Source organism: Dermochelys coriacea, chromosome 21 (genome assembly GCF_009764565.3).
Source record: "Dermochelys coriacea isolate rDerCor1 chromosome 21, rDerCor1.pri.v4, whole genome shotgun sequence".
NCBI classification, from domain to species: domain Eukaryota; kingdom Metazoa; phylum Chordata; order Testudines; family Dermochelyidae; genus Dermochelys; species Dermochelys coriacea.
The window spans coordinates 11,270,037-11,380,765 of NC_050088.1; the positions used below are offsets into that span (position 1 = coordinate 11,270,037).

The 110,729-nt window shown below is 52.9% G+C and overlaps 3 protein-coding genes and 1 pseudogene across 26 annotated transcripts; 3 read left to right on the forward strand and 1 right to left on the reverse strand.

The window, feature by feature from the left end:
- Positions 1–3,078: 3,078 nt before the first annotated feature.
- Positions 3,079–11,454, forward strand: LOC119846537 (annotated as a pseudogene).
- Positions 11,455–11,837: 383 nt separating this feature from the next.
- Positions 11,838–40,456, forward strand: LOC119846401 (inositol 1,4,5-triphosphate receptor associated 2-like). Of its 15 annotated transcripts, none has more exons than XM_038380032.2 (18): positions 11,838–12,097; positions 19,553–19,740; positions 22,512–22,642; positions 26,240–26,349; positions 27,799–27,851; positions 28,716–28,793; positions 29,164–29,239; positions 31,161–31,236; positions 32,449–32,476; positions 33,971–34,111; positions 35,046–35,177; positions 36,024–36,171; positions 36,969–37,018; positions 37,671–37,721; positions 38,156–38,238; positions 38,368–38,505; positions 38,723–38,836; positions 39,483–40,456. In XM_038380032.2, exons 5-18 carry the CDS (start codon positions 27,846–27,848, stop codon positions 39,640–39,642), a joined length of 1,281 nt encoding a protein of 426 aa, XP_038235960.1. In that variant the 5' UTR covers positions 11,838–12,097; positions 19,553–19,740; positions 22,512–22,642; positions 26,240–26,349; positions 27,799–27,845; the 3' UTR covers positions 39,643–40,456. The 15 variants fall into 15 exon arrangements, with proteins under 15 accessions (XP_038235960.1, XP_038235965.1, XP_038235959.1 ...); XM_038380037.2 differs by having other exon boundaries at positions 22,588–22,642; XM_043500584.1 differs by lacking the exon at positions 11,838–12,097 and adding an exon at positions 15,976–16,151 and having other exon boundaries at positions 19,550–19,740.
- Positions 40,457–44,734: 4,278 nt separating this feature from the next.
- On the forward strand, positions 44,735–85,889 carry MICAL1 (microtubule associated monooxygenase, calponin and LIM domain containing 1). Of its 9 annotated transcripts, none has more exons than XM_043500341.1 (26): positions 44,780–45,146; positions 56,168–56,349; positions 58,730–59,021; positions 60,829–61,036; positions 61,798–61,914; positions 62,754–62,855; positions 64,171–64,326; positions 64,527–64,627; positions 65,538–65,795; positions 67,962–68,077; positions 71,655–71,781; positions 72,385–72,454; positions 73,300–73,447; positions 73,969–74,195; positions 74,932–75,041; positions 75,339–75,389; positions 75,984–76,103; positions 76,987–77,161; positions 79,008–79,090; positions 79,294–79,981; positions 80,595–80,674; positions 81,092–81,193; positions 82,878–82,971; positions 83,166–83,265; positions 84,016–84,089; positions 84,638–85,889. In XM_043500341.1, the coding sequence occupies exons 3-26, from the start codon at positions 58,758–58,760 to the stop codon at positions 84,784–84,786; spliced, it is 3,720 nt and encodes a 1,239-aa protein (XP_043356276.1). In that variant the 5' UTR covers positions 44,780–45,146; positions 56,168–56,349; positions 58,730–58,757; the 3' UTR covers positions 84,787–85,889. The 9 variants fall into 9 exon arrangements, with proteins under 9 accessions (XP_038235955.1, XP_043356276.1, XP_043356277.1 ...); XM_043500342.1 differs by having other exon boundaries at positions 56,168–56,345; XM_038380027.1 differs by lacking the exon at positions 56,168–56,349 and having other exon boundaries at positions 44,735–45,146; positions 73,969–74,156.
- A 1,236-nt stretch (positions 85,890–87,125) lies between these two features.
- SMPD2 (sphingomyelin phosphodiesterase 2) lies at positions 87,126–106,403 on the reverse strand. 2 transcript variants are annotated; one of them, XM_038380226.2, is made up of 11 exons: positions 106,268–106,403; positions 100,765–100,988; positions 99,020–99,116; positions 98,810–98,886; positions 91,250–91,343; positions 91,040–91,129; positions 90,316–90,398; positions 89,885–90,017; positions 89,431–89,535; positions 88,254–88,410; positions 87,126–87,697 (listed from the first exon to the last, which is right to left on the reverse strand). In XM_038380226.2, exons 2-11 carry the CDS (start codon positions 100,812–100,814, stop codon positions 87,354–87,356), a joined length of 1,230 nt encoding a protein of 409 aa, XP_038236154.1. In that variant the 5' UTR covers positions 100,815–100,988; positions 106,268–106,403; the 3' UTR covers positions 87,126–87,353. The 2 variants fall into 2 exon arrangements, with proteins under 2 accessions (XP_038236154.1, XP_038236153.1); XM_038380225.2 differs by lacking the exon at positions 106,268–106,403 and adding an exon at positions 105,233–105,289.
- Positions 106,404–110,729: the final 4,326 nt, after the last annotated feature.

Below are 110,729 nucleotides of genomic sequence, written 5' to 3' on the forward strand. Positions count from 1 at the left end.
TCTGCCAGAGGCTGGGGCAGGGTTGAGTTAATAAATGTAGTCTTGAGATCCTGACCACAGTGCAGTACGGTATGATCTCTATGGACTGACACACATCACATAGCAATAGCGATGGGAGTACAAAATCACGGAGCAGCTCCGTTCCTCTTTGCAGAGGACATGATGGGAAACAGGCCTGAGGTTTTGTTAAGCCTTTTCTCCAAAAACAGACTTCAGATCCATTGTGACTTGATACTGTCCCTTTAATGCTGCAATTAATGTAGGCAGAGACTGTGTGTTTAAACCAGAGGACCCCAAACTGGGGGGTGTGGCAGGGCCTGAGCCAGCCCACGTTGGGGGTGGGTTGGGGGCATCACCCAGACCTGCTCTGCCCCCCAGCTCTGCTCTGACCCTGACAGTGGCTTGGCCACAGCTTCTGCTTCTGGTCCTGGCCCCAGCCACAGCTCCACCCCCAGCCCCAGCCCCAGTCCCGCCCCTGCACCAGCCTTGGCCCCCAGCTGCAGCTCTGTTCCTGGCCCAGTCCCGGCCCCCAGCCTTGGTTCCCTTGCTAGGGTTGCCAACCCTGCAAGATTGGTCTCCTCCTGGAGTCTCAGGAATTAAAGATTATGGTATGTGATTAAATCTCCAGGAATACATCCAACCAAAATTGGCAACGCTACCTCTTGCCCCTGTCTGCGTTTCCTCCCCCACCAGGACCCGTGGCCCTGCTCCCAGCTCTAGGGGGTGGGCGTGGGTAGGTGGGGGGGGCACAACTGTGAAAAGTTTGGGGACCACTGGTTTAAACGCTAGCAGCAGTTCACACATGGCTCATTGTACAGGTGGCCTCTTCCTAGAAGTTGGCATTGCTGCTGTTAACACATTCGCTCCAAACCCATTTCATCCTAAGCTGTTTTGCGTTTTGTGTAGCCACTAGCAATGCTGGTGAGCGTTCACACACACATGCTGCATCGTTCTGCGTGCTGGGCAGGAAAGAAGGAGCTGCAACAAGCAGGGTGGATTCATTTTCAGTGCTAAGAATCCTGAGGGCTCTTTGGGTCAGGGTGTCCCTCTTTTGCCTTGTCCCAGCCTCAGATATCTTTATGGTGGCTGAAGTTCTTGGGAATCATCTCCCAAAGTGGATCATCAAGGCAACTATACTAGTGTCACGGGTCCACAGGATCGGTGCTACATCCCCAGCTTTGGAACAGTCTCTAGGAGGTGCTCCTCAGTGTGCCTGCCCTCCTAGGGTCTCATTCTTCCTCCAGGGTAACCCATGTGACTTTGCCACCTCCTGAGACTGGACCTCTAGGCCTTCAGCATGCCTGCTTCACGCTGCAAGCTCTGTTCCGCGAGTCCAACAGAGAGAGACTCCTGATGGAGATTTGTACACTCTTCAGGGATTAATGCACCTCACAAGCATTTGCAGCGACACTCAGAAAGCATTGTCAAACCAGTCAGGTTTATTAGTCAACTGGGACACAGCAAAGCATAGCCCATTCTGGTTTGCCCAGAGCCCAGTCAAGCTGCAGTGAGCCCTGTGTTCAAGCTCTTTGTGTCTCTCAGTCCGTCCTCCTTGGTCAGACTCCACATGAGAGCCCCGGTCCTTTCAGCAGCCAATTCTTTTGTTCTGGAGCTGGGGAATGTTGCACAGCTTCCCTGCTGAGAGGCGGGTATGACGTTCTCCTCTGGTGTTAGCTGGATGGGTGATCTGCTAGGCCACTCCAATCCTTGACTCTGGGAGCCAGCCTTACCCTGCTCTTCTGTGAGAACCCCCACTCCTGGGCCATTCACACACAGCCTCTGGCATGTAAGCTGCTCCCAGCTACTTGAAAGTGCATGATACTAGCCAATATCTCTGGTCCCAGAAACAACCCTAGGAACCTCCATCTTGCTGTGTCCAGTTATGCCCACTGAACGCTGCAAGCTTATATAAGTTTGTCAATTTAACAAAGAAATTGATATGTACCAGGCTTATTATCCCAAGGGGAGCCTCTGACATTCTGCAAACCAAACACAACTACTTCAGGTAGAATAAAAAAACAGATTTATTAACTATAAAGCTCAATTTTAAGTGATTATGAATCAAAGCACACTAGGTCAGATTTGGTCAAATGAAATAAAAGCAAAAACACATTCTAAGCTGATCTTAATACTTTCAATGTCCTTAAAAACTTGATCTTCTCACCACAGGCTGGCTGGTTACTTTTCAGCCAGGCTCTCCCCTTTGATCAGCGTTTCAGTCGCTTAGTGGTGACGGTGGCTGTAGATGTAGGTGAACGAGAGCGAGCATGGCAAAATGTCTCTCCCTTTTCTCATGTCCTTTCTTTCCTCTTGGCTTTGCCCACCCTCTTCAGAGTCAGATGAGCATTTCCTCATCGCAGTCCCAAATTGCCCAAAGGGGGTGGGGTGAGTCCCTCAAGGGCCTAACAGATTCTTTTGTTGCTGCCTGAGCCAGTGTCCATTGTTCCTGTGAGGCTGGGCTGGCTTTGTCCCATCCATGCCCTGACGAGGTGTGAACTGCCCCTCTGCTCTTGAAGAGTTTTTGCATATGGGCTTGATTTAAACCATGAGGATACATTTTCAGCCTCATAATTATATACATGAAATTATAACCTATACCCTTACTGTAACAATTACTATAACATCACTATAACAGCCATGCTCCGTGCATTATGGGCCTTCTGAAGACACCCAACATGACAAACTTTGATTGGATACCACACAATCATTTTATAAAGATGAACATGGGGGGGTGTAGGGTGTTTCCCCAAGGTACAGAGCGTCATAGTGGGGAACTCCATCTCTCTCAGTGTCCTTGGGTGTTAGGTGTCAATGTCCCCGGGACTGGCTTTGCCGTTGTCTTCGTGCGTTCTCTACTGATACAGGGTCTGCCTCAGCCAGTCTTTTTCCAATGACCCATTTAGTCTCAGGGCTCGTCTACACTTAAAATGCAAGAGTGCCGACACTACCTATGTCAAAGGGAGGGCATCCCCCAACAGCGTAGATCCTCTGCCTCCCCAGTAGGCAGTAGCTAGCTCGACGGAAGAATTCTTCTGTAAACCTAGTGCTGCCTATGTGGGCACTGAGATCAACTGAACTATGCCGCTCGGGGTATGTGTGGATTTTTCACACCCCGAGAGACATAGTTATGTGGACCTAATTTTCTAGTGTAGACCAGGCCTCAGAAAGCCAGATGCCAGTCATACCTGTATCTCTTAGCCAGCCTCGAGAGCAAACAGTCTTTTTCCAGCCATTGAGTAACAATGCAGCATATAGTAGAAACTGAGGCTCATGTAGGATTCATACAACTATTAGACAATTTCCATTCCATCACAACTGGATCTTACTAGTTAAGCCTGTAGAAGTCACATAACCATGTGTCCTTCCAATGGCCCCGTGGAGTTGGTGGTTAGCAGCTAGCTTGCAGGGAGGAGAGTTCTGATCATGAACCCATAATCCTTTCTGTGTAAAACAAAGCCTGTGGGGTTGGGGGGCAGATGGTGGCATTGTTCATGTGGCTGTAATCAGCTGTTGTGCATATTGCATTTAGGGAAATCAACTGATGGGGATTTCCTCCTTAATCCCCTTGAGCCCAGGAATGCCGCAAAATTGAGTTTATACTTAAAGTGAAGATAGCTGACCAAGGAAATGGCTGCTGGGTCATAAATTTGACAGAAGTTGTCGGTGTCTGACAGATGGGGACCAGGTTACCTGTCAAAAGTCACTCATCACATTGTTGTGGTTCAATTTAAAACTACCAAGCTACCGCCACTGCTGCTACTGTTTGCCTTTATATGACTTGTTAGGCTGTTTGGTCTAAGGAAATGTGCCTCTAGTTGGAGCATTTTAATTATTTGTTGAAATAAGAAAGTGCTTAAGAACAGAAGAACGGTCACACTGGGTCAGACCAAAGGTCCATCCAGCCCAGAATCCTGTCTTCTGACAGTGGCCAGTGCCAGGTGCCCCAGAGGGAGAGAACTTAACAGGTAGTGATCTAGTGATCTCTCTCCTGCCATCCATCTCCAATGAGTCTTAAGCGAGATGTAAATTCTTGCTTGTCGTGTCTCAGCTGGGAGACATCTCTCTATGTTGGTAGCACAGCTCTGGCTTTACCGTCTATGGGATCTCTTCCGTCAGCGATCTCAGCCAGTTAATAAGCATCCCTTTCCTTCTCTAGCACCGGGACTTCACCAAGGACGTTGCCACAAGGCAATACTTGTGGGTCCTTGGAGGTGCTGCCAGGCTCTGGGTATTGGCAGCGCACAGTGCAGGGTGAGTTTGGGCACGCAGGGTGGACCCGGCAGGCTGTGTACCCTGGACCACGGCAGCCCACTCCCCAACTTGCTCCATCCCATTGCCCGGCCCTCAGACAGCATTAAACCTCCCAGCAGAGCTGCGAATACATGGCTCGGCTCCCGCTGGGCTTGGCCTCTGGAACGAGGGGTGCTGGTTTGGTCCAATGGCTCTCAGCACCCCCCCACCACTCTACACACTGTTCCAGTCCCCCCCCCGGTCTCACCCCGCCCAGCGCTGGGCATGTGGCTCTCAGAAGAGCCAGCAGCCACGGAGGGAAGGGAACCATGCCACGCGGCCGGCCTGCACATCAACCGGCCAGCGGCCACACTCCACCTCTCCCAAGATGGTGGCCACATAAAAGCCTTTCCCCATTTCCCTCCACCTCTACCAAAATGGCATCCCATTGGTGCCCACGCCCAACTCTCGTGAGAGCAGGCCCCCTGTTTATGAGGCGCAACTGGTGCAAGCTCGCCCTCTTCCGGCTAGCTGAGGCGAGAGGTGCATCTGGCTGGGTGGGATCGGGGCTCAATTTGGGGCCTACATGAGCCTCCCCCATTGGCTGAGCCGGGGGTCAGGGCAGAGATGTGGGGAGTGGGGACCTCCCTATGGGACCCTTGGTGGGGGCCCCTCCCCGTGCCCCCCACCCAGCCTGGGGCCTGTGCTGGCACCCCTCGGCCAGCCCGGGCCAGCTCGGGGGACTTCTGTGCAGGGGGCTGGCCGGGCGTCCCTGTGTTGAGCCCACCTCTGCCTTGAGCCGGCCGGGGCCAGCTGCGGCAGGGGGCGAGAGCAGAGCCGGGCCGCCCCTGGGATCGGTTCTGGGGCCAGTTCTGTTCAATATCTTCACCAGTGATGTAGATAATGGCATCGGGAGCACACTGGTAAAGTTTGCAGACGATCCCAAGCCGGGAGGTGTTGCAGTTACTTTGGAGGCTAGGATTAAAATTCAAAATGATCTGCACAAACTGAGGGAATGGTCTGAAGTCAATAGGATGAAATTCACTGAGGACGAATGCAAAGTATCCCACTTAGGAAGGAACAATCAGTTGCACACATACAAAATGGGCAACGACTGCCTAGGCAGGAGTCCTGCAGAAAGGGATCTGGGGGTCATAGTAGATCACAAGCTAAATGAGTCAACAGTGTATTCCTGTTGCAAAAAAACCAAACATCATTCTGGGATGTATTAGCAGGAGTATTGTAAGCAAAATACAAGAACGGGTTTCAGAGTAGCAGCCGTGTTAGTCTGTATCCACAAAAAGAAAAGGAGGACTTGTGGCACCTTAGAGACTAAATAAATAAATTTGTTAGTCTCTAAGGTGCCACAAGTCCTCCTTTTCTTTTTGAAGACACAAGAAGTAATTCTTCTGCTCTACTCCGTGCTGATTAGGCCTCTACTGGAGTGTTGTGTCCAGTTCTGGGTGCCACATTTCAGGAAAGATGTGGACATATTGGAAAGAGTCCAGAGAAGTGCAATAAAAATGATTAAAGGTCTAGAAAACATGACCTATGAGGGAAGATTGAAAAAATTGGGTTTGTTTAGTCTGGAGAAGAAGACTGAGAGGGGACATAACAGTTTTCAAGTATGTAAAAGGTTGTTAGAAGAAGGAGGAGGCAAAATTATTGTTCTTAACCAGTGAGGATAGGACAAGTAATGGAGGTTTAGGTTGGACGTTAGGAAAAATTTCCTAACTCTCAGGGTGGTTAAGCACTGGAATAAATTGCCTTGGGAGGTTGGGGAATCTCCATCATTGGAGTTTTTAAGACCAGGTTAGACGAACACCTGTCAGCAAAGGTCTAGATAATCAGTCCTGCCATGAGTGCAGGGCACTGGACTAGATGACCTCTCGAGGTTCCTTCCAGATCTATGATTCTACTCCCAGCTCCTGACAGTCAGAGGCTTAGCGACATGCAGAGCATGGGGTTGTGTGCCTGACTATCTTGGCTAATAGCCATTGTTGGACCTACCTTCCATGAATTTAGCTAGTTCTTTTGTGAACCCAGCTATATTTTATAAATTCTTTATATCTTGCTCCTAGAATGGGCCCCTCCTTTGTGGAGTTAAGGCTTTTTGAGGAAGAAACCTTCACTGTGGCTGCTTTTCTCATCTTGGTTTTGTGGCTTCAGCATCTCGGGCGGTAGAATGAAATGGGCTGAAAAGAGAAATTGTTACTGTATTGAAAAATAGGGATTCCCCATGCTCCGAGCACCTGAGATTATTGAAGATGAAATAACAAAGGATCTAATTTAAAATTCACCATTGTTGCTGTTTAGTTATTTCTGCACTTTTCTGGGCCTGCATAGTGAACATGTCACTTCCATTTTTATCACTGCTGTACTAGCCCCTGTTATATTTGGGTTCACATCATTACACGGGAATGTTTCATTCCACCAGAATGCTGCAGGCTAACCGACTACCCTGGTTGGTGGGATTAAAGGTGGTTTTAAGTGCTAATGTACCTGCAGTTGCAACCTGTCCAGAGTGATTAATTCAGTTGATCCTTTCAAGTTTCTGATCTGCTCTTTGTCTTTCAAATCTCCAGCAGTAAAGTTTCCCGTGACACTCTGTAGGAAGCAGTGCTGGAGATCCTGCAAGGGACTCAAGTGAAACCACGCAAGTAAGAACTCTCCTCTGTGCTGTGGGTGTGCCCTTCCCCAAATGCCAGCTCCATGGCTGGAAATCTCTGGTGAAGAGAGAGAGGGATTTTTGGCAGAGTATTCATGCTCTGCTAAATATCACTACAGCTTTTCCGATGCATATTGATATTCATCTTGTTTTACTGGGTTCTTCAATTCTAACTTTGGGTGAATCTGCAGTTACTTGAAGCTTCTTTTGTTTCTTCTGTTTTTCAGGTTTGTGGAAACAGTGGAGCTGCTGATCAGTCTGAAAAACTATGACCTGCAGAAGGACAAATGTTTCTGGCACAGTCAGGCTTGGCAGCTCTCTGATTCCACCCAGCCTTTGGCCTGCATCCTTCTCCCTCCAGGCACTTTGAATGTACATGTGGTTGGCAACACACTGACTGCTTGATACAGTGGCAGGAGGGTGCAGTGCTGAATTGCCTGGGTCATTCAGACCCCCCCATCTCCAAGTGGTATGGCTGGACAGACCCCTCTCCTGGGTCTTAAAATGTGAGTGGAGGTGTGGTGAGGCTCCTGTGCTGATCCCTGTGACCAGTTGGAGAAGCCAGATTAGAGGCAGGTGGATGAAGATTCACGGGTGATTGTTGTAAGGTTTCTGGGCCGCAGCTCTGCCTCTTCCCCCAAGGTGTAGGGTGCTGACAGTGCAGCAGGACAGTGTGGGGTGTCATCTTCCTGCCTGACAGGCTCAAGTCCTTCCTGTGCCATAAATTCTCAGTTTGTATGCTGGAGGTCCAGCAACACTGTCATGAGGCCAAAGCAGTCAATATCCCTCACATGAACATCGAGCCTCTGAAGAAACTCAGAAACAAGCTAGCGAAAAAGCTGGGTGAGTAGAACTATGCTGCCAATATGCCTGTAATTTGTGTGGATAGAGGCTTCCTGGAAATACCAGGTAATGTAATGCAGACAGTGGGCTGGTATAAACTCAAAGAGATGGGGGAGAAATGCTACTGTTAAAATGTGATAGAAACTTGCCACAAGGGAAGATTATATCTCCTGGAGGTGTCAGACTTTACATACACACTACGGTATCCAACATGACCGTTGCAGAAAATTCCTGTAGTAGTAATTGACTCCTATTCACTACATTTCTAGTGAGAAATTGTTTAAAAGTGACTTGTCCAAGGATCCTAGATCTAAAATGTGGTTCTCTAAACAAGAAAACATAGCTTTCTCAATTACTTTTGTAATCAAGATGAATTATTTCTTTAACATTGTCATGGTGTATATCCCACCATTGAGGACAAGCTGCTAATATGACCAGCCTTTGTAAATCCTAGGTGCACGGACTCCCATTTCCATCTGGACAGTGGAAGAGAGTTACCCTGTTTACTCAGATTCCTTGTAAATTCAATCATGTAGCAGTTGCTCCCCTCAACTGCAGTATGGGGTACCAAACAGATGTTTGGGGTGCACGTGGTTTAGCAACGCTAGAGGAGAAATTTACCTACTTGGCAATTTCAAGTCTGCAATGTATCTGACTGGGCAGTAAGCAATTGAATTGCAAGGGTATGGTTTATTATGCCATGCTGCTGGGCAATGTGACTTCAGTTAGCTTGACAAGTGCTGCTTTTGCAAAGCACTTAAAACAGATTTGGTTTGCTTGAGTTCTGTTGTCTTAAGTCTTGTCTATATTACTATTAGCCAGTTGAGTAGTTGCATCACAGTGAACTCTAGTGTAGACATAGCTTACATGTTGGGGTAAATTGCACCGGCACAACTGCACTGGTGGCTAAATCCCAGTGTGGATAAGACTTCAGCAACAGCCCTCAATGGTTAATAGTACCTCACCCACCTTGTCTCTCTCTCTCTCTTATTGGACCAGCTTCTGTTGGTAAAAGACAAGCTTTTGAGCTCCACAGAGCTCTTCAGGTCTGAGTCTGTAGAGCTCAAAAGCTTGTGTCTTTCACCAGCAGAAGTTGGTCCAAAAAAAGATAATACCTCTCCCATATCCTGGGACCCACATGGTTACAACGCTGCAAACAACAAAGTGTACTCTATTCCAGTAAATGCACAGAGCTCTTATTGTAGTGAACAGAACCCTTATCTCTCACTCCCAACATCAGTTTGATGCTGATGTGTGTTGGGCAGGTTAAAGAAAGGAGGAAATTTCCCTGGCTTGTTCCAGAAACTGTCTTGTCTGGTATTGGGATTGCTTGTGTTTAAGAAACATGCCAGATCAGTAGTGAGGGGCGATTACACTTGTTCAGCCTAGGCTTGTCTCCAAGTATAACTTGTTACCTAATGCGAGATTCTCTGAAGTCTGTAAATATACAAACTTGTGAGTACTTAATGGATCTTAGCAACAGTTTGCAGGTTTCTCTAAGTGAGGTATAAATCAAACCCTGTATTAAAATAGGTGTGGACAGAACTGCAGTGTTCTGGGCATTAATCTTTTTTTCAGAGCTAAGTAGTACAACGCTTTTCTGGCTTCAGAGTCCCTGATCAAACAGATTCCTCTTACCTTGGGTCAGGGTCTGAATAAAGCTGGCAAATTCCCCTCTCTCTTCACGCACAATGAAAAGATAGTGGCCAAGGTCGATGAAGTCAAGTCTACTATCGAATTTCAAATGAAAAAGGTAAACAAAAAATAAATGCAGAACACCAGATCCCAGAAGCCAGTTACACAGCATGTGGTGAGAGTCAGGACTGTAATGAAGCTATTGGCTGCCTGCCATTATACATGGATTTGCACTGGCAGGGCTGGACTGCAGTTTTCCTCCAGGGTTGTTAAGGAGGCTGTCAATGGAAAATATCTAATCAATCTCAGTTTGTGCGTTTAGGGAACACAACGCATTCAGATGCCAACCTGAGGGTGGAGGGAATTTACAATTTGTTTTAAATTACAGATGCAAGTGAAGAGGTCTGAACTTGGAAAACGCTGAGTGCTCGTGGTGCTCACTGAAATCAGTGGGAATTAAGGACGTGCTCAGCATCTGCCGTGATTGGCTCCTGCAGTTAGGGAGGATCAAATGGTCCAAGCTTCAGTTAGCCAGGAATTAGGATAATAGGTTTGTATTATACAGATTGATGTATGTAGTAGCTGAAGCTTTATGCTTAATACTGTGTAAATGAACTTCAGTCTTACAGGTGAAACAGTGAGTTTTGAGTAGTGTTTTCTTGCATTTGCTTTAAAACTGTTTCTGTTAACTTTCAAGAAAGTTAATATAGAGGATGGAACCAGAGTTTTAAATGAACACAGCCCTAATCCAAATTCAAATTCATGATGGTCAAAACCTGACTCATAGCAAATATTGCTTGACTGAGTATTCTCCATCAAGCTTAATTGGCCACTTGATTTAAAAACAACTTGAATGAACCAAGAGCAAAAGTGGTAGGCTTTGAACATATCAATCTTTCACTAAACAGCTTGAGCTACTGAATTCCTGACACTGCAGCATGGATCTATTGTTTTCATTTTAAACTTTCCGTCAGTCTGTAATCTGGCTATATAGCACAGATTTGAGCAAATTTGGTACCCAGGGTGTGTTCTTTATAGAATGAAAAGTAAAACTTAGGGGCTGAGATGCAAAAAAAAGCAGAAATTAACAGGATCCTAATGATTTTTCTAATATGAAAAATATAAACAAAACAGATTATTGTAAAACAAATATCCTGTGTGGCATGGATTAGTGATTTTGTGGAATCTTTTGGTTGGGGAAGAGATTTATCATTAGAAATTTTACTGCATAGCGTAGTGGGGAGAGTGTACTGGACTGGGTATTAATAAATGGGAGTTCTCTTCCCTTGTCTGCCATTGATCTTGTGGTGTAGAGCAAGTCACTTAACTTCTGCCTCAAGTTTCTGATCTACAAAACAAGAATAATTATAGTCACAACCTTTTTTAAACTACTTTGAGATCTGCTAATAAAAAGTACTGTATAATCAGCTGACTAGTTTCATCATCAACAAAGATTGCATCCAGTTTTTTAGCATGGTGTTTAGTTACAGCACATGGAAACCAGTGGCAAAGTTATGTCTGCTTTTGATAGAGAAACTGAAAAAATTAGCATGGTAGAAAGTAAAGCTGTTCAGATCTCAATTTCACAAATGGTGTATTTAATGGAGTCTTCAAATATCAAACTCTGGAATTCCATAAAGCATTTCCAGGCTGTTGAGGAACTGTTGTAATTGGAGAATTGTAAACCCTGTAGTATAATATTTTATCTCTTTAAAAAAGATTTATGAGGAGACTCAATTGCAGCCTACAGATGGATTCCAAAGATTTAAATCAGACCCTTAATCTAATTATATACATGTTTTGATGACTGAATTTACTTCAGCTATTGTATGGTTGTCTTTAAACTGACTGTACTATAAAGTCTGTACCACTGGAGTTGAATGATGACCTTGTCCTTCTCCTTGCCCCAGGTGCTTTGTCTGGCAGTGGCTGTTGGCCAGGTAAAAATGACTGAAGATGAGCTAGTCTACAAGTTTCACCTGGCCATCAACTTTCTGGTGTTCTTGCTGAAGAACTGTCAGAATGTGCATGTTGTACACCAAGGGGACACCACCGTGCCTCTACTAAACTGGCAGTAATAAATGTTTCAGAGCACCCGGTCACTCTGCATCTCTCTCCTCATCTGCAGTCTTCAGTCGTGTTAGGACTCTTGTTCCCAATCATTCTGAGTAGTTGTCTCACTCTAATGGACTGAAACCTCTGCTGTACCTTGCTGTTAGCTGTCACCTCCTGCTTACTTGTGTGTAACTTAACCTATGTTGGAGCTGCTTGTGATTCAGGGTTTTAGAGCAGTGATTCTCACCCCCAGGGATACACTTACCCCTGGCTATGTATAGGTCTTCCAGGTGTACATTAACTCATCTAGCTATTTGCTTAGCGTTAGGACAGGCTACATGAAAAGCACTAGCGAAGTCAATACAAACTAAACTTTCATACTGTGATAAATGAAGGGGGGGAGAGTAGCTCCTTTTTGTGGACAGCCAGCCAGTTAGCCTTAAAATCACTCTTGGTAACTGTTTTTTGCTTGCTTTACCTGTAAGGGGTTAAAATGTCCCCCAGGTAAAGAAAAGGGAGTGGGCACCTGATCAAAAGGGCCAATGGGAAGGCTAGAACTTTTTATAATTGGGAATGAAGCTTTCCCTTTGTCTGCTGTGCTCCAGGAAAGAGGGGAACAGAGCAAAATCAGGGGCTATGACTATTCTGTAAGCAGCTTTAAGCCAGGTATGAGAAATCATCAGCTATACCTAGAATTACTTATTTAAACCCCCCCAAATATGTAAGTAAATTAGGAATGTTTAGAAAGGTGCGATTAGGTTTTTCTCTTTATTTTTTTAAGACTTGTAGACTTCTCTGTACTAACAGCAGATGCTTTTGTTTGCTTGTAACCTTATGCTGAACTCTCAAGAAAGCTATTTGGGTGCTTGATTTTTGGAATGGCTCTTTTAAAATCTAGCAGAAGCCTAAGTTCCAGATGTATTTTCTTCCTGTTTGTTTTTAATAAATTTACCTTTTTTTAAGAACAAGATTGGATTTTTGGTGTCCTGAGAGGTTTGTGCGTGTTGTTTGATTAGCTGGTAGCAACAGCTAATTTCCTGTGTCTTCTTTCTCAGCTCTTCCTGAGGGGGGGCAGTGAAAGGGCTTGAGGGTACCCCACAGGGAGGAATTCCCAAGTGTGCCTTCCTGGGTCCAAGGGGTTTTTTTGCATTTGGGTGATGGCAGCGTTTACCAAGCCAAGGTCAGAGAAAAGCTGTAACCTTGGAAGTTTAATACAAGCCTGGAGTGGCCAGTATTAATTTTTAGAATCCTTCCAGCCCCCACCTTCTGCACTCGAAGTACCAGAGTGGGGAATCAGCCTTGACACATACAGACAATGACTTGTTTATATTGCTCTATATACTGTACACTGAAATGTAAGTACAATATTTATATTCCAATCAATTTTATTTTATAATTATATGGTAAATATCAGAGTAAGCAACTTTCGTAACTGTGTGCTGTAATACTTTTCTATTTTTGTCTGACTTTGTAAGTGAGTAGTTTTGTAAGTGAGGTGAAACGTGGGAGTACACAAAACAAATCAGCCTCCTGAAAGGGGTACAGTAGTTTGGAAAGGTTGAGAACCACTGTTTTAGAGCAACCTATATGCCATTGAGAGAGTACCTAAAGTTAAATGAGAAGGAGCAGCTGCAGTTAAATGATGGGGATCAGGAGGGAGGCTTCTCATAAAGATGAACTGCAAAGCCAGATGAGTTGAGCAGATTCCCATCCTGAAGGCTCTCACTAGCTAGTCATGGCTGCTACTATGAAACTAGCTAGTCAGGAGCCTTCAACGTGGAAAGATTTCTTTGATGAAACCTTCTTTAAGCCCTCCTTAGAATGATATCTTCACATAATTTTATAAACTCTGCAGCCCCCCTGCCACCCAATCAGTTTTAAAATCCAGCCAGGAGTGTGTGTGTGTGTGTGTGTGTGTGTGTGTGTTTTTAAAAAAAAAAAAAAAAAAAAAAAACACGGGGGGGGGGGCATAAACTTCAAAGTAGTAATAGTATTTTATAGCTCAGCAAAGCCTTAGCTTGGATAGACCCATAACTGGTCTTTATCTCGAGAGCATTGGGAAGTAGGCACAGGTTTGAATTAATGGTATGGTTCATAGAGCCACCATGAAGAGAGGTATTAAATCTGTCAGAATTTTGTTTTCTGAACACTTATGACAAGAACTCAAGATATTAGAAGGGAGAATATTTTTCTTTATTTTTTCAGTTGGTTTACTTCGTATTTGACTGTGTATTGTCAGTTTCCTCTTGTGGGTCTATTTCACGGTAAGATTGAGAGAAACTTCCTAAAGGAGTATGATTGTAAAATCTCAAATTTGCTGAAACGACTTCTAACTAACCTCTTGGGAAAGATATGAATTTGACACTCCATGAATGGAAATAAACATAGCAGGTTATGTTCCCTTCCCAGTGAAAATTCATTGGGAGTGGCAAACTCGTCAATGTGCCTGTGTGAAATGGGGAGGTACCTCATTGTTATAGAAGAAAGAAAAATGGTTGTAAAGCTATTTTACTGTACTTTTTTCTAAAAGGATAAAGAAATAAGGTTTAAATACAGTAAAAATAAATGCTCACTGTTAATGGATTTTCAAACCACACTGAGTAGTCTTGGCAGAGATTTTCTGCTTCATTGAAATCCTCCCACGGTGTCCTTGATCTTTTAATGCTTTTTAGTGGGTTTTTGGATTACTAGGGATCACTGGGTATATTTGAATTCAAAAGTGCACCTCCAGTTTCACTGGCCTGTCACCTGCTTTGTTCCAAAGAAAAAGCATGCAGAAAATCCATGTCTGTGGATGATCTGAAACAACTTTACCTTTCTAATGCGCTCAGTAAGGGATGAGATGGCAGGTAGCCCTACACTGTATATCCACAGAGAACAGGACCAGAAGGGCTAGTCAAAGAAGATTCCCCTCAGCTGGCTCTGCCTGTATGTTTGAATTTTGGAGGAGACCTCATGTACAGATGGCAAAAGTCAGTTGGATTCACTTGGCTGAGACTGCCAACAATGGGGTTAATTACTCAAGACTTTTAGTGGCTTTTATAATGGCACCCGTTTACTTAAAACTGGACTGAGCACAATTTACAGGCTACAGAGCAACAGTTAGTTTTTGAGAACTGATCCCTACCAACCTGCACTTTGGAACAAGGTGAGTAGAAACCCACAGGTGAAAACTTCATGTTCTATTACCAAGTCCCTGATCCCATCCCCTTTCCTGTGATCTGCACTCTGCTTTCACGGTTCATCAGGTCACTAATAAATCTTCACCTTCATTTCCAGAATGTACTGAGGCGCCATCAAGGGAACAAAATGCCTTATTCATTTTTTGGGTTTCAGGGGGAGAATCAGTGCTTGCCAAACACTTGCTAAAAAAGACCTGTTAATCTTTCCAACATTCTCAGGAGTCTCTCTAACTTTACAAGAGTTAGTGAGCAGGATGTACAGCACCATGCTGATGGAGGGAGGAGGTACCAGCTCTGCAATTCTCTCCTGCTGATATACAGGCAATTCCTTTATTTTAAGAGGACAGACTTCAGATCCTGCTTAGTAACATTTACTCCAATGTCCTGAAGCCAAAAGAGTATGCCTTCTCTTAAGAGTTGTGATAGCTTCAGAAATCCTTTAGTGGCTTAAATGGGCAGCTAGTGGCCTGAGCTGAGCACTAACATCCTATGAGCTTTCAATGCTCAAAGAAAATATGGCAATAGCAGCAGTTAGCTGTCTCCCATGGTGACTTGGGGGTTATCTTTATCCATGGTAAAAGGCTGGTGCAGGGTTCAGTCGTTACCTTGACCCAGTTAACCTAGTGTGCCACTGCCTACTGTTCCTGTAGGGCTTTTTAGTTGATAGCCTAGAAAAAGGCTATAGGACTACAGCTGTGTTGTGGTGGGCTGGGAGCCTGTCTTCTCACCAAAGGGTTAAAGGTATTGGCTCCATTATACTGGCCAAACTTCAGTTTGGGTGTTTACATTCTGTTTACCTCAATTCCCCCTTTTGTTTTAAAAAGTATTGGTCACTTCCTGCTCCCAGCTGTTAAAACAGCTTCCCTATTCCACCGTGGCAGTGGCTGCTTTTCAGTGGCAAGTACTCACTCGGGTATGGTTATGCCCCTGTAACTTGGGTTCAGGTTTTGGGTCAGAATTATGTTGCACCTGCAGTCATGTGAAATCAGGTGGTGCTTAGCTGTTTTGCTGAAGTTTGAGCTGAGATTTTGTTCAGGCCTGAAATTCAAAGCAAGAGCAAAGAGAATGGGTACATTTCCTATGGCTCTGCTAGGAACCTTCTTAATCCTGAAATTCTCTCTCCTCCTGGCTGCTTGTTTTATGGGTGCTGTTGCTGAAGGTGCGATGGCTAATAGATAGTTGCCAGCTGGGGAATTTGAGGGCCATGATAAGGTGCATTGGCTTGTTTCTTGCTTGTTGCTGAGCCATGCCCTCTGCACAGACCTAACCAATCATGCCTGCAGCATCAGCAGCCACTGTCATCTGAGCAGCTTGCTTTGCAAGCAAAAGACTGGATAATCCCCCATCATCTCAATTATTCCTGTTTGCAAGCAGGTTCAGGAAGCTTTGAAGGGAGCCTGGGAAGATGTGACTGTAGCAGGCTGCATCAGTTAAGGGGGTGGTAGATCTCGCAGCAGAGCACGAGGCATGTAAGCCCAGAATCCAGAGAAAGCAGCTGCTGCTCGCGCCTGAGAGAGCCTGTGGAAGTCTTCTATCAGGTTATTACTGTCTCCATTAATGATGCTTAGCTGGAATGTGTCTCTGCATGGGGTGCTTTAATGCTTTCATTTGGGACAGGCTCCATTATGTCTAGATTTAAAGCAAGCTTTAAAGGGAAATCTTTATTACTAGACCCAAGACACTAAGAAAGCAGAGTACAGAGGCTTGGTCTATAAGGTCTCAGCCAGCCAGGCTGGTACTGATTAAGTGGGAACGTCTCTTGTTAATTTCAGTGCTGGGCTTTGTAAATCCTCAGAGGCAGCTAAAGCAAATGCCCCCTTCGTGCCCACGCCACACTGATTACTAAATTGTAAGTGCTTGGGGACAGGGTTTGTCTTTGTGTTTGATGCACCTGAGCCCTGTGGGGCCGGGCCGGGGTGGGGGGGATGGAAAGGAAGCTGTCTCTACTCTCAGTTGGAGGAGAGATGCTCTGACTCACTTCAGTGAGTATCCTATCTTGTGTTTGTGGTGTTAAAGTATTCATAAAGAGTTATGCTGCTTTATTTTATTGCTTATCAACAGCACCTGTGACTTGACTTCTGCCTATTGCAGATCTTGGGATTCTAACTCAGATACTTACTTGGTTCCCCTCACCCTAATGCCTGAGCATCTTTCCTGTATTTGTCCTCACAACATGCCTGTGAGGGAGGGCTGGGCTATTTCCATTGTACACAGTGGGAGCTGAGGCATGCAGAGACTAAGTGACTTGCCTAAGGTCGCCAGCGGTTGGTTGTAAGGCAGGGACTTGAACCGAGGTCTTCCAAACCACTAGGCCGTCTTTCATCTCACCCACTTGTCTAATAATGCACTTCAGTCCGGAGCTGCAGACCCCTTCCCCAGCTTGCTATTCCGTGCCAATGCTAGTGCCCTAACCCGTGGATGGTCTGGCATCTGTCAGATGTTTCCTGCCTTGCCTCCAGTTTCTCCAAAAACTTGATGACGGAGTGCTGTATGAAGAGGTTCAATATTGCAAGGGCTTATGTGCTGGGAGATGACTTGCATTTTCTTTCTTGGGGCTGAGTTGCTCTCTAACTGTACAGTGGACTAATGCAGAGTTGGTGTGACCCTAAGGCATCAACATCAAAATAAAGGGGAGAGAGAGAGAGAACAGGGAGAGCGTGGGGAGAAATCTTGCTTTCAATAAAGACTTTAGAGTATGAAAAGAAGGGGGTGAAAATTGACAATTACGCCTTGCAAAATGTCCAGGCAAGATCTCAGTCCACCCACAGTAATTATACTTAGCTCTCGTATAGCTCTGCTCAGCTCTCAAACATCTCAAAAATGTTTACCAAGTTCTAATTGTGATGAACCCTCATTATTGATCACAAACCCTCCTGAGCTTTTATTACTAATTACTAGTATTACTGTACCCCGGGTGGCCCCCAACGATGGCCAGTGCCCAGGTGTGCTAGGTACCATACGGACAATCCAAACTTGGAACGGTTAACAGGCCTTTTGAAGGCCATGATCTTGCAGATAAGTCAATGGGCATAAGAGTAGGTCTTTTTATGATTAGGGCCTTAAGAACATTTCTGGGGTTACTTCCTCTAAGAATTCACTATGTTCTGGCAGTCCTGCTTTTCTGGGTGGGGTGTGTGGAGTTTAAGCAGTAACCTCCCTCACCCCAATCCTTGAGGGATGTTTTGAAATATTAATCCAGGTCCGAACATCGAGGCTGTTTTGGAAGCCTGATCCAAATTTTGTGCCTTGAGCCAATCTGAAGTGTGTTAACTGGCAGGCAGCTTCTGGGGCATGGAGAGCATGTGGGAAGTGAGTAGGTAGAAGATACGGGTACAGGGAATTGTGGAGAGGCGTTGGACTGTGTAAATGGGAGCCCAGCTACCTGTGCTATTGCTGCCTCCCCATTGCAAAGTGGGCAGGTAGGGATGTGGGCACAGCTCAACGAGCTCTCTGCCCTGCTGCCAAGCACACCAGCATGGGTTCAGTGCACGCCTACATGTACATGTAAGGGTTCTGAGTGTGGATGTCTGGCAATAACACACCAAGCCTACTGTACTATTTGCAGGACTGGGACAGGTGGGTCTAGGCCTGTCCAAAAGTAAAGGCCCAGCCCCTCAACTAAAGAGCTACGAACTGCCAAGTCCAGGCCGCAATTTCTCTCTTCATACAATGAAGGAGAAAAGGGGAATGAGTGAGGTCCAGACTTTAAAAATCGGGGAACCAGAGGGGGACACTGAACAGGGGACCCCAGGCAGTGCCGACTGCTGCTCAAAGGCATCCAGGGAGTCAGTGGACGCCAACCAGAGGAACTCAGCCTGGAGGTGTGATCCAATGAGGGAACAGACACAGGCCCCACAGCTGCAGAGCACCCTCTGTCCTCCGTCGTCGTCGTCCCCCTGCAGTGCTGGATGGACCTCTTGACCAGCCGAGAAGGTCCCACGACTTCATGAGGCCCGGGCTGGGGTGTGCCTAGATCAGGAGATGCAGCCAGAACCTCAGTGAATGTTTCCAGAGGAGCCAGAAGAGGGGGCCCAGCCCCCTGTGTGGACACACCCTCCAAACAGCGTGATCTTTCTGCATACTTCTTGGCTGGTCATCTGGGGAGCCTTTGGCCTGTTCCTCCCCCTGCAGAAGCACCAGGAGGGTTGAGTGTTAGTCCTAGGAGTTCAGTAGCAAGTCTCAGAAAAGGCAGAGTTGCTACTCCCCTTGGGCCGGGAGGCTTGGGTAACTGTGTGCTCTAGGGCTGTATCTGCCCTGAGACTGCACAGGTCTCTCTCCTGCCTGGGGACAGCTACTCCTCTTTAGCTCCTAAGGCCATCTATCGACTGCAGCTTTAATCTTATTAAGGGAACAAGCTGCTTTGTGGGCTGCAATGGGATTTGATCAGTAGGGGCAGCTGCATTACGCTGCTGGCAAGAGAGTGGGGGGTTACAGGGAGGGCAGGTGCAGTGCTAGGGGAAATGAAATCTGGGGCTTGTTGTGGCAGGGGATGGGGCGAAATGGGGGTGTGTGCTAGGCCTGCTGCATTGCTTTGCTGGGGACAGCTGGGTTTACTGTACAGTGGGGGCAGTAGTGGTGCAATGCTGGGGGGGGGGAAGATATGGGGTTACTATGGAGACAGCTGCAGTATAAACTTGACTCGTGCTAACGAAATCCTTGGGAGACAAATGTCCAGTTTTCTGGAGACAGCAGCTGGCTTCCCTCACCATTTCTATGCTGGGTCAGTACCACGGTTTCCCCCGCAACCTGGCAGTAGTGCCTCACCTTCCCAGGTGCGGAGCTTCCCCACTCTCCCCTTCCAAGTGCCACGGGCAAGAAGCCCTTTCCTGAAGGGGTTTGAGCTCTGTTGGCAAACGGCTGGAAGGAGCCGAAAGCATCGCAAGCGCGCAGTGTTTACAAGGCGGCAATGCAGCTTGTAAACAAGGGGCTTCTTTAGCAGCTGGGAGCAGCGAAAGCACATTCCAGGGAGAGCAAGCCTGCTGGGAGATCAGCTTCTTGGAGCAGCCTGGCCCGACTGGGAGACGTCTTGCTCTGCCCTGAGCAGAAACAGCATCTTCACGAATGCTTAATCCTTGACCGCATCAGAGCACGCTCCAAGCACGAATGCATCCTCGCGGCCCCTGGGAGGTAGGTCCGTCTCATTATCCAGATGGGGGAAATGAGGCACAGAGACGAAGGGATTTACCCAAGGCCACAGAGACAATCGCTGGCAGAGCCACTGGGCCTTCATTCTCGGTAGCAAGCAGAACAGCACTGAGTCTACTGGGTGCGGCGGGAGGAGAGCTCGAGAGGAGGAGTAATCCAGCTGGCATTACCCCGCCTGAAACCCCCTCGCCCCCACCTGCCTGCTGCATGAAGTCCCCTTGTCTTGATACAGTGCCATAGAATGGTATGGCACCAAACGCTTGGCCACAGAAAATGACCATACCTGCTCCTGCGTCTTCTGTGGGAAGATTGCAAAGTGCCCCAATGAACTAAGATTTCACGTCAGTCCTGTGAGGCAGGGCAAGTGTATATTTTAGACTGTAAGTTCTTTAGGGCAGGGACTGGTACTGACTATACTGCACCTAGCACAATGGGCCCTGGCTTGGTTGTTACCTAAACATTTCTACTGGAGGCAAGTGTTACATCTGAGGAAACAGGCCCACAGAGGGGAAGTGACTTGTCCAGGTCTCCTGAGTCCCAGTCCAGCACTTGATCCCCCTAGCTCACCCTCCCCTGTAACAAACACTAGCCGGGATGAGAGAAGTTAGAGGCAAAGGTGTAAAGAGGAGTTTTCAGCTGAGCTTTGAAACAAGACAGACCACTGAGGTGACTGAGGGAAACAGGGAGGTCGCAGGCTGCGTGGCAGGAGCTGCAGGGGAGTAGGGTCTCTCCCTGGTGGTGGTGAGGAGTGAGCTGGGATCAGATGACGTCAAAGTCCATGAGACTGGCTCATGCACAACGAGAGAGACTAGAGAGACGTGGTGGTGCAGGGGAACTGGGGCCACTTGAGAGCGTGGGGGTGACAATGTTGCTTTTCTCTCTGTCTGAGACTCAGAGGAGTTTGATTCCTTGTGGTGGGAGCAAAGGGCTAGCAGCAGACCTGGGTTTGATCCCTGTCTCTGCCACTGACTTAGAATGGAAGTGAGTTGTCTAGGGTCATGTATTGTGTGCCTCAGTTTCCCTGGTGGTCAGAAATAGATCAGTTGGCTCCCTCCCTGGAGTGGGGGTGGGGGGAGCATTGTCAGGCTTAGTTCATTAGTCTGCCAAGTGATTGGAGATCAGTGGATGGAAGGGGCTAGAGGGCTGTTAGCTTGCCTAGGACCCTGCCTGCCCCCTGCCCTGGGCTTGGCAGGGAGGGGCAGCGTGGTGGTGAGCTTTGTGTATATAACTGAGAAAAAGCCAGGCTGTGGGAAGGGAGCAGTCGTAAACAGATGCTCCCACGGCAGAAGAATGTCCCACTGGGCACAGCGCTGCAGCGGCAGGGAGCTCTCCCGAGGCCCACCGTCTCCACTGCCTGCTTCTCCAAAGCCCTGTTCTAGGGGATGGTCACTCCTCCCAGAGCCAAAGACCTGCTCGAAGGTAGGCGAGGAGGGGAGGCTGGGGGCAGGACTCTGGGTGGGGGCATACTTGGAGGCAGGGGGTCATCTGCCGTGCACACCCAGGGCCTGCCTTGAGGCTCCAGGCTTCCAGGGTGTCTTTTACAGGGCAGTTCTCGGGGCACCCCAAAGCTCCGGTCTTCTCCGGCCTCTCTGCTGGCAACAAGGGGCAGGGCTTGGCTTGGGCCCCTTCAGAGTGCCAGCTCTCTCAGGCTGGCCCCCCCTTCCCTGCAGGGTTTATCCATGAGGGAGGTGGAGTGGCTCACTGCGCCAAGGCTGGGCAGGGGAGGGATCTGTCGTGTGGCTGCTGGCATGCAGCCTGGAGGAGTCTGCCTTGGGTGTGCCAGCGCTCTGCCCTGGGGTGCAGGTGAGCCGGCAGGGGGAACGGCGGGGCCAGGGATGGCCTTAGAAGAGACCCTGACAGGCCACATCAGGGTACCGGCAGCTCTGGGCTGGGGCAAGAGGGCTCGGAGGAATGTTTGTTCCCCAGCGCTGGGAAGGGATGGTGACAGCGGCCGTTGGAAGAGTTGGGGTCCTCACCCAGGCTGCCCTGTATGTCTCCCAGGCAACAGAGACCACAGGGAGCAGGGGTAATGAGCATCGGCAGAGCGAGCCAGGAGGGCAGAGAGCTGCTCACTCCCCAGCGGGTCCAAAGAGGATCTGTAGGGCGCTGACCACAAGAGAGGCTCAGAGGGGGCAAGGGGTCTGTGGGTTAGCACGAGGAGGGCAGAGTTGCAGGTGTGGTGTGAAATGGGGTGTCTGTCACAGACTCCCAGGGCCATAGAGATGCCACAGATCACAGTGCATTGCCCCCACAGGTTTGTGGGATGCCCCCCTGAAATGACACATGAGGCCTTCGTCCATAGCCCCATCCGCCTTGATGGAGGTGGGAGTGCCTGTGTCTCTGACTGGGTTGTGGAGGCTGCTCAAAAGGACCCTGTGTAACCCCCATTAGGGGAGCTTGGGTCCTTACCCTGCCGCTGCTTCCAGCTGATGGATGTAGCTCTCTAGCTGCAGCCAGGTGACTCCTGACCTGTCCCTCCCCTCCATCAGCTGCCCACGCCAAGGCTGGCTGGGCCTGAATTGAGTTCTTGGTCTGGCCCTGAGATCATACTGGGGTTCTGCAGTGAGGGAATGGCAGGACAAACCCAGAATCCCTGTCTCTCTGGGGCAAGGGGGAACCCCTCCTAAAGGAACCCCCCAGATCCGCACATTCCCTGCCTGCTTGTTCTGTTTCAGATGCTGACTTCTTCCCAGATGAATTCTGCTGTCTGTCCATGGTGTTGGTACCCCTCTGACTGTCTCTTTCACCCGTAGGGCCACGCAGCACCCAATGAGCTCCAGAGAGCGCTGTCATCCTTCTGCAGCACTCCTTCTCTTTCTCTGTCTTTAGCTTCCCACCTCACTCCACTGACAGATCCCCAGCAGCCTGGAGTTCAGGAATCAAGGTAGGATCACCCCACAAAATCTACATATTGATCTATCTGGCAGGCTCCCACAGGTAAGTACCCGGGGAGGTATTTGGTAGTCACTGAACTGATTGATAGATATCGGGAGGAGAGATTTAGGTCTTACATATGTATTAGCCTCTGCCTCAGTTTCCCCAGCTGTAAAATAGGGATAATGATACTGACCTTTGTAAAGCACTTTGAGATCTACTAATGAAAAGTGCTCGATAAGAGCTGGATATTATTTATTAGGTTGGAAGCTCTTTGGGGCGGGACCATCTATCTGTTCTGTGTCTGTACAGCACCTTGCACCAAAAGATCCTGGGCCACGACTGGGGCTCATAGGCACTACCGCAATGTAAATAGTAAGAATAGGCGATTTTCACATTTCTGATCATCATACTCCGCTATACCAGCTTTGCTCGTCTCATACTCTACCATATGAGTTTGGCTTGTCTTGCTATTTGCAGATTGTCACTAATCTAGAAATCGCCTGCTCTCTGGCCTTGTCTGCCCTAGGGACACTTTCCCAGCACTAACACTAGCTCTGCTCCTCTTAAGAACATTGGGCTGCCTGGCCTAGCTGGTTGCTGGCTTTTAAGCACTGTCGGGCTGGACCCTGGGGGGTCTGATCTCTCTCCTGTTGTTCTCAATAACCATCTTTCCGCTAACTTCAGTGGGAACTGGACTGGGGGACAGTGGTGCTTCAAACACTGGTGGGCAGTCGATGCTAGGGATCCCAGTGTTGCTAATACCACAGAGCTGAACCGGTGTTAGCATCAGCGAGAAATTGTTGCACAGACGAGGTTTTCATCCTTCCAAATCCTGGGCACAACTGGCCTGAGGGCATATGGCTTGTATGCAAGTCACTGTGTAACATACCATTACGCTGTCCTGCATTGACGGTTAGATTGACATGGGCTTTTTTATTTCCTTTTTCATTCTTTTTAAACCATTATGAAACAGATTTCCTTAAAACACATACCCAAGCTATACCTTATAAAGAGGCTTGGCGGAATTCAATTTTTTTATATAATTTCATATAATGTCTATTTATTTTAAAGCATTTTTTTTCTGATTTTTAAACCTTCACAATTGTGGGAAACTATGGGGTTGGGTGGATCAGGTAATAATTTAATGACTGTAGATGCTGCAATTCAATAAGTGAAAGATTTAGAACTGTTAAAACCAATTGTCAACATCCCATGTCAAAATATACAAGTTCAATATCCTTAAATCAAACTCCACATTCTCAGGCAGCATTTGTCTTTCTTTCCTATCTGTACATTTTGATTTTTCATGGAAATATTTTGTAGTCAGTTGTGTGTAGGGTGAAACTGATGTTTACTGACAATTACTGATAAATCTACTCCTTTCAAGCCTTATAAAACATACACCGGAAATCTCACTTATTTATCCCAACAGTGGGAGAATGCTCAGCAATGTGCAATACTCACAGATCACATCTTTCCAGAATACACAACGATCATATTCACAAACCATTCTGCTCTGTGCCAAGCGCCCTCCCCACACCAGCCCTGTGGATCTGTTTGCAGGATTGGGGCCTTAACTTGAGTCCTGTTTGACATCAGTAGGACAACTCATGTGGATGATGTTTAAAGTGGGGCCCTAGTGGAGAATAACGATACTTGGCACTTGCCAAGCATCGTTCATCTGGAAAGGGAACTTTACAAAGCAGGTCAGGGTCATTAGCCCCATTTTACAGATGGGGAAACTGAGGCACAGAAGTTTCATGTATTCGTTCATTATTAAACCTAAGTAGTAACTTCCATCCATAGTTCCCAAAGTTCTTTCCAAAGATGATTAAGTGGCTTCATATAAAGAGCCATAGCCCTATAATGAAAGCAGTAACTTAGTTACGAAGGAAACAACACCAACCGTAATCTGATAAATACGGGGTCTGTATCTTCTTACATGTCCCTGGATGTCCTTGTGCGCCAAAGCTTGCTTCCTTTAATCCACTCTAATACTGAAGTGGCAGAGTCCTTTATCCAACTCTTGTTGCATAAATCCTGGCTGCTGACAACTGGGATTCCCATACATCTCCTCTGCAGTATTGTATGCATGATTTAAACCCACTTGTTGCGATTAAATTAACCCCAAAGCTCCCTAGTGTTCTTGCATCAACCCAATATTGTTTGAGGGAAATGCTGCAGTGGTTTTCTGTAGGATTTTCAGTCCTGCTCAAGGAGTACCAGACCCCATCCAGATGCCTGGAGCTGGCCTGCCCAGTACTGCTAGCTCTGCCTGCCACACCTGGATGAGCTGTGTGGTTTAATCAGATTTCAGAACCAGCTGGGTATGGAGGAGCGGGGTTCCCCTGTAAAGGGCAGTAGGAAGTTGCAGAGGGAGGGGGAAGCTCGGGAGGCTGTGGGGAGACTTCAAAGCGAGAGAGGCTCCTATAGGGAAAACCCTGAAATCAGGGGAGTTGCTCTAGGTGGGAAGGGCTGGGAGTAGCCTGCTCAGGCAGAAAGGACCTGAACCTGACAGGAGTTTGGGTCAGTGCACCTCTTATGGCTGGAGGGGAGATTTTTATGTTTAATTTAGAGCTGTAAGTTACTAAACAAGACCCTAAGGAGGGCTGTTGTTCCATGCCAATACTTTGCCACTGATCCAATGACTAAATGTCCCTGATAGCCTTTCAAAGGCTAAGGGTCTGTCTACACTGCAGTCCCAGGGTGTGATTGCAGCTTGTGGTGTAGATGTACTTGAGCTGGTTTTAATTTAGCGATCTCTGATGCCAGGGCAGCGAAGTGGCAGTAGGGTGGGCTTCAGGGCGGGCTGTCCAACCCCTCCCAGAACTGTGGGTCATTCTAGGGCGGCTAGCCCACACTAACGCCCATGTTGCCATGGCTTACTCTGCTCTGATACCTGAGCTAGCGAGGTCTACGTGAGCTGCAGCCACACCCCATGATTACAGTTCACCCCTAGTCTTAGAAATACATGGCTGGAAGGGACCTCAAGACGTCGTCTAGTCCAGCCCACTGTGCCGAAGCAGGACCAAGTACATGTAAACGTATCCTTTGTAAGCTACGTCAGCTCGTTCTCCTGTATCTGCGAAGTCACAGACACCTTCAAAGAGCTCTAGTAGGTTAGTGAGACACAATTTCCCTTGGCAGGAGCCTTGTTAGTTAGATCCTAGATCAGACTCTTCCAGATGTTTTCTTAGTCTATTTTTAATGATTGTTTTGGCCAGTTGTGCCCCTCTGACTGCATGGCCCCTTGAGCTGTAGTCCTCCAGGTGTACCATGTTCCTCTCCCTAACAATCCTATGCCCATCATACTGGCTTATTTATCTCTGCAACATTTTAACAAAACAAAGCGCTGATGTAAACCCTCAGCTGCTTCAGTGGGATGATATAGTTGCAGGGAATGTTATTAACGATAATGCTACTAATAAAACACTAAGAAGACCTTTGGATCCCTTCTGTACAATACAGATTACCTCTTTCCTCACCAAGTCTTACTACCTGTCTATACCCAGTTGCCATCAGGGACGGTAAGCCGTTGGGTAAGACAGACCTGCATGTAGCCTGTCGTTCTAAAATTCTCTAACTGCTTTGTTTCTACTGCTAGGGTAAACAATACTTGGCTTTGAGGAGGCTGCCTGGTCACTCTGATCTCTGCTGATCCCAGACCCCTGATGAGAAGAACAGCAGGTGCCTGAATCTGTTTGGACCTGCAGGGTACGTTTGGTAGTTACACAGGTGCTAGAGTCCAGGATCCAGCCTCAAAGTGGGGAAAATCCGGGAGAGGTAAAGGCATGAAGCCTGACCCGTGAGGAGGTATGCTCAGTGGGGTCACCCACTCCTTCCCTGAGCCAGGAATAAAACCTGGGAGACCCCGGCTCTACCTGCTAGGCGTCACCCTCTGCCATGGCCAGTTCTCGAATCTGTTCCCTGCTCCAACCACTAAACACCCATGGCTTGATGAGACTCTGCACTGGGGTCTGAACGTACCCATGCAAGAGCCTCCTTTGAGCCAAATGCCTTTTGGTACCTTTGTCCTTCCCTCGCTGGTGACGAGGGATGGGTGGGTAAGGCAAGGCAGCATGGTATGTGTATGCCTCCCTCCCCCTGCCCCCCGATTGTCTATTACTCCTGGTTGGCAGCCTCGCAATGGCAGGTATGCTAAGCAGTACCTGTGTGTGTGTGTGTGTGTGTGTGTGTGTGTGTGAGAGAGAGAGAGACTCTCTCCTGTGTGTTTGAACATCAGTCTGAAGTCTTAAGGAAAAGAAATGGCTTGTTATCAACTCCAGTGGTGAAGCACTGGAATGGGTTCCCTAGGGAGGTGGTGGAACCTCCTTCCTTTTGAGGTTTTAAAGGTCAGGCTTGACACAGCCCTGTCTGGGATGATTTAGTTGGGGATTGGCCCTGCTTTGAGCAGGGGGTTGGACTAGGTGACCTCCTGAGGTCCCTTCCAACCCTGATATTCTGTGATTCCTTTTGGGCTCCTTGCCCCAGGGCAGTGAGGTCTATGCCTAGGAAATACGAACATGCCTGGGGGGAGACGCCTGCAGTGTGGCAGCTTTCCCATCAGATGGCACTCTTGCTCCATCGTCAGCTGGGTTGTTTTCATGCCTCCTGGAAGGACGCTGGCGCTTAAGTAGCCAGGGGATGCTAGGTCTGTTTGGCAGCTGGGTGAAAAGCAATGATTGTGAATGTCACCGTGGGCCGGTGACTCATTCCTTTTTGGAAATGGCTTTGGAGAGCGCCTCTGTGCCTAGCTCACCGGGGAGGGAGAGGTCATAAGCAAGGAGTCTGCAGCATCGGTTGGCTTACACCCGCTGCAGCAGGCGTGCAAGGGTGACATCGAAAGGGTAAGGACCGCAGCGCACATGCCCGGCGAATGGTGTCAGCAGAGTGGGCTGGAGAGTGGCTAGCCTCAGGCTTGCCAAGACCTGGAGGATCCAGGAGGACTTCCTCTCCCTGCCGGCATCGGCCCCGATGGCATAGCACTGCGGAATTGGGTTCACAATGGGGATGCCTTCTGCCTGCCTCTGGGTATAGGTCTGTGCTGTGGGTCAGGCCCATGGAAGGGCAGCTGTGGGGAGAATCCATCACCGGCCCTTTAAGGGCTTATTGCTGCTGGTGGAGTGTCTTGCTCGTTAACCCGGACTCCCCCCTTCCTTTCAGTGAAGAGCAACTGAGGCAGCAGCTGGCCAGACTTGCGCTACCTTCACATGCAGGTAATGGGTTAGGGGCGGGGGCAGGAGGGGTTTGCAGACTGTGTTGAGGAGGAGCGGAGAGCTGTTACGCTTTTCCAGGGCAACTCCTGCCGTATCCCGCTGGTTCTGCCAAGCATGGTTCTGCCAAGCCCCCGCATTCGGGGTGCCTCCAGGCTCAGTAGGAGGCTGGTCGGCGCAGATCCAGTGACCTGCAGTGCCCTTGGTTTTGGCAGGCTGGGTGTTTAACCCAGAATGACGTTTGGGCCTCTCCCCCAGAAGTGCCCTAACCCGTTCCCATTGGCCCCATTCAGCTGTTTTCTAGTGACTCTGCCCTTGTCAGCAGGGGGCAGTGTAGTTGGCTTGTTCACCAGAGATTTTAATCCCAATGGCATCTAAATAGCCTAAAACCAGTTAAGAGTACGTGTCCTGAGGTTTGTCTCCGAGTTGGACCTTAATTTGGGAGGAGGGCGGGGGCTTAATTTCCTTCCCTCCTTCCACGGTCAGGTCGGCCACTTGGTGCAATTTGAGGTGCGTGCCACCCAGCCACTAGGTCACCATGCGGCCCATGATGAGCTGGGTTAACTCCCATCACTCACTCTGTCTCATGACACCAATCAATACATTTTAATAATGCCCCAACTCTGGATTTCTCCAGCCACCTTCACCTCAAAGGATCCCAAAGTACAGGAGTGTTTTATTTCTGTATGGAGATTGCTCTCCACCGGTAACGTGAAGCCTGCGCATTACTGAAGGCTCTTCATTGCCTTGCTGGTTTCTGGTGTTGGGTTTAGTAGGAAATGCGCCACATGTGTTTCTCGGCTCTACCCCGGGATAGAAGTGAACTTCTTCATGTTCTCATGGGCCTGGCTCCTGCCTTCTGTCTAGGAACAAATGAGCCATTCCCAGGAAGGCTCTGGAAGGTTTTCGGCTGCGAGAAGGCAGAGCACAGAGCATACAGATGAGGTGAGAGGGTGGTGGTGGGGTATGAACCCTCCCCCCCACCATGGAAGGGATTTCACTTACCTACCTAATGTGTGCTCCTCTGCCCCCATTGACTTTAGGGCCAAATCCTGCTCCCATTAGAACAGATGCACAATGGAATTCCTCCCTTATGTGGGAAACCAGGAGCTCCGCTGCCCCATTCCCTCCAGCACCGCCTCCTGGGAGTGGAGTAGCTGGCAGCGCCCCTCAGCTGTGTGGCTCTCACGTGGACCTCTGAGACATGGCCTTGCTGCCCCAGCTTACTCACTTACAGCCTCCCCTGCCGGTGTGGGGCAGGAGGCCTGGTTACTCCTTGGCCCAATGTGTTAACTGGTGTTTTTCTGCTCCCCAGGAGCAAGGCCAGGTGGATGGTGCTGGGAGAAGGGAGCTGAGCGTGCAGTTCAGGGACAGCGGTGAGAGTGATGAAGGTTGGTGAATGAGAATGCTGCTGCCATTCCCCTCCCCTTGCAGAGCCCCGTCTCCTTTCCATCCTTTCATCTCCCTCCTTGATCCTTTTTCTCCCTCTCTGCCTTCTGATCTCTCCCATCCTTTTCCCCCTTCACTCTTTTCTCTTTCCTTTCTCCCTCCCTATTTCCTGGGCCATTGGGTTCCATTCCTTTCCGTGCCCTGCAGAGCTTTGGGGGTGCCAATGGGGCAGGTACCAGTGAGCTGCAGGCTGCCAGGAACGCCCGCTGCACTGGGCTGTGGCGTGAAGGGTCTGAACTTGATTGCACACTGGCTAGGAAGGAAAGTAACCTGGCCTGGACCTTCTCCCCTCACCTTCCTCTTTAAGGCAGGGGGTGGATTAATCCACAGCTCCTATCCAGCGAAGGACCACCCTCTTCCCAATTACTCTCCCTTTTGCCCACCCAGTTATCTTTGCTGGGAGCAGATGCAGGTGTTTAAAGGTGTCTCTTGGGGCATGGATTGAACCCCTCTGAGCCAGAAGAATGGGTTGAGTTTCCAAGGTGCCCCAAGCCCCACTGTTCTGGCCCCACCCCATCATCCATGGTGCTTTTGACCAAGCTACCTGCCTAGATTCTTAAATCCCTTCCTTGGGGGTCAATCCTGCCAGGCCTTTGTTGCTTTCTCCCTGGGTCCCTTCTGGTTCATGGGTACGTTTGCACGGGAAGGAAAATCCTCTCACGCAGCGTTTCCAAGCGTGGTGGGACCTGAGGTTATGTCATCAGAGGCTCTCTGCAGCCTGGTTTGGAGCCAGGCCTTTGCGTCCAGTGCCTGATATAGCATGATTCTAACTGGATTAGGATTAGCACCGGCAGAGCCTCATTGGGTGGGATAATCTTTGGGTAAGAAGAGACCAGATGTGGGAGGAGCCACGCAGGGGGAACTCGGAGTTCAGATAAAGATTGAGAAAGGATTCTCACACTTAGGGATAGTTCAGTGAGGAGAAGGGGCTATGCCCCCAACTGCCAGCATCCCTTCTCCTTCCCCCACCATGGGGCCATCCCCCAGATCCAGAAAGCCCCCGGGACCCAGAGTGAGGGAGGTGGGATCGGTTGGATGGAGGATCCGGTTGCCTTGAGGAAAGGGGGGGAAAGAGGAGAGGAGCCTCGACAAGCTTTGGAGGGGGTATTACTTGTCTGAACGGAGCATCCCGGGGTTGGGGCCCATCTTTGTGTGGGAGCCAACATGCACCATGGTCCTCGGAGCTCTTGGCTGTGACATCTCACCAGCTGTTAGCCAGCGGCTGGGCCATTGAGGGGTAGAAGCCCAATGTGACCCTCGCCAAGGGAGGGTGGGACCTGTCCCTGTGATGTGAACGGATGGGCCCTTCTTCATCTGCCGCTGTGTAACTTGCTCTCTGGGGCTGCTTTGCAGTCTAGATACTTCCCTGGCCTCTGTTACCATGGCATCCCCACTGAGGCAGGGCTTTTGTCCCCTGCTGTTATCACAGCATCGGAGCGCCTCCGTCTTTATTGTATTTATCCCGTGGTGGGGCAGAGCAGGGCTGTTATCCCCCAGTACAGATCAGGGAACTGATGCACCGAGAGGCTAAATGACAAATCCAGGGCCACACAGGGAATCTGGTAGAGCAGGGAACTGAACCTGGGTCTCCTGAGTCCCAGACCAGTGCCCAAACTATTGTGGTCCTTTACCCAGCATCCAGAGTAGGCTGGTCCAGCCTGCGCCAAAGCCCTGGCTGCCACAGTCTCACTACTCCAGCACCTAAGCTCTGGTCATGTCCCCTGATGGCAGCGTGCACAGACACTGAGTGAACATGAGAAACAGCCTGGCCCCATGGAGACCGCTAGGGGATTACTGTTTCTCCTCCCTCCAGCTCCTCCTTTCAGGCTCTCTGGGTTAACTGTGGCCCTTTTTCCTCCCCAGATCCTGACCCTCCCAAGGACCCGCGGCTGAACTCTCTGCCTGAGCTCTCGGTGCTGGAGCGGCTGGGTCTGCACAGGTAGGACTCCTGCCCTTCCTCCTCCTCCTCTGGGCTTAAACTGTGTGTGCCCAAGATGCTGGAAGGCTTCAAGCTTTAGGTGAGCTGGTTGCTGGGTGGGCCTTGTGCAGGCAGCCATAAGAATAGCCAAGGTGGCATGGGGTACAGAGCCTTTCACCTCTGGGTTGCTGGTTCAAATCCCGTGCAGGGGCCCCCTTCTCCTCCCGCGCAGATGGGAGTTGCTCATATCCTGCAGGAGGCAGAATCAGGCCCCGGGTTGGCAATGACTGGGCAGTTCCCATTTCTGGGCAGGTTGGCCCCAGGGCGAGATGTTTCCTAGCAGACAGGTTGCCACGATGGGCATCAATTGCAGGAGGTGGCTGGCTGGTCTGTTTCATGGCCACTTCCCAGGGTTTTTGACTTGTTCTAGCTGGAATGAAACCCAATCCTTTGGAGTCCTCTTGTGGAGACAGGCTTGTGCAGGGGGCAAGGTGCGTCCGCATCAGTCACTCTATAGCCTGCTGGATACAGCCCTGGCCTGGGACCGGGGGAACCCAGGTTCAGGTCCCAACTGTGCCTGATTGAGTGAGTGCTTCCCAGATGACTCCAAATCAGGCAGAGCTGGATTGTGAACGTGGCCTCGCAGGCTGGGGCCCTAACAGCCCAGCTACATTGTCAACCACTCTCTATATTCCTTGTTCCCAGCCCCCAAAAACCTTCCTGAGGACACACAACTGATGCATCTCCACGCTACAGCACGCTGCAGAGCAAATGTCCCAGCCAGCTCTGCTCTGGCCCCAACACTCAGCAGAGAGGCCAAGGAAAGACTCCTCCCTCAGCCCTACAAGGGGGTCCCTCCAGGGCAGGTCTGGCCCCCACTGGTGGGCCTGGGGAAGCTTTCCTGACTAGCGACTGCTGTGTGTATAAACTCAGGACTTCTGTCAAGCCAACCCCTGACCTGTGTATCCTGAACCCCACCCAGCCCCCCTGAATGCACCCGGTTCTACTCACTCGGGGGCTGCACTAGACTCTCGGGGTGCACAGGGCTCATTGGCAAACCTTTTCCTCTGGGACACGGGGACTTCTGGGAACTGCCCTCTACCTGCTGGGCACTGCCAGGCCATGGGCGCTGGCTGCAATCAGGCTGGCTGGGTGCTAGGATGTAAATTCTGAGTGTTACACGTCGCTAAGTCACCCGCGTCACTGACAGCCACGCGTGCTCTTCCTTTGCAGAGTGGCTTTGACCGAGCAGGACGTGGAGGTAAGCTCTGCTCATCAGCCATGGCAATGAGAGACCAATGCACTCGAACTGTCCCCTCTAGCTGCGTGTACGGGCTTTCATCATCCAGGCTGCCTTGTGCATCTCCCCCTCCAACCCAGACACTGGGGTGCATTCTCACTGAGGCCAATGGCGACAGTGAATGGATTAAATCGGGGTCCTCGTGTGCAGCAAGAAATATGGTTACAGCCTGGAACAGCCCCCTTGGGTCAGCGCCAGCATTTGGGACATCAGGCCACTGGCCAGAGTGGAGCTGAGGTATAGCCAGGCTCACCTCTAGGTCACAGGTCAAATCCAGCAGTGACCAGAATTGGTTATTACGGCCATTTGAAGGCTGTTGGGGTTGCCCTGCCCCAAGAAACCCATTTTTTTGCAGGCTCACCAATTCACAGTCTCAGTAGAGACCCCAAGGATTGAATGGTCTGTATTTTACAGATGGGGAAAGTGAGGCACAAGAGGGGAAGCAACCTGCCCAGGGTCCCAGAGCCAGGAGTTCCTGACTAGACTTCCTGATTCACGGTGCTGGGCCAGAACCACAAGCTCATTCTTCCTCCTTTAGTTCGTACCTGAATTCCCCTAGCCATTTCAACTACAGAAATGCTTCACTTCCCCTCCTCCAAACAGTGGCATTGACGCACACATTTAAACGACTGCTGTGTTCCAGCCCAGAAGTGGCTGCATTTTAGTCCTAAATGCAGTGATCCTTCTGTACACATGTACGGTACTTGGTAATTCTATCAAGTGCTCTGAGCCTCGCCAAAGGCCCCACTAAATCAGCCCAGGATGATGGTTGTCCCCTGAGTGCCAGAGCGGACTGGGGCTTTGCTTCCCAGTTGGCAGCTGCTCAGATTTCAGTTAATGAGGATGATTGGATCTCTGGCTTGTGCTCTCTGCAGGGGAGGAGCTGCCAGCCTCCAGCAGGGCTTCCAGCACTCAGCTGCTAGCTCAGCAAAATGCCACTTTGTTGACCCAGTTTAAGCAAAGACCTCCTCTCCCCCAGTTAGACCCTGAAGACCACCCTTCCCGCAATGCTGTGTGCGCAGTCCTGCTGGGGTAGCTGCACTGATGTGCCGGTTAAAGGGCCCCATTCTCCTCTCCCATTACCCCAGTGTAAACCCGCCGGTGTGACTGCAGTCGGGCACATGTAGGACAGAGGGGGGCTGTGCAAGCAGCTCCCAGCACTTCCCGTTGCCTGCTGGAGCAAAGCAGGAGGGGTGAGTGCTGAGAGGTGGGGCAGTGCTGGAGCTGTCCAGGAGGGGTCGGTGGGATTGAGGTACTGGCTGGGGTGAAATGGGAGAAATGGCTTCCCCGGCTCTACCAAAGGAATCCAGCCAAACCTATTCCTTCCCCTGTGCCCAGAAACACCTGCCCCGCTGCGCCCTTAGTGCCCCGCTCCTGGTCACACAGGTGTCCCTGTCCTTTGTGGATGTGGATCAGAGATGACCTCTGACCCCAGCCCCATTCTCCCCTCTGCAGGCAGCGTTCACGCACTTGGCACTGGCCTTCCGCTGCGACATGTTCACCCTGCGGCGGCGGGTGCAGGTGGAGGAGCGGGCACGGGACGTGGCGGAGGAGAACATTCAGCAGGAGCTGGAGGAATGCCAGGCAGCGCTGCAGGTCAGTGAGGCCCGGTTTGGGGCGCCTTGCTTGGGAGGGCGATCCTGGCTGTGCATGCCCCATGGATGCCCGGTGCTCGAATTTTTTTGATCTGATCCCAGCCCTGTTGGCCAGTCTCCCAAGTGGGGAGCAGGCGAGGTCACTCATGTTGCCCCGCAGGTGCAGATGACGCAGATTCTCTTGACAGTTTTAAGGTCCCCCTGGGGGCGTTTCTTTTGCTGGGAGAGGTGCTGACTCCTGCATGGCTGTCACTGTCACGGCCTGCGCTCCGGATCGCCCCAGCTTCGGATGTGGCCGCTGGCGCGTTCCAGGGCGCAGGGAGTCCTCTCCGGCCTGGGGAGTTGGCTGGCACTGGCAATGGGATCCCAAGCCTTTCGCTTCAAGGCTGTTGGTTCGAATCCTGCCCCGCTGGGGCAGTGGCCCAAAGCCAAGTGCAGCTCATTGGCTCTTCGGCGGCCAGTGTGCAATTTAGCCTGTGGATCCCAGCTCAGTTCCTACTGGCGAGTTGTCCGCATCCTAGCACCTTCCTTCAGTGTTGGTAACTTCAGCAGAGAGGCTTGAACGCTTCCACCTGAGGATGTCCCGCTGGAGCAGGGGGCCAGATTCTCAGCTGCTGTGAATCGAGCTTCCATTGCAGCTGTGGTGACTCCTGCTGGCCTCAGCAGTGCTCTGGCTCAGTGGTGGGAGCTGGTCCTGCTGCTGCCCGGGCTGTCCTGCTCCGTGGAACGTGAGGCTCTCCTCTAGCCACGTCCACCAGCTCTGGATGAACGGCTGGGCTGTTGGTGCAGAACTGGCTGGACGGGGTGTCCTAGCCCAGCTGGGGCATCTCCTGGGCTGAATTCTTTGCAGGCTGCTGCTATTATAGTCCAGCGAGGGCAGGGCCTGGTTCCTGTGCAGATCATCCAGAGCTGCTGCTGGTTTCCCCCACACACAGAGGCTGGGCCTGTCCTGCGTCGACCCTAAGTGCAAGGAGCTGGTCAGGCAGTTGCAGCTCAGCCTGACAGTGCTGGCGAGGTCCGTTGAGCGAGCGACGAGCGCGGCGGAGAAGCTAGGCGCCATCCATCAGGTGGGTCCAGCAGCTGCAAGAGCCCAGGGTGGGAGGGTGTCCAGGCTGCTCCCCCAGCCCCATCGCTGGAGAGCGTGGTATAGGGGACCAATGCTGCATTGGCCCTGGGGAGCAGGGAGGTTCATAGCAATGAGGCTAACCCAACACACTCATGCTGAGCTCTACGGAACCTGCTCTCTTGGGCTGGCTTCACGGCCCCTGGCCCCCGGACCCCACCCTCCTCAGCTAGCTGGCAGATCTACCCCTGGGCTTGCTGGCATTAGTGACAGCTCCTCTCCTAGGCTTGCCAGCACGGGGGCAGATGCTAACCATGTACCAGCTGGCCTGTTATCTTGCGTGCTCCTGCCCCAGCTCCCACCTCGCTTTGTCTTCCTGCTGCACGGCTCTTGGGTCCCAGATCCTCCTTGTGCCTGAGCCCATCCGGCCAGGGCAATGGAATCCTGCCTTCCTCTGCCCCTGGCAGTGGGGGAAGCAGGAAGGGGCTAATCTGAACATCAGCTGGCCCACGGGCAGCACTTGGGAGTCCTCAAGGTGACAATGCAGCAGTGGATGTTAGCGTTCAAGGAGCTGGGGGTGGGGAGTGCCAAGGGGGAGAGAGCCCCTGGGAGGCCTTCGGGTTGTCTGAACAGCGCTGCTTTGGGCTCTGTTGGTTGGCTAATACGTCTGCTCCCATTAAAGTCAGTGCCATTATCGGGCTCTGCGTGAGCTCCGACACCATGGTGATGGGCCTGGTCTAAGAACCTGAATAGAACCAAAGAGGGTGCCAGTTGCCTGGGGAGGGGGCTCAGGCTTTATAGCAGTGGCCCTGCCGGGCGGCCTGATCCCACTCCCCTCTCTCTGCCCCAGGAGGCACGGATGAGCCGGGCAGCAGAGGTGATGGTGCAGCATGTGGAGAACCTGAAGAGGTATCACTTGCGGGAGCACGCGGAGCTGGAGGAAATGAAGCGGCTGATCCAGCAGAACTCCCGCAACCGGCAACTGGCTGAGAACAGGGGTGCGGTGGGCTCAGCAGCCCCGGGGGTGGGAAGGGAGCATGGCATAATGGTTAAATCTCAAGGCTGGGCGTCAGGATTCCTGGCTTCTGTTCCTGGCGCTGCCACTGACTCACTACATGACCTTGGGTGGGTCACTTGGTCCCCAATGGCCTGTGTGACCTGAGTCCATTTCAGCCCAGGCAGGCACATGCTAGAGTCATTTGCTCCCACTTGCACCAGGAGTCCACCTGGTCCCTGGCATCCACGTGCCGCTGGTGACAGCTGTTGGCTGCAGTCAGAAGGCTGGATGTCTAAACCACAGAAGGGCCCTATCAGAGGGGGCTAACTGTGACCTCCAGCCCTGAGTGCCTGCGAGTCCCCAGTCCTGGCCGCAGCGGGAGAGCAGCAGCATGCGGGGTCAGTGCTACAGGCCCCTTGGCCCAGAGGCAGAGGGTGCAATGCATCCGATGTCTCCTCCACTTCCACTCCCCAGGCCCTTGTACGGGAGGCTCTAGGATTTCCTGGCTGAGCAGCTCTTTGCCTTGTGAGTTACGGGGACTTTGACCATCCAACCAAATGGACCTTTGGGACAACAGCCTGATGTCTGTCCCTGCTCCGCCCACACTGAGCTTCTCCGCTGGGCAAATTCCCCCAGAAGCCACTGGGAATGCAGCAAGTCTACAGAGCTGAGGGGGCAGCAGGGCACTGAGCACGCCTGGGTGGTTGGTATGCAGGTGGCAAGATGAAGCTAGTCGCCCAAGGCGTGAGAAGCTATCGGGCCACCTCTGGAGCAACCTCCACCCCTTTGTCTCCTTAGATGACGGAGAGCAGAGAGTGAAACTGCCCCTGATGCGAACGTTCCAGCAGGTAACGAGTGCGCCTGTCTCCCAGCCTCTGTCCCTGCCCACCGCTCCGTGGGCCCACCTTGGGCAGGGCTGTCCAGCGCCAGTATCCAGAGCGAGAGGCAGAGACTTGGCTAAAAGGAGGTGGTTCTCTAGCAGCAGTTTGAACATAATATGCAGCGATTTCCCTTGCAGCTCAAGGTGGGGGGAGGTGACTGGCACTGGGCCAGGCGCAGCCTGGATGGCGGCCTCCACGGGTTAGTGTAGGGAGGTAGAGTGGGGCAGTTGCAAAGCCTTTCCTGAGGTGCTCGGTATGGGGGACCGTTGTGGGCCTCTGCCTGGCCTTTGATCTTCTCTTGGGGGTTGGGCAATCCTTGCCCTTGCAGCTGAAACTCCAAGGCCCATTAGTGGCCCCACAGTGAGCCCAGAGGAGGGTTGGCCTGCACCCACAGCGTCGGGGATGGTATGAGTGACATCCCAACCCCTCATCCTGCAGCACCGCTCCCGCTGCCAAGCAGGGGGAGTTGAGGGGAGTGGGGCGGGGAGACAAGGATGGCAGGACCCTTGAGTGGGAGCTGTGCCCTATGGGGGAGTTAGTGCCCACCTTCCATTTGGCTGCCTGGAGCAGAACGGGGGGGGATTCAGCACTAACCGAGCTTCCCCTCCCTCCATTCCAGGCGTCGGCACGTCGGAGAGTCAGCATCGCCGTCATTCCCAAACAGATCACGGTAAGGAACCCCGCTGCACGCCGGCTGGGGCAAAAGCGTGCATGGGATCGTGCCTGCTCACATTGTACCTACGGGTGCTGTCACGCCACGTGCCAGAGACGCGCTTCTGTACCATCGGCCCACTGCACGCCTGCTCATGAATGCTCAGTCTGGACAAGCTCGCAGGCTCACTGCCACGTACTGTCCCGCAGCCCATGGCTCCTTCCTGGCACCCAAACACCGGCTTTGGCGGTGTCGCATGCAGCCCCACGTGCTCCTCCCCGAAACTCCCATGCGTACACACGGACACCGGGTGTATCAGTATGTCACGCTGCCATGTGATCCTGCCTGGCCACCCCACCCGCCCCTCCTAGACACCCCTGTGCATGCACAGCTCTGGCTTCCTCTCCGTTTCTTTCGTTTCGCTCACGCTGTCCCTTGGGTTTTGTTTGCAGCTGCTTCCCTGCCCCGAAAGTGGGCAAGCGCCTGAGGGGGAGGCGGCCAAGGTGGCATGGGAGAGCAGCCCTAGCACAGAGAGGTAACGTGTGACCATTAACAATAAATGTAGGGACATGGGCGGGGGAGGGGGGGCAGAGCCCCCCACTCGCACGCAGAAGGGCAGAGGCTGGTCAGCCCAGGGCATCACTGGATCCCCTCTGGTCCCCAGGCGAACCTGCTGCCTCCAGGAGGACTCCACTGATGGATACTTCATCCTGCACTCAGACTCCTCCAGCTCCTTGCACCAAAGCCAGCCGGAGGCAGACAGAATCGAGTGTGAGGGGGACAGAGGCCGCTACGCAGAAGGGTAAGGGTGTGTCAAGTGTGCCATCAGACCAGCTCCCTCCTGACCCCACCCTGATCAGGCTGTGCCCCACACCTCAGTGTGGTCTGGACTTCAGTTTTCCTCTGAAGCATCTGATCTCAGTGGAGGCCAGAGAGGGGATCCTGCACTGGATGGACCACTGGCCTCTGAGGCTCAGGGGCCACTGGTAGTAACAATCCCTCCTGCATTTCCTCCCCAGGAGCGAGCCGGAGCTGCGGAGAAGGGGAAGCACCGGCAAGCCTATGAAGGAGGAACCTGACGGGGCATCGGACAGCAGCGGGCTGACGGAGGAGCTGGAGCAGCTTAGTCGGACGTGAGCTAATGCCATCTCAGACCCACATAGCGCCCAGTCCCTCCCCTTGGACTCCAGAGCCCTTCCCCCATGACGTACTGTATACAGAGAAATTTCTGCATGTGCATCTCTGACCGCAGCAGACCCTCTGCATTTCAAACATTTGTGGGGAGGGGTGTGTGTGTGTGTGTGTGTGGAATTAAAGGGATGCAGATGATGACAGCCTGAAATCTAGTCAGTTTCAAAAGCAGAGTTAAAAGCAGTGTCGGGTCCTATCCTGGTTCCTCGATCCTTTTGACGATTGGGCTGTTGTACAGCTGCCTTGTCATATTCCTTCAAATCTTGGTCTCTTGGGGCCGAGACCCACACCAACTGCTAGGGCAATCAGCACACCTGACTTCACAGCAGGTTGTGTGCAGTTTAGAAGAACTGGCGAAAAGAACTTCCTCTAATATCTTTCATATACTGTAAGATTAGGTGTTACTTCTACATGAGTAGCTAGACAGGATGTGGTCTATTTAAATAGCAGCCGGAAGTAACCCCTGCTTTTGTACCCTATTGCCAGCTGCTTGGTGTTTTGGGGTGGGATGGGATGGGAGATGTGGGAAGTCTATTCTATCTGCTCTGTGCCTTGGGATGATAAATGTCCTAATCTCATTCTTGGCAGGTCCACGGCATGTGGGAAAGAGACCCCCTGGCCTTGGGTCTTTCTGCCCCAGCAGTATTGGCTTTTCCTATGGCTGCTTTTCCTGGGGCTCTCATGTCTGGTTCTGATGCGGATTCTGGAGCTGCAGAAACAGCAGCCAGCACCAACCCCCAACTCCTAGCATGAGAGAGGAAGAAGACTCGGCCTGAGAGAGACAGCATGCCAACATGGGCTTACTTTTAAAAATAAAATAATAAAAATAAGGGGGAAAAGAGGTTTAGATTTTTGGGGAAACACAAACCTCCCTCCTACAAGCTGCAGGGTGGCTCCAGGAGGCTTATTGATGTGAAAGGGGCCCTTGCCCCAACTTGGACCCACGAGAGCTGGGCTCAGCAGTACCAGATTGTCCCTTATCAGCCGAATCATAGAAGGTCAGGGTTGGAAGAGACCTCAGGAGGTCATCTAGTCCAACCCCCTGCTCAAAGCAGGACCAACACCAACTAAATCATCCCAGCTAAGGCTTTGCCAGGCTGGGTCTGGTGCAAGGGTCCCTTGTATGATGGGCTAAGAGGGTGGGTGATAGTGGAAGGGTGGGAGGCTGTAGATACCTCCACCAGCTCCTGTCCTTCTCTTCTCCCCCTGCCCCTGACCTGACCTGGCTTGGCTTGCCCTGAAGGGCCTCAGCCCCTTTCTCTCCCTTCTTGACTAGACACAGCCTCCTCTCCATAAGCAGCTGCTGCTTCCTGCTTTAATCCCCCCCTGAGGAAAGGGCCAGGGGACCAAGCGCCACTTTTGTCTACACACTCTGCGTGAGTGTGTAGACTCACTTCCTCCCTGTGGGGGGGAAGGGGGAAAGGGAAAAGAGAGACAGACCCCCCTCCCCCAATCAGATACAAGGGAGATGCTTTAACATATGGACTCCTTGGAATGAACCATGGTGCTACCTTTAGTTCTCTGTGGATCTATTGTCTGGTTGCCATTACGATCCTCAATCCTTACGTGGGCTCTCGCATGAGCCATTTGCCATATTGGCGGGCGAAGCCCATCCACTGCTAAAGGATCCCCCCTCAGCCTAAGGGGGGGGGTCCACAGGACCTAGGAATCCAAATAATTACAGGGGACAACTAATGAACAACAGGGACAGGAGTGCGGCTAAAGGGTCAAACGAAGGGAACTGGACGGGGACACCGAGCAGAGAGCCCCGGACAGCACCCACTGCTCCACGAAGGTGTCAAGGGACACTGCCCAGAGGAACTCTGCCTGGAGACGTGAACGGACAGAGGATCGGAAATAGGCTGAGTCGTTTGCAGAAGGGTCCCATACATGTAACCAAGCCACTGAAGGCTGCAGGTGTAAGGTTCAGGCATCCTGGGGGAGGTAGAGCTCAGTGATTGGAGCATTGGCCTGCTAAACCCAGGGTTGTGAGTTCAATTCTTGAGGGGGCCATTTAGGGATCTGGGGCAAAAATTGGGGATTGGTCCTTCTTTGAGCAAGGGGTTGGACTAGATGACCTCCTGAGGTCCCTTCCATATCCTGATATGCTACAATTCTATGACATCAGCTGCTTGCTTAATGGTATGCTCTGCCATCTAAATCTGTCCCATGCTTGGCCTCAGGGCTGAGCTGCTGGAAGGAGCAATAAGAAAAGGAGGACTTGTGGCACCTTAGAGACTAACAAATTTATTTGAGCATCAGCTTTCGGATGCATGCAGTGGGGAATGGAAGGAGCAATGTTGTTTTGGCAGCACCCAGCAAGGTACCAGGTGCAACGCACAGAGAAAGATGCTCTCCCTCCCCTAACGCTTACAATTGAGTAATCAGCGGGGGTGGGCATAAAAGGGGGCAGTTTCTCTAGCTGCCTGCCAGGAGCTGGGGAAACCCTAGCCAGGAAATTAAGGAGCTGTCCTGCCTTTGTCTGGCTGAGCACAGCACGGGGCTCTCCCTGCCTTTGATCTGGTAAGAAAGAGGAAATCGCCGATCCGCTGATTCCCCAGCCAGCCTCCCCGCCCTTGTGGGTCCGCGCCCCGGGGCTTGTCCGCACCGGCTGCCGGGGCGGGAGCGGCTGCGGGGCCCGGCACGGTCCGCCCTGCTGCCGGGGAAGCTCTAATGGAGGCCAGGCGAGGATTTGGGGGCCGGCTTGATCCACAAGCTGTAACGTCTGTGTCCTGGCCGTGCATGATTGATCTCGGGGGAGCACTTGGGGCGAGCTACCCCGGGGGAGAGGAGGGGGTCAGACATTCAGAACCCCCCCCCGCCGCCTAATAAGCGGCAAATAAGCAGACAAAGGAAGGGTCCCTGCTCCCACCCCCCCCCCCCGCTCTGTCAACAACCGCCTTAAAGTTTAACCTGCACCTATTAAAAACCCAGCGGCGCTGCTGGAGGCAGGGCCGGGAGCCAGAGAGAGGCCCACAGGATTTGGGGGGGCGCTTGTTGATTTGGGGGTGTGGGTGGTGATGCCTGTTAAGTTGGGGGTGCGTGTGTGTGACATAAATGGAACTGCGTTTTACAACCCGCTGGACCAGCTCCCCCCCGCCTAAGCCAGGGGCTCTCCACTACCCTAGACTACCCTACCCCTTGCAGGAGTCTGATTTGTCTTGTGTTTTCCCCCCCCCCCCCCAAGTTTCACCTCACTTTAAAACGACTGGCTTACAAAATCGGACATAAAAATACAAAAGTGTCACAGCCACGAGTGCTGAGAAATGGCTGGCTTGCTCATGTTTACCATGTAATTATAAAATAAATCCACTGGAATATAAATATCGTACTGACATTTCAGGGTATAGCATAGAGAGCGGTGTATAAACAGGTCCTTGTCTGTATGATATTGTCGTTTGTGCTGACTTCCCTAGGGCTTTTTATGCAGCTTCTTGTAAAACTAGGCAACTATCTAGATGAGCTGATGTACTCCCTGGAAGTCGTCTGGGTACCCCTGGGGTACATGTACTGGTGGTTGAGAACCACTGCTCTAAACTAGTCAAATGAGAAGAAGCCAGGAGCGGGGAGAAGGGAGGGCTGTGGACAGTGCGGCTCAGTGGACAGAACTGTGGGCTGGGAGTCAGTGGGGCTGTGTTTTGTGAGAGCCGCTGGGCACGCTGCTGCCCCTTGCTGTGCCTCAGTTTCCCCTCCCAGCTTTTGACCACGTTATCCATTTGGAACGGACGCTCTTTGGGGAAGGGCTGTCTTATCCTGGATGGAGCCCGCTGGTGCTACTGTAAGATAACTAATAATAAAGGAAAGGCAGGCTTTAAGGAGGGATGTGGGGGGGAGAGGGGAGGGGAGGGGAGGGGCATGAGAGGTCCGGAATTGGGCTAAGCAGAGCAGGGAGATCAGAGTAAGAGAGATGAAGGATGGGGCTGGAAGGAGGTAGCTGGGGGATGCTAGCGGGTCTCTGTCCCCTAGGAAATACCATGCACCAAAGCTGTGTTTGCTGGTACACCCTTGGCCTCACCTGCTCGGAGGCATGTGGAGTACCACATTGGATGGTGCCTTGCCCCCTGCCCAGAGTCACCCCCTTTCTGTGGTCTGCCTGGCTGGCAGGTGCCTCATTACACGAGGCATAGGGCTTCCTTCCTCTTAGCTACTGCCTGATCCCTCAACATGTGCTAGAAGGGGTGCCTATGGGCCTCAGCGAGCTGCTCCCAGCCTCCCACTGAGTTCAATGGGGCCAGCCCCACAGCGGGGAAAGAGGGCTTGAGAGCACCACAACAAAGGGGCCTCACAAGGTCTCAGATGGATAAAAGCCCGTGGATCCAAAGAGAGCACCAGGGGAGGGTTAAATATGGCACATGGCCAGCCAGGGAGCAAAGGATGAGGGGCTCCTGCAGTGGGAGGCCTCCAGATTCCTGCGTGTTCTGCTCACTTTGCCGGAGCGTTAGGCCAGGGAGCAGCTCCCCAGTGCAAGGGGGTGTCTGCTCTTGTGTGTGAACGGGGGTGATGGTGCCAGCAGCAGCCTCTCCCTGAAGCCGGAGGGGCTGGAACTAGGGGCAGCACTGCTCCCCCGGCTTGACGTGGTGTCCATCACCGACAAGGTTGGCAGTTTGGTTCAATGGCTCTCAGCACCCCCACTATCCACATGGTTCTTGCACCCGTGCCTGAAGCCCTGTGACTAGAAGGGAGGGGCAGATAAAGGATTCTAACAGCCCCAAGCAGCAGCACCTTGGGCACTGGGCTTTGCATGGTCTCATGTGCCTCCTACACGTGGGGCACCCTATTCCTCCAGGGGACCCTCTTCTTTTCACCCTGGGACCTTCCCCACTCCCAGGGCTGATAGAGCTGTGGTGTCAACAGCAGTTGAGGAGCATGTGAGGTGGGGGTGTCCTTGGAGCCTTGTAAAAGGTACAGGCTGAGTGACATTGACAGGGGCTAACTTAAAGGGCAGATGGCTCGAGCAGGGGCCTGGGGGTCAGAACTCCTGGGTTCTGTGCCCAGCTTGGGGAGGAAGTGGTGGCTAACAGGGCAGTCTGAGTGCCCAGCTGGGACTGGAACTAGCCAGGTATTTTCAAACACAATTCCCCCCCCCATCCCAAACAATTACCTTAAAAAGACCAAAAAAATGGCAAAAAGCTGTTGTCTTTTTTTTGGGGGGGGGGAGGCTGGTGTGGGTGTGTTGGGGGAAGGGTTATGACATTGTTTGCAACATTTTGCAACCAAACCATTAGAGAAACCGTTCTCAGAAGGGGGTGTGTGTTGAAAGCTGAGTTTTCTGCAAGCCAAGAATAGTTTCAGTGACAATTCTGAGTTGTTGTTTTTTTTTTAGAAAGGGAGTTGGTCCATTCTGAACGCTGCAAAACAGACACGCTTTTGAAAAATGTTGGCAACTTTTAAAGAACTTTTTCCAGCCAGCCCCGGACCCTAGGTCCCACCCCCAGCTCCAGGCGGGGCGGAGGGCACAGAAGGGGCCAGGGACTCAGGACGCCTGGGTCCCACCCCCAGCTCCGGGCGGGGCGGAGGGCACAGAAGGGGCCAGGGACTCAGGACGCCTGGGTCCCACCCTCAGCTCCGGGTGGGGCGGAGGGCACAGAAGGGGTCAGGGGCTCAGGACGCCTGGGTCCCACCCCCAGCTCCAGGCGGGGCGGAGGGCACAGAAGGGGTCAGGGGCACAGGACGCCTGGGTCCCACCCCCAGCTCCAGGCGGGGCGGAGGGCACAGAAGGGGCCAGGGACTCAGGACGCCTGGGTCCCACCCTCAGCTCCGGGTGGGGCGGAGGGCACAGAAGGGGTCAGGGGCTCAGGACGCCTGGGTCCCACCCCCAGCTCTGGGCGGGGCGGAGGGCACAGAAGGGGCCAGGGACTCAGGACGCCTGGGTCCCACCCCCGGCTCCCGGCGGCGAGTGACAGCCCCTCGGAGGCAGGCTGGGCTAATCCTGCCGCTTTCCCATCCCGCCCCGTAAGGATGCTCCGGGCCGTGGCTCCGCTGGCTCCGCACCTCCCCGGGGGCCGGGTCTCTGAGCAGCCGGCGTCTCCGCAGCGAGCAGGAAACGCAGAGCGGCTTCAATTTCCCTTTCCTGCTCTCACCGAGACTCCCGCACGGCCACACGCCGCCCAGCCCTGCGGCTCGGCGGGCAGGAAGCGAGCTCGGGGCGGACCCTGGGGGGCCAGGACCTCCGAGCCAACCCATGAGCCCCCCCCGTCCCACGGGCAGGCCAGCGGCAGACCGGGGCTGCCCGCTCTCCGGGCACCTCTGCATGTAAGTCGACTTTGGGCTTTAAGCTGGGGCCTGCCCCTTGCCAGCGACCCCCCCCCCCCGGCCACCTGCAGCGGGGAGAGATCCTGGCCCTGCAAGAGCCTCATGGGTGCCTCTGGGTGGCTGCAGGGTCGGGGTGGGGGGCAGTGATGTGGCTACCGGCCAAGTGATCCGAAAGCCCACCACAGCTCTCCAGCGGCGCTGGAACCATTTGTGCAGTGGGGGGGGGGGGTGCTGAGAGCCATTGACCCCAACTGTGTACGATTCAAGCCAGGGGGTGCGGTCACATCCCTCGTTCCAGCACCTCTGCGGCTCTGTGCTGAGCACCAGGGGAGTCCTGGGCCCGATTCTGCCCCGCACCTTGTGGGGCCGTGCAAAAGGCTCGCGGGTGGGCGGCTCCTAGCGCTGACTGCGCTTGGAGGAGCCAGGAGCACGCTGCGCCCCCAGGATTTGGCCCCGCGTTTGTCCCTGGAGTGAAGTCCGGCACTTCCCCGGACACGCCGCAGCGTGGCTAGAGCCTGGAGGAATGCGGCGAGCTGGCTCAGGGACTCCTCGCCGTCCCCCCGCCAGTGATGTGGCCTATTAGTGAGTGATGGGGCTTTGGAGGCTGAGGCTGCCAGCCCAGGTCCTTGAAGGGGCACTTGGCCCAGCTCCTCGCAGCAGGGAGGAGTGAGATGCAGGGAGGCCAAGAGCTCCCAAAGACACTGGGCTGGGACCAGAGGGAGCCTTTCCTGTCACCTCACTTGAACCCCCAGCTCGGCCTGTTTCCCCTGCTCTGGAGAATGACTGGCTGGTTTTTCTGACTCCCTAGCACCCCGCCTGACCTGGGCCAGGAGCCCCAGGGTGTGTGTCAGGGCAGGGACACACTCTGCCATCACCCCCTCGTGGGGATGGGCGGGGACGGGAGGAACGTCAGGGCTGGGCTGCTGAGTCTTTCAGATAGCATTGGGCAGCCGTTTATCTGCCTGGACTCTGCCCACAGGCTGGCACCCATATGATCTGGGGGAGCCTTTGCCCCAGCCGGGCTGCCCTTTGTCTCTGCCTGTCCTTGGAGGGTAACCCTGTGGGGTCCCGGCTTCCAGAGGGCAGCGCTCCCTTCCCTTTGCCAGGAGCCAGCTCTGTTCTCCTGTGGGGCTGTGGGGGAGAATAGCCTCAAGGTCCCTCCCTGAGGTGGATCCTCCCTCCGTCAGGGAACTAAACCTTCCCTTGGTGGAGCACGACCCAAAGCATCACCCTTCACTTCTCCCCCTGCGCGGGCCAAGACCCCTCCCGACTCCTGTTTCATGCTGCATGTGGGGGGGAGGGGTTCTTACCAGTCTCCCTCCCACCCCACCCGCCTCCCCCCTTCCACCAGCCGGAGGGGCATTTTCCCCCCTTCTCACTTGCTGCCTGTTTCTGCTCCCTTGGGAAAAAGGGGCTATTCTCCTAGTGGAGGGGACAAGCCCCCTGCCTCCACTTCTCAGGATTGAACGGGTCATTATCCCTTCCCCCACAAACATACCCAGTGTTGAGGTGGGGGGGCCTATTTCTCCCATCCCTTCCCCCCTCCCCTTGGAGCTCCATTCCAGGAGCCAGTTCCTAGGAGGCTGCTCCACTCCCATTGGCTTTAATGAGCTGAGGGTGCAGGTCCAGGCTGGGGCTGGGGGCTCCCATCTCTCTCCAGCCCAGGTGAGGAGCTGCATTTGCCACCTTCACTTTCACTTTGCCCAGCCCCAGATGCTGCGGGCTGGACTTTGCCCTGCTTCCCTGGTAAAGCCGCCCTCCTTGCTGGCATGTAGCTGGGCTAGGGTTAAGCCCGGCGTGCCCTCCGGCCTCCTTCGCCAGGGGCCAGGCAGACCGTCCCCAGCATCACATGCACCCGGTGATTCAGACCCGCTGGGATTGCTGTGGGCCACTTTAACGATTCCCCTGTTTCCATAAAGCCTCTCTCCATCAGCTGCTGTTTCGCCAGCTATAGCTAGCGCCTGCCGTGGCTCCAGCCGCGAAATGGGTCAGAGGGCCAAGCCCGCTCCTGCCTGGGTCTGACATCCAGGGATGGAGGGACAGGTTCTAGGAAAGGGGGATACGGGCCTGGCTTTTGCCGCACATTGCATCCCCCGGGGAGCTTGCGGGGGGAAAGGGAAATGGGTGTGAGACAGCACCGGTTTTGTGGCGTTCAAGCCCGGAGCTCCTGAGCGTAGCAGGTATGAGATATTAATGTGGGCTGCAAGCCACAGGGCATCTCCAGCTCCTAGCAGCCCGGAGACGGCTCATCAGGCAGACAAGCCCCCGTGTTTTTACATCCATGTGATGAGGAGCGTCTTGTGATTAAAACGCCATTGGGAACAACCGAACGAGGGAGAGCTGCAGGCCTCCCTGTCCCAGGCCCCTGGCACTTGTGTCCCTGCTTCTGAGTGGGGGCAGAGGGCAGGCAGCTCTCGTGCAGCCTGTTGCTTTCTCTGGGGCTCTCCAGTCCTCCCAGGGCAGCTTGAGGTTCTGCTGGGTGCATGCGGTGGGGCAGGGGGCATATAGACTTTGTGAGTTGTTGCCGCTTGGGAATGGGCCATGGCTGCTTTGGCTGGAGGCTGCCTGTTTCATTAGCAGTAAGTGCTGTGGCAGGCAGGCAGAGTTGTAGGAAAGAGACCTATACTGAGCATACAGAGAGGCCAGGGATCCCCACGGAGAGGGACTGTGTATGTCCAATAGCCACCAGCTTGCACTCCTGAGCTCCAGGTGTTACCCCAAACTAGATCCCTCCTGAAACTTCTGGCTTCCTTTCTCCAGGCCTGTACACCCAAGTGAGCTCAGTCAAGTTCCTAGGGCGCCCACATCCCCCCAGGCCACCAGCCCTGTTGCTGGCAGTCTCAGCTAGGAGGCTTAGAATCAAATGGATCATGGAAACTGAATTCTATTGTCATCCCCTAGAAGTGTGATCACTCCAGAGCCGGGTAAGAGGCACCATTGATGGTGCAGGAGAAGCTTTCTCTGTTCTGGGTGTACATTGGGAGATGCCATGAGAGACAAGCATGAGTCTCCGAGCCAGGATTCAGATGGAAAGATCTGGGGTGTCCAGAGCCAGGTTTTTGGTTCAGCCCATCAAGACGGCAGCTAAGTGAGGCTTTGGATCTTACCTTCCCCAAAGATCGGGGGAGTTTGGACAAGGAGTTTGTTGGAGCCCCTCCCTTGCTCTAGCAGTAGCTACTTCATAAGGGTAACAGGCAGCTCTAACCACATCTCAAGAGATAACTTGTCCTGACGCTGAATGGTAGCCGGTTGCATAGAGCAGGAGAGAAAGCAGCTAGTTACAGGCTGCCTGGTTAAAGCTCACAGGAGGAAATACTGAAGAGGAAGAAGAACCAGCGGGGGAGGAAATGGGGAAAATGTCACACAGCTTAGTCACTGAGTTCCCCTAAAATTTTGTCACATGTAGAAACTCCTATATGGTCCCTTTTATAGCCATGTCGTCTTAGACCGTCCTCCTTGTCCTCTAGTTCCAGAGCCAGGTGCTGGTCAGTATCATCATATATAATTCACATACAAGCTATGTTAAAAGAACTTTATTAAGGTTGCAAAGTCAAGCATTTAAAAATGTTCTTGGCTAGCCAGTCCCAGTTTCCCTCTCTCATCCTGTGCCCCTTCCAGTCCCTGGGCCAGCTCGTGTCAGACCCCTCCCCTCCCGGGGTTCTTGCCCCGGTCTACATCTGTCCTTTACCCCCCACTTCCCCAGGTCCAGCTATTGTTCCCTATGCATTCGTGTCAGGCACTCCTCCTCACACTGCCAGACAGAAAGGCTTCCTCCTCTCAATTCAGGTGCCCAGATCCAGACTTGGCTTGGCTCACAAAAGCCCAGAACTGCAATTGCTGAGAAAGTTCTGTTCAGTTCCAGGCTGGAGCATGCTCAGTTCGTGCAGAATCTTCAGGGAATTAAGCTGCTAAAATCTAAGAAGTCTGTACTGAGCATGTGTGAACTGTGATTTTTTTCAAAGGCTTATAACTGGGCCAAATTTGGGCAGATTTTCACATGGCCAGCAAAAGGCAATCCCTGATGCACAGGCCACCCCTCTGCCAAATTGCAAGACCCTGTGCCAAAACATCAAGGAGAAAACACCAGGGTTTTTTAATGTGGGCAAAACAATGTATTTGTCCTTAGCCCTGTTCTTGGATATGGCCACATTGGTTTGATTGGGATTTTCCAAAAATATTCAGCTTGAAGTGGACACCTGGCATAGAAAATTTCAGTCCAAACGGTTAAAGTTTGGCAAAGGTATATGGAACTGAAAACAGGGTCTTGTAATGGGAGGCGTTGGGCAACCTTGATAGTAGGCGGTCCTACCAGCCCCACCTATCACGTAGAACTTCTGAATTCATAACTTAGTGGGAGAGTCAATGTGTCATGTGGGAGACATCGCCATCTAGTAGTTAACATGCAGGCCTGTCAAGTCAGGACTCCTGGGTTCCATTACTGGCACCTGCTCTGTGGATTTGGGCAAATCCTGTCTCTCTCTCTTTTCCCATCTGTGAAATGGAGATAGAAAGATGGAGGGACAGGGAAACTAACGCGCCTTGTAGCCCCTGGGTTCTATTCCTGACTCTGGTAACTCTGAGGATCCAGTCCCCTTTTCTCCTCCAAGACTCAGCAATAAACCAATTCTTTCTTTTTTTTCCCAGCTGAACAGAGAGGAACCACAGGGAGTTCTCTGCTGAACTTCAGAGTGGTGTTGTTATTGTTGACTCCAACCAAGACTGAGGGTTTCCACACAAACCTAGAGGAGTAACAGTGGTTCTGCTCTGAACTGCTTGTAAACTCAATAGATTAGACAGACATAGGGTGTGTCTACATTGGAGCTGGGGGTGTATTCCCTTCTTGGGTAGATGCATGTGTGTTAGCTTTGCTCGGGCGAACACGATAAAAAGTTAGCCGGGATGGGATGGGCTAGCATCCGAGTCAGTGCCTAGGGTCCGCGTTCAGGACTGTACTCAGGCAGCCAGCACTCACCCCGCCGTAGCTACACGTCTGTTCTCAGTGCATTAGCGTGCATCTACCCACGCTGGAAATTATGCCTCCGGCTGGCATGCAGATACACCCAAAGAGTTGGGGGAAGCGGCGCCCGCATCCTGGCAGAACACTGGGTCGTCAGAGTCCCCCCTGGTTTTAAGTTATCTCACTTGGAATGAGTGCGAAACGCTCCCATGAGCACTGCCCTGTGAAGGGAGAGTGATGTCTTTTTGTCCAGTTTTACATGTAGATTTGAACCCACATTTTGTGCCTGGGTCACACAGAGCCCCCGTCCTCTGTATGGGGTTTTCCTGGCCTCTTCCACCATCTAATTACTGTTCCTGCCTCTCGTCAGTTATTCATTGTTCCCTGGGCTGGTCTGATAAGCCACAATGCATTCTCCGTCAGGTCCCAGCTAAAGACTCAGGGCCTAGTGTTCAGAGGTGTGGATTATTACAGATAGCAGTGTTTCCCAACTTTTTTGATACCAGGGATCGGCTTGCTGTTTTCCTAGACTATGTCAGTTAGATCTCAGGGACCAGCGCTGGTCCACGGACCGGTCATTGAGAACACTGACTTTGAGGGCCCCAGACAAGGTCAGGGCCCCATGGTGCTAGGTGCTGTACAAACACCCAGGGACATGCTCTGCTCTACATAGACAAGATAGATGAAGGGCAGGACAAGGTAATTGGCGGAGCTGGGATTAGAAGATGGCTTTCTTGGGTCCTGCTGCAGTGCCCTACCCCCTGGACCACACTGTCTTTTAGCTTGAGCCTCTGAAAGTCCAAGGGCCTGATCCAAAGCCCAGTGAAAACAATGGATGCTGTGTGCATCCAGGATCTCTTTCACAGCTTCTTCCATGAGGCCTAAGAGAAATGAGTCAAGGCTGGTAATAAAATCCAACTCATTTCCTCTTTGAGGCTTGCCAGAACCGTCCATTCTCCATGTTTATTGTCCTAACCACAGCAAAACTGGAGGATGATAGACACACAGCACAGCCTTGAATCACAGCCCTGTCTGACGACGACTCACGCTGTCGAGGAGATGGAAGGGGAAAAGCAAAGCAGTGACACCAGAAGCAAATGAAAGAGACTGTTGCCCTGCATAACCCAGCTTGCTTTCCATTGGGGTGCAGAGTTTGAGGCTTGGTGACTCCAATATAATGCCATTCGCTGTTTACATTGGGCAGCATGCTCACTCAACTCATTTAAAATTCCGTCTCCACATGGTTTGGGCCTGTCCCCACAGTATGTTGTAAACCAGTTTGGAAAATTAGAAGGAGGGGCCAGATTTTGATCTCAGTAGCGCTGGTGTGAGTCTGGAGTAACTGAGCAGAGTTACTGAGACCAGAATCTGACCCAAACCGTACGCACTCAGGGCCACACGTTCAGCAGCTCAGTTGCACCCGCAGTGGGGGGCTAGATTTTCACAAGAACTCACCACCCTCTTGAAAAATCTAGGCCTTTATTGGGGCGCTGAACTCTTGGGACAATGTGGCCCCAGGGATGGGTCTTGAGTTCATTTGAAATGGTGGCCCTAAGATTCTAAAATGCTTTATACTGACCCAGACCCTAGGGAAAGCTCCTTGGGATGGACAAGTGAAATGCACTGTAACAGCTCTAGGTCGTATGAGAATGTGATTTGGCCCCATTTGTATTTCCCAGCCAAATCTGTGCTCTGAACTGGGTTAGCGGCTGGAGAAGAGTTTAAAGCCAGTTCCAGTGTAGACAGAGGCCCGGATCCGCTTGCAACGCTCAGTGTCATGGCACCTTACTTTTAGGCACCTAGAAAATCACAGGAACACTGCGAACCACAAAGTGGAGCTAGGCACCGGGGCCCCCTGTACAATCACTAGGGGGGAGCGAGGCATGTCAGAATGTGATCCACAAGGGCCAGCACGCTGTGGGGGGCGTTGAAGCTGGCCAATGCGAGATGCCGATGAGAGGGATGTGTGCTGAGCCCTGCCCCTCTCTCTTGGAAACCATGTTCTAGGTTCCTAGGACTGCTGGGGGAGAAAGGATTTGAACCGGGGTCTCCCCAGTGTGCCCTGAGCTAGGGGATGGTCTGATGTGGTGATCCTTAGTCTCGCTTGCTGAAGCTGTTCCACTGTGGATAAATAACGAAACAATGATCTGGCCTAGTCCAGAGAGGGAGGGAATTAACCCCGAGTCTCCTACTTCCCTGGTGAGTGATCTAGCCACTGGGAATAAGACTTAGAAGGTGGGTGGCCCCACCGGGTTGTCCCCGGCTGGATTTTGAATGGAACCTGACCCAATCTGGGCCACAGCCTCTGAGCTCACCTTCTGGATCAGGCCGCATGTGCAATGTAGGTTGGCCAAGTGCCCGTCTTCCCCCAGTTTGTGAATCGCTCTGGGGCTTAGGTGGGAGATCGGTCCCGGGCGCCTAAGGGAGGCAGCCGTGCCCATGCCCAGAGGCCAAACCTTGGGCGCCTACAGGGCTCGGTGGGTGGTATGTGGATCGCAATGGAGTCAAACCTGGGACTTTTGTGGGTCTGGGCCAGAGGCTGTAACATCCAACTGCCTTTTCCCATTGTGCTTTCCTTGTGCATTGCATTGTCCCATTGTATTGTTCAGCATTCACAGCGACTTGTTTCCTGGTGATTGCTGTCTGGCTGAGCAGAGTGGATGGGCAAAGACGGGGATGAGAATGAGCTAGCCCCAAATAGCCCTCAATCCCCCAGGAAATGCCCTGCACTGTTTGTTCCAAGCTGAAGAGGAGGGACCAGTGCGTGGCTCTCGAATGGTTGATGCAGTGGTGCTGGAGCTAGGGGTGCTGCTCCAACCCCTGGCTTGAGCTGGTAATAACAAACACCAAATGCATGGTTTCCATCAGCAGCAGCCCCATTACAAAAATTATTCCAGCACCCCCGGTTTGATATGGTTTTAATTGGGCTGTAGATCGCCCTGAGTGATTCAGGTATCCCTAGTCACCTCTTGGCGGCGAATTGTTCTATTTTTGTGTATGCTGTAAATTACGTTTCACAACGGCGACAAACCGCAGCAGAAAGTGTCTCACAACAATTACCAAGCATGTTGGCTAGCTGCTCGCTCTGCCTTTGGTCCTGTGACGCCATGCCCCGGGGAAGACAATATAATTGCTCAAGTATGTGCTGCCTGATGCTTTCAAGGCTAGAGGGCATGCTGCTTCCCAGCTTATGGCAATGTTCTATTGCTTAAAAGCCATCCCACGGGGGGGAACGCTGGGGCACAGGGCTGGGAATCCGGAGAGAGCTGGGGTTCAATTCCTAGCTCTGCCACAGGCTTCCTGCACAATCTTAATTTATCTGTGCCTCAGTTTCCCCATCTATAAAATGTTTCCTTAAGTCACAGAGCACAGCGCCTTGGGCAGAGCGCCGATTCTGTGGCCCTGATATCTCAGAAGTCAGGGACACCCATCACTCCAGTTGAAAAAGAAGTCCTAAGCTGAATAGGTGTCTAGATGGTTCTTATTCTGGCAATGGATTGATTAGGGATGTGGGAGAAGAGCCAGGGCAGAGATCTGCCCCAAATGCGTATATTACACTGACACAGTGGTAATGCTAAGGGATGATTGTGCCTCCCTGGTATGTCTCCTCAATCTATGGTGGAATTGCTTAACCCAAGTACGGCTGCAGAGGTAGTCTCTAAGGTGCCACAAGGACTCCTCGTTGTACGTGCTAATCAATTACCCCATTGCCTCTGGAGGCTGATTTCCTTGCAAAACTGTTGCGGATGCAAGGAAGACGTGGAAAACTGCATTGTATTTCTTCGGTGCCTTTCCTCAAGAGCTCCCAGGGCTCTACAAACATCAGGTAATTACATTGCATGAGACCCTGGGCTTAAAAGAATTAATAGTGAGCACCTCGTTACTCTCGGGGGTTGATAACCTCCTAATGATGTAAAAGCCCCCTTGTAAACATGGTATCTTCATTGGATCCTGAATTCTTCCCCCCCGCCAAAGTTTTGTGCCATGTTGCATTGCGCTGTTAAGCAATTGCTGAGTTTTGCCCCAGAGACACTTGCACTTTAGATTGTAAGTTCTTTGGAGTAGGGTCTGTCACTTATTATTTGTACAGCACCTAGCACAATGGAGGCTGTTGGCATTACCACGACGTAAGTGTTTAAATAATTATAATTTGAAGAGACAAGACCTTTTACTCCCTAAACTCATTGGAGAGGAGTGAGGACAGCGGAAGAGTTTAGAGGCAATCCCTTCTAATGCCTCTTCCTTGGAGGAGTCCCCTAATTTGTATCCCGATTGCCTTCACTTGTCAGTTCCATTCCGAGTCTGTGTAATTTGCAAGTCAAAGGCAGGTATTCCCTGGCTGGAAGCTTAGCAGGAGAGCTGGAAACAGTGTTGTGTGCTTTGTGCTTCTTGTCTCACCTGCGATAAAGATCCTGGAATTGGAACTTGCCTGGCAGTGAGTTTGTGTCCAAGGTAGGAGAGAACACATAACAGGATGGGGTTTGCAGCACTACCCAGTGTAGTGTATTGAGGACTGTGTTGGAATTGCAAGTTATCATTTTAAGAGCGGGGAGGGGTGTTTCCTTAGCTTGTAGGCTAGGGGCCAGGGCTCTGTGGCAAAGAGCATGCGATCAGAGTCAGACAACAGAGTCAGTTTGCAGCCAGCCAGCCTACAGTAAGGTGGGGTGAGTTGTTCCTTGCTGTTAAGGGAGCAGCCTGCTTTGTTTCTCTCTGTTTTGTGTGTTCTGGATCAGTGGCTCTCAACCTTTCCAGACTACTGTACCCCTTTCAGGAATCTGATTTGTTTTGAGTACCCCCAAGTTTCAACTCACTTAAAAATGACTTGCTTACAAAATCAGACATAAAAATACAAAAGTGTCACAGCCACTATTACTGAATTGCTTCCTTTCTTATTTTTACCATATAATTATAAAATAAATCCATTGGAATATAAATATTGTACTTGCATTTCAGTGTATAGTATATAGAGCAGTATAAATTTATGTATATGTGAAATTTTAGTTTGTACTGACTTCGTTAGTACTTTTTCTGTGGCCTGTTGTAAAACTAGGCAAATATCTAGATGAGTCGATGTACTCCCTAGAAGACCTATGCGTACCCCTGGTTGAAAACCCCTGTTCTGGATTCTAAGAAATAAAGCAGTGTTATGTTCCAAGCTTCCAGCAAGAGTATGAAATATTTTTTATCCAGATAACACCCAGAGCAGCAGTTAATTCTAAACAAAGGCCTTGGGGCTTGCTGGGGTTTCTGCACTAATGCAGTCAGGCCAAGGTGCTATTCATGCCAGCAGAGCTCGGCCCCTGCTTGAAACCAGGGGAAGCTGCACCAGTGCAAACGGTGACTCAGAGCCCGTCTACACTGGGGATTTGCACCAAGGCAGCTAAACTGGTGGGTGGACTCTCACATATGGACAAGGGCTAAACAGAAGGCGCTGGAGGAGGGGGTAAGATTCCTGATCCCATTGAAGTCGATGACAAAACTCCCACTGATTCTGGGGGGAAGAGGAGTCTGATGTGGGCAGCGCAGAAGGGCAACTTATACAAAGTCATTTACTCTAACCACCAGCCGCCACCCACTTTGGGTAGATTCCAGACATATCTGCTGCTTTCTGTTCTCTTTCCTAATCTTCCCCCTCCCCAGCTGGCAGCCAGCTGGTCTCTTGGGGAGCTTGAGAGGGGCATAAACCCGCTCTGCTGTTTAGATTGTAAGGGGAGAGCTCTGCCCTCTTGTTATTCAGACCCATGAGCACCCATGGCTCTGCATACACAATATCCATAACCCCTGCAGCGCTGAAGCCAGGTCGGTGGCTGCTGGGATGCAGTAGATGCGGACTGAGAGGGGCCTGAAGTCTTTTGCAAGGCTGCTGAAATCTGGGGCTGCGGCTGGTCCGCGCTCACATCCGGCCCGCTTAGGAATTCATGTGGTAGCCCTGGGCTCCGCTCTGGCAGGGAAACGTCCTGCCCTCCCGAAACTGAATGGGTGATAAAGAGGAAGGAAGAATGGTCTCTGCTGTTACTACAGGAAAAGACTATGAAACTCCCCAGATCCACTTTGTGTATTTCAGGTGCACAGGGCACACAGGAAATTACCCAGCACTGAAGCCGACTTCCGGCCTGTCTCCCTGACGTCACACTTGTTCAAGGGGCTGAGTGCTACAATTCTCGAGCCAGAATGGTCACACTTGGCTCCTAAATCCCAGAGGGGATATCCAGAGGGGCTGAGCATCTGCAGCTCCCAAGGAGGTTGGTGAGTGTGTGGGTGGCTTAGATTTAGGTGCCTAAATGTGGCCACAGGAGCCTTGCTCTGTGCACCAGATCCAAACGCTCTGCCTAGAGCTCTTTAGCCTACTCTCTCTCTGCTCTTCCTGTAGCAGATGCTAGCACAGAGCCGCAACATGCCCCCGGCACAGCCCTGTCTGCCCCCCCCAACCAACCCCTGCCACAGCGCGCCGGGCACTATCCTGTCACCCAACCCCAACACCCCGCCCCCACACACACATTTTGTGCCCAACATCCCTGTCCCCAGAGCTGTGCCCGCCCTGCTTCCCCAGCCCCACTCGCTGATGTGGTCCAAGGCCCCGGTGCAGAAGCTCCCGTAGAACTTCTTGGCGCCCAGCGCCCGCAGGTCGTGGATGGTGAAAGGCCAGAGGTGCAGCACATTGTTGCAGAACTCACTGCTGCAGGAAGAAGAGGATATGGATCTTTATCTTGTGGCGTATCGAAGACTATGTTGCATCCAGCGAAGTGATCTGTAGCTCACGAAAGTTTATGCTCTAATAAATTTGTTAGTCTCTAAGGTGCCACAAGTCCTCCTTTTCTTTTTGTGTTGGAAGTGCAAGCTATCCCTTTAAGGGGGGTGTGGGTTCCTGATCCGGCTTGCATATCAAGGGCTCTCTGTAGCAACAATGTGATCCAGCACTGAGTCAGTCTGAAAAGAACCAGTGTAGAAATGAACAAGGCAGGGTGAATTGTGCCTCTCTGCCTTAAGGAGCAACCTGTTTTGTCTCTCTCTGTTTTTTGTTGCTGTGTGTTCGTGACACACTGTATCTCAGGGGAATATCCCGCACCCCCGTGTTCATCCTTATAATATGATTGTGTGGGATCCAATGCAAAGTTTGTCATGTTGGGTGTCTTTGGAAGGCTCACGATACACTGAGCATTGTTGTTATAGTAATGTTATAGGTTGTAATTTCATGTATAGAGTTACAAGGCTGAAAATGTGTCCTCATGGCTTTAAACAAGCCCAGGCAAAACTCTCCAGGAACAGAGGGGCAGTTCACACCTCATCAGGTCATGTATGGGACAAACCCAGCCCAACCTCACAGGAACAAAGGACACTGGCCTAGGCAGCAACAAAGGATCTGTTGGACTCTCGAGTGAGTCACCCCCTTTCCTTGGTCAGTTTGGGACTATGATGAGGTAATGCTCGCCTGACTCTAAGGGGTGGGGGGCAAAGCCAAGAGGGAAGAAAGAACATGATAAAAGGGAGAGACGTTTGCCAGGCTCTTTCTCTCTTCCACCTCCATCTACAGACATCACCACCAAGCGACTGAAGCGCTGCTCAAAGGGGAGAGCCTGGCTGAAGGGCAACCAACCAGCCTGTGGTGAGAAGCATCTAAGTTTTTAAGGGCACTGAAAATGTTAAGATCAGCTTAGAATGTGTTTTGCTTTTATTTCATTTGACCAAATCAGACTTGTTGTGCTTTGATTTATAATCACTTAAAATCGATCTTTTGTAGTTAATAAATTTGTTTGTTTATTCTACCTGAAGCAGTGTGTTTGGTGTGAAGCATGTCAGAGACTCCCCTTGGGATAACAAGCCTGGTACATATCAATTTCTTTGTTAAATTGACAAACTCGAATAGGCTTGCAGCATAACTGGACAGTGCAAGACGGACGTTCCTAGGGTTGTGTCTGGGACCGGAGATATTGGCTAGTGTCATTCAGTTGCATAATCCAAGCAGCGGCTGGCCAAAAGTGCTCACCCATGTATCTGGGAGCAGCTTACATGCCAGAGGCTGTGCGTGAACAGCCCAGGAGAGGGGGGGTCTCGCAGCAGAGCAGGGTAAGGCTGGCTCCCAGAGCTGAGGACTGGAGTGGCCTAGAAGATCACTGGTCCAGATAACACTAGGGAATGTCACAGTGTTATCTTTCTGGATTCTAAGAATAAAAACAGAGTTCTGTTGCAACCTCCCAGCAGAGTATTTGATGTTTCTATCCAACATCTTTGTGTATAAGCTGTGAAATGTAACATAGCTGAAGGCTGTATTGGGCCTTAATCTTTTGGCACAAGCAGTAGACGCTCATGCTTTTAGCTCTGAAGCTCTTGGGTTCAAATCCTGCTGTTGCCCAAGTGGGGTCTGTTATAATTGGACAACTAGCTTGGTACATCGTGGGTTTCGGTGTGGGCATATGTGTGTGTCCTTCTCTGCAGCATCAGGGGTTGGCCATCTAGTGGCAGGAGACCGGGCTACGTGGTCCGATCTGCTTGAGCGAGCCTGTGGTCCTGGTTTTCCTTCCCCTGTGTCATGCCTTGGGGTAACGTCTGTGAAATGGGGGTTGTTTGAGAGGTGGCTTCTCCGCAGCGCCTCCCTCGCTCAGTCTGTGCTTTGCTCACTCTTTTCCAGACTCCCTTCTTGACCCCGAGCACCCAGGATGAACACTCAGGATGGGGAGCAGGGTAACCCGGCTCACTCCCTTTTCGAAACCTTCCTCCATGCCAGCCAATGCCAGGAGGTGCTGGACAGCTTCCAGGCCTTATGTGGGCAGCTGGGTCTGGAGCACAAGGGACAGCTGCAGTTCTACCATAAGCTCAAGTCCTGCCTTAACTACTGGAATGCCAAGGCCCTGTGGGGCAAGCTGGATAAGAAGGCTGGACACAAAGACTATGACCAGGGAAGGGCATGTGCCAACACCAAGGTGAGAAGGGAGGGCATGGCTGGTATAACCAGGGAAGGGCCCCTGCTGAGAGCAAGGGAGAGGTATTACACAGGCTAACTGTGTGATTTGCCTCCTTCTAGTGCCAGGTCCAAGTAACTGTAAGAACTTACTACTAAGTTATAGCTAATGGAGCTGCTCTTTTACCTCAAGTGGTGGGGGCTTGTGCTTCCAGTATGGGGAGTTGTGGGTTCGAATCCTCACTGTCAACAGTGGTGTTTGTCTGAAGGCAGCTGTGGTTCGTTGCACTGAGACATTTCAGGTCAGAGCTGGGGGTGCGTGGGGTGCATTGCTGGTGCAGGGTGAGCCCAGAGCGAGGTGATGACCACGCTCTCTTCAGGGCTGAAGGGTTTGTCCTCTCCAGGCGGAGCTGAATGGATCAGACACAGTATCTGAGCACCCTTGGTCGCTCCTGATAGGACGTGCAGTGGCTTGCAATGTTGACACTGTGAATAAATACGTCTTGGCAGTTCAACAACCCCACCTGTGGTGCAAATTGAGCCCCTGGCTCGAAGGGCAGGCATGGTGCAGCGTCCTGGTGAGCTCTGCTTTGCTAGTACGTTTCGGGAAATCTCCTACTTGGACCCTGTCTCCACTAGTGCTCCAGGCGGGAGTGTTCCCGAAACCCTCGTGCTGGCTAGGCCGGGGATTGTACTGTGTGTTTGCTCTGTCCAAGGCCCCAGGGCATGCAGAAGGCGTGGGGGGCTGGAGCCAGGAACTCCCACCCCCCAACACTGATTCCCTGGGCGGTTGAGCTCTCTGCCTGTGTCCCCTTGTGGAGAACAGGGAGTTAATGGCTTCCTGGCAGGCAGTGTCAGTGCTGGGGGAGAGTAGGGGGTGGTGCTGTTCAGTCTAACTTGGGAGAGATTAGATGCCCCATTATCTGTCCTTGGATGAGAACAACTGGGACCGAGACTAAAACACATTGTTTTAAAACCTGCAAGGGTTCAGCTTGCTGAATTCCCAGCAGGGGGAAAGTGGGGCTTCCTTGTCTACGCTGAGGAATTCAGCCATCAGTATGTGGTCCTGGCAGGGCTGTGCCTTTAAGGGCTGAGCTTCCCAGGCAGAGAATCTGCAGAGATCTTCCCCGAGCATCTCGGGCACCGATTGTTCATTGGACACCACCCAGCATAGCTGCACTGGTGCAAACCCACAGGACTGACACACCAAGCTGCTGCTTGCACTGGGGGCAGCTCACCCCTGCTCGAATCCAGGGCTAGCTGCATGGGTGCAAATCCCAGAATCTAGAGGCTTTGCCTGTCCCCAGGGGGTTTGGATGGGGGGCTGCAACCAGGACAAATCCCCAGTGCAGACAAGGCCAGAGTTTTCAGCAGATCACCGTGATTCTGGCCCAGTGAAAATGGAGGGAGTCGGACCCGCTGTGGGACAAGGGGAGACCAGAGCTGGAGGCCTTTATAGCCTGGGGCTTGTGTGCGCTCCCCTCCCAGTGGTGTGACTCGTGCCCTGTGTCAAAGGGGGTTGGGGCGATTTCCTGACTCCATCAACTTGGATGGAGTCACCTGGCTGTTGTGGTACAGACCCCCTGCTCCCTCCCATCTGCAATATGCTCACCTCACCCCAGTTCTCAGCCCTGCCAGGTCTTGAGATCCCAGCCAGGCCTAGTCTCCCCTTCCTCAGCTAGTCAGGACCTTCTGCCCCCCCAGGGGGACAGACGTGCCCATCCCAAGAGATCAGCCCTGGGGTACCTGGTGGGCTTATTCCCACCTATAAGCGGGGAGCCCCCCTGTGTTCTGCCCTGGGCACCCAGCTCTGACACTCCCCCTTCCAGTGCCTGATCATCGGGGCAGGCCCCTGCGGGCTCCGCACCGCCATCGAGCTGGCCTTCCTGGGGGCCCACGTCGTGCTGGTGGAGAAGAGAGACTCCTTCTCCCGCAACAACGTGCTGCACCTCTGGCCTTTCACCATCCATGACCTGCGGGCGCTGGGCGCCAAGAAGTTCTATGGGCGCTTCTGCACCGGGGCCTTGGACCACATCAGTGAGTGAGGCTGGGGAAGCAGGGCGGGCACAGCTCTGAGGACAGGGATGTCAGGCGCAAAGTGTGTGTGTGTGTGTGTGTGTTGGGTGACAGGACAGTGCCCGGTGTGCTGTGGCAGGGATTGGTTGTGTGTGTGGGGGGGTGGACAGGGCTGTGCCGGGGTCATGATGCGGTTTGTGGGGATTGTGGCAGTGAGGGGCACCTGCGGCTGGGGTTGTGGGGAAGGCTGGTGGAATGGCCAAAGTGCCCTGTGGTTGTGGCTGGGTGAGTTGGGGTCTGGGGCCTGGCTGTCCCAAAGGGAGCCCCATCCCAATGTGCCCTCGGAGACGCTATTGTGGATTTCAGCTCCTCCCACAGCTCCGAATCACACCAAGGGCAGCTTTGCCCCCAGCCTGCACAATAAACACAGATGGCACCTGCCTTCTGGGGCCAAGCCCCATCTCCCATGCTCTTCGACCGGTTTCTGCACATCAAAGGGGTCCCTCCACTCCAGCACTGCTCCAGGGGATTCTGCAATAGCAGCTGCCCTCCCTGTTAAAGCAGCCTGCATCCCATGCTGGGGAGAGGTCCAGGCCCCAAGTCTGTAGCTGGCAGGCAAGTAGCTAGGGAGGTGCCTTGGGTCAGAAAGCAGGGAGTGGTCAGGGTCTGTGACCCACAAGGTAGGGGAGCTGAATGGGGGATGGACTTGAATGGGCTTTGTCTTCGACTGATCTCTGGGGAGCTTTGATTTCTGCTCAGTCACTCTGTCTTTCTCTCTCCAGGTATCCGTCAGTTGCAGCTGATCCTCCTGAAGGTCGCCTTGCTCCTGGGGGCTGAAGTTCATGTCAACGTGCAGTTTGAGGGGCTCATCCCCCCTGCAGAGAAGGGAAGCGGACGGGGTAGGGAAGCCGGAGCCTTGTGGCCTGGACTCATTCCAGCTGTTGCGGGCTGAAATCCAGCCTGTCCCGTGCTGACGGTGCAGCTCATCGCGGAGGGGCTGTTCTGGGGTTGGGGGATGCAGAGAAGTGCCCCAGGCGTACGTGAACTTTTCTGAGATCACACCGAGGGGTTCAAGCCACCCCATAACACTGCTGGCACCTCCACCTAGGGCTAGGTTGTTCCCTGGAGTACAGGGAGATCTGCCTCCAGATAGAATCATAGAATATCAGGGTTGGAAGGGACCTCAGGAGGTATCTATTCCAACCCCCTGCTCAAAGCAGGACCAATCCCCAACTATGTGTAGGTTGAGGAGGGGTTGGGGGATTTATCCTTTGCCTGCTAAATGCTGCTGACCAAGAGTGAAGTCTCTGCAGAGGACTAACACACTCGTGACGTGGTTTTGAGCTGTGGGTCGGTTTCCCCTCAGTCCGGTCTGACCCTGAGGTTTTTGTTTTATTTTAAATAACGATACTGGTGCCTCCACAAATGCCAATCCAACTTCACAAACTCCTCCCCTCTCCAGGGGGTGGGGCCAATACCATTATCCCCATTGTTCAGATGGGGAAACTGAGGCATGGAGCGGGGGAGTGACTCGCCCAAAGTCATGCAGTGAGTTACTGGTAGAGCTCGGATTAGAACCCAGAACTCCCGACGACGAGCCATGAGCTCAAACCACTAGACCGCACCCCCCTCATTATGTATAAACGTTCCTGGCAGGGGGACAGGGGAGTTTTTCTATTGGGGTGTCACTCAGGCCACCTCCTGACGCCATTGTCTTCTCCATTGTCTTTCTCCGCAGGTGGTGCCTGGAGGGCTGCACTCCAGCCCAGCTCGTCTCCCGTGGGGCAGTACGAATTTGACGTCCTTATCTCAGCTGGAGGAGGCAAATTTGTGCCTGAAGGTGAGGGCTCCCTCATGAGCTGCAGCTAGTATGTCCCCCTCCCTTCCCAGCCTGGCTAGAGCGCAGCTGGGGGCCCTCCATCTCCTCTGTTGCTTGATGTTCCTTCTCCTCTACCATGGGGGCAAGTACAGTCCCCACAGGGCTCGGGAGCTGATGGGGGGGCCCTCTTGGGCCAGACATACCCCCGGTACCCAGGGGCTGGCCAGCAGCATTGGCCTAGGAGGGGCCAGTGCTCGCCACCCTTCTCAGGGTGGCCGGGCTAAGGGGAGGCAATGGAGCTTCTGGTCACGTCAGCTGGGCCGATGGGCTCCGGGACCCTGATCAAGTCTCTTCTCACGGGTGAGGGGGGCGGAGAGAGAGGTTGCAGGGCCTGCGTGGGAATGAATGGGGGTCGTTCTCTCTCGGCTCAGTTCCTCGTGGGTCCCCATCCAGTGGGGCTGGAGTCTCTCGGCCTGGGGCGGGCTGTGGGGGGGAAATGCAGTGCTCTCTGGAGCAGGGCATGTGCGTGAGCCAGGCAGCTTGGCGCCGCGGCTTGTACCGTGAAGGGTCTGAAATGCAGCTGGGGGGGAAACGGGGGAGGGAGAGAAGAGGCCTTGAGACAGGTCGGCTCCTGATAGCCGGCGCTGCTCAAGCCACCCCCTGAGGCGTGCCCCGAACATCTGCAGGGCCGTGGCCGCAGGGCTGGCCAGCTGCTGCCTGAAAATGCATGTAGCATCATGCAGTGGGGCATTCCCAGTGCTTGCACAGGTGCCCCTATGGCCCAGAACTGCTCGGCCTCCAGACCCGCCCCTTTCCTGAGAAAACCGAACAGCGGGGGACCTCCCTTCCTGGGCCACTGTCCCCGCAGCTCACTAATGGTGCTTCCCTCACTCCCCAGGGTCTGTACTGGGCCGGGAGCTCCTGGGGGCAGGGAGCAATTCCCCCTCGGTGCTCAGTAACCGGTACGTGGTCCTGCCCTCCGGCTGCACACTGCTAGCTTGACGCTGGCCCACAGAGGATGGGGGGGTTCAGAGCTAGGGCTTGGTTCAGGCCCTTCTCAAACCCCGCTCCTGCCACCGCTGGCGCCTGGGCACTTGCTCCAGACGCCGTGCCCTGGATGTCGGGCTGGGTGGTTCTTGGAGCGGCCGAATAGCAGACGGGGACGCTGCGCCCCGGGGGTATGTCCTGATCCTCGCCAGCCTGATTTGGCCTGCACCCCTCTTCTCTGCCTTCACCCCCCCACAGGCTTTTCCCTGTGCTGCCAGTGCCCCCTTTCCTGGGGGCTAGGAAGGGCCCCAGCAGGCCTGACGGGCGCGGTGTCTGTGTCTGTCCCCAGGGTTCAAGCGGAAGGAGATGCGTGGGAAGCTGGCGATCGGCATCACCACCAACTTCGTCAACCGCCACAGCCGGGCCGAGGTGGAGGTCGCTGAGATCAGCGGCGTGGCCCGCATCTACAACCAGCAGTTCTTCCAGAACCTCTACAACAAAACAGGTTGGCAGGGCCTTCCCCCGTCAGCTAATCCCCTCACCTGTGCATCCCCCGTCCTCCAGGGCTGCAACAACCCGCTCCCTGTCTGTCTGTGAATGGAGCAGGTTGTAGGGCAGCTGCCTGTTCTTGGATGGCATTCTCACGCCAGCTCTCTCGGCCCAGCTCCAGCTCAACCCCCTGTTTATACCTTTGCCCCGTGCCAGGTATCGACTTGGAGAACATTGTCTACTATAAAGACGACACGCACTATTTTGTCATGACGGCCAAAAAACAGAGCCTGCTCAGAAAGGGGGTCATTGTACAGGTGAGGGGGCCCGTGGGGCCCAGCGTGGGTGTGGGGAGGAGACTGGCCACTGTGAGATGGGAGAGATGGGACCAGATAGCTGAGTTCTCCAGGGCACCGGCTTGGGTTTCATGCGCCCAGCCTGTTGGAACATAAGGAACATGTACGTGTAGACGTGGTGCATTGTGCTACCATCCTGGCAGTGCTTGCAAGGGCTGGGGGCAGTGCCTGGCTGGGAGGCCTCCAGAGGTCACAGAAATGGTGCTGGGGATTCGCTGAGAGGCACTTCTCTCTCTCTAGGGTATGGCTAGCCCACAAGCCCTGGGAGTGGCTGCCACTCCAGCTGACATACCCAAGCTAGCTTTAATGCGGGTTGCTCGGGTCCCGGTCCGGCGAAGCTGTTTCAGTGTGTGAAGTTCCAGGTGGGTGTGGACAGCTCATGCTGCCATGGCTTAACGGCTCCAGTGCCCAAGCTAGCTAGATTAAAGCTAGCGTGGCTACCATTGCTCAAGTTGCAGTCACACTCAGGGGCTGGAGTGTAGACATACCTTGGGCCAATGCATCAGTCTGGTGCTAGGTGTAGAGTGCTGCTGGAAAGACCATTTTTCAGATGAGACCTAAAATGCAGGTGCCAACCACTAACGCTCTATGGAACTCCTTGCTGGAGTGGGTGTGTCCTGGCAAATTTCCATACAGGTGTTGCATCCTGCTGATCTACATCGCTTCTTGTGGTTTCAGTGGGATATGTTATAATTTTATATTTCTTGCCCATGTGTGTTACTGTGCACTCTTATTCAGCTGCCATGTTCCACCTCAGAGGTGGCTGCATCTTGATAGGTGGTGAAGTGATCCCTTTTGCTTTACAAATACGCTTTTGGGCACCTGTGCCAGGAATCCCCTTTTGAGTAACACCCTGCCCCCATTCCCATAGGACAAAGCGGACATAGAGAGCCTGCTGTCTGCTGAGAATGTCAATCAAGAAGCCCTCCTCAGCTATGCCAAGGAAGCTGCCAACTTCTCCACCAACTACCAGTTGCCTGCCTTGGAGTTCGCTCTGAACCACCGGAACTGCCCGGACGTCGACATGTTTGACTTCACCTGCATGAACCGCTCGGAGAACGCAGCCCTGGTGCGCGAGTGCCACGGGGCCCGGCTGCTCATCGGGCTGGTGGGAGACTGTCTGGTGGAGGTCAGTGCCCGCCTAACAAGAGACGAACAGGTGTGGGGGCAGGGGAGGATGGGCTCTGGCCAGGATCCCTTTGCAGCGTCAGCTTGCAAGGCTTTGGAGGCATCTCCTTCCCTGAGAGTGTCCCCTCGGCAGCGTGGCCAGCCCAGGGGCAGAGTTTATGCAAACCCTAACTCTCCTCGTCAGGCAGCAGACTGACTGGCCACACTCCCCACTCCCGCTCAGGGCAATGCCCGTGTTTCCCAGCTGTGGTGATTCTTCCCCTAACCCGAGTCAGCATCTTCAAACACGTGCTGTAGCAACTGGGGCAGTGTTGGTGTCATGCCAGGAGCCCAAGGGCTGCTTCTGATTTAGGCACGGCTTTATGCTTGGCCCGGCTAAGCCATGCTCTGCTGTTGTGACCTGCACCACCGTGGATGTGCTGCTATTAATACTCACGCTAGCTCAAAGAAAGCTAGCGTGAGTGCGTGCGCACGGACAGGGGAACTCCACCCCTCGCTCGTAGTGAAGATGGAGCCTTATATAGCATGGAGCCGGCTAGTAGTTTGAGCAAGGGCTGAATGTCAGGACTTCGGGTTCCCATTCCTGACCCCGCTGCGTTACGGAACATTCACCCCTGCGCGCCTCGGTTTCCCTCTCTGTTGAAGTGGGATAACGACCACCCCTGTGAGGCCGAGCAGGTTTGTTAATGTGCGCAGTGCTGAGAGATCCCTAGCAAAAAGCACTGTCCACATGCAAAAGATGACTGGGCAGTGGGCCCCGAAGTGCTGAGTACCGGTCCCAGCACCGGGCAGGGTTCTGTGTTGCCCGGCAACTCGCTGGAGCCTGGGGTCCCTGCAAGCTCCGTCTGAGTCACAGGGCAGAGCCCGCCCAGGGTTTGGAAATTGTCCAGGCCTCATTTTACTAGGCAGCTTCACGCAGAGCTGTGTGCCTGTGTCTCCAGTAAGCTTTTCTTTTCTGAGCCGCGCCCTGTCCAGGGCCCCAGGCTCCGCTGAGTCTCTGGGCTGGCTGGGGTGAATGCTGTCTCTGGATTGTGTGGGCTGAGGGTCGACCTTCCGGCCAACCAGGGAGCGAGCTGACTCTCTCCTCTAATCTCTCCCCTTTGTTTGGTCTGTAGCCTGGGGTCCCATCCTCGAGCTGGGCCCCATGGCTCTGTCCACTAGCAGCCCTTTGTCTGGGAGAGCTCAGCTCCCCGGCTGACACCCGGGTTCTGGTTTTTCGGAGCTCAGGGGTGGGAGTGGCTTGAAGCAGGAGCCCCCCAGATGAGCGCTCCCCTCTGCTGACATGCAGCTCTGACTTCTTCCATCGGCAGCTACCCAGCTGGGCAGCAGCTGTGTGAATGCTGAGCACTGAGTGGGAACCAGCAGGGGGCGGCGAGTTATATGGTCCCATGCTGCCTGTGCTCCAGGAATATTCAGGGCCCGGGGGCCCAGCTCCACCAGTGTTCGAGGCCGGGTCTCGCCCCCGGCCGCCACCACTGGCAGCACAGCAGGGCTAAGGCGGCCTCTTGCCCAGCCTCGCTCCGTGCCACTCCCGGAAGGGGCCAGCACGGCCCTGGGTGTGTGTGTGTGTGTGTCTCCGCACGTTGCCCCCACTCCGAGCGTCGACTCCGCAGCTCCCATTGGCTGGGAACTGTGTCCAATGGGAGCTGCGGGGACGGTGCCTGTGGGCAGCGGTGCGCAGAGACCCTCGGCCCTCCTGCCTAGGAGCCACTGCAAGAGGCGTGTGCGAGTCGCTTTTGGGAGGCACCCGAGGTAAGGGCTGCACCCCTCACCCTCTCCCACACCCCAACCTCCTGCCCCAGCCCAGAGCCTGCATCCAGCACCCAAACTCCCTCCCAGAGCCCGCACCCCTCACACACGTGAACTCCCTCCCAGAACCTTAGGCAGGGGTGTGTGTGGGGGCGGGGCGGGACTTGGACCATTCTGGGCACCACCAAAAATTATACAAACCTGCCATCCCTGAGAACCAGCCTGGGTGGCTCCCGATCACAGTACCAACCTTCTGGACCTCAGGAGCAGGTTGCTTTTTGTGCGTTCGATTGCACTCGAAGCCGGAGGCTGTTGTGTGCCAGGGACCTCAGCCAGGACTCTGAAAATCCTTCCGTAGGGTTACTGAACACATGTGCAGCTCCCATCCCCTCCGCTCTCTCTGACTTTTGTTTTGTAGCCATTCTGGCCGCTGGGCACTGGCGTGGCGCGGGGTTTTTTGGCTGCCTTTGATGCTGCATGGATGGTGAAAAGATGGGCAGCAGGAACCTCCCCGCTGGACCTTCTGGCTGAGAGGTGAGGACTCTACTCCTGCAAGGGTGGGAAGGGGGCTGTTCACGGGTTCCAGATTGTGTGTGTTTTCTTGGTGCAATACAAGAGCTATCAACCCTCATGCATCAGGGCAAAAGCCAACCTCTAATGATAGAGGGTCAGGAGGAAACTTCCCCTGGGGGCAGGTAATCCCATAACTGCAGGGTTCTTGCACTTTCGTCTGAAGCAGCAGGTGCTGGCCACTGTTGCGGCCAGGATACTAGTCTAGATGGACCCCTAATCTGATCCAGTCTGTCAATCCCCATGTTCCTAAATGTAAAGACAATCCCTGCTCTGGAGAACTTAGTGCCTTTGTACAGCAGGTAGGATACGGCACATCAGGTGCTCAGAGCACAAGGCGTCCTTGGATCCATGTGGCTCAGCTGTTTCCAGCCCCCTGCAAGGAGGAGACCTAGGAAGCGTGGCTGCTGTGAGGGGCTGGGTCAGGGCAATGTGGAGCCTTTCACTTCTAGTTCACCCCCCGGAATCTGGCCCAGGGCAGTAACAGTGGCCGTCTGGTGCCCTGTGTAAATTGAATTGGGTCTCAGTCTAGTTCCTAGCAGACAGGTGTCTGTGTGGCACAACTAGCCATCACGTGCACAACGGCAGCCTCAGCAGAGAGGGCAAGGAGTGACTGAGCTCCCTTCTGGCTCCTGGAGGGGTCCCTGAATGGTAGGGCTCGGGCGTGGGGGAAGTCTGCATTGTCACTGGTGACAAATAAAGGACTTTGGTCTCAAGCTGGCACCTTTGCTTAGCACTAAATTCAGCCCTTGTCAAGACCATTGACTGCCAGGAAGCGCCTGATTACAGGTTGTGCTGTTAGAGCTGTGGTGTCTGCCTAGATCACTCACACTGTGAGCTCTTAAGAGCATAAGAACGGCCAGACTGGATCAGACCAATGGTCCATCTAGCCACTATCCTGTCTTCCGACAGTGGCCAATGCCAGGTGCTTCAGAGGGAATGAACAGAGCAGGGCAATTTTGAGTGATCTATCCCTGGTCATCCACTCCTAGCTTCTGGCAGCTGCAGGGTTAGGGACACCCTCACCGTCTTGGCTAATAGCCATTGATGGACCTATTGTCCATGAACGTATTTAATTCTGTTTTGAACCCGGTTATACTTTTGGTCTTCACACTATCCCCTGACAACAAGTCCCACAGGTTGACTGTGCGTTGGGTGAAGAAAAGCTTTCATTATATTTGTTTTAAACCCGCTCCTATTAATTTCATCCGGAGACCCATAGTGCTTGTGTTATGTGAAGGGGTAAACAACACTTCCCTCTTCACTTTTTCTCCACACCAGTCATGATTTTATAGACCTCTATCGTCTCTCCCCCCCACCCCCAGTCATCTCTTTTCTAATATGAACCTTCCCAGAGTTTTTAATCTCTCTTCACACGGAAGCTGTTCCTTTCCCTTAATCATTTTTGTTGCCCTTCTCTGTACTTTTTCCTATTCGAATATATCTTTTCTGAGATGGAGTGACCAGGACTGCACGCAGTATTCCAGGTGTGGGTAGACCATTGATTTGTGGCTTTATGATATTTTCTCTTTTATTTTCTATCCCTTTCGTTAGGGCTCCTAACACCCTGTTCGTTTTTTTGACGGCTGCTGCCCATTGAGCAGATGTTTTCAGAGAACTCTCCACAAGGACTCCAAGATTTTTCTTGAGTGGTAACAGCTAACTTAGACCCCATCATTTGATCAGATTATGTTTTCCACTGTGCATTACTTTGTATTTATCAACATTGAATTTCATCTGCCATTTTGTTGCCCAGTCACCCAGTGTAGTTAAATCCCTTTGTAGCTCTTTGCAGTCTGCTTTGGACTTAACTATCTTGAGTAATTTTGTATTGTCTGCAAATTTTGCCACCTCACTGTTTACCCCCTTTTCCAGAGCATTTATGAATATGTCGATCGGCACTGATCCCAGTTCAGATCCGTGCGGGACATCACTATTTACTTTGCTTCATTGTGAAAACTGACCATTTATTCCTACCTTTTTTTTCCTGTCTTTTAACCAGTTACTGGTCCATGAGAGGACCACATGACTTCTACCACATGACTGCTTAATTTGTTTTTAAGAGCCTTTGGTGAGGGACCTTGTCAAAGGCTTTTTGAAAGTCCAAGCACACTATATCCACTGGATCACCCTAGTCCACATGGTTGTTGACCCCCTCAAAGAATTCTAATAGATTGGTGAGGCATGATTTCCCTTTACAAAATCTGTCTTCACTCTTCCCCAAACATCATTCTGGGATGCATTAGCAGGAGTGTTGTAAACAAGACACGAGAAGTAATTCTTACGCTCTACTCCGTGCTGATTAGGCCTCAACTGCAGTATTGTGTCCAGTTCTGGGCACCACATTTCAGGAAGGATGTGGACAAATTGGAGAAAGTCCAGAGCAACAAAAATGATTAAAGGTCTAGAAAATATAACCTATGAGGGAAGATTGAAAAAATTGGGTTTGTTTAGTCTGGAGAAGAGAAGACCGAGAGGGGACATGATAACAGTTTTCAAGTACATAAGGTTTCTTACAAGGAGGAGGGAGGCAAAATGTTGTCTTTAATCACTGAGGATAGGACAAGAAACAATGGGTTTGAATTGCAGCGGAAATGGCGGTTTAAGTTGGACATTAGGAAAACTTCCTAACTGTCAGGGTGGTTAAACACTGGAATAAATTGCCTAGGGAGGTTGTGGAATCTCCATCACTGGAGATTTTTAAGAGCAGGTTGGACAGACACCTGTCAGGGATGGTCTAGATAATACTTAGCCCTGCCATGAGTGCAGGGGACTGGATTAGATGGCCTCTCGAAGTCCCATCCAGTGCTATGATTCTATATCATGTTCATCTATATGTCTGATAATTGCGTACTTTACTATAGTTTCAACCAATTTGCCTGGTACTGAAGTTATGCTTACTGGTCTGTAATTGCCAGGATTGCCCCTTTTTAAAAAATTGGTGTTACATTAGCTATCCTCCAGTCATCTAGTGCAGAGGCTGATTTAAGCGAGAGGTTACATACCACAGGTAGTCGTTCTGCCATTTCAGATTTGAATTTCTTCAGAAGTCTTGGGTGAATCCCAGCTGGTCCTGCTGACTTATTACTGATTAATTTATCAGTTTATTCCAAACCCTGCTTAATCTGCAACAGTTCTTCAGATTTGTCACCTAAAAGGAATGGCTCAGGTGTGGGAATCTCCCCCACATCTTCTGCAGTGAAGACCGGTGCAAAGAATTCATTTCACTTGCGTACAATGGCCTTGTCTTCCTCGAGTGCTCCTTTAGCACCTGGATTGTCCAGTGGCCCCACTGACCGTTTGGCAGGCTTCCTGCTTCTGATGTACTTAAAAAAATGTACTGCTGGTTTTTGTGTCTTTAGCTACTTGCTCTTCCAATCCTCTCCTGGCCTGCCTAATGATGCTTTTACACTTGACTTGCCAAAGTTTATGCTCTTTTCTATTTTCCTCTTCTGAACCCTCCGTTCCTTTACCTTCCTCACTTCTGAGATCAGTGGCGCAGGAACATCCGTGTTTAACCTGGCTCGTTTCCTCTGTGCAGGGAGAGCATCTACCAGCAGCTGTCTCAAACATCCCCCGACAACACCAACAAAAACACCAGCCAGTACAGCATTGACCCTACCACTCGCTACCGCAACATCAACCTCCAAGCCATAAAGCCCAACCAGGTAACTTGTCCAGGCCATGCGGAGATCCCGCCCTGCTGGGGCTCCTTGCGGCTGGTGTCACAAGCACCAGCCCTTGTTCCTAAAGCCATTTCTCTCTCCCTGCGGTTTGTTACCTCCACCAAGGGATAATTGTGTCCACTTGGCCAACATGGCGCTGCACGCTCCTGGGAACTGAGCACAGAGTGAGGTCTCTGCTCTGTTCTCATAGGAATGATGGGATAATCCAAGTTGTAACCTCACACCCCACATTGATTCCACCCGGCTGTTGCCCTCTGCCTCAGGGACGGGTGTATATCTGCACAACTTGAGAGCCGGTGGGTAGCAGAGGAATGAACCGTGAATCCACAATGCAGCTGACTATGCACAGGCCCTGTAAGCAAGCGAATACAGCCAGCTCTGGGGAAGAGCCAGCGGTGAGCTGCACACCTGGGTCTCAGAAGGAGAGAGGGCATGGCTGGGTGCTCTGTCAGAGGGCCGCACACTCCTTGTGTTCCCTCTACTGGGGTTTTGGCCTCCCTTCACCGGGACCGGAGGCCTTTTCTTCTGCAGATTGCCTTGCCCTGCAATGTCAGTAACTGGCTCTCAGGGTGTCTCTCTCTGCAGGTCCGTGACATGTACGTGGTGGGGACGATCGAGATCGACCATAAGAAGAGAAACAGTCGTGACAGCACAGGCAAGTCTGGGGGGCCCACCCCTGGGCGTCCAGCTGGACGGATCCCCCCACAGACCTGCCTTCCACCCCGTGCATGCATCACCCTCCTCACCCTGTAGAAGCAGCGGCTGGTGGAGCTTCCCCCACCACCCAGCCTCGTTGCTGGGTGCCTGCCTGACTTTGCTCCCTTTTCTCTCTGGCTTTCCACCCCTATCGCTGACCTTCCCGGCGCCCTTTCTCCATGTGCCCACTTACACCCAGGCTGTGGGCGTTTGGCCAAGCAGCACTGGGGCTTGGTGCCCCCGGGGTGGGACGTTGTGCACCCTCTGGCTCCTCTTTTAGATCCTCTCCTGTTTTCTCCTCCCCAGGGTGCCCCCTCCTTCCTCCTGCCCCACTTCCGCTCACCCTAGCAGTGTCCCAGGAGCCTTTGGGGGCCAGAGGGTCTGAGTGCTGCAGAGGGGTGGGGAGCCAGGCATGGGAACTGTGGTTCCCTCCCTGGAGGGGACATGAGCAGTTCTTCCCTCGTTTTTTGGGAGGTGGCCTTGGGAGCCACTTGCTCCCCGATGGCTGGCAGGTTGCCATGGGAACCTGTCCTAGACTGGGCTGGCAGGCTGAGTCTGGGGGTGCTGTTGCCTCAGCAGAAGCTAACAGGAGACACGGTCTCCCCGTCCTCTCCGTGAGCCCCATGCCCTCGCTCCCACATTCTGCAGCCCAAGGAAGCAACCCACCTGCTGCCCCCTGCACCCCAAGGCCCTCGATGGAGGTGACTGTAGGTTTCCCAGCTCCGATCCCCTGGCCGCTCCCTTTTACAGCTGTGCCCCCCCCCCAGTCCCAGCCCCGTGCCTTATCCCCTCTCTCTCCTCCAGACGTCAGCAGGGCCTACGAGGAGCTCCTGAGCTGGTGCCAGACCCACACGGCGGGTTACCGCGGCGTCACGGTGACGGACTTCATGCACTCCTGGAAAAGTGGCCTGGCCCTGTGTGCCCTCATCCACCGCTTCCGGCCCGACCTCCTGTAAGGCTCCACCCTGTCCCTGTGGCTTAGGGATGGGAGGACGACCCCGGCTGGGCTGCCACAAAACACTTGGCCCCGGGCTGGGAGCGTGTGTGTCCCTGCGGTGGCTGCTGCTGGGAATTCCTAGGTGCCGGTTTGCGGGAGGATGATGTGTCTTTCGTGGCGGCTGGATGGGTGCCTCCTACTACCCCACCCTGCACCCCCAAGGCTCTAGTTCCCCCCACAACCTGACCTTTGGCCCCCCGCCCTTGCTGAATGTTGCCGTATTTGATCCAATGGATGATCCCCCCCGTGTGCTGCCCAGGGCCGAGAGGCGCTGCTTCCTGCGTGGTCAGCGTGGGGGGCATGAGGCAGGCATGCAGCTGCCTGACTCTCATGTGCTTAGTTTGTTCCTTCACCGGACGAGGAGGGGGAAATCTAAACCAGGTTAGCCCCCAGCCGCCCTAGCTCCTGAGCAGAGTCTGACGCGACATCGCCGGCTTTCCCTTCCCTTCAGCCTGACACCCCGTTTCTGTCCCTAGAGATTTCAACTCCCTGGACCAGCACAGTCCCATCAAGAACAACCAGATGGCCTTGGACATAGCTGAGCAGGAGCTAGGCATCCCGCCCGTCCTCTCCAGCACTGAAATGGCCTCTGTGGCTGAGCCCAATCAGCTTGGACTCATCACCTACCTGAGCCAGTTCTACGAAGCCTTCAAGTCTTCTGCAAGTGAGGATCCTCAGGGGCTCCAGGACTGGATCTCTGGGGGTAACCGCTCTCAGCCCTGTGTCTGCTCTCCCCCAGCCATGGTCAGGATAGTCAGGGTGGGAAGGACTGGGGGACGCTGGGCTGAACTCTGGAGTTGGTTGCTGAGCGATTCCCTTTGCAGGGGACTCTCTGGTTTGAAATGGACAGTGGGGATCATGGAGTTAGTTTTCTCCATCTCGATTTGAGTTTCCCCCAACCCTGGGGGCTTATGTGACCTGTGGGGCAGGCTGTGCACCCCGCCCCATGCAGACAGAGGAGGAGCCATTGGCGGAATCATCCTGCTTTGGGGGGCTGGAGGGAGGGGTTTTTCTGTCTTGCTCTGGGAACCTAGTCCAGGCCCTGTGAGGTGCAAGTCTCTCTCGTGGCTGGAACGGGCTGCGAGCCAGCCAGGCAGGTCCCAGCACCCTGCAGAATTAGCTCCCCGAGCAGGCTGTTTACCTCTAGCGCACCTGCCATCCTCTAGAGCGAGAGCGGGACTTGAACCCTGGCCTCTCCTGTGCTGGCAAGGAGCCCAGCTGTCAAACACAGAAAGCCCAGCTCCCGCATCTGCACACTGCAATTCACAGCCCTAGGGAGGCCTGAAGATTGTCCCCCTCCTCCGCTGGCTGGAGGGATTGCGGCTGAGATGGCACATGCTTCCTTTCCGTGGCATCCTGCGAGGAACGCGGCCGGCCCATGCGCTAGCTGCTAGGCTGGGCCCGGACCCTGTCACGAGCCTGTTTTCTCTCCATTGCAGAACCAGAGGAGAGAGTGAGGAAGCTGCTAGCTCCTCCCAGCACCCGGGGAGCTGTTCTGTTCCTCAACAAGCTCCAGAAGAGTCTGAGTCTGACTCGCAAGCGCAACCAGGTAAATGCTCCGAGTGTCTCCCGCTGCACAGCGGGCACTGTCCCCTGTCTACGGCCCAGGTGCTCACAAGGTCCTGGACGAGGTGTCCGGCACCCTGAGCCAACCCACTCCCTGGTAACACGAATGCCCGCAGCTGGCTCTGGTGAGCTGGTGCCGTTCCCTCCCTGAGCTGCCCCGGGTGGACTAGGGGACCCTACTGGGGCGAGGGGAGCGGAGGACCATACACGGCGCTACCGTAGGCCCAGAGCGTCCTGCTGCCGCAGCATCTCGCTCAGGGAGCCCCGTCTGTGATTTCAGGACAGTGCCCAGCAGGATCTCGAGACCAAGAGGACGAGGAGAGAAGCAGGGGTGAGTTTCCCTGCTCTCGTCAGCATATGTGGCCAGGCCCAGTTTAGGAGCTAGGACACGGGGGAAGTCATATGAAAGACCTGGGCCCCGGGGCTTGCCACGCTGTGAGGGCAGCAGGCTGCGTCCCAGGGAAGGGAACACTTTGTGTTGCTCAGCAGTGGCCTCTATGGCTGCCTTGACCGGTGGGAACCGGCACTGGAGGGAGTTTTATTATGGAGAGAGTGGAGGGGGTGATGTCCAGGCACCAGCCCATGATCTGACATCTAGGCACTGAAATCTGCGTCCATTAATCTCCTCGCCTTCTCCGGAGCCATTGCTCCAGTTCCAGAAGGGCACGTGGGTGTCTGCTGCAGCGTGTGAGTGAGTGTGATGCTCTGAGGCCCGTGGCTGTGCAAGGAACACGTGTGCAATGTCTGGACAGATCAGATCATGGCTGACAGATCGTACACACGCATGTGCAGGCCACAAGCCCCTTCTGGCTCAAGGACGTGCATGTAAGGGAGTGGGCTCCTGTAATAGTCACTGCAGAGGCTGCTGGCCCGCTCGCTGGCTGTAGTCATGTGTTTCGCTTTCCCCCGTTGGGTTGCTGTATAGCTGGAATCAGGGGTGGAAGGCGACTTGTCCATCGCTGACCTTGGCCGGGGGACTAACCACCAGGAGCAGCCTCAATCCACAGAGACCAGCGCTTCCAGTTCCACGCTGGGCAGGCAGCAGGTTAGTCTCCACTTCCCGGGAACTGTCTGTCACACCGGCCGGGGTGGCTGGGCGGGTGGCCAGGCATCGCCTGCGTTTGCTGTGACGGGGGCGGGGGGCTTGTGAGGGAAATCCCAGCTCAGTTTAAAGAGCTCCAAGAGTGGGTACTGAGGCAAGGAGCCATCTCCCTGTGCTGCTGGTTTGATTCTGGGCCAGACTGGTGGTGGCTGGAGTATTTAGAGGAGTGGAGCCGAGTGGCTGTAGCATTGCTGTGGGTGAGGGGACATTGACAACTGAAGATGTGAATTCCAGCTCGAGGAGACGTACCCGCTCCAACTGTGGTTGAACTAGCGTGCTAAAAATAGAGTACAGATGCATATGCAGCAGGAGGGGCTGGCCACCTGAGGATGTGCCTAGAGGCTCAAGGGGGAATGTACTTGGCAGGGGAGCCTGTTGGCCCAGCGGGGCTATGTTCTAGTATTAGCCCTAGCCCGGGTATGTCTCCTCAAGCTGGAATTTACACCTCCCGACTCAGTGCAGATGGACACTTAGTGCCAGGCCCTGGGGGGACTGTACTAGGTAGGGTTGGGGGGATGGGGCTGTGCAAAGCAATGCTCGCAGGGAGGGACCCCTCTAAGCTCCTCCCCACCAGTGACTAGCCATTTCCATCCCCCTGCCTGTGTTCCTATGTCGGGTTCTGCTATCCCCACTCCGGAGCGATCACAACCCCCCTCAGGGCTCTGGCAAGCCGGGGTGGAGCTCGAGTCCAAGCTCACAAACAGGGAACCCAGCACAGTTAGGGCCTCACAGGCAGCTGGCACTCGGGTGGGCCCATCAGGGTTACGAATGAGTAGTTCAGGGCAGCTTCTGGCCTGGCCCCAAGGCTGTCTGGCTTCCTCCGCAGAGCTTGCTCACCTCCCCCGCGGAGAGCAGCGACGCCTGTTACTTCTGCGGCAAGCGGGTGTACATCCTGGAGCGGGTTAGCGCCGAGGGGCACTTCTTCCACCGAGGCTGCTTCCAGTGTCATCAGTGTGGAACCACGCTGCGCATGGGAGACTTCGCCTTCGACGAGGATGACGGTGGGTCCCAGCAACGGGGCTGGGTACAGAGACAAGCCCTGAGAAACGACAGGCCTGGGGCAGTCTGCACTTCGTGATCCAGCCAGGCAGCTCCCAGAGCTGCCTCGTAACAAGCCCTGCAAGTCTTGAGTCAGGCTGAGTCCACCTATCCCAACGGAAAGGTGGCTCCATGCGGCTGAGTACGTGAGAACCACGTAACCAAGGCCCTGTCTGCTCTGCGCAAGGGTTTGTGCCAGTGTCTTCCCCGGGATTTCCCACCCGCTGCCTACTTTAAAATTCCAGGGACTTGGTCTCGTACTCGCTGAGTTTTATTAACTCACTCAATTATTCATCATGGCAGAGCACCAGCAATTCCATGTATTCTGTATGGCACCTGCCCTAATGCCACATCAGTGCAAAAACGCATGTGACTGGCAGAGACCAGCTGTGGGGAGGAAGGTCTGAGTTAGACTGGGGCAGTAAGAAATGCAGGCCTTCAGTCTCCCAGTTCCGTTAAGTTTACAACCTGCTTTAAAGGAACAGTGTCCACTTAAAATCATGTGATTAACCAATATCTTCACCTATTTTACTGAGAACTTGCGGCTTATAAAAAGGAAGAGAACTGTAAAATCCAGTCTACCTGTCACTATTCCTGCTGTTTGCTTCCCTCTTTGCATTTCTTAAAGCCTGGCCAATGAAAACCAGCCAATGTCAGTTTCCTTTTTGTTTGAGGGTATGTCTATATTGCACAAAAGTTGTGTTCTTTAATTTGGGCTAAAGCAGCAGTGAAGATGCAGCAACTGGGCTGCTCACTTGGGTTAGCAGCTCAGGGTAAAGCCCATCGGGCAGCTGGGGTTGGACTCAAGCGGCTAACCTGAGTTGCAGGGTCCACACTCCAATTTTAACGTGAGTTAGCTAACATGAGTTATGAATACGCTTTTTTTTTTTTTTTTTTGCAGCATAGACAAATCCTTTGTCAGTTTCCTCCCCAGGTTTTTAGCCCTGGGAGATATTTGCCTGTCAAACAATGGCAGGGGGCAATGTTTGCTTAAAAACAACTGTTTTCAGTAGACAATAGTTTAAAAACCAGCCACATGGGAATATTTCCGCTGGCTGTAGGGTTTTTAAAAGCTGCTTTTGTGTGTTTAATGCAGTTACTCTTGGGATAACCAGAATCCCTGAACGGACACATTGTTTTCTTCCCTAAGGATTGAGACAGTAACAAAGAGAGAGGAACACAGCAGAGCTACGCAGTGTAGGAGGGGAGCTGCAGTAAGCAGACGAATCCTGATTAGAAAAGTCGTATGACTTATAATATTTATATATTTAATCCATTTCAACCCATTTTTGTCACCTTCCCTCGGGTTCCGCTGTTAATCTAATACAGGCAGGAGGTTGCTCCATTTCTCTTAATTCTTTTATTCTGATCCCCTCCAAGTGGTGGTCGTTACTGCCACCCTAGATCTGGACCCTACCCTACCCTACCCTTACCCCTCAGCTTTGATTATTTATTATTTGCACGGCCTTAGTGCTCAGGAGCACAGTCATGCCCCATTTCGCTAGGCGCTGTACAAACACAGAGCAGAGAGACAGACTGTAAACTCCTTGGGACAGGGGCTCAGTGTAAGACAAGGGACATCAAATGGGGGAGGACAAGGCAACAACGAGACGCTGTTGGCCATTGTGGAAGGCGGTGGTCTCTGCCCACTAAGTCGGCCCGTTGAAATCAGTGGTGCTGCTACCTGTGGTAAAGGTGAGGGAGGGTAGCAGAGGAATCTGATCCATAGTGATGAAAGCGTGGGGCTGAGTGCGAGTTGGCAGCATCCCCGCGAGTCCTCCTATGACACTGCCTGGTTTCCCTCCCCAGGACACTTCTACTGCATGCTTCACTATGCCAGCCCCCGTAGCATGGAGGTGCCGGACAGCGGGTCCCATGCTGCACCACATGAAGTAAGTGGTACCCCTGCCACAGCTGCACCATTGGGGATGTGTCCAGCACTGGCCGGCTGGGCCCATCCCTGCAGATTTAGCCCTGTCCAGTAGCAAAGCAGTAAATGGGCTCTGGGCTGATCTGGTAACCAGCTAGCAAATGCAGTTCCCCGTGGTGGCTTCCCAGCTGCAGTTCTAACCCTCAGTGTTTTGGCCCCTGCTAGGATCCCTCCCAGGGCACCCAATTCTGCTCTCCCTCCAACACCAGCAGCCTGGGCTTGGCCACTGGGGCGGCAAAGCTGAGAGTGGATTCTGATGGGCAGGGCCCTCCTGGGAGCCTGTCTGCCTTCCCGAAACAGCTGGCAGCAGATCAGCCTTCAGAGCCGGGGGAAGGAGCTGGAGGAGCCGGGGAGGGCACCGTTCCAGCCAGAGAGGACAGAGGCGCTGGCACGGCAGACATGCAGCAACCTGCCGCTCTGCCCCGCACTGTGCTGGAGGAGAACATGGGAAGGCCCGTCTCCTTCCGTATGGCAGGCAGGGCCCAGCCTCAGGAGCCTGGGGCTGGCCTAGGAGATTGGGCCAACGGCTGGTCTCAGCCGGAGGAACAGAGTCTCTGTGAACAGGGCAGCTTGGGCGCAGTGCTGTGGCCTCCAGAAAAGGGGCCTGCACCCCCCGATTTCAGGCAGGCCGAGGAGGAGGGGGAAGACACCAGGAAGAGGAAAATAATTCAGCTGTCGCCCTTGGAAAAGCTCAAGCTGTCCACGCTCAGCCTGGACTCCGAGACAGAGAGCCAGGAGGGTCCTGGAGAAGGCTCAGAGCCGTTGCGAAGCGCCGTCCCAGCGAAGGACCAGGGTGCTCCGGAGAGAGGGCAGGTCTGCTGGGTTGAGCCCAGATTCAGCGAGGAGGCTGAAGGTAATTGCCGTCTCTGAGTCTCTGGTGTAGCTGAGTGCTCAGTTACCTAGCCAGGCTGTGGACTCCCCTCCCGCCTCTCCCCCAGCACCATGTGTCTAGATGCTTTCTCCCTCTTCCCCAGAGCACCCGTGGGTGCCCCCAGGAGTTACAGGGCAGAAAGCTGCCGTGGTGGTGGCTGATCTCCCTTTGCCTGCAACAATACTGCACAAGGCTGGAATTGAGACCCAGGAATTTGGGTGGGTTCAGAGTGGCCTGTGAAGGCTCCTTCCCCTGCCGCTGCTGTCTGAGGTGCTGTGTGAGATGAGGGGGGTGGGTCACAACCAAGTTCCTAGCAGACAGGCGCCCAGCTCACAAAACCCACCATCACGCTTGGTTCCAACTGGCGCCCCTGCCGGCAGACCCGGGTCCTGAATGAGCCATGGAGAAGCCTGGCCAAATGAGACCGAATGTGCTGTTCCCATTGCCCGCCAGTTCCCCCCTCTGAGTCCTGGTGCTCTGGGTGTCTCGCAGTTGGGTCCACCACCGATTTACAGCTGGGAAGGCGAGTTGTACCACTGATTGCTAGGGGACCTGCCCAGGGCTAGTCCTAAATCAACTGCTCTTCTCTGCACAGACATAGAGGAGACTGACAGTGATGGTGAAGAGGAGGAGGAGAGCCAAGACCTTGAGTACTTAACAGAGAGCGTGAGTGTGGTGAGTCTGAAATCCATAGAAGTATTCATGCAACAGACTAATACTAATGTGGCTATGTGGGTGTGACTGTGGGGCTAAGAGGACTTGCCCAGGGGCCCTGTCTACACCACAAGGTTTAACTTGCAGAAAGTGGGTCCCAGATTCTGTCTCGCCCTCCCCCTCCTTGATCACTTTTTCTTCTGCCCTAAACTTCACCTGGTCTAACTAGATTGTAGGCTCCCTGGGGCAGAACCCTGCCTCTTGCTTGTTAGTAAAGGGATGGCCCGATGCTTTAAGAACAATAAAGAATAATCGTGGCTCATTCAATCAGCCCCAGGCAAAGGCCAGCTTGAGTCTCTCAGGGCTTTGTGGCTGCTCTGTTGAGCCCCATGGGACATGTGCCCCCTTCTGACCCTGGCTCTTGTGCTGTGCTTCCAGTGTCTCCCAAGTTTTGGTGAAAAGGAAAAACATTCCACCTGGAAGAGAACACTGACCCGCCGTGACAAAGAGGCAGAGATGAAGAGGTTCTGCAAAGCCCAGGTAATGCCCATGCCCATGCCCTGGAGCTGGGGGTTGAGGGGGTCTCTACCCACTGCCTGTCCTAGTAAGGAATGACAGGGGTGGGAGAATCTCCAAGAGTCACTGCAGACACTGGGCTAGGACAGCTCTCAATAGGCCAGTTCAGAGCTTCCTCAATATCAGCCCACTGTACTGTCAGGGATTTTCTCAGTCTGGTCTTCTGTTCCTGTCTACACCAGTGGCTAGAGCTAGGAACCTAGAAATGGCTGCATGAGAACAGACCAATGGTCCATTGATCTAGTCCCGGTGAGTAACGCTGGATGTTTCAGTGGAAGACGAACCCCTCACCATCCCCATTGATAATGTATGCAATTGTGCATCATCCATTTACCATGTTGTGTTAACTCCTGAAGTTTCTTGCTAACATTCCTCCCCCTAGCTCCCCCATTATTCACTCACTCTCTTGGGCATTGATTTGGAGAATGGACTAGAGAGGATACTTATAAAATTTGCAGATGATACCACGCTGGCGGGGGGGGGGGGATTGCAAACACTTTAGAGGCCAGGATTAGAATTCAAAATGACCTTGACAAATTGGAGAAATGGTCTGAAATCAACAAGATGAAATACACTAAAGACAAGTGCGAAGTACTTCACTTGGGAAGGAAAAATCAAATGCACAGCTAGACAGTGGGGAATAGCCAGCTAGGGGGCAGTCCTGCTGAAAAGGCCCTGGGGGTGATAGTAGATCACAAATTGAGAGTTGTCATTGTGGTGCAGCTGTGAAAATGGCTGAGGCGTGTTAACGTGAGTGCCGTAGTAAGACATGGGAGGTGATTGTCCCGCTTTACTCAGCAAGAGACCTGGGTCCTATTCGGGGCACTGCGCTTTAGGAAAGATGGGGACAAATTGGAGAGAGTCCAGAGGAGGGCAATGAAAATGCTAAAAGGCTTAAAAAACCTGACCTGTGAGGGAAGGTTAAAAAACAAATACTGGCATGTTTAGTCATGCAGGGGGATCTGATAACAGCCTTCAGATATGTGAAGGGCTATTAGGAAGAGGACAGTGATCACTTGTTCTCCATGACCACTGATGGGCAAACGAATGGCAATGGCGTCATCTGCAGCAAGGGAGAGTTAGGTTGGCTATTAGGAAAACTCTCTAATCACAAGCATAATTACACTCTGGGACAGGCGTCCAAGGGGGGTTGTGGAATCGCCGTCACTGGAGCTTTTTAAGAACAGGTTAGTCAAACCCCTGTCAGGATTAAGTTTACTTGGCCCCATCTCAGCGCAGGAGGTTGGACTCAATGACTCTCGTGGTCCCTTCCAGCCTTGCATTTCTATGATTCTACGACAGGGCTTCTGGGCTCCATTCCCAGCTCTGTGGCTGACTCGCTGTGATCTTGGCCAAATCCCTGAGCTCTGTGCCTTGGCTAGCTGCAGTTTACACCTGGGGAAAGTTAATGCCTCCCTCGCAGGGGTGCTGAGCTTTACATGATGACAGTGCGTTGATTAAAGGTGCTGTACAAGGGCGACATTATTATTAATTCCCGGGACAGTTCCTGGCTGCTGAGAATTGGCCCTTGGCATCTGTTCCCCCTGCCAGCAGCTGGAGAGGGCATAATTTGACGCTTCCCCAGAGGTTAGAGTTGATAGGAAAGGAAGACAAAGTATCCAAGTGACCTTTCCCCGGTGCATTCCAGTCCATCCAGAGGCGTCTGGAGGAGATTGAAGTGACGTTCCGGAAGCTGGAGGAGAAGGGGATAAAGCTGGAGAAATCACTGCGGGGCAAAGGAGGTAGGAGGGATCCCAATGTACCAGTGCCTGCAGACAGGCACCACTAGGATGCCCTGTCTCAGTGTCCCACAGGGACGGGTATCATCACCCTACACCCATTCACCAGCCCTTGTCTCCGGATCAGTGACATCCGGTTTGTCTCTGGGGCGCCTTTATGTCCTACTCACGCAGTCTCCCCTCTTTCCGCCCCCCAGGGACCCAATCTGAGCTGAAGACCCAGTGGATGAACCAGTTACTCTCTCTGGTGCAGAAGAAGAACAGCCTGGTTTCCGAGGAGTCAGACCTCATGATTGAGTAAGACACGGTTGTGTGTGTATGGGGGGATACACTGGGATTCATTGGATCAGTGCAATTCAGTGCTCCTTCAATAGCCCCACCTGTTCTCTGTCCCCGACCTGCCCCAGCCAGGACTGTCTCTAAGAGTCCCAGCAGCTGCCCTTTTAAACAGAACTGCAGAGAAACCCTTCCTCTTCCACTAAAATTGAGTAGCCTACAATGTGCCTGTCCCTGACCAGTGGCATGGTCTGACACCCCAACGGTGGAAGTGAGAGGAGCTCTATCCATTAGAAAGGCCAGGGCTCTTCCTTGCTGGGGGATGGTATCTAGCTCTGGCCAGATTCAAGACTGAAACTTAAAATCCCAGCAACCCATCACAGTGGCCTAAAATGGCTGTTTCTATTTTCCAGCGTGCAATTGGATTCCTGATCACTTACATCTCCCCAGCCAGCGGAGGGTGACATGAGCTCCCAGTAGAACCTTGACCCTTTTTGTGCACAAAGTTGTTACACGTACATTGTGCCAAACGTGCTTACGGTATTGCCCAATTCCAGCCACCCCAACGTCCTGCCAATCCACCCACCCATCCGGGAGTGTTACCAGCATCCATAAATGCACCTGCTGCCTCTGAGAGAGGGAGACACGGGGCACAGGACTTCCTTCAGTCTCTTGCTCTGGGGAGTGGAGATCTGCCCAACACTAAAGGCCCACGGGCTGCTGCAGTCCTGGCCCTGGGGTTGACACCGCTCTTATTTTCTCCCCCTGCAGGGTGCAAGAGCTGAAGCTGCAGGAGAAGCAGTGCCAGCTGGACCAGGAACTGCGGCGATACATGAACATGGAAGGTGAGAGGGGGCATGCCCCGCATGGCCTTGCGCCTTCTTTTTCCGGGCGGTCTGGTCATACACGCAGAGGCCTGGGGGAACAGAGGCACGTGGCAGCATGGCTCCTTCCTGCCTCGCCAGTGGAAATGAGACGGTGGCACAAGCGATCGGCACGACTGGATGTGATTCTGGGCATCCTCCAACCGGAGGGCTCCTGGCGGCCTGTCTCTGATCGCTGCCTCCCTTGCCCCCGCTGGGAAGCAGGAGGCTCCTAAGCGCCAAGTCGATTCACTTTTCTGGAGCAGTGTGGATGAGCAGGGCAGTTGCACCCTATTCAGCCTGAATATCTATCCTGCCCCCCTCTGCTCCAGTATCGCTGCAGGGAAGGAGGCATTTATGCAAATGGGGGAGTCTGTGTAGAGGGACAGATTTCCCTGCCACGCGGCCTTGGCTTACACTGGCACAGTGCCCCGGGGTGGGAGAACCGAGGTCTAAGGCCACTAGCAGGGTGTGCGAGGCACTGACTACCGCAGGGCTCTAGGCACTCACTCCCTGCTCTGTTCCTGCAGAGACGCTGAAGATGCCCCAGGACACGCTGAAGGAGAAGGAGATCCTGGCCCAGCTGCTGGAGGTGGTGAACCAGCGAAACGCCCTGATCCAAGTGCTGGAAGAGAAGCGCCTTAGCGAGCTGAGTGAGGCTTTCCCAGGGTCAGCCTGATGAGCCGCCGGCCCAATCCCCCACATGGACAGCTTCCCCACGTCACCCTGGCTCCTCATTCTGCCAGGACACGATGGGACATGACAGCCCAAGAGACTGTGCGGGCCTCTCCCCAGCAGCGTGAGAGCTGCTGGCAGGATCAGGTCACCCTGGGAGAGGTAAGGTGGCATGTATGGAGGCAACATGTGCCTGACCCTGAAGCTATGGCCAAAGCCTCACTGAAGGGGGTGAAATCTGCTGTCTGGAGCGCCAGGCCCCTCTTCCACCTGCTCTGGCAGAATGCAAGGACAAGCCCACTTCTTGGAACAGGGGCTTCTGTTGATGGGGCTGGGCCCCTAACCCAACAGGCAGGCTTAGCAGGTTCCTCTCTCGTTTTAGTGCTGGAGCGCTGCTCCCCAGACCGTGGGGGAGCGGATTTGGCTGCCTGGCAGCGTTTGCCTTGGGCTTTATCTTCAGTAGGGAACAAGGCCAACACGGGGTTTGTAACATGTTAGAAATGCACAAGGCAGCTGCCGCGTTAACCCCGTGTTGCCAGGTGGGGGTAGAGCGCCTAGTGTTTTAACCCCGTTGCTGATGGATACACGAGACTCCCCGCCAAGGTTTACTCCAGCTGCCTTGCAGCGTGGATGTTTAAGCCAAGTTAACTAGCCCCTTTTCCCCCAGTGAAGACACAGCCTTGGCTTTAATGCTTTATCGGCACGATTTAGGTTATTCAGGGCATGAGCTCTCAGGTTCCTTTTAAGCCCAGTCCTCAGGGAGTTGCTGGATTCCTTTCAGATCAGTCCTGTTAGAAATGCTCTTGGTGTCCCCCAGAATGTTTCCTTCTGCAGCCCAGACAAGGGGGCCTATCCTGGGCTAGAGAACGGATCAAACAGCTACAGGCTGCAGTATCTGGCCAACAGCTACCATCACTGGGCACAGCGCCTCCTGCTGGTCCCCCTCCTTATAGAATCCGATAACTTCTCCTCCTCCCTGTCATATGCAGCGTTGCTGTGGCCATGTCGGTCCCAGGGTACTAGAGAGACAAGGTGGGTGAGCTCTGGGTAAGCTCAAAAACTTGTCACTCCCTCGCAGAAGTTGGTCCAATAAAAGATTTTACCTCACCCACCTCGTTCCTCCCCTCTGTCATCAGATGTCTTCAATGTCCATGGAAACTGGTGGGACTTACTAATGCTCGGTGCAATCTCCAGGAGGCTAATAGGATCCAGCCACAGCCAGTGAAAAAGACTAGGGAGCAGGAATTGAAGGGTAGGGGGAAAACGGCTGGGTTTTGTCAGTGGTTGCATCAGCAGCACACATAGGGTTAGCTTTGATCTAGCTAGCGCCACTTGCAGGGAAGCTGTGTCTGCATGGGCTAGCCACTCCAGTGCATACCCTGGGCGGGGTTGTATAGCGTGTGGTGCTCCTGTGGTTGGAGCTAGCTAGATGAAAGCTAACGCCAGTATATCTACACACCCTGAGAGAAGGGGGGACAGGCGTTGTAACTCCAACTCCTTAAGGCTTTGCAGACAAAGCTACACCATGCACCTCTCTTATTCCTGACTAGGGAATTGCTCACAAGTGGTTCCCTCTTTGCAATGAAGCTTCACGGAGCCACCCCTGAGGGTGCCTGGAGCCCTGCCCACCGCTGCTGGGAGCAGTAAAGGCAGAGCTGTAACCGGGACTCTCTAGCCAACCCTGCCCCCCCCCAGGGTAGATGCTCTTTTAAGATAGCCATGGAGGCGTTTACACTAAAGTGCTGCTGTAAAAACAGGCTGGCCTCAGCGCGGAGAATTTGCTGTCCTGGCGCGGTAACACTCTGCTCAGTCACGCCTTTGTGGCTGCAAAGGGCGGCGTGTTTCATCGTAGTGCGGAAGTGGGGATCCCATCTCTGTCCAGAAGTTACAGAGCAGAGCCGCACTACAGGTCTGTCTATACTGCAGTCAGGGGGAGCGGATCGCAGCTTGGGCAGACATACGCAAGCTAGCTGTAACTGACCCAGCTTGGGTACTGGAGGGGGGAAATCTGGAGTGGTACAGGCCCAGACCCCTGGGTAATGACTTGGGTTTCACTGCCCTGGTATCTGTACTAGCTGGATGAAAGCTAGCTCAGGTATGTCTACACAGGCTACAGTTGCAACCAGCAAAGGCAGTGTAGACACGTACCCTCAGTCACAGCCGGACAATCCTAACTGTATTACCAACAGTCCTGTCCTATCCCTGCGTGTGTCGAGGGGAACAGCAGTCTCTGCTCTTTCCTGTGAAAATGCCCCTTGAGGGCAGCCTTCGAGAGATCCCCCGGGACTAACCCCCCACCTCCCATTAGCTGTGTTAAAAGCACTCCGTCTCTTGAATACAATAATCTGTTCAAAAAGTTTATTTAACTCTATAGAAAACCTGCTGTAATCGGTAAGATACCAAATGCCGCTTTGTTTAAAAATCAAGTTAACCATGAAAAGCAATCCAGTGCCAAGGAAACCGCCTGCCCTCTCCCTGCTCTCCAGCACAGCCGCTGCCAGCTGGCCGTGCGATCCACTGAGCACCCAGGAGCCTCTTGATCCCCTTACCCCCCCCCCCCCCGCTGCTGTCCTACATGGGGCTGAGCTTGTCCTGCAGCACCTGGAGTGCCAGCCTCATCTGCTCCTCCGTCCCCTGCAGCATCCTCACCTCGATGGTGTGGAAGACGTACAGCACCATTGAGAGCAGCAGCACCACCGTGGCCAGCAAACTCAGCAGGGAGAAGGAGAACTTGGGGAAGGGCTGCGGGGAGTCCCAGCCCGCCAGGGAGCTCAGGCCCATGGCCACCTGCAGGAGCAGCAGGAGCAGGGCCAGGATGGCCATGCGGCCGTTGGAGTAGCGCTGGCGCTCGGCCGCGTGCAGCCGCACCCTCAGCTCTGTCCGGGCCTCGTTCACCACGTCCACCAGCTCCGGCTCTGCAAGAGAAAACAGGGGCTTAGCCACAGCGTGGGATGGCTCCTCCCAGCCAGCCGGGCCACCTCGGATACAGCCCCAGCCTCTCAAGGGGTTCAAGGCATCTTACCCGCTGGAGAGACACACCATGCTGATAAGGCAATCAGTGGGACAACTAAGGCCTTGTCTATGCGGGGCGGGGGGATTAATTCTGGGCAGGTACCCCATGGTGCTTTGCTTCGCCGCTGGGCTCTATGCATCCTGGGTCTTTTTCTCGCCACGCGGGGTGAGATCCCTAGCGCCGGCTGGACGGAAATGACTGGGCTGTGGGATCAAGCCCAACCATTCCCTTGATGGCTCTCTTGGGGTTTTCAAACGGCCTGCACGGTCCACTTGCGACTGTGGCCTCATTCCTGCAGAGCCTGGAAGAAGGAGCCCCGGAGCGGCTGCGGTCGGAGGCCCAGCTAATGCCTTGGCAGGCGGAGCTCTCTCAAGATCCCAGCGCTCCAGGCCCCGGGCTGCCCTCCCTGGGCCGGCTGCGCCCCCCGTTGCCAAGGTCTGAGTGGCCCAGACACTCACTGGCTGCGCTGGCACTCGAGCCCTTGGCCTCCTCTTGTCGGTGCACGCTCAGCGTAGCAATGACGGCTTCGTGGTCCGAGTAGGGAATGCTCTTGCCGGGGGCGGTGCCCGTGGTGGTCACGAGGCTGTCACACTTCACCACAAAGCGAGACAGTCCCTAGGGGAAGGGAAGACGGAGGGCGATGGGGCACAGCGCTACGCAGGCCCTGGGGCTGTTCTCCCCACGGCCCCTCGCCGGCCTGCCATGAGACATGGCCCACATGATGGAAGTGAAGTCTGCTGCTCCGGGGCCCCGAGGCTGCAGTGGGACCCGGGAGGCCGAGTGCCCTGCTCTAACCACACAGAAATATCTCGAGACGGGAAGTTTTTACTGGCAACACTGCCCCGCCATCCAGAGGGCTGACAGAGCCGAGCTCCGCCCTCAAGTTACAGACAGACCAGGGCAGCGACGTTGCTCAAGGCCATACAGCAAGCAAGTGGCAGGAGCTGGGATTATAACTAAGGCCTTCCTGTGTCCCAGGCCTGTGATCAGTCCACTGTGCCCACCTGCTCAGATCTGACAAGCAGGAAGACCCACACAGTACAAGGGCTATGGATTTTGGCTAAGGGACTTCAAAACCAGCAAGATCTACCATATAATATGGGAGGCAGTGTTGCCTAGTGGAAAAGGCCCCAGGAGACCTGGGGTCTATTCCCAGCTCTGCCCCTGGCCTGCTCAGTGACCTCGGGCAAATCGCTGCCCCCTGCCTCAGTTTCCCCCTCTGTAAAATGGGGCTAATGCTATTGACCTCATTGGTAAAAGCGCGCTGAGGTCTACGGGTGAAAAGCGCTGCACATAAGAGCTTAGTGGTGGTAACAACACTGCCCTCTACCAATGCAAAGCAGCATTTGAGCCCGGCACCCCCTGACGCTCGGGTACACAACAGACACAGACCTGCTCTGGAAATGCTGGGGCCAGGGGCTGAAGCCGCCAGGACAATAGCCTGGACAACAGAGGGTGCATGTGGGACGGACCAGACCCAGACAGGCCTCTCCCATCTGACTCGCAGTGTTAGCAGGCGGAGGCAGTGCCTGGCACCAGGACGCAGCCAGGGGCCCGGTTCCCAGCTCTGTCCCGGACGCAGCCTGTGGTTCGGGTGGGTCGCCTCCCCTCGCCGCCCCGCTGTGCTGCACGTACCTTGTAGAGAATGTAGTCGATGCGGATTCCCAGCGGGAAGGGCTGCAGCTCCTCATTGACCGTGAAGCAGTTGGCTGGGACCAGGGTGCAGCCATCCTCGCAGCCCTGGGAGCCAACACAAGGTCAGTCGGTGCCCCTCTAGACAGGCCAGACCCTGCCCTTCTCCCCGAGGGGGCTGGAAGGAGTGCCAGCATCCTGCTGAAGGGCAGGGGCTCTGGACTCTCACACGGACGGCAGCTCGGCTGGTGGCTGGGAGGGGAGGTTGAGGTGCTGGGGGACAGCAGGCTGGGGAGGGAGCTGGGGTGCAAAGGAGGGTCAGCAGGTGGGAGGGGAAGCCCAGCTTCTGGATTCACCTGCGGCAGGCATTTACTGTCTGTGCCCCCTGCTGCACCAGGCCAGTCCTGCACACACACCCATCTCCCTCCCTGGCCAGGCCCTACAGGGAAGCGCTTACCTCGAACCTCTCTGTGTCGGCGAAGGAGTCCCGCAGCCCTGTCCAGCCTCGCAGCAGCCGGATCCCCATGTCCCCGGGATGCATGTTCAAATCCCCACCGAGCAGCACCACGTCCGCTCCCTTCGAGGTGTGCCTGAGGGGACGGGACAGAGTAACTCGGCGGGGCCAAAGCGAGCGAGCGAGCTAGCCCCCCCCCCCGGCAAGCTCCCTACGGCACCCCCTGCTGAGAGAGGCAGGGACTGGAGTAGCTGGGGGCTTCTCCCACAGCTGATGCACCCCCAGCGTTTTCTACAGCACCCCCTGTGAGGAGTGGCCGGGTCTGGAGCAGTTGAGAGCTCCCCCGCTAACCCGCCTTCATTCCCTAGATGAGACACCGGGCTACACACAAGGCCCCACTGGCGACGAGCTTGCGGCGTCTCTGCTCTACTCACTGTATGAATTGAGCCAGCTCCCAGGCCTGCACCACTCGATGGGGGAGGTAAGCGTCCTTGTCCCGGCAGTACTCCGCAAGGAGCTGGGTGAAGGGAGAACACAGGCAGTGAGTCCAGGCGCTTGGGGACAGACACTGGGAACCTAGCTCTTGTCCACCCTATACCAATGCCAGGTGTGCTCCCAGGCTCCAGGCAGTCTGGCTTTAGATGTCTCAAGCCCAGGAGATGAGGCAAGAGGTGCCGGATGGAGAACGAGAGACGGCTTTTCACCTCTAGGTCTGAATCCAGCCCTGCTGGATAATGACTGGATATTGCTGGTTAGTGCATGGTACAGGCTCCCATCACACCTGGCACTAACGGAGCCCCTCGTTGGCTGTCTTTTGTTTCCAAGCTCTGTGCCGGCAGAGGGTGCCCCGAGCATCCAAACTTCTTTCCTGTCCCATGTCTGTGACTGTGTGGGAGAGGTGAATGTCCGGGGGTGGGAGGAATTGATCATCTAAGGGGGTTCAGCTGGGGCTAGTGGGGTGAAATTGAGCAAAGGGTGATCAGGAATCCTTTCCTGCTGGTGAGGTAGATCCGTTTGTGGAACGGTCTTCCAAGGTAAGTAGTGAGAGACCCCTTGGCTTGAGGCATGTCAAGCTAGACTGCACTGTATTTTTCCCAGTGACTCCCAGTCTGTCAGATCCTTGGTCCTCTCCCCCACCTTCCCCGCAGTGAGACTCACATGGGTCACGTACACATGGAAGATAATCCCACAGATCTTGATAACGAGGAGCCCCACGGCCTTGCCGCAGAACCAGTCCCCGTGCTGGAGCTGCCGGGACAGGAGAGGAGAGAGAGAAGGCTGGTTACAATCCGAGCATCGCGGCAAAGGGCCCCCCACCTGTGACTTTGATGTAAGCAGCCCCTGTGGCAGCTGGCCCCCTGCACTCACCATGTAGGGGTAGCCGTTCAGGGAGTACTGGTACAGGAAGGTGTCCAGGATTGGGTATCTGGAGAACACGCAGAGCCCACTGCCAATCACCCCACTATGAAAGAGAAACTACAGTCACCATCTTCAGTCACTCAACCCTGCCCTGCCCTTGGGGACTACTAGGTGGGATTTCTGAGCAAAACTCCCGGAGGAAAGGAGTGAGGTCTAGTAATTTAAAGCAGGGGCTAGGTGTCAGGACTCCTGGGCTCTATTCCTGGCTTTGGGAGGGGAGTGGGGCTGGGGTTATATAGCAGGGGCCTGGGGGTCAGCAGTCTCCCAACCAGATTTAAAAAGGGGACTTATTAATGAGTTAGGGTAAGCTATCAGCTAGAAAAATGTCATTGCTATCACATGTGATGCACGTATCTGGTGGGCATCACCAAGGTGGATATAGATGCTGGAAGTGGTGCATTTTTTCTATCTCACATAAATGTTAAACGTTGTTGGGCATCGAGTCGGAACAAAACCCCCATGAAATCCCCCCAAAAGCCATAACTCGAAGAAACACAGTCTTAATTTTGACCAAAATTGGCAGAAAACTTCTAAGTACAATTGGTAATGCAACTCTGTACTCACAATGGTATTGTCTGGGAAATATTTAGCACCAGGTGATATATTTGATGCATGTTCCTGTACTTTTTTTGCCTGCGGTTAAAGCAAAAGTCTGTATGTACCATGTAATGCATCCAAATATTTGTCACTATTCGTAGAAAGGACTGATTGGAGAAAAGTTTTTGTCGCTGTTTTATATTTTATGACTATTGGCTGCCATCCAATGCTTGCTGCACCTGCCACTGATGTTAATACAACGTACACCCTGATGAAATACTTTCTGGGTATATTCTACTCTCTAGGTCAGGTCTAGACTTATGATGAAGCAAACTCCTGCAAAGCACAGTTGATTAAATGGAGGAATCAAAGGGAATTTGACAATGGCTGCCTTGAGATGGGAGGCATGCATCATGAAATGAATTTCATGGGTGATGTAGGCAGCGTGATGCAGGAAAGTGGGTTTGAAGACATCCTTGCATGCTGTCATGCTCGAAGAGGGACAGCATATAACCCTGGCGTTAGAATCCACAAGCTTATGAATGAGGCAACGCATCGCTGGAAATGGATGGCACCTGGTGAGCCCATGAACAATGTTCTTCCGGAAGAGGAGACGAGCCACATCTTGGACACACAGAATGCTCTGGCAGAGCACCCAGTCACTCCATCAGCTCGTGGACACACGTTATCCAAGGGAAAAAACCGTTCAGAGACTGTCAGGAACTCAGCTGGTTCTGGGCACGGGTACCTAGCAACCTAATGAGCTTGGCTGGGCCCAATAAATCCTCACTAAGTGACTGTGCTCTCTGATTGGACAGAAGGGCCAACCGCTCCCTATTTAAGCCTGGTAGATGAGCTTCTTGTCTAGCCCTTGCTTCATCTCATGCCTCTGATCCCTAACTCCTGGCTCTGACCACTGGCTTGTCTCCTGACCACACCTCCGGTTCTGCCCTGACCACTAGGCCAGACTTCTGCTCCGACCACCGAGTCACACTGCCTACTCCTCAGCGTGTCTGCTCTGGGAGGACTATGTAATGTAATTCTCCCAACTGCTGGTGGATGACATAGCAGCAAAGAGAGATAAGTCCACGGAGCTTGAGAGGTTGGCAGAGATGATTCCACTTGACTTCCAGTGTGGTCATGTGAACGATGCAAGATGGGGTTGTGTAAAGGTAACAGAAGACAGACTTGTGGGGGAAGAGAAGCCAGATATATATCCTGTCCTAATTGATAGAGAGCAGAGTCCTGGACTGCCAGGCCCTTCCGTGGTGTATGGCATGACATGGCCATCAAGCAATCTCTCAGCAAGGACCGTGGGAAGCATCCGCATCTTTGCACAAAGGATAAGGCTCTGACCAAGTATTACCTGACTACGCATTTTAAGGCAGCTGTAGCAGCTATGACAAACAAAGGTGTGAAATGCAGCCTTCTGCAGTAGATCTCCACAAGGAAGCTACCACAAAGTGCCTGGCTGCTGCTGTCCCAAGATATTATAAAAGTCGGGACTGAAAGAATGACCCTGGAACAAGCCCAGGCAACAGCCAGCCACTTGTGAACGCTGCAACATCTACTGTGGCCCCCACTTGAAACTGCAGAAAGCTTGTGCAAGACCAGAGAGAACGGCACACAAGAAACAAAGCAGTTTGTAACCAGCAGGCTACAAAGGGGGAAGGTAGGCCTCCTTTGATCCATAAACAGGCATAATTGCAAATCACTTGGTAATCACAGTCTAACAAAAGACGCAGACAGCACAAGCAATACTTATTGCTGGTCAGATATCCAGCAAGCTGATAGTTATTGTCCAGTCCAGAGATGCTGATATCCAGAGTCTGATGAAGTATGAGCTGACACCTGCCCCACTTTCCCTCTTCAACTTGGATGGATCTCTGAGAAACACCCAAAAGAGCAACATACCCTGTTGGCTGGAGAAAAATCTGTCAATGGTTAAGCTACCTTGTATCACAGGTTGGCTGTACATTGTGTGATGAGGTACCTGCTGCCTGTCAATTTCATCAGGTGACCCCTGGTTCTTGTGTTCTGTGAAGGGGTAATTAACACGTCCCTAGTCACTTTCTCCACCACACCTGATTTTATAGACCTCGCTCATATTCCCACTCAGGTGTTTCTTTTCCAGGCTGAACAGTTCCCAGTCTTGTTAATCTCTCCTCGTATGGACGCTGTTCCAGACTTTTAATCATATTTGTTGCCCTTCTCTGCACCTTTTCCACATCTAATGTATCTTTTTTGAGAGGGGGGCAACCAGACCTGCACGCAGCATTCAAGGTGTGGTCAGCTGCTGAATGGTATCCATGGCTGCTGTTGGTGACAATTACACAAATGAAGAATCTATCAAATTTGGTGAGAACACCCGCAGGTGCAATGTTCAAATGCAAGAAGTTTGGCACCCCACCGTGCTAACAGCATTACCAAAGCATTGCGTGACGATGATGCTGTATCCAAAGACTAAATCTAACTTGCAGATTTTCTCCTCATGGGCTGAATCGTGAAGTGTGAGCAGAGATTGTCAGCTGGACGGGAAGTGTACCTTGCCAGTGGGTTTCACGGCATCGAACGAGCAGTGCGAGTAGTGCCTGGCCACCATTCTGCAATACCAGAACTCGAGGCAGATCATGAGGAAGCAGATTCACGGATGTTCTTGAACGTTTCTCATGCAAAGCAAACACCCAGAGTAAACAGGGTGCTTGAACTTAGATGCAGAAGCTCCGTGCCAAAGATAACGCTCTGTTTATCAGGCAGCTGGTGTTGGCCCAAAGAAGAGCTTCATTCCCATGCACAGAGAGGCTACGGAGCTGGGCATGGACGTGTGTCTTAGGCAGCCAAACCGTTGTGCACTCAGTGGGTGTGACTACTTCAGCGATCAGTGGCGTGGGAAAAAAGAGCTGGCTGAAGACAGCAGCTGAGCACCTGGAGAAGTGGGTGGAGGAGGAGTTTTAGAGCTCTTCTTCCCACCCCTCGCAGCAGGAGCGTGGAGGAAGGGGAGCTCCAGAATGTCTCCCACACACACCCATTTGGGCACCCCGCTCCCCAGGCTCAGGGCCCTGTGTCTATGGCAGGCATTGAGATTGTTTGTTCTCAGCTCCCCACTCTGGTCTTGGGGCTGAGGCAGGATCCTGCACTGCTGGTGTCTATGCTTCACTCCCCTGAGCTCAGTGCTTCTGGCATTCACAACGCACACCCCGCCTCGGCTCCCTGGCTCTCCGGGAGGCGGCTGGCAACTGAATGCCTAGTCTCAGCTCCCTTACGGTCATAGCGCTGTTTGCCTGTAATATGGACCGAGTCTACCCGCTCTCAGCTCCCCGACTCAGCCTTGTGGCCCAAAGGGAATTAGGGGAGGCAATACTCAGCACTGCCCTCCCTCACTTCGAGATGCCTAGAAAACCAGGTACAACAACAGGACCCCTTAAAGCCTGAGTTAGGTGGTGCAGCGCCTTCCTCAGTGAATGGGCAGAGACAGACATTAAGAATGGCCTACGGGCTGGGCTGGGCTGGGGGTGGGGGCTCCCTCCCGCTTGCCTGGTGCATCTGGTCCACTTTAACTAAGTATGAGTTGGGCCACCAGAGGGGTTAGAATCACTCGCTAGTCCAGCGCTGAGGGAGTGATGCTCATTCAAATCCCCGGGCTGCCTGATGAGAAGAAGGGCTTTGCCAAGGTGCTCCCTTGAGCTGTCCGCTTGATGCTGGTCCACTTTATTAACTGGAGGGCCAAAGGCAGTCTCAGGGCTGTGCTATAACCCCGTGGTTAAGGTGCGGGCCTGGGGTGTTAAAGGCCCTAGTTTGATTCTCCTGGGGGAGGGCCTTTGGTCTTTCCTCTTGAAATGGTTCCACTTGAATTAAATATTAGTTGGGCCACAGGAAGAATCCACTATGAAAAGCTCTCTCTAGGTCAGTGGTGAGGGTATTGGCTTGGGATGCTGGAGGCCCTGGTTTGTGTCCTCTGTCCACCAGAGGGGGAAAGGGGATTTGGAGGGGAGGCTCCTTTAGTCTTTCCCTCTTGAAGCGGCTCCACTTTAATTAAGTGTAAGTTCCACGCAGGCTAGTGCTAGGATCACTCTGTAGTCTACCGGTTTCGATGCTCACCTGGAATGTGGGAGAACCAGGTTCACGTCCTCCTGCTGCCTGTTCAGAAGGGACTGGAACGGGGGTCTCCTTCCCTCCCAGGTGATTGGGCTGAGAGGCGGGAGCTCCCTGTTTAAGTCCCCTCTCTCTCCCAGGAGGCCATTGTTCTCTTGGGAAAGGGAACGGATTTGAACAGGAAGCTCCCGCCTCTCAGCGCAGGGCGGGGGGTGGGGATGGGAGGTGGGAGATCCTGGTTCCAAGCTCCTTGCGGATGGGGGCACTGGAACAGGAATCTCCCATGGCCCGGGGAGCATTGGGACCAGCGGGGACAAAAGAGTGATTCGTATTTTGTCAGTGGCTCACTTAATATTTTAGCAAGAGGGGCAAAACCCTTTACTACCTCCAGCAGGAATAGAACCAGGGCCTTCAACATCCCAGCTCACCACCTTAAGGATGGGACTACAGAAGGCTGCTGACTTTGGCTCTTGCTCTGGCCCATTAATAGTGAATTAAAGTGGAACAGCTTTAAGCATGCAGAGATCACCCCAGCCACAAGAGGGAGAAATGCTCCCGCCACTCTGTAACCACTTCATAGTTAGTAACAATGACGCTGAGCAGTGGAGGGGGAAATGCTGAGATGAAGGCAAAGGCAGCGGGGCATGTGTGGGGGGTCAATCTACTACCTCTCTTCCCAGAGAGCCTGTGGTGATGCCCCATTGCCCCATCGCGATTCTCTCCAATGACCAAGAGTTACTCCCTGTAACATCCCCATGGGAGGTGACGCCAGCCATGCCCTCCAGGCCACGAGCCCATAGGCTGCCCCAGGACACTAGTCAAGTATCCTTAGGCTTGGAAGGACCAGATTTTTATCAGTAAACGTCGCTTTCACTTCGCGCACACAGACTGATGGAAAGAAATATGCAATACGTGAAATCTACAGGCAGGCAGAGTCAGACAAATGCTGCTTGAGAACTTCGTAGAGCTTGACATAAGGATAGTAACTTTGTAGATTTCGACCTGTGGCATTGACAATTTGTGTTTTAACGGTTATAAAGCTTTAACTTGTTGAATCTCAGCCTCTACTGTCATTAAATAAATTATTGTCTGACCTCTCCCCTCAAGTTCCAGCAAAGGAGACGATATCAAATAGATAATACACTTTAAAAATGCTTAAAATCATAATTCTGTGCCACTGTGAAATTTTAAATCAATCATCATTGACAAAATAAATATCAACACTACTGGTCGAAAGGAAAAACAAATCAACATAGAATTCTGGCAAGTCTAAGCATCCTCTTCTGGCAGAGGGAGATGGGACAGACACATGGGACGGCTTTAAGGCTATTCTATCAACTCTATAAATGTTATACCTCTCCGCAAAAAGGGGGATTCACTCATGGAAATGCCCAGACAGGTAAACAGATCTGGAAAAGGCTCAAAACCCTACCGCCCCCAGCCTGGGAAATTGCACAGACTGGTTTGAACTGCTTGAAGGCAGTGACCAAATAAAGAACTGGGAAGGGTAGAAAGCGACCAGTCTGACATGGGGAAGGGGGTCACTCTCACTTGACCCAAAAGGGGATGTGTCACTGTGACCCGGTGGGGAAGGTCTAAGGGACTCTGTTCCCATCAGGGTGTCCGTGTGAAAGGCAGGTGACACTCCATAGCAATTGACTAGCTATATATTCACACCGCATTTAATCCTGGATTAACCCCTTACAAGCAAACCTTTAATATCAAGCCTGCCCCAGGCTGTATCTGACGGGGCAGGAGACGTAAGGGCTGGGTTGGCAAACAGGGTCATCCCCTCTAGTGCTTTTTTCCCTGACAAAGTCCGCTTGGGTGCTCCTGAGAGATGCTGTCTCAGCGAGTAGCTGTCTGCTGCCTCCAGTGTCTTTGTGCCTGCTTATTTATGGCCATGTCACAGCTACCCCATGGGCCAGCTCCGCCCAGAGAATGCCAAGAACCTAGGGTCACTGCCCTGGGCAGTGCAAAGACAGCTGGAGAGCATCACTATTTCCTGCTGGGATCTCAGGGGAGCCGCAAAGGGCCCGGGACAATCTCCCGAGATAGCAACATCCAGCCAATACCCGGCCCTCGGGTGATGGGGGGGGGAGGGGAGAACGTTCACCAGTCACCACCCTAAGGCTCTGCGTCAGAGGGGCAAAGGCCGCTCACCTGCCGTGGTCCTTTGGGGCGGGGACATGGCATGGAGCAGACTGCCAGGGTTCAGTGCTGGTATAACAGCAGCAAACTTTGTTATGATTAAGAGGCGGTGCTTCCTGCTGAGCAAAAGTGAGGGTGTCTCCCATTGCCAGAGAACCTTTCCTCCCAGCATGCTTCCCAGACCCCTGCATTCAAGGGTCACTGAAATGCAGCCGTTTCTGGGGTGGAACGTGACAGCTGTTTAACAGTGCACCCCATCTGGTTCCTGCACCACCTGACATCTTATAGTGAGCTGTAGCTCCATAAAGCCACCCTGAACCCATGCAAACTCCAACGGCTTCCTTCGCCCAGAGCTCACACCCCTTGGCAGGATGTCACATTGCCGATCCCAAGAGTTAAAAAAATCCTGAGCTCAGCTTAGCAGCCATGAGATCTTTAAAATTACCTTCCAGGTTCTTTTTATCTCCTGGTGTCATAGCGACCAGGGGCTACGTTTTCTGACTTTTCTCTGCAACCACGAGAGGTGGAACCCCCCCCCCCTTTTTTTTTTAAAGCCAAAATTCTCAGAGAATCTCATGGGTTGAGGAGCTGGGACTTCAGGAAAACCATCAACGACCGCAAGGCTCTTGGTAAGATCTCGAGAGTTTGCAAAACTGAGGACTACCTGCTGCTAGGGTGCCTTTGATACACCAATAAGCAGTACCCAGGGACTCCAGCAGTGCCTCTTACCTTTTGAAGTAGTGGGAGTAGGGGTAGCAGGCAGTCAGCTTCTGTTTCAGCTCACAATAGTCCCTCTCACTCCACACCTGGAGAAGCAGGAGAGAGCCTGAGAACAGTGGGAACCCGAGTCACGGAAGAGAAGCCAGCCTGCTTCCATGGCTTCCATGGCCCTCGCCCTCTCCCTCCTTCACCCCCGCTCCAACTCCCAGCCCTCATCACCTCCTGTAAGAGTGCCAGGTCGAACGCCTCCTGGCTAAGTGTGTCGCCAATCAGTCCAATGCGCTCCTGCCGCACCTTGCTCAAGTAGCGAATCGCCCTGTGGGGGAAGAAAGCAGAGGCTGTGAGGGGCATCCCTGACAGAGGCTCACCTCCTCCTCCAACCAGCGCAGATCAGGCCTCTAGTGCCTTGAGCAGTGATAGGGAAAGGCATCTAGGGAGGGGTGCCCACGTGCTGGGAGTCCTCTGAGTGACAAGGATCGCCCTCCAAACTCGCAGAGGTATAGAGCCCCAGCCCTGTCCTGCTTGAGGCAGGGATGCAGAAGGGATAGGAAGTTTCCCTCAGCCTCTTGTGTGCTCACCTCAGCTTCAAACCAAGAGAGACACCTCCAGGGCCAGCCTGTGGGGACAGAGGGGCAAGCAGGGTGGCTGCCCTGGGCACCAATTTCTGGCATGCGGGAGGATGCCAAATTGGAGGTTTGGGGATTTTTTTGGCTCAGCCATTTGGGGGACATTGGAACCATTTTCTGCCCCAGTTAACAAAACACCCAGGGCCAGCCCTGGACACAGTGAAAGGAGAGCCGGGTTTAAAATCAGACCAGCCACAGGACTAGGAAGGTAGAGAGGAGGGGTGGAGGGAATTTGAATTCAATAGGGCTTCATGGCCCTGGTCGTGTCTAATGCCTACAATTCCATGAAGCCATGCACAGGATGAGAGCCCTTGTGGGAGGCTGTGTTTGCAGGCCTGGCCTGGCTCCTGCATGGCTCATAGCAGGTGCTTTGCATGCGTGCCTGAGAATCGGGGGCAGTGTGTACCCAACACACACTAGCTGAGCTGGTTCCCTTGCCCACCCTGCAACCCACAATGTGCACAGTCTGCCTGCAGGCAAGAGCTGCTGTTGCATGCAACAGGAACTAAAGATCGGCTGTGCCCAGGGCAGGGCTGGCAGGTTGGCACAGAGCCCACAGCAGCGCCGAGATTAGAAGCGCGAGGCTCCCTGTATGGGGAGGTGGAGGGGGGCCTGCTCCAGGAAGGCAGCTCGTTGCAAATGGACAGGGGAGGAGCAACCAAGGTGGAACAGGATGGAGATCCCGGGGCTGAGTAACTCCTGACTGCAGGGTGCAGATCTGCAGCTAAGTTGGGAGTGATGGGTTAACCGAGGCCCCGCTTTGCCCCTGGCCACAGATCCCCCTTCTCCTCAAGACAGGGGCACCCAGCTTTGTGACATTTCACTCACACATCCCAGTGGCCTGGTTGTGAACAACAGACACCAGGTCCCAGACCCAGGCACCTGCTCCGCCGGGAGACAAGGGAGACTGAAAAGATCCAGAGAACGGCAGCTCCGGGGCTTAGAAATCTGGAGGGGCTCGCGTATGGTAAACGACAACGCTGACACTGCCAGCGTCTCCCACCCCAGGAGCTCCATGCCCTTTGCAACGGCAGCCCTGCTTGGAGGCAGAGGGACATATATTAGCAGCCCCACTTTAAGAGAATGGAGGCCCGGAGAGGCATCAAGCCAGCAGCAGGGCTCCTGGCCCTCCAGTCCTCTGCTTTAACCTCTAGATGTAATAACCGGGAACGTGCTGAGAGAGATCAGAGGAACTCCCTGGCTGCACGTCATCCCTGGACTAAGGTATATCATGACTCTCCTGGGTGAAACTGCACCCACTGCCCAGGAGAGCCACCCTCCACTAGTCTGCTTTGAACTCTGCTCGGTCAATGGAAGAGCAAAGAAACAACGACTTACCAGCAATTGAGGTCAAAGACGCGCAGCTGCAGCGGCGGATCCGTGTCCATCGCAGCCAGCTGGTGGGTCGCCGAGCCTTCTTGCCGTTCAAGGAGCAGGGGGCGGAATGCAAGGGGGAATCCTGCTTCGAGGACGAAGCCAGCGAGAAGTGGGTTGGAGGTGGTTTGAATCAGGTTCCCCCCTCGGTCCCGGGCATCTACAGGTTCTCCGTCCCCGGAGCGGAGCTGAGCGAGGAGAGAGGCGTCAGGCTTTGGCAGGCAAGAGGGATTATGGCTGCAATAGGGTAACTGACTGCTGCGTTAGCAGGTTAGCTGGAGAGAACAAGAGGGTGGGGCGACTGCTGGCAGGGCACTATCTCAGCACAAACACCTGTGCTTCTGTATGCATCTCTCCGCCGAGACTCGCAGGCAGCATATGGAAGGCGACGGTAGGAGGGAAAGGTGCAGACCTAAGTCTGGCATCTTAGAGGGGTTCAGGAATTAAAGGGACATGCACAGGTGAAACTGGGCATATTTACACTCGCTAAACCTGCACGGACACGCTGCACGGCTTCTCTTTTTCAAGGATTCCAACTGAAGCAGGTGAAAAGATGAACCTCCACCCACCTGCGGCTGCTACCCAGACTCACAGCGGCCCGGCAGTGAAACGGATTACGCTCCTAAGTGAAAATGACCAGCCAGGATTTCCCCCCAACAGGCTGAGAGAAACAATCAATCATGAGAAGCATACTGGATTTTTAAAACTCTTCCGGTTTTAATCTTCTCACAGGCAATTTGTAACATAGGGGAGGACTTTGGGTTTTCCCCTGACAATGTCAATTTAATTGTAAATGGAACAGTTAGGATACTTACACAGTAATACAAGACCCATGGAAAAGCTGCAGCTGGCCCAGGGCAGATGACTTGGGCTTGTAGGGCTAAAAATCGCAGTGTAGGGTATGTCTACACAGGAATTAAATACCAACTGGCCAGGGTCAGCTGGCTTAGGCTTGCGGAGCTTGGGCCGTGGGGCTAAAATGGCAGTGTAGACATTTGGGCTTGGACTGGAGCCCGAGCTCTGCGACCCTGCAAGAGGGAGGTCAGGTTTACATGATGTTTAGGTGCCTAAAGTTGCAGACAGGCACTAAAGTCAGCTAATGTTAATTTGTGCCTAGCACCTTTCATCTGGGGGACCTGAAAGTGCTGCACAATTCCTCCTTCTTCCCCATCTACACCTCTGTCACCACCAGGAAGGATTAGCATAATCTGTTCTTTTCAGGGTTCCCCTACATCAGGGCTGGGCAAACTTTTTGGCCCGAGGGCCACATCGGCGTTGCAAAACTGTATGGAGGGCTGGGTAGGGAAGGCTGTGCTTCCCCAAACAGCCTGGCCCCTGCCTCCCTTCCGCCCCCTCTCACTTCTCACCCCCTGACTGCCCCTCACGGAACTCCCAACTGATTCAATCCCCTACTCCTTCTCTCCTAACAACCCCAGGGACCCCACCCCCTATCCAACCACCTCCTGCTCCCTGTCCCCGACTGCCCTAACCCCTATCCACACCCCCGTCCCCTGACAGGCCCCCCAGGACTCACACCCATCCAACCTCCCCCTGCTCCCTGTCTCCTGACTGCCCCGCGGGGGCTGTGCCAGTTGGGACGTTAGTTTCAATCTGTAAAGCCCTACGTGGTTTGGAACCTGGTCATGTCTGAGACTATCTCTGCCCCTAAGCACGACTGCAACTGTGGGCACAGTCCCTACACATGAGCTCCCCACAGGCCCAAAATGCTCTCAAATAGATGGTTCTGTGGCACCGAATCCTGCAACCAGAGCCCAAGTTTATTTGCCTTTGGAGCTTATTGCCAGGCTCATCTTTTCAGACAGCGCTAGTTAAGAAGTTGCCTTCTTTTCACTCCCAATTGCTTCCCAGGTAGGGGGCCGGTTAATTGCGGGAGGCTTAACATTTCTGCTCATTGAAAGGAAGTGAGACATGCCACGGAAATGGGCAAACTATAGATGGTTCAGACAATACACACATGTGTACGTACAGCTCATATAAGTGCAAAACCTTACATTAACGCAATGTTGAAATTTGCACATTTAAGGCCATGCAGGGAACGAAAGAGTTAAAATGAACACAGTCACATTCATTCACTCAACACTGCACACACTGTATGAAGTCAGGGGAAAATATTAAAAGCCTAAGTATCCAACAAAATGACAAGATACGAACAAGGAGGTGGAATTAACGGTGCTCTGAGATCAATACACGTTTTCATTTCCTGAACTGCCTGTGTTTAAATTTGCAAGCTCTATTGTGTATTAACACAGGCATTTGCATTTATCTTCTTTAGTTAAAAGAAAGAAGCAACCGGACACGTGGGACAATGGGGTTGCGTAACTGCCTACTGGTACAATTTCAAGGTTTTAACTCAATTATCCGCAGACACTGCCCCCCCCCCCCGCCCGCAGCATTATGCAACTGCGCTGTATATAGAACCCCGCTACTTCAATCACAGTAAATATCCTTACTGTGCATGTATAAGGCTAACCTTTCAACTGCTTGTAAACTCTCAAGGTGATATTCCTCCTGTAAGAGGAACCACAGCTTTAAATAGTCTAAAGCGATGTTATAAAACAGGACCACCCCCCTGTCCTAAACTATTGCAACAAGGGTGTTGCTTTGCAGCGTGAAACAGCTTCTCTGTTCCTCCCCAGAGGTGGCTGCATTTCAGTGTCGGTTTGTGAAGCACCTTGTCTTTCTACCCACCCCACCGCCCAGAGCATTTTCAGAGCATTCTAAAAAAAGAATCCTTTGGGTTGGAGCTTTCTTAGCACTTGGCCTAAAGGTGACTATTTTCAAAGAAAGTTTGAAGACCATGTGATCTCCAGTAGGCTACCATGCACACTTCTAATGAACGCATGACTAGTCAGAACATCACGGTCAGGGATGGTCTTTAACGGCGTACCCACAGTCAGCGGACGCGATGTTCAACAAGACATGTACATGTCCACACTGACTGCAAAGTCATGAGCAACACGGTATTAGCTAACACAACGTAGTTTTCTGACAAGTAGACAAGCCCCTAGATGGACACAACTTTTCCTGACCAAAAGGACAGGTCCTCACCACTATAGATAGGAGATTCTCCATTAGCTATAGGCAGTGGAGGGCTGATGACATAGAATTGACTCCAGCCAGCAGCAGGCAGTGATTGCCCCTACCCGTTTGTTACCGTATTTTATTGCATCTTAGAGCCAGTTGAGTTATCCCTTATGGATACCATTCACTGTGAATATAGTCCCGATTTTGATCAGCGAATCATAGAACTAAGCCAATCCTCTTTTCTCGGACTGCATTTATGAATCAGAAGTATCTATGCTTTGCAAGATACCATTTGTGTTCTGCGATTGGTCACCTGAAGTCACAACACATCCTGATTCGATCACAAACGTTTTCAAGAAGAGAATGCCACCCCGTCCAGTACGGATTTTGGGGCAATTCATCCTTTGTGCTAACATGAGCAAAACATTGGAATTAATACCTAGTGGTCTTCTGACACTCAAATGATGAATTATAATACAGTGGAACCACAGAGTTATGAACACCTCGGAAATGGAGGTTGGTCGTAACTCTGAAATTTTCGTAACTCTGAACAAACGTTCTGGTTGTTCTTTCAAAAGTTTACAACTGATCATCGCTTTCAAATTTTACTATGCAGAAGAAAAATGCTTCTTTCCCTTTTTTTTTAAAGTAGTTTACATTTAACACAGCCCAGTAGTGCATTTCCTTTTCTTTTTCTTTGGTCTCTGCTGCTGCCCGATTGTGTCCTTCCGGTTCCAAATGAGATGTGAGAGTCTGGTTCACTGGTCAGTACATAACTCTGGTGTTCGTAACACTGAGGTTCTGCTATAATCATTTTATAGATGACAACAGCACCCTAGCCAAAATCAAGGCCTCACTGTGCTGGGTGTTGTACACACCCCAAGTAAGAGAGAGTTTACAATCCAAATACCTACACAGCTTACAATCTAAATTCACAGAGGTGGGAGGAAGGAAGTATCATTATTGCCGTTTTACAGAGGCCAACTGAGGCACAGAGAGAATAAATGACTTGCCCAAGGTCATACAGGAAGCGAACCCTAACCTCCTGAATTCCAGTCTGTTGACATAACCATCCTTTCTCCACATGACTCATGCATTGCACTGAATTAAAATGGGGGCTTTTATTAAAAAGCAAAGATCTGTTTGCGTTCCTTTAGGATCAACTGTACTATACATTATAAACAACATTAACATCTTAAAACAAGACAGAGTGAGTTGCCGTGGTCACTAACACACGGTGTCATGCACAGTCGTAGACAGGCCTATGAACCCCGGCTAAAAATTACTTTTTTCTTTAAAACGTCACATGAACACAGTTAACCATGTGAGCTACAGAAGTTCAGAGCCACAGCGTAAACACTCAGAATGGAGCGACCTGGAATTATACCTTGGATCTGTGCAGAATTTGGTGTCCGTCGAACGAACTGTTTTACACATCGCCTGCTTCTGTAAGGACGTACCTTGGGTGAAAGGGCGTTACAGAGATTTATTAAAAACCCACCCCCGTGCAAGGAGCGGGGCTGCTTTAAAGCTGCCACAACACGTTCAGGGGAAATATGCAACTGCCAAAAGTCAGCAGGAGAGGACGACTTTATAAATGTCCCAGGCCTGGTCTGCACCGAGGCTACCAGCCTAACAGACAGGGGTGTGATTTCTTGTTTAAAACCAAAACTAGTCAAATCAATCCAAAACCTAGCATGGTTATGGAGGTATAAAGGCACCTTATGGTAAAGCTTATCCCTGCAGCGGTTATAGAAAGGAGCTTTCTGGGCTACAGCTGCATCCATGTTCAGGGCCAGCATCACTTCAGCTCCAGCACTTGGGCCTGGCAGCTCTCACTAACCCTGAAACTTCGCCCGTCACGGAACTGGGATCCTGCCTCCCGGTCTCGTCGGTGCAGAAGCCACCACGGGGCCCGCACTCCGGCACCGTTGCACCAGCGCTCGGGCTCATTCACCTGCGGGTCTCCCGGGGAACCTGCTGCCTAATAGGGGCGCGTGCAAGCGGGGCCCCATAATCCGGCCCCGGAGGGTTTTCAGAAGTGGGGCGGCGTGGGGGGGGGGGGAGTCGCTCCCCCTCCCCCACTAATTCAATCTTTCCGAAGCAGGGACTAAACGCCTCGCGATTTGCAAGCGCTAAAGCGATTAATAAACTCGATGCACGGGAGGGATCGGGGCGCGGGGGTGGGAGAAAGGAGCAGAGAGTCTCCCCCTCCCCGGCAGGAGAGAGCCGCTCTCCGGGCAGCGCTGGGAAGCCAGCGGACAAAGGAAGCAACAGCGTCTCCCTGCAGCTGGGCCCGCGGCTTTGCCCTGGATCCTGGCACGGCTGCCAAGGGGTGCCCGCAGCCCCGCCCCGCCGGGGACACATGGGTGCTCCAGTCCCGCCCCGCCCCGCCCCGCCCCGGGGCTGCGGGGTGCCTCACCTGCTGCGGGCACGCGCCAGCTCCCCGGGCTGCGGAGCCAGCGGCAGCTGCTAGGCTGGGCGCGCGGGGCAGGCTGGGGCTTGGAGTCCTCCCCGGCGGCGGCCGCCTGTTGCTGGGGGAACGACCCCTCCCGCGGGGTGGCGCGGCCGGCTGGGCGCGGGAACTACAAGTACCAGAGGGCTGTGCGGCCGCGGCTCTCCCGGCTGGGGGGCGAGGGGAGGCACATTGTGGGGCGTGCATGGCTCACTCTGGGGGGGGGGGATGCATCCGATGAAGTGAGCTGTAGCTCACGAAAGCTTATGCTCTAATAAATGTGTTAGTCTCTAAGGTGCCACAAGTCCTCCTTTTCTTTTTGCGAATACAGACTAACAGGGCTGCTACTCTGAAATCTGCGGGGGTGGGCTCCCCCCAGGCTAGGGGGCAGGGGGTTCTAATTTTAGGGGGTGCAGGGGAGAGTGTGTGTTGGGGAGAATGCACAACTCTTGCACTTTAAAAGAGAGCCCAGCCTGCCGAGGTGCCTGCATTTATAGGTTTCAGAGTAGCAGCCGTGTTAGTCTGTATTCGCAAAAAGAAAAGGAGTAGTCTCTAGGTGCCACAAGTGCTCCTTTTCTTTTTGCATTTATAGGGACATGCCCTCCCCTCCATGGTCCCCCATGGCCAGTTCTAAACAAGCCTCTGGACAGACCCATGCAGGCCCACCGAAAATCCCCGAAACAAGCGGTACAAAATCTTTGTGGTGAAAATGGGACTTCTTGAAATGTGTCTTTTTATGAGCGTCAGCACTAAGTGAAAAGAACAGGAGGACTTGTGGCACCTTAGAGACCAACAAATTTATTTGAGCATAAGCTTTCGTGAGCTACAGCTCACTTCATCGGATGCATGGAGTGGAAAATTCAGTAGGAAGATATATATATATATATATATACAGAGAATATGAAAAGATGGGGGTTGCATCCGATGAAGTGAGCTGTAGCTCACGAAAGCTTATGCTCAAATAAATTTGTTGGTCTCTAAGGTGCCACAAGACCTCCTTTTCTTTTTGCGAATACAGACTAACACGGCTGCTACTCTGAAACCTAGCACTAAGTAGTAGCATTAATGCTGGCCAGGTCTTATACTTCCCTTTCTCCATGGTAGGGCTGGGCCGGCTGTAGGTTCCATCTGCCTGCATGTCAGCTCAGCTTTTCACGATACATTTTAAGGTTTCAGGCTGCTGCATGTCAGTTGGGGTTTTATTCCTGGGGGAATAATAATAACCCTACCTCAGGGCTTGAAAGATTGTGATCTGTCTTTAATATATCATAAGTTCATCTCCATCATCTTGAGTATTATATTTCCAGTTAGATAATCAGATTTGTATCTACCTCCATGGGAGATGGACACTTGACTTGCTTTTAATACTTCCCAAGTTTTAATTTGTAATGCAGCCTGAACAATCACAAAACCAAGTGATCTCAGAGTTGTTATGCATGTACCACTCTTCATAGTTGATATCCCTATTATGCATAATTCTCTTCACTGTTGATTTTACTTTTAGATTTTCTTCTGTCTCAGATATATTCCTGACCTTTTGTTATGCTTTCTCTGGCAGTACTTTGGGTTGGTCCCTTAAAACTATAACAGGGTTTCCATTTGGTTCCATAATTACTTTCCAACCTTTATTTTGTTCAAACGGGTCACAGGTCTCGTAAGCAGGTACTTTTGTGTTGCACTTTCATCACAAAGTTTTGTGACTGCACATTATATTTTATGCACGTTTGCAAAATGGTTCCTTCTGTTTAAGTTTCTACAAACATTCCAATATGCAGGATACTTATTGTGGAAGGAGGTGGATTAGTACTTTATCTCTCACAACCCTGATTTTTATCTTAGCTTGTTAGTTCTGCTAACTTTCTGAAATCCTCTTTTCTGAAGAGTGCGACCTCACCTGGAATACTGTGTGCAGTTCTGGTCTCCCATGTTTAAGAAGGATGAATTCAAACTGGAACAGGTACAGAGAAGGGCTACTAGGATGATCCGAGGAATGGAAAACTTGTCTTATGAAAGGAGACTCAAGGAGATTGGCTTGTTTAGCCTAACTAAAAGAAGGTTGAGGGGAGATATGATTATTCTCTATAAATATATCAGAGGGATAAATACCGGAGAGGGAGAGGAATTATTTAAGATCAGTACCAATGTGGACACAAGAACAAATGGATATAAACTGGCCATTGGGAAGTTTAGACTTGAAATTAGATGAAGGTTTCTAACCATCAGAGGAGTGAAGTTCTGGAACAGCCTTCCAAGGGAGGCAGTGGGGGCAAAAGACCTATCTGGCTTTAAGATTGGACTCAATAAGTTTATGGAGGAGATGGTATGATGGGATAACATGATTTTGGCAATTAATTGCTCTTTAAATATTCATGGTAAATAGGCCCAACGGCCTGTGACGGGATGTTAGATGGGGTGGGATCTGAGTTACTACAGAAAATTCTTTCCTGGGTATCTGGCTGGTGAATCTTGCCCATATGCTCAGGGTTTAGCTGATCGCCATATTTGGGGTCGGGAAGGAATATTCCTCCAGGGCAGATTGGAAGAGGCCCTGGAGGTGTTTTGCCTTCCTCTGTAGCATGGGGCACAGGTCACTTGAGGGAGGATTCTTTGCTCCTTGAAGTCTTTAAACCGCGATTTGAGGACTTCAATAGCTCAGACATAGGTGAGGTTTTTTGCAGGAGTGGGTGGGTGAGATTCTGTGGCCTGCGTTGTGCAGGAGGTCAGACTAGATGATCAGAATGGTTCCTTCTGACCTTAATATCTATGAATCTATGAATAGGTTAGATCAGGAGGGCAGGTGGAAATGAAGAGGAAAGATTGGGATGGAGAAAGAAAGAAAATATGCTGGAAGTGGAGGCAGGGGAAGAGCGGGGTCAGTTCAGGTTTGTTTACACACAGGACTTTACACAGCAATTTAGCTCAAGGGCTGCAGACACATTTATTGATTTAAAGCGGGTTATATCTGTTTATCTTGCACCTGTACATTTACTGACACAAGACAAGGCCCCAATTGTAAGAAGATAATGGCCATACTAGGTCAGAGACCAATGGTCCATCTAGCCCAGTATCCTGTCTCTAACAATGCCCGATACTTAAGGGGGAATGACCAGAACAGGGCAATTATCAAGTGATCCATCCCGTCATCCAGTCCATCTCCAGCAGTCAGAGGTTTAGAGATCCCCAGACTATGAGGTTGCATCCCTGGCCACCTTGGCTAATAGCTATTGATGGACTTAGTCTCCAGGAACTTACCTAATTCTGTTTTGAGCCCAGTTATACTTTTAGCCTTCACAACATCCCCTGGCAAGGAGTGCCACAGGTTGACTGTGTGTTGGGTGAAGAGGTACTTCCTTTTGTTTTAAACCAGTGTTTGGACGCTGAACTCAGTCAAGGGGAGGTTTCACCACACAGGCTCACGAGAGGCTGGTGGAAATACAAGTGGAGAGCCTGAGAATAGCATGCAAGGGTCTAGGAATGGGCTATCAGGCCATCCCTAGCCAAACACCACCCCATCCACAGCCCAGTTGATACTATACTAACCCTAGCTCCCAAGTTCTGTGCATCTCCATTGGGGAAACATGCACACGGTGAGGGACCGGCTCTTCCCCACCATTGCCTGAAGGGAAGGGGGGGATGGGACACATACAGGATCCAAGTCTCTGATCCTGCTCCTCCTTCCTCAAGCAGCAGCAGTAGATTGTCATTAAGGGGCTATCCCATTGTAGATTAAGGGGGTGGGGGATAAAGCGCCTAGCACAGCGGGCGCCTAGGCCCTACACTAATACAAATAAATAAAAGCAGGGACATAGGCCTGGATCAGCTGCTATCCCCTCCCTCCAGAGTATTTCATGGGTCTGCTCACTCCCCCCACCATTTCCTTCTTGTCCACGGAGTCCATCTGCTCCTTCTATACCATCACTTCTCTCCCCGCCCTGTCAGTCGCCCCCCCATATCAACTCCTCTCCCTGCCCCAGTTGCTAAGCCCACCATAAGATTCTCTCCACCCCTCACACAATGGGCTCTGCTCCCCCCACGTTTCCCCCACCCCCTCGTTTGATCCCACATGACCCCCATCCCAGTTTTTCCCCTCCTCCCCCATTTTCCCTCCAGACCTGCCCCTCTTCCCCCAATACCAGCTCCCCATTCTGCCCCACACCTATCTACCAGCTGGAGAATGAAGCAGTCAGTCCCAGAGTTCTCCGCATGTCTGGTGGGCTGCTCCTGAGGAGCTGGGCAGGTGCCATGATGGCCGGGAGGATGGGGGGTGGCTGTGTGGGTGCAGTGACTGCAGGGGGTACAGAGGGCTGGCAGCTGTGGGTATGTCGGGCCACAGGTTCTGCCGCCTTTTTCAAAACCGCCCCGAGATCTGTAGCTTTACACGCTTCCTGGATTGGCCAGTCTCCATCTATTCACAGGCCTGGCATTGGCA

Coding starts and splice junctions, on each gene's coding strand:
- MICAL1 (XM_043500341.1), top strand. CDS start 58,758: ATGAACACTCAGGATGGGGAGCAGGGTAACCCGGCTCACTCCCTTTTC. Junction 64,327..64,526: donor GAACCTCTACAACAAAACAG/GTTGGCAGGGCC, acceptor GCCCCGTGCCAG/GTATCGACTTGGAGAACATT. Junction 74,196..74,931: donor CCAGGACTGGATCTCTGGGG/GTAACCGCTCTC, acceptor TCTCCATTGCAG/AACCAGAGGAGAGAGTGAGG.
- LOC119846401 (XM_038380032.2), top strand. Junction 32,477..33,970: donor TGACCGAGCAGGACGTGGAG/GTAAGCTCTGCT, acceptor TCCCCTCTGCAG/GCAGCGTTCACGCACTTGGC. Junction 37,722..38,155: donor TCATTCCCAAACAGATCACG/GTAAGGAACCCC, acceptor TTTTGTTTGCAG/CTGCTTCCCTGCCCCGAAAG.
- SMPD2 (XM_038380226.2), bottom strand. CDS start 100,814: ATGGACACGGATCCGCCGCTGCAGCTGCGCGTCTTTGACCTCAATTGC. Junction 99,117..100,764: donor GTCTTTGACCTCAATTGCTG/GTAAGTCGTTGT, acceptor CTTCCCCCACAG/GGCGATTCGCTACTTGAGCA. Junction 91,344..98,809: donor TACTCCCACTACTTCAAAAG/GTAAGAGGCACT, acceptor TCTCTTTCATAG/TGGGGTGATTGGCAGTGGGC.